The sequence below is a fragment of the Nymphaea colorata genome, chromosome 1 (genome assembly GCF_008831285.2).
Source record: "Nymphaea colorata isolate Beijing-Zhang1983 chromosome 1, ASM883128v2, whole genome shotgun sequence".
Taxonomy (NCBI): Eukaryota; Viridiplantae; Streptophyta; class Magnoliopsida; order Nymphaeales; family Nymphaeaceae; genus Nymphaea; species Nymphaea colorata.
This window is the reverse complement of record NC_045138.2, coordinates 721,890-866,068: the sequence shown is the minus strand read 5'-3', so window position 1 is coordinate 866,068 and position 144,179 is coordinate 721,890. Positions and strand designations below refer to the sequence as shown.

The 144,179-nt window shown below is 36.0% G+C and overlaps 7 protein-coding genes and 1 long non-coding RNA gene across 15 annotated transcripts; 6 read left to right on the top strand and 2 right to left on the bottom strand.

The window, feature by feature from the left end:
• Positions 1-2,881: 2,881 nt before the first annotated feature.
• On the top strand, positions 2,882-4,518 carry LOC116250889 (endochitinase 4-like). The gene is made up of 3 exons (XM_031624870.2): positions 2,882-3,199; positions 3,353-3,470; positions 3,942-4,518. The coding sequence occupies exons 1-3, from the start codon at positions 2,923-2,925 to the stop codon at positions 4,234-4,236; spliced, it is 690 nt and encodes a 229-aa protein (XP_031480730.1). The 5' UTR covers positions 2,882-2,922; the 3' UTR covers positions 4,237-4,518.
• Positions 4,519-10,696: 6,178 nt separating this feature from the next.
• On the bottom strand, positions 10,697-28,098 carry LOC116245766 (uncharacterized). 3 transcript variants are annotated; one of them, XM_031617310.2, is made up of 18 exons: positions 27,799-28,098; positions 26,981-27,159; positions 26,664-26,901; positions 26,129-26,199; positions 25,693-25,989; positions 23,473-23,537; positions 21,214-21,635; positions 19,869-19,993; positions 18,675-18,867; positions 16,652-16,740; positions 15,606-15,790; positions 15,362-15,516; positions 13,844-13,902; positions 12,945-13,040; positions 12,683-12,795; positions 11,802-11,922; positions 11,692-11,719; positions 10,697-11,594 (listed from the first exon to the last, which is right to left on the bottom strand). In XM_031617310.2, exons 1-18 carry the CDS (start codon positions 27,860-27,862, stop codon positions 10,918-10,920), a joined length of 3,177 nt encoding a protein of 1,058 aa, XP_031473170.1. In that variant the 5' UTR covers positions 27,863-28,098; the 3' UTR covers positions 10,697-10,917. The 3 variants fall into 3 exon arrangements, with proteins under 3 accessions (XP_031473170.1, XP_031473171.1, XP_031473172.1); XM_031617311.2 differs by having other exon boundaries at positions 26,664-26,898; XM_031617312.1 differs by having other exon boundaries at positions 11,473-11,594; positions 11,692-11,714.
• Positions 28,099-69,551: 41,453 nt separating this feature from the next.
• Positions 69,552-72,950, top strand: LOC116264274 (NAC domain-containing protein 53-like). Its single transcript, XM_031644411.2, has 6 exons — positions 69,552-70,129; positions 70,247-70,524; positions 70,923-71,327; positions 71,413-71,790; positions 71,902-72,016; positions 72,287-72,950. Exons 1-6 carry the CDS (start codon positions 69,973-69,975, stop codon positions 72,712-72,714), a joined length of 1,761 nt encoding a protein of 586 aa, XP_031500271.1. The 5' UTR covers positions 69,552-69,972; the 3' UTR covers positions 72,715-72,950.
• Positions 72,951-75,192: 2,242 nt separating this feature from the next.
• Positions 75,193-79,309, top strand: LOC116264281 (putative clathrin assembly protein At1g03050). The gene is made up of 3 exons (XM_031644419.2): positions 75,193-75,367; positions 75,755-76,757; positions 78,022-79,309. Exons 2-3 carry the CDS (start codon positions 76,119-76,121, stop codon positions 79,099-79,101), a joined length of 1,719 nt encoding a protein of 572 aa, XP_031500279.1. The 5' UTR covers positions 75,193-75,367; positions 75,755-76,118; the 3' UTR covers positions 79,102-79,309.
• A 3,499-nt stretch (positions 79,310-82,808) lies between these two features.
• LOC116252856 (putative disease resistance protein RGA3) lies at positions 82,809-88,401 on the top strand. 3 transcript variants are annotated; one of them, XM_031627455.1, is made up of 2 exons: positions 82,809-82,899; positions 84,948-88,401. In XM_031627455.1, the coding sequence occupies exon 2, from the start codon at positions 84,953-84,955 to the stop codon at positions 87,635-87,637; it is 2,685 nt and encodes an 894-aa protein (XP_031483315.1). In that variant the 5' UTR covers positions 82,809-82,899; positions 84,948-84,952; the 3' UTR covers positions 87,638-88,401. The 3 variants fall into 3 exon arrangements, with proteins under 3 accessions (XP_031483315.1, XP_049932932.1, XP_031483324.1); XM_050076975.1 differs by having other exon boundaries at positions 82,823-82,899; positions 84,945-88,401; XM_031627464.1 differs by having other exon boundaries at positions 82,831-82,909.
• Positions 88,402-104,768: 16,367 nt separating this feature from the next.
• On the top strand, positions 104,769-107,118 carry LOC126410364 (putative disease resistance protein RGA1). Its single transcript, XM_050079482.1, has 4 exons — positions 104,769-104,968; positions 105,183-105,702; positions 105,826-106,096; positions 106,718-107,118. The coding sequence occupies exons 1-4, from the start codon at positions 104,769-104,771 to the stop codon at positions 107,116-107,118; spliced, it is 1,392 nt and encodes a 463-aa protein (XP_049935439.1).
• A 17,608-nt stretch (positions 107,119-124,726) lies between these two features.
• On the top strand, positions 124,727-129,676 carry LOC116263416 (bidirectional sugar transporter SWEET1-like). The gene is made up of 5 exons (XM_031643176.2): positions 124,727-124,911; positions 125,028-125,064; positions 126,259-126,637; positions 127,508-127,627; positions 129,197-129,676. Exons 1-5 carry the CDS (start codon positions 124,878-124,880, stop codon positions 129,443-129,445), a joined length of 819 nt encoding a protein of 272 aa, XP_031499036.1. The 5' UTR covers positions 124,727-124,877; the 3' UTR covers positions 129,446-129,676.
• Positions 126,541-134,255, bottom strand: LOC116263424 (uncharacterized). Of its 4 annotated transcripts, XR_007574409.1 has the most exons (6): positions 133,907-134,255; positions 132,325-132,610; positions 132,100-132,189; positions 130,709-130,994; positions 130,484-130,573; positions 126,541-126,678 (listed from the first exon to the last, which is right to left on the bottom strand). It is a non-coding gene; the product is annotated as an uncharacterized LOC116263424 (long non-coding RNA). The 4 variants fall into 4 exon arrangements; XR_007574408.1 differs by lacking the exon at positions 130,709-130,994; XR_007574410.1 differs by lacking the exons at positions 130,484-130,573; positions 130,709-130,994.
• Positions 134,256-144,179: the final 9,924 nt, after the last annotated feature.

Sequence of the window (144,179 nt, the reverse complement as noted above, 5' to 3'; positions counted from 1 at the left end):
TGCATTACCCAGAATTTTGGGCAAACCCCCAAAAGTCCAGCATTTTTGGAAACACGACTTCCAACATCATCATTTCGTCTTTTCAAGCTGATAAGGTTAAGATATTTTCCATCCTCCATTGACACCATTCTTTATTCTTTATTGCCGTGTAGAAATTATTGCACCAATTGTTCACTATTCATCATGAAGGACCAGCACCTATGGTTGCGTTGAAACATTAACAATGTGCATGATGTAAGTCTATTGAAATAGTCACGATCAAATGTACCATGAAAAAGTCACATCATGGTGATGTAGGTGTACCTTTTATTGGTAATTTTTACCAGTTGTAACAAATGTCATATTTTATGTCATTAAAATATCTACTTCAAATAATAATGGGGTGGATTCATAAAACACTTTTTACTATTTCATCTATTTGCCCCATAATAGTAATAAGTATTTCATGAATCTGCAACATTATTTGAGGCAAACAAGAGAAACAGTAACAATATTGTTACTATTGCCAAACAAATAGTAATGAGATCAATAACAAATTATCTACATATTTGTTTTAAAGTTTGAAGCAGATTCATGGGATACTATATGGAAGTGTTTCATAAATCTGTTCTAATTCTAAAGTTCTCAGTTTGTTATTGTTCTCATTTGCAAACAGCCCCTTAAAAGTGTCTTAGATTATTGACTGTTCACTACCACGAAAGTTACAATGACCTGATCCACTCTCACATCGAACTCGAGCCCCCAGAATTGAGAGATTCTAATCTGCCCCCTAACCGTTTTGGTTTTTGTCTCAAGAATGCTAGAAACCATGACGTCCAACTCTTGGTTGTTATACTTCAACACTATTAAGGCACATGCTTCTACACATAGAAGACTTCATTTCGGAGTGTTGAATAGGCTTTGATATCAGTGTAATGACCCAAACCACTTCCTTACTGGGCTCGGGCCTTTGGTTCAATGGATCCCAACCAGCCCATACCAGCTTCGATTTCAACACCAAAAAAGCTATGATCCACCACTTTAACACCTCTTTTTATAAGCCCTTAAAAATCTCTTACAATCTTTAATACCATACTAAACTTTTGGGTGTTACAAAAAAAAATATGAAATTGTTTGATGAGTTATTTAATAGGTGTTTGACAAGGAGAATGCTATGCTCTTGACAACAAGGTTTGATTATCTCCCTTTTTGCTTTTTTGTTGGATTTAAGAACAACACATGTAAATACAAGCACCGAGGGATGCAGTGCAACCAGCACAAATCAGCAGCCACTCAGCACCGAGGGATGTCACTGGTTTAAGTAGCATGAGCGATCTCTTCTAGACCTTGGATACGACGGAATGGCTTTCGGGCCGGGGTGAGCAACAATGTCTCTCGACCAAAAGTAAAAATGAAAATTGAAGTAAAAATGAAAAAAAAAAGTTCAGTAAATGCAACCTACAAGTCATCTTTAAAAAAGAACGCCTACTGACTCATGAATTTGTTGTGAATTAGGCAGATCATGTTTGCTGATACGACACTCCGACGACCAAAAGAACCTCTCAAACTATGTAGGAAATGTTGGCCCCACCATTTGGAAATTAAATTGCTGAATAAATGTGAAAGTTTTCCTCAGTTCATCTTTCATCATATTCCTAAGTATGGGTTTCACGTTTAGAATTTCCTCATAGGAGCCTCCAAAGTTAGAAGGGCCTACCACTTCTGCTGATCTAGTAAATGTATCATTTAAGCTAAAGAAAATGGTAGTGATCCTTTTTTCTGGTGTGTGAAAGAGAAAAAGAGTAACATTGTAAAACATAAATTTCCGGTATTCCAACAGGAAATAACTGAATTTGATGCCTCTTTTTGGCATTTAACAGCAAAAGTGAGGCCATCACTGAGAAAAACCAGAAAATGATGGCGCCGTTTCCTTTAATCTTTAACATGGTGCCACCTTCAATCCATGAATCCTTCAAATATATATTTGAAACCATAGATTTAAGATCTTCATTATGCTTCAAATGCATTATGCTTCAAATGTACATAAACGAGGGGGAAGAAAGAGGGGTCTATGTCGTGTTGTATTGCATAATATTCGACAATATTCGATGACAGCTACATGAAACCAGGGGCAGAAGTAGGTGTGGGTTAAGTGTGGGAAATTATTCACACGTACCCAAAAAATTCCTTATTTTCATGTTGATGCTTCAAGGTAATTTTTTTATTTATATATTGGTGCCCCTAAAAAATTTAAAATTTTATACAAAGTGCCCATTGGCCAGAACTTTTCGGCTCTGCCCTGCATGAAACAGTGTCTTCCCACTACCAAAAGGCTCCTAAGATCCAAAAATTTTTAGATATAAGATTTACAAATTTTTAGAACGTTGGTTCTTGCATATCTCAAATAATTCAAGTTCTTTTTCGGAAATCAAAGATCTGAAATCCCAAAAACTCAAGATCCCAAAGGAACAATGTTTAAAAGACAGAGTTGCAATTTACTGATTACGGATTGAAACCCTGAAAAAGAAAAAATCTGTGAAAAATTTTCCAAGTTTAAAGGATTTTAAGTTGCGGAATTGGTCAGGAAATTGAAGGGGAAGGAACATTGATCTTTCCAAGCTTTACTGTGGACCAACTTTGCTCAAGATCGGGACTCCAATTGGTCTGAAGTCATCTCAGAGGTCGGTGTGATTATATTACGGATTGAAACCCAGAAAAAGAAAAAGTCTGAAAATTTTTCCAAGTGCAAAGGATTTTTAGTTGCAGAGTGAAGGGGAAGGAGCATGGATCTTTCCAAGCTTTATTGTGGACCAATTCTGCCCAAGATCAGGACTTCAATTGGTCAGAAGTCATCTCAGAGGTCGGCGTGATTATTCAGTCAGTGCCTATAAATACCACAAAGAATGCACCAAGCTAGGCATCACAGCAGAACTCATCATCAGAATGAAGAGTTACACACCGTTTGTTGCTGTGTTTCTAGTGGTAGTGGCTCTTGTTCTTGAAGTGGGCTTCGCCCAAGACACTCCAAGGTCAATTGTCACTCCTAGTTTCTTCAATAGCCTCCTCCCTCCGGATGGTTGTGAGGGAAAAGGCTTCTATAACTATGATGCATTCATATCCGCCGCCGAAAGCTACGGCGGCTTTGGCACCACCGGCAGCCCCGCCGTTAGAAAGAGGGAAATGGCTGCTTTCCTTGCTAATGTAATGCATGAAACAGGAAGTATGTCACTCGAGCTCTCTCTTCTGTCAGTTCCTACTTCCATAGAAACACTGTCTTTAGTTTTCCTCCTCTTTGCATTTTGAATTATTCATAGCCGTTAGTACTCATGAAGTACTGGGCTAACATGTTTCTTTAACAATAACAAAACTGTAGGCTTCTGCTTCATAAAAGAACAAAATCCACCCAGCGACTACTGTGATCAAAACAACCGGCAGTATCCTTGTGTTCCAGGCAAAAGATACTATGGCAGAGGACCGTTGCAGCTATCATGGTAACAATCACTTAGCACTAGCCAAGTGTTACTTCAGCATGTGATGAGGAACATGATTCTCTAGCATCATTAATTTTCCTCAGCCACGGTGTTTTTTCTTTTTTTCCAGTTTCCAATTTGAAGACCACCTTTTGTTTATGATCTTAGCTCATGCTTCAGATTTTCTTTTTTGCTGTCCTACTTCTAACATGTTCCTTTGGATTAAAACAAATGATAATCACATCTTTTGTCTTTGTATAGAAAGCGAAGATCAATCTTAACTTAATTAATACAACTACTTTGGAAAGTAATACACTAACATGTTCCAGAATAGCTTGACTTAACTTGGCAATCTTTTCCGGCAGTTGTCAACAAAAGTGAGGCATGTATCAGAAAAGACAGCTTTTTATGATATTGGGTTATGATAGGTTAATTCAGAAGCGATCTTTCTCTGTCTTTCACTTACTTTGGAACATGGTTGAACACACACAGGAACTATAACTATGGTGCGGCAGGGAAGGCCATTGGCTTCGATGGCTTGAATCACCCAGGGATCGTAGGCCACGATGCAGGCATATCTTTCAAGACTGCAGTGTGGTTCTGGATGTTGAACAGCAACTGCCACCAAGGAATCACCACCGGCGGTGGCTTCGGCTCCACCATCAAGGCCATCAACGGTGGGGAGTGCAACGGAGGAAATCCAGGAGCTGTGCGGTCCAGGGTCAATTTCTACCGGCGGTTCTGCGGGCAATTCGGCATAGCCCCAGGTCAAAACATCGACTGCTAGATTTCGCCACCGCCTTTCTTCACTGCCAACCTTGGCTATGATCCATCATACTAATGTTGGAGGCTTCTGCTACATCTGAGCATGTACTCAGATAAATAAATTTCTATTAATAAGTTTGGCGAATAATAAGCGATTCTCTCGAAGCCTCTTAACACCTGCTTTTGCCTGTGTTGAGGAGGAGCTAAGGCATCCAGTAGAGCCATAGAGGCTAGAAATAAATACAAGGGAGTTTGTACCCACCCTCTCTTTCTCTAGATATAAAAAATATATCTTGTCCAAATATTTGCAAATGTAGCCAGTCTTTGTCGTGTGCTTGGTTGAGCTTTTTAACCCATGGCTGAACCACAAATGTGATCTGACCTCTCTCTCTCTCTCCACACACAGATCTTTCAGAGCACAAATATAATAATAGGGTCTTTTAGCTATTTCAAATAAGAAATGGATACGTTGGGGATTTTTTGTTTTTATTTTTATGAAGAAACGAAGTTTTTTCAATTATATTGGGTTGGGAGCTGCGCCAAGGGAACGCTGGCAGGAGGTTTAGTACTGCTTCCAGGCTCGGGTGAGGTGCACGACAACTATGGGTGGCGCATTTACTTAGTGCTGGGCATCGGGCCGGGTCGTTGGGCCCCGACCTGGGCTAGGAAAAATCTGGCCCGGGCCGGGTTTGAGCCTGATAACCCTCACCTTCCCGGGCCAGGCCTGGGTCTGATAACCTAGCCGATAACCCTCCCGAGCCGGGCCCGGGCCCAATAGGGCGGCCCGGCAGTGGGCCGGCCCGGCCTGACTCTCGGGCGGCCAGCTGCGCTCGTTCCCCTCTCCCTCTCTGCAGCTCTGCTCCCTCTCCCTCCTGCTTTCCCTTCCCCTCTCCCTCCGTCCGCCGCTTGCTCCCCTCCCTCTCCTCTCCCCCTCTCCCTCTCCCTTTTCCCTCTCTCTCGCTCCCCTCCCCCTCTCTGGTTCCTTCCTCCTCTCCCTGTCCTGCTCTCCCTTCCCGGTCTCCCTCTCCTCCTTCTCCGCTCTCCTTCCTCCTCTCCCTCTCGGCTCCCCTTCCGCTCGTCTCCCTCTTCGTGGCGGGTTGGACCGGGCCTGACTTTTGGTGGCCCGGTTGGGTCCGGGCCCAAGCTTTAGGCCCGATAGGCCGACCCTAGCCTGCCCGGCCCAGCCCGATACCCAAACCTACATTTACCATTTGCAGTTTAAAAGAGTATTACCTACAATCTACAATAATCAAGTTGACAACTGGACTTTCACCACCCCATCAGTATCTTGTACCCCTTGGAACTGTTCTCACATGTGGAAGAGGCTGGCCGAACATGCAAGAAGTTAAACATGTGACCTGCTTCAGGAGACACCAAGTTTATTGAAATAGCACATACAAGAATGGAACTTAGGATGTACCAATTATATGTCTGCCAGCCCTAACAAGCAGTTATGCCAGCCCTTAAAGCAATATTAATGTTGCCTATTCATCGTGCTTGAAGTTTGCATATTGACAACCAAATGCATCAAACATGCATCTTTGCTTGGGATTTTACACGTCCAGTTGAACAACTAAGTCTCTCAGCTATGTTAAAAAATAATAATAATAATTAGGAAAATTGATCTCTAAGAGGACATTTGTCATATCCTGAAGTATGGGCTTCATATTTCCAATTTTTTTGTAGGAGCCTCCAAAATGACAAGGACATAGCCTTTATATTGTAAAGTGAATTGAATCTGACAGGCCGTTGGATTGAACTCAAGTGGCATGACAACACTCAGTACCTCGCTCTCCCAAAAAAAAAAACACAAATGCATGAAATTAAGTGCCAAAAAAAAAACCTCTTTCCTAGATTAATGGAGAAAATTATGTATGCCCATCAGAATGAAGTCTATCTTTCGAACGGCAGATCTATTTCATACTATTGATACTGCCCTAAATATAGAGTTAGTTCCAAGTAAGCAACAGGGGGAATAATTCATCCTACCATCGGGCTAAGAGCTGAAGCATATATCCTTCTCCTCATCCCCAAGAATTGGGGATCTGCTTTGAGTGCTTTGAAGTGGAGCACTTGTTATGTTTCAAATTACATATAGGTGTCCGATTGCAACATAGGCAGTTGAAGCCCAGAATGTTTGAAAAGAAGAATGATGGTCTAGCAGTCCATGCCCCATCCATTGCATGAAGCCTCTCAAGGATAATATAGGGCTTATTAAGTGCGATCATTTAAATTGAAAATTATAGTATTTTTTCGAGGTGTGTGAAAAAAAAAAAAAAACCTTCAAACATAATATTGAAAGACCTAAAGTAGGTGTTCCTAGCAAACATGAGGCATGAATAAGCCTGAAGGGGTGTAATACGATCAGGTGGTTACGGATCACTCCCAAAAGAATTCGAGGTTCCAATCAAGGTAGCATGTCATGCTCAAAAACGTATATTACTACTCTGGTCTGCCAGTGGTGGAAAATGTGATACTCGAGTCAAATACTATATATTCACGAGGACCCAAAACAATCCATACCTTGAAGGCTCTGGGAGTTTTATGCCAAAGGCTGTTTCCCCAAAATACATATTTTAAAAAAATATGTGGCTTGAATAGGAAAAGGAAAACAAAAAATATGAGCCCCAAACACCTACTTTAAAAACATAAGCTTTTAACTATTCTCTCTCATTACAGGGTTGAATGGGGAGACCTCTTCAATTGGTAATTATCAACAGAATTAGGGCTGGCATCAAGAAAACCTGAAAAAATGTCCAAAAATACCGTTTAAAGAAAAAAAAAGAACTTCTCAAATGAGAAAGACTTTGAAGTGTGGAAGTGACGGGAAACTGGGGGAAGATGGGTGGAACTTTTATCTGTTTAAGGGGAAGACATACGCCGGCACCACCAACAACATCTTTTGTTGATTCATCAACAATTATCTGCTGAGATATTTCAATTCTTTTCATCCATACCATACTTTGCCATTCAAAAAAGTATGGACACAATTATTAGACCATAATACAGAAAAGGTCTGAATATCAGACCATTGCTCGCTGGTCATCCACAAAGGATGGACGACTCTCTACAAATTTGATCATTTTAAAATGCTTTAAATTGGCAAAAAAGTACCTTGTGATAAATCATTTCTCCACTTTTAAAAGTTTAATGATGTGCACTCAATTTTTAAAATGCATTTTTAATGAGTCCACAAGCCTTATATAAAGTACTTAAGGTTTGGGGAAATTAAATTAAATCATCACTCTTTTTCTCTCAAATTTTCACTACTTATTTTTTTAGCCTTTTAATCAGCTTGTTTTGTAATTTCTTCTTAAATTATTGTCTTTGTAATGAATAATTGGTCTGTTTTATAATCTCTTCTCAGATTGTTGTCTTTGTAATGGCAACCAATAGAATGCTTAACTTGCTCTCTGCATGACATAGAGGGGAGGCTAGATTAATTTACATTGGTTGCTTGGCTATCATGGGCAAAAAAATAGGAGCACACCCTGTTGGCACAATGGGCGCACAAGGTGGAAGCTGGTAGGTAGGCAGTCTCTATTTTGAATCATTGGGCATCGACTTTCTGTGTCATAAAAAATTCTGTGTGTCATAAAAAAGAGGTTCACTAACATGCAATCCGAAACATGAAAGCAAACCTTGTACCTTAAGAAGATGTGGCCCTTCAGTGAAAGTTTTGGTTTTCTGCCAAATAGCAGGAAGCCTCTCTCATAGAGAACCTATATTTGCTTGCATGTACATATTGCTTGGTTCTTTTCTTTTCTTTAAAAATCAGTTAACAAATATATTTAGTTAACAAATATATTTAGTAAAATTTAATATTTCAACCTCACAGGAGCCCATGTACACCCTTTTAATTTGTGATGGATACACTGCACATCAATAATGTGAACCTGATCTTGAGAATATCGTTAAATATTGAGTTTCCCTTTCTATATAAATAAGGAAATTAGATTATGATGTGGATAATTACATTGGTCTTGATTATTTTCTGATAAGAGACAGAAACCTAAGAATTTTCACTTAGATCTATTTTCTCATTAAATATGTCTGACATCAAGTTCAAGTAATTATCTTATACAGAAGAACGGTCACTTAACCATTTTCTTTTCTTTTTTTTACTAATATATTTTTATATTTTGAAATAACCTAAGTTTTGTAGCGGAAGTATCAAATGATAGACCAAACTATACCGACAATCTTTATGACTGGCATAGGTTCATAACCTATGCATACCAACAATCGTTATCAGTATAGATTTACACAATATATGGATGTAAGGAATGAGTAGTCATTCTAGTGTTTGGTTTGTTAATTGAAAAGAAATGAAAGGAAAACTATATATATATATATATATATATATATATATATATATATATATATATATATATATATATATATATATATATATATATATATATATATATATATATATATATATATATATATATATATATATATATATATGTGTGTGTCTCTCTTTGCATGACACGTCATTCTTTGCATGACACGTCATTTTCCGCCCTTGTCAGAATCAAGACAGGATAGAGTTCTAATAGTTACAAGGAGAAAGAAGGGGCGGATCGACCCTCAAAAAGTCCAGCACTTTTGGAAACCCATAGCCCTAGGCAATGACTCTTCAAGCTGGTTAAGGTATTTTCTTCCCTCCAACTACTGTCCTGTAGAAATTATTGCACGAATTGGACCAATGTTCACTGTTCATCAAGAAAGGCCATTACGATCTAAACATTAAACAATGTGCATTATGAAAGTCTAAGGAGTCATGATCAAATGTACGGTGAAATAGGCACATCTTGGAGGTGAAACTTTTATAGGTTGTTTACCAACCGTAACAATATGTTATTGTTTTACATGTATACTCTAAGTAATGAGGCAAATTTATAAAACATTTTTTAATATTTCATGTATATGCCTCATACCAATAAAACTATTTCATGAATCTGCTTCATTATTTAGGACGGATACAGTGGGACAGTAACATATTGTTATTAATATTGAGAACACTAACAAGTTGTTTCACATATTTGCTTTAAACTGTTCTCATTTCCAAACAGCCCCTTAAAAGTGCTTTAGGTCATTGGCTATTCACCACCATTGAACTTACATGCTGACCACCAAAAACAATGCCTGAAATTATTTGATGAGTCATTTAGTAGGTGTTTAAGTAGAAGAAAAAGTGTTTTTAAACTAGAATGTTATGCTCTCATTTCAAGGAACAAGGTTTGAACATACAAATTCGAGCTAACTCGAGCTCTACTCGAACTCGCTCAATAAACTAGACTCGCAGTCGTAAATGAGTGGACGAGCTCGAGTTAAGTGGGCTTGGCTTAAGCTCGAAAATATATATATATATATATATATATATATATATATATAATACGTCTCATAAAATTATTAGAAAAAGTATATTGCTCAAATAGGTATGCACATGACTGGTATGTGGGATGTTCCCTGTTCAAATATATATGTTACTTCGTTCTTTTTAAAAGTAATTTTTTAATGAAATGCTTGGCTCCACTTGAACCAATCTTCAGCTCAAGCTTAATCGAGCCGAGTTCAAGTTTTAAGAGCTTGAACCAAATCGAGGTCAAGCTAATGAGATCGAACTCGATTGAAAATCGAGCCGAGTTCAAGCTGGCTAAACTTGGCTTGAACTCACTCATGAACAGCCTCATGTGAAAAAGAGAGAGAGAGAGAGAGAGAGAGCTAATGACTGATATCAAATCAGTCTCAAACCATTATACCCCACTCCTAAATGTCATTAAGATTTTTTGTGGGTCAGAATACAAGAGATACTAGTACTTAAAGAGTTATTTATATATATGGTTCACAATATAATTTTTTATTGTCAACAACATTTATCTTTCCTGACCTACTCTCTCTCTCTAGCTGTAGATTGAAGAGCAGACGAAGAGAAGCAATTTTCAGATGAATGTGAAAAAAAGGGAAGCAATTTTCAGATGAATGTGAAAAAAAGGAAAAGAACTAAAGATAAAGACGAGGCTGCCAACAATTTATGCTATTATAAATCATCACAAAAGATGTATTCTATTGTGGAAACCAGTGCCCAAGCAACCAGCTGTTGCAAGTGTACCTTTTGTGATTTTTTGATTGGTACAAAATAAAAAATAACTATCTGAAAATAGAGGTACTTGGCTGATTTGATATATATATATAAGAAAAGCCGATTTAGCCCAACGGCAAATGAACCCAACAGGTCCATTTATTTTTCCATACCCCGTACTCTCTCTCCTCCCTACTAGCTCCCTCTCCTCCTGGCCCTCTTTCATTCCCTCCTCCGCAGCGGTGCCCAAACTAGAAATAAAGCCACTCAATCACTAACGAGTCACCGACCCACTAATAACCTTCGGTATGATCCATCGTACTAATGATGGAGGCGTCTGCTACATCTGAGCGTGTACTCAGATAAATAAATTCCTATTAAGAAGTTTGGCGAATAATAAAGACGCTTTTCACTTCTTTAACCATTAATCACAAAAATATTACAAAATGTGGGGGCTTCCCTCCCCATCACAATCCTCAGCTGGAACTTGTTTCGACCAATGGACATGTTAGCAAGGATTAACTTTTTACAAGCAAAATAACAAAAAGGCTTTAGATAGGATGGGAATTACACAATGCATTAAGATGTACACAAAAAAAAAAATTGGTGAACAGTTCATTCACCCGTCGCCTCTACTTGGTCTGGCGCATCGCCATCAGAACTGTCGTCACTTGAAGATTCACTTTCGCCTGCATCCTCCGGTGCATATTCTTCCTGTTCCTCGTCTTCAGTGTCATTGTCTGATACCTCCTTCAGCTCTTCACTAAGTTCTGGATCCTCTTGAAAGTACTTGACTGCACTCTTGTGGCGCTTTCCTCTCCCAAAATCTTCAATTGTCGGTGCATCACTTTTGCATTCAGCAAGTAGTTCCGACCATTGATTTGCCTTTGGTGGTGAATTTGGTTCCTGCTCAGGAAGTGGAATAAAACTCTGAATACCACCAAGATAGCCATTCTCTTCGGCAACATACTTTTCACCAGGTTTAGGGTCCATGCTAAAGAGAGTCTCAATGGCATTGTCATCATAATCAAATGAAGTAGCTTCCATGCTCTTCTTGCTTAGGATTTTCCGCGCCCCATGAAGCAGTACTGAATGGAGCTCCTTAACATCCAACTTCGTTTTAGGATTCATCACCAGATTCTCAATAGCCAATTTTCTCTTAGACTTCTCCAAAATCTTTTCCTCCACTGAACATTTTGTTATCAACTGATAGACCACCACAGGACGTGATTGCCCAATTCTATGTGCCCTTGATTGTGCTTGCAAGTCGATGAATGGATTGAAATCTGGATCTGCAGATAACACGCACATACACAGTCCATTGCAAAAAGTTAAGAGAGCTTGCCATGGAATCGCCAGTTGCACTAATGGAATCTGGATCTTCCTTACCATATATGATAACTCTATCTGCACTGGGCTGTCCGTAAAGAGAGTTCAGTTAGTTGTATACATGACAAACTGATGAGCATATACTAATCAAATTTTTATGTAAACCATACCAAGTCAATTCCAAGTCCACCTGCACGTGTTGAAATTAAGAATATAAACACCTCGCACTCAGGGTTATTGAATTCTTGTATTTGTTGTTGCCTAGCAGAAGCATTGGTCTCCCCATCAATCCTATTGACAAGAAACTATAATTTCTCAAACATTGAAATCTTCTCATAGGAAATAAACGTATCAAACATAAGCATAATCAATAAACTTCTTACGTTCAGCTGCCAAATTCTGAACCTGATAATTAACTGGCATCCAGACCTCAATGGCTCATACATACCTTAAACTACATTATTAATCCAGAATTGAAAACGATTTCACAATTACACATAATTTTGGAGAACATAAACATCGGTAGACCTTTGAATGCAACAGAATTAGTTTGAAGATTCAAAAACTTCAAGGTCATCATATGGATGAAAGCTTACAGCAAATAGACTAGAGAATCCAAAACACTTTTATATCTCATACCAACAGATGAACAAGTATGATGGTGAGACAAAAGGCTAAGCAGAACATATAACATGCATCCAAAAGAAACCTTAAAAAAAAATATTGAAAAGGAGAAACCTAGACTTGGGCACAAAAACAAGTTATTCTTGCATTTGAACAATTTTTTCACCACAAGACTGAACAGTGCATGATGGATTTCCTTTCCTTCCCCTGTGACCCGTCATTTTCTACCCATGAAAAAGATAACTTCTCAAATAAATTAAAGACATAAAACACATGCTTCACTAGGATGGTGCAATTTAAGACCATTTTGTTAATGCTCAAATAGTTCTGCAACATGTAGCAGTATTTTCTTTTTAAAGAAAAGGTCAACATGTTCTTTCTAGCATAGTCAAAGAGGATGCATTAGCTATCCTCATTAAATACTGGCCTGAAGTATGTGAGTCCAAGGAATATAAGAAAATCTTCCAAAATGTCGAGCATCCTGGTCATTTGTGAGAAAAGCAAAACACGATTTCCTCTTGCCTTCAACTTAGGAAGCAACTGCAACAAGAGTATAGTATTGACAATGTGAACAATGACACAAGCCTTTGATCATTCCAACAGAAGAAGAAAAAAATTTAAAAACAAAAGAAAAATAATACAGATAATACATTTGAAACAAACTTAAATAATCAGGATTTAAGTTGAACCTTCTCTAAAAGCTGAAGCTTTCCTGATGCTGTAACCAGATCAGAAAGAGCTTCTTCCCTCGACAAATTCAAGGGTTCCTGACCTGGAATGAGATACTGCACCCACATAAATGCAATGTCAAACTTTGAAAAGAAGCACCAGATGGACTTCACTTCAAATATAAAAATGTTTAGCAGGACCATATATCAGAATACAAATAAGAGATAAAGAAGATAAACAAAACTACAAATAAAAAATAGTGATGCAGCATTGGCTGCATCATGCACCATTATGATTAGCAGGCAAGGTACAAAATCGAAAGCAAAAAGAAGTCCCAGGATACCACTCCCTCCCTTTTTTAGAAAATATGGGGTACTTAGGACCAGTTAACTTCCCGTAAATATGTACACAAACGAAAAAGAAGCACCACATTCAGTTGCTTCTGGCAAGAAGATGCTGGTTTACCAAAACGTAGGCTGGCTTGGGAAAGACAAACAAATGCTTATATATATGCATCTGTAAACAAGCATATACAAGTTCAAGGAACAAACATGCCTCCATGCATGCACAGAAGCTTACTATCCTTTTCTGCACTTAAAATGATAGACAGGGAGGGATAGAGAAAGAGAGAGATGCACTCAGAAGCACTAAAGTTCTACTTCCAAAGTGTAACTTCTACTTTCAAAATGCCTTCATGGACTTCAGAATGTTTATAAGCAGAATCAGGATGATGCATTTAAAACAGGAAAAGCATAAACAAAGGCCAGAAGCATATGATCACAATCTTGTATAGGAACATATCCCATTTTAGCTCAGAGTAAGCACAAATATGACAAGTTCCTCAAAAGAGGGAAAAATCTGTGTAGGGAAACAAGAAAGTTGGTCAAGCTTTCATGAAAGGATCATATTGAAAACTCACAGGATGATTACAACATTTCCGTAGTTCCATAAGAAGGAAGTTCAGAACAAGCTTTCTTCCTGGAAAAAATAGAAAAAAGGGTATTGTTGTATCATCATATGAATATCTTGCACAAACAGTGTCCATGTTAATGCAGTATAAAAAAGAAAGAGAATGTACATGCCAAAAGATGAGAACGCTACTGAAGGTAAAAGAATAACCATAACATGAAAAGCATAATAACTTCTTATATAGAATAATAGAACTATAACAGTAAGCCTTTTTTCAGTTGACTATATATGTGTACATACGTATATTTATCAATTAGAGTATGAGTGGACGAACGAAGTTTTTTGTCATTTATGTTGAAAGATGAAAGCTTCTGTTTTTTTCTCGTTTATGTTGAAAGAGAAAAGCTTTTCCATACATATACCACTTCTGGTCCTCAGCCTTAACTTTCCAATGAAGCTTTTACCACTGCATAAATGGATATGCTGGACTTCCTTGAGAGTATCAGCTGCATATTCTAACATTCAAAATAGGGAAGGATTCTCATTCCTAGGTATACATATCATGCTAAAAACTATCAGAACCCAACAGACATTGGATTCCAAATTGGTTTCAGAGCACCACACAATCACCTCTATTTCTTAGTACTTACAAGTCAGCATCCTATGTGAATTTAGTGAATTATTGATTAAACCTAGAGCTTCATCAAACTTTTGTAAACATTTACAATTTCAGAGCCAACTGAAACCGATGCAGCTTCTTCATGCTCAGCACTTCTACTAGAGGTTATTCTGGACATCAAGCTGGTTCGGCCCTTCTTCGCAAGTCCCACCAATATAAACACCACAATGTTACTTTGAAGGCCATCTGTGGAAGGCATCAGGATAACATTTTCCACGATTCAGAAAGAAGTTCCTCAATGAACAAAGAGATTGAACAGGAAGATAAGATGCACTGATTTGAGGGTCATCATGAACTGGAGGTGGCATTAGATGTTCCAACACAAGCAACTAACAACTTGTACACCCAAGAAATTATGTCTGGTCAGACTCCTCACTGAAATACACATATATTATAACTTCCACATTAAAGATGACGTAGGTTTTTCACTTTGATGGGAAAATCATAGGTATCCAAATTTGGTAACTCTCTCTCTCTCTCTCTCTCTCTCACACATACACACATAGTCTATCCTGAATTACTTCGTTTGAGTGTTTTATTCATTGGTTAATTCCTTAATGTTCAGACTTGTCCCTTTACTTTCCTGTCCTTCATTTACTGACAGCTGACTTGGGCATAGAAATGAAGCAGACATTTGCAGTAAATTTAAGGTTCCTACAGCTAGCATTTGCCTGTATGTCCATGACTTGCATTTTGAACCTATAGAATAAAAAATTGATACACTTTTTTCGATTGCATGATAGAACATGGTAACACAAGTAATTCCAAATTGAGACTGAAATATGTGAAATCCAGTAGAAAGAAAATGAAGCAAACCAAATGATGAAGAATAATAAGCAATAAATCTACCATTAACCAATCTCTTATTCAGTTCTTCGTAGTTCTTCTTCAATAGGTTCACATACAGATCCCTTTGAGAACTAGAAAGAGCACAAGGAACTTCTACCCACTTCTTAGCTGGCATAGAACTGAAAAGAACCTCCGACTTCATCCGTCTTAGCATTCTATTTGAACAATGATAAAGACCAAATATTACTACTCCATTGAAACAGTTAAAGAGAATAAAGCTATTGCATTATCAAATGAAATCTACCGAGGCTGCAGCAGATCATGAATTTGTGAAACTTTCATGTCAGAACCTAATGAATGACTATCTCCCATATTCATGCCAATTGTTGAAAAAGATTCAGCTCTCTCCCTTGGATCAGAAAATTCTTCAGGATCAAGAAAATGAAGTAGCGCAAAAAGCTCTAGCAATGTATTTTGGAGAGGAGTTCCCTGGATAAGTTGAACCATGTATTTCATTGCATCAAAAACAGCAACTTTAAGAAGCATACTTAACAAGTTAAAACCAATAGACAAACTATAAACACTAAATCCTGTTAGCACAATCATATGCAGAACTGGTCCAAAACCTATTAACAGAAACATCTGCATGCACCTATATGTACAATTGACGTAGCTAACTTCTCCGCTCATCATACCCAAGTACACATGCACACCTAGACATGTGCGCAAAGTATTTTTAACAGAAACTAAATTGCCATAAATGTTGTGATCAACCACTTCATTACAAGCCTCTCAGCAAGAACAAGAAAGAGAAGCCTATATTATTATGTATCCTAATCCAAATAACTTGTGGAAACCTAATCCCTTCAAAACCAACCCATGTTTCTCTCATCTTGCATTAAATGTTTTGGGAAGAAGAAACTTGAGAGGAAGAAAAAGAGCAAAATAGACTATTTGGGCCTTGAGAATTCCAACTTAGGGTATGCCTTGGGACCCACATGCCATGTATGTATGTAGGGGGATGGGATGTTTGGTTATCTTTCTGAGGGAAGATATGGAATGCCAGAACTACTAGAAAGCTAAAGCTCAGCCTCTCGCCTCTTCATCCATATACCACTTCCTGTCATCTTATTTTCAGTCCATTTTCCACAAACAGAAAAAAAAAATAACTTTAACAAACATGTCATAAAACTTTTGCTAGCAAGACAAAAAAACCATCAAAGGGGATCTCACAAACAAAATCTCACAAACAAAATCAGACAGCCAAGCATGAATGCAGGATAACTTTAAGAGCAGAGTCCACAATTTAAAATTAGTAAATTTAAGTAACATGAAGCTAATAAAACTCACTGTCAAAAGCAACCGAAATTCAGCATCCAACTGCTTAAGGCAACCTCCGAGCTTGCAATCAAGGTTCTTTATCTTGTGAGCTTCATCAACTAGGAGAATGGAACAAGCAAGTAAAGCAACAGAAAGGAAACCATACTGATCAGAGCAGCACACATAATAACCTCTCTCAACTTTTAAAAAAACCAGATAAAATAAACATGGCTACTTCCCCTGATTCTCTCATCCTTCTCCAAAGAGTATTGCTGATTATGCAAATAATTACATAGGAACGTCTGCTCATGCAAGCAGAGAAGTATCCAGTATACACACACATTTGGGTACATATATATGCATGCAAACAAAACATAGCCAAAACAACATCTGCAAAAAATGAAGGAATGTTCTAGTCTCACATACAAACTAATAAAGAAGCTGAGTCTTCAAAATCAGTTTAAAAAGAACTTCCACAAAGTGGATGAATCATATAATTTTTAATTTCTTCACCCAGCTAAAAAAAGTCAGCATCTCAGAGAAGATTTTATCATGTGACTTGAACTTGTCGATCCAGTGGCCAATAAGGAATGTTGTTGTATCTTCCATTTATGTGACACCAAATAATGAAGTTCATACCCACCTAGATGCTATAACTCCAAGCTTAAAGCAGCAATGAAACTGAAACAAAAAAATTTCAAACAATCAACTAATGATTCCACTTGGTTTCTACATCACCAACCCACAAGATCAACTAAAAAAAACCTAAAAAAGTAAAAAGAGCTCATGGTGTTGTTCGTTCATGCATTTCAGACGTAAACTAAGACCTTAGTTGTTAAATCATCTAGTAGTCTACCAGACTAGTAAACTAGTTGGCCCACTCAGCACCCTTCTAGCTAGGCTCTGTCCTGGAAGTTGCAAAGGCCTCAATGGTGACTACTTGACCAACTAGATCGGCTAGTCATTGACTATGTCATACACTTGCCTAGCAAGACATTGCAGTCATGTCAACCTAAGACACAGACACTTTATTTGAATGGAGGAACCCGTGTCCACAGGCCCAAAAAGATGGATGCAACCCTGAACACATCTGGGACATGGCATTGACAAGTGTTGGTTGCAGTCAACACAACCGAGGCCAAGTCCATCATATTTTGCACTTGTCAATATTGACCAGTTCAAAACTATCCAGTTCTTAGAATTTTTTAATGTGTATACATAGATAAAGCATGAAAGGGCTGTTCCATACTTACCTGTGTTTTGTATTTACCTATTTTTGTTCATTATTATTGTATGTAAGTATTTTTGTTATATGTATCTATGTCCATGTCCCTGCACCCACATTTTCTGAAATTGCTCTTCAGCTGTGTCCACAGCTGCACCCCTACATGCACCCATACCCATGTGACATAGATGTCAACAAAACCTAGAAAAGATGTACACACGCATCTGGCCCTCGACTCACCCTAGAAAGGATCACCACGTAACAGGTAGGGTCCACCCACCCATGTCTGGTATTGTCAACAACACTTCATAAGCTGGCTCTTAAGGCATGTAACAAAACAGTGTTGAGGAATTCGAGCTTCAAAAGGCTTCTGAAATTAACCCTGTTCAAGAACAAACAGTAAGAGCATGCCAGGCTCTTAACGACCTAATGAGATCACAAGCCCCCTTGTTTACAAGGGGGGATATCCTCTTTATACATACAAAGGGGAAAGAAGCAAAAAGAGCTACCAAAACCGTAAGAAAGCTGGCTGTTTAGAACAGCCAACCGCTAGCTCAGCTGTTTTTTAGCAGCAACAATAAAAACAATATTATATAAGTAATAAGATCAAAATTATAAAAATAAACTAAATGTATATATACAGCCGAAACACACATTTATTTATTAAACATAAAGATATATATATATATATATACACATATTATATAGCAAAAAAGCATGTATATCAATACAGTTAATGCATCTTAACAGGCTCATCATGTGCAAGAAAGCACATTCATAGATTACAAAAACTAGAGTGAACAAAAGAGGGGGGAAAAGGGAACATACTGATTATTGCAGACCACTTAAACTTCCTCAACAAAGAATCATCTAAGAGAACAAGCTCATAGTTTGTGATAATGGCATCAAATAAGACCCCATTGACAGATGAATAAAGTTCATGCTTCTGAATGCAACGTCTTGACATTTTCTCTCCCTGATATATGATGATGTTAAGCAACTTAGCCCAACGATGGAATTCCTAGCATAGAATACAAACAGCAAGGGTAAACTCAGGATACATAACCAAAGTGATAACAAGTAGTCAGCAGCTTCTCACAAACACCTGCAGCTTCTCAAGAATATATGCAAGTCTAGCATAAAGGTGTGGCAACAATGTCTCTTAGTAGTTAATTCAAAAGATAAATATTTGGAGCAAGATTTTCTGAAGTCCATTGAAGAATAGCTCGGTAGAATGAAAATTAATGACAATCCACAATATTTATTGGAACAAACTTATTTTCCCTTTCTAAAAATAAGATTAAGGTAGAGTCAAGCTGCAACATCCAGAGATCTAAGATGATACTCGTAGTGAAAAACTGCAATTGATAATCCATCCAACAACAATAACCAGACACTTTCGCTCCAATAGACCAAACAGATATGGATGTTGACAGCCAATGGCCTTCTATTGGGTAGGCATGACGAATGCATCCTTATTGATTGGAGGAAATGATAGACCAGAAAGAGCATGATCAAGATAAAAGACTTCAAAGCACAATATGGTCTCAAATAAGCACCTAAAGTTTGGATTAAGAAATTCATCTCAACATGATTGGATTCACCCACATTTTCTATCTTAATTGTGCTTTGTTGCCTTTAAAAGTGCATGACATAACCCCAAAAATATTTGGACACACATGTAAGAGAAAGCTTTTCTTCCCCCCAATTCATATTTCTTACTTCGTATTCACTTCAAATTGGGAATTATGCCATTACCAATTCGCTTTTCAATTTTTATATTAATTCAATTTCTGGATTATTTCTGTTCTTTGCCATATCCCACTCCCAATCTGACCAGAATGACCATAAAGCACGACAAGAACACAAATATCTTATGCTGAATGAAAACACAATTAATTTTTTCTACCTTCTTCTTAGGTGAGGTTGTCTTTCTACTACTAAAATAGTTCCAAGTTCCAACAAGGCAATGCGTGACAAGTATAATCTTAACAAAGAAGAACAAGCTCAAATATGACAGACCTTTTCCCAGTGTGCAAGAGTGCTTTTAGGAGCAATTATTAGAACAGGGTAGTTGCTCAGATGCTCTTCCTTCATGCAGCACACAAATGAAATAACTTGAATGGTTTTCCCCAATCCCATCTCATCTGAACATATAAAAGAGAATTTAATGACAAAAACCACAACAGGAATACATAAACAATTCCCACATAAAAGGTGACAAGAAGTATTGATTGGGAGGTTCAGAATCGCATTATATGCATAAAAGTGCATTATGATACAAAATGGCTTTGAATTCTTACTAAACCCAATACATCATATTTTGCAATTCCAAACCGATGTAAAGCTAACAAAACTTTTTTAATTCTCAAAGTTAAATCAGTGTCTTATAAATATATTTTTGCATCCAGAAACAATGTGGAAAAGTGTTAGCACATCCCCTACCTGTCAAGTAAATAATCAGATATGTAACATAATACAACACAAAAAATCATAATTTTTAATTTTTAATTTTTAATACTAAACAGTATGGAAAATCAAAAAACATAGGAACAAGAAGAAAAAGTAAGGAAAAATTATTTCCCAATGACTGGTACATCCACCGCACGTTCCATTCAGTAATAAACGGCTCAAACAACCTTATGTTCAAGTCTCTTTTAACAATTCTACTTGCCACCTCCAATCACATTTTCATCTTGGAACTTGTTCTTTCTAGACAAAGCCTTCCTCCACGATTTCTTTTTCCCAGTCACTATCATTTTGCCGATGGACCATATATCTTCATACCTGCTTCCCCCAAGATAAATTCAACAATGATTTCTGTTTCTTGATTTGTAACAGTCTATTCCCCACCAAAACTAACGTAGTATTTAGTTCTTGTAGTATCATAAAAGGATCAATAAGCCAATGGACCAATTCTTTGGAAGGCAGCAACAATAGTTGCATAAATGTATAAAACAAAATTTTGATCATAGGAGAAATTTCTAAGAATGATATTGAACAGATCAAATGCTAACAAGTATATATGACTTTCATTATTAATTACACAAAAATTATAGCCATTATCTATGCTCCAGTGTAAACAGAAGAAAATAACTGACAATGGAATAAGCAAGATCAGAAATGTTAATGATACTAGCACTGCAAATAGTCTACAAAGAGAGCCGTGTAACCATAAAAAGGTAGTCATTTTCAATGCAAAAAGTAACCCTCAGAAACTGCACTATAACATGACTTGTCTCCTTTTTAAAGTAACCAAAATTCCATATTAATGATCACAGCTAGAACATTTTTGTGTGTTCCACGTTCCAACCAATATAGCAAATGAAATCCTCAACAAATTGCAGACAACATAAAGCATAAGAACCTGCAAGAATCACATTCCTTCTGATCTGGAAATTGCTCAGGATCCAATTAACTCCAAAAATTTGATACTCAAACAATATACCACCAGTCAGGTAATATGGCTGTTCAGTTAGCTGGAACTTCTGAAGCTTTCCGCAATGTGAATCATGTATTTCATTAGCTTTCCTGTGCCTCTGTACAAGTTTGTTGAATTCAACTAATAATTCCTCTGTGCCAGAAGTTTCCCAGGTGGCATCACTGTATTCAAGGCCCTTCCATTTCACAAGATATTCATATTGACCATCTTGTTGACTCCAATGACATAGATTAACAATATCACAAACTTCTTTGGAATGTGACTTCTTGCGGCATGCAATAACTCTGTCAATTTTGAACCATTCAGGTTTTCTCAAATCCGTGGTGGTCAAGGTATCTGCATCTTTTCTGAAAGCAATGAAAGTATATTAGAAATTTAGAATAAAATAAGAATACCATCTAGCACAAAAGAACAGTGCGAAATAATGAACTGATCAAGTCTGGAAAGACCCTTAAACAAGCACAGAGCAAAAGAATAAACAAAAGTCCATATCAAAACCACTTGAAAGAAGGGAAAAGGAAAAGGAAAAACTCATTCTGGCAAATAAAAGGAAAAAGATCTCCAAAATGGTTGATGAAAAATAAATTTCAAAAAAGGCTGCTGAGATAAATAAGTCTCCAAAATCACAAGATTTTTCCAATATTTCTGTTTTATTAATTGTTTTTCTCATACATATTGATATTTCAATATTTTCGAAAATCTTGCAATATCTATGATACCCTAACAACACTGGTCAAAAGACATGCATGCATGTATGTATGTAATCCATAGCCACAAAAAACTTTCTCGTGTTTTAAACGGGTGAGGCTTTTCTGGGATATAACACAGTGAGCATAAAAAAAAAGGAAAAAATGTGGTAAAAATATGGAAAACAATTAAAAAAATTAAAATGAGGGAAAATAAAACAATTGGCAAACTAATAATACAAACATCAAAAAAATAAGTAGATTTGCAAAAAATAAAAATTAGAAAATGAAAAAACAGTTTGGCATTAAAAAAAATAAGTAGATTTGTAGGTATTCATTTTTGTTGAGATTTTCAAAATATCACAAGATTTTTCCAATATTTTTGTTTTATTAATTATTTTTCTCATATATATTGATATTGCAATATTTTTGAAAATCTTGCAATATCTGTGATACCCTAACAACACTGGTCAAAAGACATGCATGCATGTATGTATGTATCATAGCCACAAAAAACTCTCATGCTTTAAACGGTGAGCTTTTTCTCGGGTATAACACAGTGAGCATAAAAGAAAAGGAAAAAATGCGGTAAAAATACGGAAAACAATTAAAAAAATTAAAATGAGGGAAAATAAAATAAGTGGCAAACTAATAACACAAACATCAAAAAAATAAGTAGATTTGCAACAAATAAAAATAATGCGGTAAAAATACGGAAAACAATTAAAAAAATTAAAATGAGGGAAAATAAAATAAGTGGCAAACTAATAACACAAACATCAAAAAAATAAGTAGATTTGCAACAAATAAAAATTAGAAAATGAAAAACAGTTTGGCATTAAAAAAACATGAAAAAAAAAAAGAATAAAAGGAAAAAAAATGTGAAAAATGCATTTTTTGGCTCTTTTCGTTTTAACATATTTTTCATGGGAACAGCATTTTTTTTTAAGTTTTAAAAGGGTTGTTTTATTAATCACTTTTTTTTGCGCTTTTTTGAGAAAAAAACGTGTCTTTTTGTGACTATGATATGTATGTATGTATGATATAAAGAGAAACTAAACCCTAACTTTGTCTATTTTGATGTCAAATAGACAGCTAATCAGAGCCGTCCAATCTTAAGAATTAAGATCGAGCAGCTGTAATTTTTCCCCTCCTCCCTCCCAACTCTCTCCGTTCATAAGATCAGATGGCTCTGATTAGCTGTCTATTTAACACCAGAATAGACACAGTCAGGGTTCAGTTCCATGACATAAATACATATATGTAAAATACAGCAAAGATTGAGTAATACAAAGAAAAACATATATTTCAAATGGTCAAGCAAAAGAACAAAAATGACAATCTTAATGGGATAAAATTCAAACAAAAGAGACCATCGGAAGTCTGTACATGCAAGAAAATGTATAAACACAGCGATGAAGTAGGGGGAAGGTAAAGGAATAAACAAAGTTAAGTAGAAAATGATTAAAAGAAATAACATTCCAAAAACATTACTCACGGGAACATTCGTCGGAAGTTGTGAAATCGAACACGGTCTTGTTGGTAGAGCCATTCTACAGGTATCTAGAACAAATAACAAACAAACAACAGTCACACATAAATCAAAATATCAAAGAAAGGCAAATGGGCATAAATTGAACTTTAAAAAAATAGTATCATATGCCTGAAACAGTGCAAAACATCCATAATTCCATCTTCACAAAGAAAGAGAAAAAAAACATAGCTTCATAGAAATTTACAAGAACCAAATACGAATTAGTCTAACCACTGACTCCCAACTCAACGGATTTTAAATTGGATTATAAGTCATGGACAACAATCAAGTCTAATGTTTTTATTTTCTTGGTCCCATTAAAAAATCGTACATCTTATTTTTCACCATCTCATTTTACAAAATGGGCCAAAAACTGATCATCATAAATTCATAATGATAACAATATTTACATTAGCAGCAATGTCAACACAATTGTGATCTTATGGAGACCTATTACATAGATGCAGGCAGGCATTCCCAGCAAGTGATAAGTCATTAAATATGTCTTAAGCAGGATATTACTGGTAGTCATGTACAGACTAGAAACCAAACATGACAGCATAAGGTAGACAAAAAGACAGCACCCATCTCATGGTAGATAGTTTTAACCAGTTCTAAGTATTGACACCAAGGAGAAACTTGAGTCAGTAGAGATTGCTCACAGTTTAAGAGGCTAGCTAGATTAACTCATTTTTGCATCTATAGTAACCTATGATGTGTCAAACTGTTTCATGACAACACCAGTCTAGGTGAACAATTATGGCCCAACAGGCACAAAATTAACTTGTGGACATAAAAAATGGAACTTCCCAATTTGAATGGTTCAAGTTGCTACATGCAGCCCAGCAAGACTACTTCAATGTCAACACAATTGTGATCTTATACAATCACTCAACAATGTTGCCAAGTCTTGGATGCCCAACTACAATGGCTAGCCAAATGTTCAAGTAATAGCTCAATGAAATCTATTTGACAAGTGAGTTGGCTTGCAGTTGAAGAAAACCTCAACAATATCAAGGATTGTATGAATGCCTATGTTTTGACCTTGGTGGTTTGTGTTGGGCTATGTGAGGCACCATCTTGCCTTCAAGGAAGCTCGGTCCACTTACAAGATTGGTGCCTCACACAGCCCAATACAAAACCGCCAAGGCCAAAACGTAGGAAATCATACAATCCTTCACATTGTCGAGGTTTGCTTCCAAAAAGGGTTATGTGCCCCTTCAATAACTCAAACTAGGGTATTGAGGAGGCCAAGTCAGTCATTCCAAAGTGATGTTGATGGTTGTAAGTGTAACTAGAAGCATCCAAACTTTGCTATGATGACATTATATAGGATTTCATCTGGTATGCATACCTTATAGTGATGGTTTGTGATCTTTATCTTGCACCTGCACATGGTGCATGAAAAGATAAAATGATCGATCAAATGTGTTATAAAAATGTATCTATGAAAATATGATTTATGATAAGTTAGGCTCAACCTATGTGATGGTTATGCAATTTTAATGACCTTGTCCTAGTATGTCATGTTTGAGTTTAAGTCGATTTGTCTGTAAGCATACAGGTCACGTAAGATGCAATAAGAGGTAGTTGTTGGGTGACATTGTTTATGTACCACTCGAGTGTAAGTTATGACCATACTCAAATGTGATATGTAATGACTAATGACTAAGTCAATAATGATTATGATGAAGTAATCTGATGTCACATTTTGGCTAAGGTTATGTTAAAGCATGCATATGTCCAAGTTCCATGCTAAATTTCATGCTACACTTAGCTAAGGCTGACAGTTTTGTTACTCTTTTAAGCCTAAAAAAGGTAGAAAAAACGTTTGCAGATGCAATTTTTCACTTAGGGCATGCTTCAGTCTGGTAGGCCTCTTTGTATAGAGCTTGTGCAAGGGTAGGAGCTTTCAGGTCCAACAAGAAGCTTGTACCCCACTTTTGTCTATATTATGTGCATAGCAAAGTTTATGTTCTATATAAATTTGATTTGCACCTATGTTAAGAAAAAAAGAAATATGTGTCTCACGTGTGACAACACCCACAAACATTTTAGTGCATACATTTTATATTTTAATTTATAATCTCATCAAGCAGGAGAAAGGTAGCTATCATTAGCTTTGGCATTTTAATTTGAAAACTAAAAATAGGAATCCAATCAAAGAAAGATCCCATCACATACCCAAGTATCAAGATGATGAGACAGTGAATGCCACTTCATTAAACACTGCTCTTGCATCGCATTTTTGTCACCCCCTATACAAACCCATCTCCGACCAACAACTGATTGAACTGGCTTCTTTGCAAATTTATGCTGCTCTTTGAAGTCCTCAGTGAGTGAAGGATTTTCTTCGCAATTAGGGCAAAGCCAGGAACCTTCAGGGACATCTTGCATGGGAGGAACAAGACAAAATGTATGGACAGCAAGATCACAGCCATCACCATCACATAAAAGCAACAAATTTGCAGCAAGCCCTGACTATACAACACACAAGAGAACATTGTTAACTGCAAAAAAAAATCTCTAAATAACATATTGATAACTGATATGACAGCAAATGCACATGACAATGCATGTGCAAACATGTACAGACTACAGAAGCACGAAAACAGTAAACCTGACAGGTGAAACAGCATAGCTCGTCATCTTCTGGCTCATGAGGAGACTCGTTAAAGCTTGCATTAGAATCTGGTTCAAGAAAATGTTCCACGTGTAAATCGAGGCAAACATGAAGGCACAAAACCAGGAACAACACAAGTTAGAAAACATGAAGAAGAAATAATCACCAGACAGGTATTGAAACGAAAAAGAAAACAAGAATAATGAGCTCGAGGAAAAACTATGTTCAACTCATTGTCATAGGTCAGATGTCGATGGGCCAATTGAATAAAACAAGTTAACGACAAAAGAAATCCCAGGTAAAATAAAAAAATGGAAGGAAAATAGTGAACACCAAAAAACACAACCACATCATACTGGCAACAGTTTCTAATTTACATAAGGCAAAATTCAAAACAAAGTAGAATCTTCTGTTTTACCAGGTTGCTCCACATAAGAATCCCCAGTGATCCCTGGTGCACATTAAGAACCATTTGCAACTAACAGAACTCCCTAAACATCCACATTACAAGTTCCAGAACTTTTTGACGTACCCGGGACTCCTACTGCAGTTGTTCCTGTTGCACTATAGTCTGTAGCACCACGATTTTTTAATCTTTCACTCTGCCTCCTTTTGGGGAAAGCTGGACCAGTAGCAGCTGCCGCTTCAAGATCAAAGTCCTGAGAAAATTCATCCTGACCAGACTCCGAATAATTTGAATTATCTGAAGCTGAAATAGAGCTAGGAGATGCATCCTCCTCCAAATGAGATGGTTTTGAAGGCTTCGGCTGCTATTGCAACATGGAAGTCGGAAGTTAGCGGACCCACAACTTCAAATAAGAGGTAAATTCGTTGACATGATAAGTTTACCTTATGGTAATCGAACTTTTTCAAAGGCTTACCATCCACCTGTGCACGAAGCCTTGTGGATCTTCGAACCAAGGGAGCACCTTCTGGTTCCCGACAGGAAATAGGAGATGCCAATTTATGTATGATCCGGTCTGAAAGTTTTACCGGCGGCTGTTTCGATTGCTCACTACTTTGTATGGCTGAGCAATGAAAAATTCCAACAGTTGTCATTGTTATCCAAGCAATAACAACCAGAAACAAATAAGTACACAGAGAACTTGACGCAGGGTGGAAACATCAAACTGCAACTGTTGAACAGGCAATAATACAAACAAATTTCTGTGAAACAAAACCAAAGCGCTCGGATTCCTCGAAGTTTTAGTATGTATTTTAATTTAGTATTCAGATTTCTTTACACCATCATAGCACGGGAGTCCCCAACATCGCCACAACGGGTCGCAGCCCTCAGAAGCAAAGACCTCCGAATCCGACGCATCCAAGCATCATAATCGATGTTCTTCAGAACAACTGATTTCCGGGCAGCATGCGGCACCACCACGAGCAAATTTACGTCGTCTGCTACGACATTATGCCCCTTAACCCCAAGTCCAGGAATCTTAAGTCGAGGAGACTCAACTCCGTCTCTTTCAAGCTCTGTAATAGCAGATCCGGGTCGAAGCGCACGACTTCACACGAAAAACGAAGAAACAAAAAGAAATACAAAACATGCCGAGTTCTCCTAACCAAACACTCCATAAGAAATCACCGACCAACAATACAAGCAACAAGAGCGAAATGAGCTGGAACGGGAGACGACGGTAGAAAGGAAGACGGTTTACCAACGTCGTCTTCGTCCTTGCGCTTCCTCGTTCTGAGGCGTCCCTCCCAGTCCCTGCGATCCATGAACACGCTCGCCGGCTCGTTCCTTCCTCGAAAGCCGATTGCCCAACGGTCCCCGCTTCCGCCTCAAGAACCACCGAGGAGGCGCCCGCCGATCGCAAGTCAGACGAAGCCAGAACTCCGTCAAACGACGCCGGAGAGGTCAGTACGCTGGCAGAGGCGGCATCGAAGTCCGACGCCTCGCCGGAATCTCGACCGTTTCCTCCACGACGACTCGCGCAGAGAGAGAAAGGGCGGGACGTTCGAGTTTCGTTTTTTTGGCGCGCGCGGCTTCGCATTTATATGAAGATGAAGCGACACGTCTCGGTCTTGATGTCACTCTGGCGCCGTCCAGTCCGTTGGATTTTCCCGATACGAATCGGTAATCCGAGTTTACTTGCCCTCTAACACTCGAACCAGCACTTTGACTCGGTTGTACGCTTGAGACTCGAGAGACGGTCCGGGTAACAACATGGGCCACAGTGGTCATGGACCGAGAAACTGATTGCCATAAAATTATGATAAAAATATGGGAAATTCAAAATATAAAAAATACTTAAAAGGAAAATTAGCTGATCGACTCGCCTGTATGATGATATGTGCCGGATGGACAAATGGTTTATAGAAAATTCAGTTTATATATATATATATATATGTATATGAATATGAAAATTCAATTGGAACAATAATTTTTTACACTTACTCAGCTATGGAATCAAAACTGTTTAGTAACGGTTAAGTGAAAAATCAATTAGCTAATAGATATTTTCATCATTTAGTGTTGATTTGTAATTCGCTTATGTATATATATATAATGTTATCAATAAATTATTGACAATTGTGATGTATTGGGTAGTTGTCAGATGGCTAAAATATAAAGTTGATAACTAAAATTACTATAAATTAAAATATAAAGTTGATAACTAAAATTACTATAAATTGTTATGATGCACCATAAAGCGTAGCTAATACAATAGTGTAGAAAGAATCTTGAACTCATTCTAAATCCCAGTGAAAAGTGTCCCTATATAGATTTATGTTTATGCGTAATTTAATCGCAGATATAGCTTATCAGATTTTTTATAATTTTTAATTAATTTATATGTTTTTTCAGTTATACATAAAATTAAAACAAAAAAATAAAATTCGACTTTTTTTTTACTATTAATAACAAAAGGAGATGTTCGTTACAAATATTTTGGGATGTGCTTACATTTGATTTGTTATTTGGTTAAAAAAAAAAAGATAAATATTCGCCGGTTTTAGATATAATACTTTTTTGGGAATTAAAAAAGATAAATATTGCCCAATAAATATTATGCGGGTGTCAGAAAAGATTTGTGCACCACTTTTGGTATTTTTGGTAAAACCAGTTCGAGCTCGAGCTCGAGCTCGACTCATTTAAAAGGAAACCAAGTTGAGTTTAAAGGAGCCCAGTTCATGTAATCCAAAGTCGGCCCACTTATTAGTCGAGTTTTAAATTAAGTTGAGTTGGCTCGACGATTGTACATCCTAAGTTGAAAGTGGGAGTTTTTCTCAACACCGTTCCGTTAGATTATAAAAAACACTTAATTTTAGAAACATTAAGTCCTGGTCTATTTTTGTGACCACAGTTTATTTGATATCATGATATTTATATGCAATTAGATAACGTGATTTATTAAGAAGCTTTATTTTTTTTCCATACAGTCATTTGATCGAAAATATTAAACAATAGACAGCTTGGTATGAATGCAAGCACTGCATTGTTATTCCATAAATATGTGCTAAAAATTGAATAGATTCATAAGATATTGAATCATGTTCTATAAATCTAACTCAATCTTTGCGAAACCCTTTAAAGTTGCACTTAATATTTCAAATATGATCAGGGGTGGAGCCAAGGGGGGCTCGCATGGGCCTTGCCCCCACCTCTTTTTTTTTTTAATTTACATGTAAATTTTAGAAAATTTTACTTGCTCTTATATAAAAATTTTGGAAAATGTTATTTTATCGTATGTAAAAAATTTAAAACTTTAATTTGCCCCCTTCATGAAAAAATTATGACTTTGCCCCTGAATATGATGATATGACATTGGCGTGGATCGTAAAATTGTATACCACCCAGCTTTCCCACTCTCTCCCTTTGCGTTATTGCAAATCCAGGATGGTTTCAACACAAGATCACACAAAGGCTGTTTGGAAATAGCAACATTATGTCACTGTTTTGTGTATCTCTCTGTCTCAAAAATTCAAGCAGGAACAATTTTTTTTAACGTGCCTGTTGGATCTGATCAATTTTGGGGTTAATTGCACGAGACCGTAACATAATCTTTATATTTCCAAACGGCCTCACAGGAAACGTTTCGGACGGCTAGTTTCATTAACTCCCCGATCACCTGAAAAAGAACAAAAAAAAATAGTAACAAAAAGAACTCAGTTCCATTTATTCGCCAACAGTAGAACAACAGCTGACCTTTGATAGGCCACATTAAATATTTTGGTTTTAAAATATTTGACCCCTCCAGCTTCCCAAGACATTCATTGTTTTCTCTTTAATAATTGTATGCCTTTTATTCAATTTTATATGCAAAGCCCAGCTACGAGTGAGATAGATGTCGGTTGGGGCTCGTGCTTGTAATTATTTATTAGATGGGTGAGTGAATGAACTGCGTCGGTGTCAGCGATAACAACGGTACACCTGTCAACTTTGATGTCGCGCCCACATGAACATAGTGTCCACGAAAATCGAACTAGAGACCTGTTTTTATACAGACCCCTAACTCGATTAGCTACGCTATGCTCCTTGAGGCGTAATATTTATTATATACGAAGTGAAAAATAAGCAGGCAAATCCTGCAACCAACGAGTGGTTTTAGAAAGGAAGAAGATAAAGTCTTGAGATGAGAGGAGGAATTCAGCTTCAAGAAAAACAAGGTTGATACTGACAGTGGACGGTGGACGGCAGTTGGATCACACCCCAAAACCGTGTTTCAGAGATTCAATAACCATGGAGGAAGATGAGATCTTGGGCAGGAGCTCTGCAGTGGCAATCATCGAGAGGAAGATGAGATTGGCGATGGCAAACCCAGAGTGAAAGTTCCTGAGGCGACTATGGAGAGATTAGAACGCCCTTTCCGATTTACAGCTATTGCTTGTTTCATTGGAGACTCGCAGAAGAGAAGCATGGATTTCAGCTACACAGTAACTGCATTGCGATCTCTGCGGAGGGAGATAGCCACCCCAAGATTTGCATTCCTGGGGAAAGGTGTATTTCTCGTGAGGGTGGATTCAGAGGAAGAACTAGAGATAGTTCTAAGGAAGAGGGCATGGTGATTGGGCAACTTCTCGGCCGATGCAGAAAAGTGAATTTTTTCATGTATAATACCGTAACCTTGAAAAAAATAGAAAAAATATAGTAAATTTTTAAATTTTTTAAAACTAAAAAAATGAAAAAAAAAACTAGAAACTAATAGACACAAAAGATAAGTAAATTTGCAACAAATAAAAAATAAAAAATAAAAAAAATTATTTGACATTAAAAAAATGTAAAAGGTAAAAAAAATAACTCTCTTTAACCATACACAGTCTTGTCGGGCAATAACATAGTTTAATCTTACCGCTCAAGCTAAAGCAGAAGCCTGTCATCTCCATGCTTTAACTTATGCATTAGTGACTTTCATTTTTGTAGGACAAAGAGTCATAACTAAGAGTGCCTATCAATCCTTAATGTCTCATCTATTGCACCAATCCCTTTGGGGATTTGTAATGCCCATAGACTTGAACATACATCAAACATATGATGATTGCTAAAGTAATGAATAGTTAAATTATCATAAACATTGTAAAATCATTTGAACATATTGTGTTCTTTTGATAACATTTTGTCATTCGTTCATATAGTTTTGCACTTCTATCTTTTAAATATCGAGTTCCTTTACATAAATGAGATAACTTATTGCATGTGACAAGGGATGTCCAAGTCTGCTAGTTGTAGTTACATGCTTGGATTTGAACATAGATTTGGATTTGAGTCAGAGAGTCACGTCGTATCGAATTTGCAATCTTAAAGCCATAGTGAAACCTGGTCTGATCTGCAATTGATGTTTGATCCAATACATCAGAATCCGACCAGGCGTCTCTCGAAGCTAGAATCCGAGAGTAAAAAGGCCAATTGGGTATGGACAGGGGCGGAGGGAGGGGAGGGACCGCCTAGGGAGTGGCCTCACCCTGGACTATGAAAAAGAAAATTACATTGACAAAAATAAATTTTTTTAATTGCGCCGTACATTTTTTGAATTTGAATTTAATTTGGTCCTATCCGAATTGAGAGGTTGGACTGTCGGCCCGCCCCTAAAGAAAATCTTGGTATGAACATGCAAAAATTGTGGTCATATTACATTGAATGTCACCCCCAGAAACCAAAATCTATCTGATGTTTTTTAAAATTGAATCCGTCTATTTTACTGAACAGTTTTTTTTTATGTTTATGGTAGTTGGATAGGATTCAAACCGAATGCACTCTTTACCAAACCAATCCTTATTGTTTGATCATAGTTAACAACAATAATAATGACGATGATCCATCAAATATCACCAACTAAGCATTCGAAACCAGATGCGTCTTCAGTAAGGAATGTTGATAAGGAAAGCAGGGGCACCTTTAGTAAGGAATATTGGTAAGGACAATAGAAATGTGCATACTTCAGTTTATGTGTGTGTGGATGATAAAGGGAGATTCAAATATGCTGGATAATTTAAAAATAAAAAAAATTAACCATAAACCTATAGTTATTTGTCACTGAAAATTCCATAAATTCATCGCTCATGTGGCAACTATTCTGTAAGGACTTATTTTCAATTTTTGGTCATAAATCGGCGATGTACATAATTGATATGTGGAGGATGTCAATATGCTAGATGTTGGATGCAGTCAAATGACTAAAAATTAAAAACCCATTCTTGAAGACACCATAAACTGTTCAAAAGAAGATAAATTTAACAAAGATATATAAATAGATTAAAAAAGAAGGACAGAATAATTGTTTATCATTTTAATTAGTTGGCAAGCTTTAGAGCAAATTTCTCATAGCATGTAAATATTAGTTCATAAATTAATTCAGAAAATCTCATATATATATATATATATATATATATTTGTGAAAAAAAGAGCATAGGTCATCCTTATAACCAAAGTGTAGATATATGTCATAGTCACTTTAGCTTTTTGGAGTCACCCATTTATGTAACCAGGGTTGTGTGACTCATATGATGATGGCTAAGTGAAAACGAAAGAGAAAAAGGTGGTAGGCAATTTCATAATATAGTATTAGTCCACATTTTATTTTTATTGTTTTTCTCTCGTAACCTCGAATAATACAAACATGAATATATATATATATATATATATTTGTTGGATTCCTCTGACCGGTTCATGGAAATGTTTCACACGTAGCCTCATGCACTGCCTTAGCAAAAAACGACTTGTCTTTGACAATGCAGAAATCTTCATAAATGTCTTGACAAGGACAGGCTGCCAAGAAAATGTGATCAGTCAAATTAAGAGCATGAGCCAGTGTCTTTTTCTCTTTCTTTTCTTTTAGTTTGCAAGAATGACAAACGAAGCTTCCGTGTCACCTTCCACACAGCACTCCATGGATTCAACATCCCATTGTTGCGAAATACTTGTCGTTTTAGTTCCCAACTAAGTCTACATCACCAATAATCTCTCTGATAAAATTGGAACGATGCAGACAAAAGTCCATATCGATATTGACAGCACTATATGTTCCGTTTGATAGCTGACACATTTCTTAGGCGAGGACCAGTTTTTTTTTAATTACCATCAGTTGCATGTTGTTTTTTTAGTGAATTATTAAATAAAAAAAATTAAATTGTATTAAATTACTTCTAAAATGAAGATAAGAAAATAAGCCACATAAACTACGGGCACATATATATATATATATATATATATATATATATATATATATATATATATATTCATAACTTGATTCATTTTACTTCTCCAGTCAAGCAAACATATGATGAACTGAAAGTTCTGAGGAATCCGCAGGGAACCTCGTTCCCCATTCAAATACGCGACATGTATCGGTGTCACGTGAAAGGCTAACGTAACCTTGGACCCAAAAAACATGAGAGAAAAAGATAAAAAGGAAAGACTTCGGCTCTCACAGCGATTTGTAAGCTTTTCGCAAGGTGGGCAGGAAAGAAAAGGAGAGATGGTACAAGCTCTTTTTTTTTTGTTTTATGTAAAAAATATTTTGTGCGAAATAAAAAAATGAAAAATAAGAATTGACAAAAAAAAAGGACTGGTCACGGTCCATCCCTTTCTCCCTTTGTCTTTTATCTTCTACCCAGGTGAGCAAAAGAGATGAATACTGATGTAAAAGCATTTCATTCAAAAAAAAAAAGAAAATAAAAATAAAGAAAACCCTTTGTTATGTATACAAATAAATTACTTTCTTTTGAAAATTTGATGGGCATAAATTATCAACAAGAACAATTTAATTATTTTCCTTGTGTTATGAAAACAGTGTAAATATAATTTAATTTTTTATCGTGGATAGCATAAATACAATTAAAAACCTCACTTTCAATCTTTTCTAACTTGTTTGAATCTATTTATGAAACCCATCTGGGGTTGATTAGGTGGAAGAAATATTCATTGACCCCGATGTTTGGTCTTAGTTTAACAATAATAATGAAGATTGATCTAGTGTCCCTTTTCACGTTAAAAGTACCATATGTCCATTACGTAAGTTTCAAAACAGCTTCTCATCTCAACTAACCATTCGAAAAGCTGACGCTTCATTAGTATGACATATTAATATTGACAAGGATAATGTAAACATACTCCCATCGTTCATATATACATATATATATATATAATGAATATGAGGGAGAGAAAGAGAGTTCAAATAATTTGTCACAAAAAACACCATAAACTCATTGTTCATATGGCAACTATTTTTTAACAACATTTTTTTTTGCCTCAGGGCCGTAACATAGCTAATGTTACAGATCATATACAAAGCACGTCGTTGGTTCAATTCTCATGAACATTACTTATTCGAACTGCAAATTGTGGGATAACGACAATTTAGTTGACTGGTATACCAGACCCCACCCAAATCCCAATACAGCCCAATACTTTGGGGATAGGAAAATGAGGGGCATTCAGACCTCTAATAAAAGAAAAACATCATATATATTTTTTAAAATTTCCACATCATTCAGCAGTGTATATAAATAAAAACCATAATAGGATGGATGCAGTATGATGACTAACAATCAAAAACCAATCACAAAGAAACCATAATCATAAAATAAAATATAAATAGAGTTGAAAAGAAAGTCAAAATATTCGTGCATTACTTTCATTGGTTGGCAAGCTTGGGAGTTCTCTTAGCAAATTAATTTCTCACATGGTGTAAATATCGTTGCATAAATTAATTCAGAATATTTCAAATGTATTTTGCAGGGCTATCACTTACTATAGCAAAGATCACCCTTAAAACCAGAGTATCAATTTAAAACAATAGTTGGAAAAGAAAAATATATATAAATATATATATATATATATAGCAAAGATCACCCTTAAAACCAGAGTATTAATTTAAAATAATAGTTGGAAAAGAAAAATAATATATATATATATATAGTGATTCTAGTTTTTTATAACCACTCAACCGTTTAATCTATACCCATTCAACATGATGGATAGTTAAAAGAAAATTAAAAAGAAAAATGTGATGGACATTTTCACCATCTAATCATTTCTACCATTTAATATTAGTTTACAACATTGTCTTTCTCTCAATCATCTATCTGCTTTATATGAATAGCCTTAGCTAGATGGTTGAGTAACTTTAGATAATTAGAGTCATCGTGTGTATATATATATATATATATATATATATATATATATATATATATATATATATATATATATATATATATATATTATATATATATATATATATATATATATATATATATATATATATATATATATATATATATATATATATTATATATATATATATATATATATATATATATATATATATATATATATATATATATATATATATATATATATATATATATATATATATATATATATATTAGTAAAAATGAGATACTTAGGTTAAGGATAAAAATCAGACCCTTATAAAGACTACTTTGATATAAAACATGCTCTAGTTCAAGTTGTTTTAATAAAAAATACTGATTTTTTTTTTTGTTATCATGTCACAAGGGTTGTTCATTTTTTATCATTATAGAAACACCATTAAACACAATTCTTAAAATCATATCATTAAGATTAGATTGCAAAAAACAAAAAAACATTTTTAAAATTAAAATCAAAGTGTTTTTATCTATGACCTAGGTGTGGCTTTTATCTAAGTAGAGCCATCTAATCCATCACTATGAACAGTGAAAAAAAAAAGAGAGAAAAAAGGTGATGAACATTTTATGATCCAGTATTAGTTTTCACTTTTTTCTAATGTTTTTATTTCAATAATCATTTGTATCACATGAACAACATCATTTCTTTCAACGAGGCAGTGACTTTTTCTATTTCTTTCTTTTATTTTACAATAGAATGACAAACGAAGCTTCCCTGTCACCTTCCAGAGAGAACTCAATGGATTCAACATCCCACTGTTTTGTGAAATACTTGTCGTTTTAGTTCCCAACTAAGTCTACATCACTGATAATCTCTCTTTGAAGACATTTAATAAAAAGATACAGACAAAAGTCCTATCGATATTGAGAGCACTATATGTTCCGTTTGATAGCTGATACATTTCTTTGATGACGACCAGTTTTTTTTTTTTTTTAATAACCATCAGTTGCATGTCGTTTTTTTAGTGAATTATTAAAAAAATATTTAAATTGTATTAAATTACTTCTAAAATGAAATAAGAAAATAAGCCGTATAAAGTATGTGCAGATATATATATATATATATATGTTCATATCTTGATTCATTTGGTTTCTCCATTCAAACAAGCATATGATGAACTGAAAGTTCTAAGGAATCCACAGGGAACCTCGGTCAGTATCCGCCGATCAACATCATTCTCCATTCAAAGACGCGGCATGTATCGGTGCCATGTGAAAGGCTCAACGTAACCTTCGACTTAGAAAACACTAGAAAAAAACATAAGAGGGAGAGACTTCGGCACTCTCTTATAATGCTAAGAGTGGTCACTGGTTTGAAGCTTGTGGCAAAATGGACAGGTGAGAAAAGGAGAGACGGCGACAAATTCTATTTTTTTTTTGTTTTATCTAAAAAATATTTTGTGCTAAATAAAAAAAAAGGACTGGTCACGGTCTATCTCTTTCTCCCTTGTCTTTATCTTCTCCGAAGGTGAGCGCAAGAAATGAATACTCATGCAGAAGCATTTCATTAAAAAAAAAACTTTGCTATATATACAAAAAAATACTTTCTTTCGAAAATTTAATGGGCATAAATGATCAACAAGAGCAATTTAATTATTTTCCATGTGTTTTGAAAGCAGTGTAAATATAATTAATTTTTTATCGTGGATATAACATAAATACAATTAAAAACCTCATTCTCAATCTTTTACTTGTTCAAATCTATTTAGTGAGACCCACCTGGGGTTGATTATGTAGAAAAAACACGATGTTCGGTCATAGTTTAATAATAATAATGAAGATTGATCGAGTATCACTGTTCACGTACAATATATCCATTACGTACGTTTCAAAACAACCTATCATCCCAACTAACCATTTGAAAAGCTGACGCTTCATTAGTACGATATATTAATATTGGCAAGGACAATGTATATGTGTGTGTGTGTGAATATGTGTCAGAGAGAGAGAGATTCAAATAATTTGTCACAAAAACCCCATAAACTCATTGCTCATATGACAACTATTTTTTAACAGCTTTTTTTTTTTTTGCCTCAACGGCCGTAACATATCTAATCTTATAAGTAATATACAAAGTATGTCGTCGGTTCAATTCTCATGGGCATTATTTATTTGGACTACAAATTATAGAATCGTGACAATTTAGTTGATGGGTATACCACACCTTACCCAAATCCCAATGCAACCCAATAATTTGGGGATAGGAAAATGAGGGGCATTCAGGCCTCCAATAAAAGAAAAACATCATATATATTTTTTAAAATTTTCATCATAATTCAGCACTGTATATAATTGAACTTCTCTATGTACGTTGAGGATTTAAATAGGCTGGATGACTAAAAATAAAAAATCTATCACAAAGAAACCATATTCATAAAAGAAAATGTAAATAAAGTCGAAAAGAGAGTCAAAATATTCGTGTATCACTTTCATTGGTTTGCAAGCTTGGGAGTTCTCTTAGCAAATTAGTTTCTCATACGGTGTAAATATCGTTGCATAAATAAATTCAGCATGTTTCAAACGTATCTTGCAGGGCTATCATTTATTATAGCAAAGGTCATCCTTAAAACCCATAGTATCAATTTAAAACTATAGTTGGAAAAGAAAAATAATGTGTGTGTATGTATATAAAGTAATTGAATTATTCTGGATGTCTTGCACACGTAGCCCAATGCATTCTATTAGATTTACATAGCATTACATGTAAAAGACATTTGAATGGATAGATGGCAAGAGGATTATATATATATATATATATATATATAATGACAATTCTAGTTTTTTATAATCACTCAATCATCTAATTTGTACCCATCCAACATTATGGATGGACATTTTTATCATCTAATATTAGTTTATAACTTTGTTTCATTGTTTTTTTCTCAACCATCTATCTACTTTAGATGAATAACCTTGGTTAGATGGCTGAGTGACTTTAAATAACTAGAATCATCGTTTTATATACACATATATTGATTAGTAAAAACAAGATACTTAGGTCAAGGATAAAAACCAGACTCTTATAAAGACTCTTTTGATATACAACATGCTTTGGTCCAAGTTGTTTTAATGAAAAATGTTGATTTTTTTTTTTTGTTATCATGTCACAAGGGTCGTTCATTTTTTATCATTATAGAAACACCATTAAAGCTTAACAAATGGTCAACTTAGTGTATGTTTTGCATCAACCCATTCTTAAGATCATATTAATAAGGTTAAATTGAAAAAAACAAAAAACAAAATTAAATTAAAATCAAAGGGTTTTTATCCATGACCTAGGTGTGGCATTTATCTGAGTAGAGCCATACGATCCATCATTGATGAACAGTGAAAAAAACAATGAGAAAAAAAAGTGATGAACGTTTTATCATATAGTATTAGTTTTCACCTTTTTCTTATGTTTTTCTATCGAATGCATCACATGAACAACATCATTTCTTTCAACTAGACAATGACTTTTTAGAATGACAAAGGAAGCTTCCCTGTCACCTTCCACAGAGTACTCAATGTTTTCAACATTCCGCTGTTGCTTGAAATACTAGTGGTTTTAGTTGCCAACTAAGTCTATATCATTAATAATCTCTCTTTAAAGACATATGATAAAATTGAAACGATACAGACAAAAGTCCTATCAATAATGACAACACTATATGTTCCGTTTGATAGCTGATACAATTCTTTGATGACGATCGGTGTTTCTTTTATACCCATCAGTTGCATGTCGTTTTTTTGGTGAATTATTAAATAAAAAGATTTAAATTGTATTAAATTACTTTTAAAATGAAGATAAAAAAATAAACCATATAAATGATGGGCACACACACATATATATATATCTAGTTGTTGGATTCCTCTGACCGGTTCATCTAAATGTTTCACACATAGCCTCATGCACTGCATTAGGCAGAAACAAGTTGTCTTTGACTAAGAAGATGCAGAAATCTTCATGAATGTCTTGACAAGGACAGGCTGCCAAGAAAATGTGATCAATCAAATTAAGAGCATGAGCCAGTGTCTTTTTCTCTTTCTTTTCTTTTAGTTTGCAAGAATGACAAACGAAGCTTCCCTGTCAGCTTCAACACAGCACTCCATGGATTCAACATCCCATTGTTGCGTGAAATATTTGTCGTTTTAGTTCCCAACTAAGTCTACATCAGTAATAATCTCTCTGATAAAATTGGACCTATCGATATTGACGGCACTGTATGTTCCGTTTGATAGCTGATACATTTTTTAGATGACGACCAGTTTTCTTTTAATTACCATCAGTTGCATGTTCTTTTTAGTGAATTATTAAAAAAATATTTAAATTGTATTAAATTAGTTTTAAAATGAAGATAAAAAAATAGGCCATATAAAGGATGGGCAGATATATATATTCATAAATTGATTCATTGGCTTCCTCCCCATCCAAGCAAACATATGATGAACTGAAAGTCTTGAAGAATCCGTAGGGAACCTTCGGCAGTATCCCCATTCAAATACGCGGCATGTACCAATGCCATGTGAAAGGCTCAACGTAACCTTGGACCCAAAAAACTCGAGAGAAAAAGATAAAAGGGAAAGACTTCGACTCTCTTATAATCCAAACAACTGTTTGTAAGCTTCTCACAAGCTGGACTGGGGAGAAAAGGAAAGATGGCGACAAGCTCTTTCTTTTTTTGTTTTATCTAAACAAATATTTTATATGAAATAAGAAAAAGAAAAATGAGAATTGAAAAAAAGAACTGGTCACGGTCCATCCCTTTCTCCCTTTTCTCCTCATGTAAGCACAAGAAATGAATACTGATGCAGAAGCATTTCATTAAAAAAAAAAAACCTTTGCTATATATACAATAAAATTGCTTTCTTGAAAATTTATGGGCGTAAACTATCAACAAAAACAATTTAATTATTTTCCTTGTGTTATGAAAACAGTGTAAATATAATTAAAATTTTATTGTGGATAGCATAAATACAATTAAAAACCTCATTTTCAAACTTGCTCGAATGGGGGTTGATTATGTAGAAGAAATATTCATTGACCTGGATGTTTGGTCATAGTTTAACAATAATAATGAAGATTGATCGAGTGTTGCTTTTCACGTACCATATATCCATTACGTACGTTTCAAAACAACTTCTCATCCCAGCTAACCATTTGAAAAACTGACGCTTCATCAGTATGGCTTATTAATATTAACAATGGGCAGAAGGGTTTCTTTTGGCTTACTGATAGGCTCTTGGCTCATATGGTTTCTGTCTTGTTTTGCTATGCTCTGCATCTTCTGTCACTCATTGTAAATATAATTTTTTTGTAATAAAGGTGGACCTCCCACCAATCCATTATTGGATAAGGACAATGTAAATTTACATACTCCCTTCATTCACACACTCACACACACAGATATATATATATATATATATATACAAGTGATTAGTCAAAACCAAACACTTGGGTTACGGATAATGACTAGACCCATTGATTTAAAAAAAAACTGTTTTAAATAAAATATAAGCATAAAGACAATTTTGATATACAACATGCTTTGGTTCAAATTGTTTTAATGAAAAATATTGATTTCTTTTGTTATCATGTCACAGGGGCTGTTCATTTTTTTATTATAAAAACACAATTACAGTATATATATATATATATATATATATATATATATATATATATGAAAGAGAGAAATAGATATAGGTGTAGATATAAGTGTCTGGTTTTTACTAATGACGATGACAAAGACAAGCAGTTGAAGAAAAAGTGAATGAAATTATGAGCACCATTGACCTTTTTCTTTTATTTTCTTTTGTGATAGAATGGCTAAAGAAGTTTCCCGTCACTCTTCCAAAGAACACTCAATGGATTAAACGTTCCACAATAATGTGAAATATAAGCCGTTTTTACTTTACAGCTTCACCATTTGATCGCTGATACAACATATTCTTTAATAGCCATCAGTTGCAATGTAGTTTTTTTTTAATGTTTATTAAATAAAAAACGATTTAGATTATATTATATTGCTTTTGAAATGAAAATAGAAAAATAAACCATATAAAGTATGGGCATATATTCATAAATTCATTCAATTCGTTTGCCCATTCAAAGAAGCATATGATGAAGCACCAGTCTTCAAAAATCCACCAGGGGATCTGTTGTCTCTATCACCGAATCTACATCGTCAAACTCATCTTTTGTCATATCCTACATTTTTTCCATTCCCACACGCAGCATGCATCACTGTCGTAAAGGCTCCAACGCAACTATAGACCTAAAAAACCACCAGAGGGAGAAGTTGGTGATAAGGGAGAAAGGGAGAGATGGCGACAAGTCCATTTTTTTTATTTAAAAATTGTTTTTAGTGGAAAGAGAAAAGAAAAAAAAAATGTTGAGCCATTTATCCCTTTCTCCCTTGTCCCCATCTTCTTTTTGGATGAGCAAGAAAATTATGACCCACTTTTTAAATGAAGATTTAAAGCCACTCCTTTCTTTTGTCATCCTTCCTTTTGTCATGCTTATAGGTCCAGAGCTGTGGTAGAAGGTCGGTCTCTTTTTTATGTTCTTGGGTTATAGGGGATGGGGCCGGGCATAAAGGTGGCTATACACGTTTCCCACATCAAAGCTTAGATGCAGGTTTGAATACATAAGGCATGAAAGGAATAAAAGTTGGGGGAGGAGGTGGGTGATTGGGTAGGAGCTTCTTCGACTATCTATAAAGGATAATGAATTGTAATCTTTCTACTATTCAGTATTCACTTTAATAAAAAATTAGAAATTAGAAGAAAGGTAAAAACAATGACCAGTCAAGTTGTTTTAATGAAAAATATTGATTTTTTTGTTATCATGCCATGAGGGGTGCTTAATTTTCTTATTATAAAAACACCATTCAAGTATAACAAATGATAAACTTAGCATATGTTTTGCATCAATCCATTTCTCAAGACCATATCACTAAGGTTAGACTGCAAAAAAAAAAAAAAGAACTCTTTGAAATTCAAAATCAAAGGGTTTGGTTTTTACCATCTCTCTCTCTCTCTCTCTATATATATATATATATATATATATATATATATAATGTTGTTCATTCTGTAAAAAAATAAAAGAAAAAAATTATATCATATCCTCACCCCAAACGTACATTTATGAACATAATGTTCACTTAAAAGAATTACCTCACGAATAATTTGCAAAAATTAAATATCAACACACCTCGACTTTAAAAAACCTTAGCAGATGTAGGTCACAAAGTCAACATGAAACATGATAGATGCAAAAACGAACTTTTCAAACAATACTTAATTAAGAAGGCTTTGTTTTGACAGCAACGAGTTGCTAAATAAATACGAATCAAATTGAATCAAATTGAGAGAAAACCTCTTAATTTGTTTCTCGCTAGATGACAAAGGGAGAGCCTCATTGTCTCCCTAAAACAAACATTCAATGGAATAACTCCAGTTACTCCACGTCAATGGCCTATGAAATTAGTCGTAAATTTCGGAAGCATCTCAAGAGGCGTAGCATAATTGACATGTTGTAATCATGTGAAAGCATGAGATTATTGTTGATGATATTCATTTGGACTGCAAATAATGAATGAATTACAGATTGGTAGGTATCCTGCAAATAAATTCATTGCCATTATTTTTTTCTATGTTTTAATATGAAAACAATTTCAATTATTTCAATGTATAATTAAAAATAAAAAATATGAAACCATATAATATAATGTTTACTAATTATTAATAATTTTTTCTTTGTTGGGGATGGAGGAAAACAGTGTCAAATTGACTCGTGTTTTGTTTGATGGAGTAGTTGTCAAAGTTAGAGAATAATTCTTTGATCAAAACAGGAACGTCAACAACAACCACCACCATCCCATCAACATCGTCAAATTCATGCCTTATAATGCCCATTGACATAGTCAATGTCTTCAGTTCTAGGAAGCGAGAAATAATGCAATCTATCTATCTTTTTTGATGAGTGGGTGGATGATTCCTACCACTCAAAACAAGATTTAAAAGTCCTCCTGTTTCCTTGCTTCAAGGGTCTTGAGCTGCATTGTTGACAATGAGACTATCGGTGGGTCTACAAAATAAAAATAACATTTAGGTAGCGTTTGATAGCTTCAGAAGATAATCATTTTTTTTGGTAAGGTCGATGTCTCTTTTTGGTTTTTATTTTCCAATTTTGTAATGCCTTTTTCTCTGCCAATAAAATAAGGTTTTTTTGTACCGATTATCGAGTTTGATTTTCAAGCTCGATACACTAAATTGTTAATAATTGGGCTGTGCCGGGCCTAAGGCCTACTAGGTACTAGGCTTCATAATGTGGCTGGTGCCTAGTACTCGGCCTGACCCGATTATAAAATTCTAGCAAGCCAAGCATCCCAAGATATGTAGAAGACGTTAAAGAATGTGATCAAAGAAAGTGAAGGGGAAAAAAAACCATGTTCCTTTTAACATACTAAGTACTGTCGCCATGTGTTTCCATGGTACTTAGCTTGAGTGGATCGGCAGTGTTTGTTGAATCATTGGCCATTGATTTATTTCATATGGATAGTTGAGATTCAGGAAGAAAGAGAAAAAAAAACTGTGAATTAATGCTCGATGATCAAAACAACTTACCATTCCTTTTCAATGAAATATGTACAACAGATAATACCAAAAAAAAAATCAATGACCAAGATTATATTATTGATGGATTTGACACTGAACGGCTCATACTTACCTTTTCTACATATAATGATGTACCACATTGTGAGGAGAACATTACTAAATTGATATTTGCAAAGTATCTGATATTCAATAGAATGTATGATTTATAAGATTGGTTTGTAGGCAGGTTGTCTGTTCAATTCTCATGGGCATTAATTATTTGAACTGTAAATGTTGGATCACAACAATTTAGTTGACGGGTATAGCATACCCCACCCAAATCCCAACATAGCCTAATACTTTGGAGATAAGGAAAATGAAGGGCATTTAGACCTCTAATAAAAGAAAAACATTACATTTTTTTTTTTTAAGTTTTCATCATAATTCGGCAACGTATATAATTGAAGTTCTCTAAATACGTTGAGGACTGAAATAGGTTGGATGCAGTGGGATGACTACAAATTAAAAAATCTATCACAAAGACACCATAAACTGTTCATAAAAGAAAATGTATTTAAGAAAATATAAATAGAATCGAAAAGAAAGCCAAAATAGTCGTTTATCACTTTCATTATTTGGCAAGCTTGGGAGTTCTTTTAGCAAATTAATTTCTCATACCGTGTAAATATCGTTGCATAAATTAATTGAGGATATCTCAAGCGTATATTGGTTATTACTTACTATTATTAGTTGGTTGTGGAAAGGGAACAAAGGTCATCCTTAAAACCAAAGTACCAATTTAAAACAATAGTTGGAAAAGAAAAATAATGTATATATATATATATATATATATATTGAATTATTCTGCCCATTTGATGACTTACACAGTTACACATGTAATCCAATGCATTGCATTAAATTTGCATCACGTTCCATGTCAGAGACATTTGAATGGACGGATGGCAAGAGGATTGTAGTATACATATATAATCACCCTCATTAGAATGTGTATGAATCTAACATAATGGTGGAGGGTTAAGAGAAAATTAAGAAAAAAAAGTGACTAACATTTTTGTTATCTAATGTTAGTTTATAATCTTTTGTCATTGTTTTTCTTTCAACTATCTATCTGTTTAACTTGATGCCTTTGGTTAGATGACTGAGTGACTCTAATAGAGTCATCGTTCACTCATTAATATATATATATAAAGAGAAAGTGAGAGAGAGAGATAGATTTGTAAAACTAGACACCTAGGTCATGGATATGTATATAGACTAACGATTCTAGCATTTTAAAGTTACCTTACCATCTAAGTAGAGCCATTTGATTCATCATGATGGACACTGAATAAAAAACAAGGAAAAATGTGATGAATATTTTCTCATCTAGTATCAGTTTTCTCACTTTTCTCTCATGTTTTTTTTCAACCATCATTTGCATCACATGAACAACATTAGTTAAATGACTAAGTTACTCTAAATAGCAAAGGTCATCATTCATTCACTATAACTATAACTACATATAATAAATGAACATAATCACGTGAAAGTAAAAAGAACTTTTCTTTGACTAAAGAAGTTGAAATCTTCATGAATGTCTTCACAAATGACAATGACAAGGACAAGCAGTCCAAGAAAATGTGAATGAAATTAAATAGCCATATTTTTTTTTTGGGTGATAGAATGGCAAACGAAGTTTCCCTGTCACCTTCCAAAGAACATTCAATGGATTAAACCTTCCACGATCATGTGAAATATAAGCCGTTTTTACTTCGCAGCTTCGAAGTCAATGTCGGTGACTCGGTATATTACCGTATGATCCATTTGATCGCTGATACAACATATTCTTTAATAACCATCAGTTGCAGTGTAGTTTTTTTTAATGTTTATTAAATAAAAACGATTTAGATTATATTATATTGCTTTTGAAATGAATATAGAAAAAAAAACCCATATAAAGTATGGGCAGATATTCATAAATTGATTCATTTCTTTACCCATTCAAAAGCAAGCATATAATGAAGCATTAGTTTTCAAAAATCCACACGGATCCACCGTCTCTATCGTCCAATCTACATCGTCAAACTCATCCTTTGTCATCGTCCAATTAAGTGCCTCCACTTATTCCTACATTTTTTCCGTTCAAAGACGCGGCATGCATCCTGCCATGTAAAGGCCCCAACGCAACTTTAGACCCAAAAGACATAAGAAAAAGATAAGAGGGAGAGGCTTCGGCTCCTTCAGGGTGAGTGGGTTGTTATCTTCTCGCTCATCTTAATTTTTTCCCTCACCCGCATTGAAGATGGAGACAACGGAGAAAGGGAGAGATGGCGACAACTCAATTTTTTTTTTATATTTTATCTAAAAATTGTTGAGTGAAAAGAAAAAAATGAAAATTAAAAAAAAAAAAAACAAATGTTGGAGCCCATCCATCCGTTTCCCTCTTGTCCTCATCTTTTTTGGGTGAGCAAGAAAATTATGACCCACCATTTTGAAATGAACATCAAAAGCCACCCCTCCTTTTTTCATGCCTCTAGGTCCAGAGCTGTGGTATATGAGATGCGGTGCGGGCCATTCAGGTGGCGATGCACCTTCCTTGCATCAAAGCCTTGATGCATGTTTGGATCTATAAGGTATGAAAGAAAGAATTGGAGGGAGGGAGGTGAGTGGTTGGATAGGAGCTTCGACTCACTTTAAAGGATAATGGATTGTATTCTTCTTACTATTCAGTTGAATAAAAAAAAAATGAAAAAAGATAGAAAGGTAAAGACAATGACCAGTATTGATCTTTATTTTAATAAAAAAATAACTGCTTAACTATTAATGACAAGAAAGGAATATGTGCTTTCTATTGTTGCTTAACTATATACTTGTTACATTAATTATCATTTTGTTGTGCTTATTGTTGGATAATAGTTAACAACAATAATATTGACGATGATCCATCAAATATCACCAACTAACCATTTGAAAGCATAAGCTTCTTCAGTAAGGAATATTGATAATGACAATAGAAACGTACATACTTCCACCATAAATGTTTATGTGTATGTGTGTGGATGAGAAAGAGTGATTCAAATATGCTGGATAATTTAAAAATAAAAACTTACCATAAACCTATAGTTATTTGTCGCTGAAAATTCCATAAATTCATCGCTAATGTGGTAACTATTTTCTAAGGACTTATTTTCAATTTTTGGTCATAATTCGGCAATGTACATAATTGATATATATGGAGGATGTAAATATGCTGGATGTTGGATGGAGTCAAATGACTAAAAATTGAAAACCCCTTGTTGAAGACACCATAAACTGTTCATAAAAGAAGATAAATTTGACAAAGATATATAAATAGATTAAAAAAGGACAGAATATTTGTTTATCATTTTAATTAGTTGGCAAGCTTCACAGATCTCGTAGCAAATTTCTCATAGCATGTAAATATTAGTTCAGGAAATCTTTTATATATATATATATATATATAACTAAAGTGTAGATATATGTCATAGTCACTCTAGCTTTTTCGAGTTATCCATTCATGTAACTGGGGCCCTATGACTCATATGATTGACAGCTAAGAGAAAAACAACGATAGTCCACATTTTATTTTCGTTGCTTTTCTCTCAATCATTTGTCTGCTTAAAATGGAAAACCCTGATTAGTTTAGTTGGCTGAATGACATTGAATAATACAAACGTGATATATATATATATATATATATATATATATATATATATATATATATATATATATATATATATATATATATATATATATATAGTTGTTGGATTCCTCTGACCGGTTCATGAAAATGTTTCACACATAGCCTCTGCACTGCATTCGGCAAAAACAAGTTGTTTTAATAACTAGAGTCATCGTTTATATATATATATATTGATTAGTAAAAACAAGATACTTAGGTCAAGGATAAAAACCAGATCCTTATAAGACTATTTTGATATAAATCATGATTTGGTTCAAGTTGTTTTAATAAAAAAAGTTTTTTTTTTTTGTTACCATGTCACAAGGGTTGGTCCATTTTTTATCATTACAGAAACACCATTAAAGTCTAACAAATGGTCAACTTAGTGTATGTTTTGTATCAACCCATTCTTTAGATCATGTCAATTAGATTAGATTGCAAAAAAACAAAAAAAAACATTTTTAAATTTAAATCTAAGGGTTTTTATCCATGACCTAGGTGTGGCTTTTCTTTGAGTAGAGCCACCCGATCCATCATGATGAAAGTGAAACAAATGAACATTTTTTATCTATTTAGTATTAGTGAATTTTTTTTATCATTCTTTCAACTAGACAGTGAATTTTTCTCTCTTTTTTTTTATTTTATTTTATTAAAAATAGAATAACAAACGAAGCTTCCCTGTCACCTTCCACAGAGCACTCAATGGATTCAACATCCCACTGTTGCGTGAAATAGTTGTCATTTTAGTTCCCAACTAAGTCTACATCACTAATAATCTCTCTTCACGAACATCCTAATAAAATTGAAACGATACAACAAAAGTCCTATCGATATTGACAGCACTATATGTTTTGTTTGATAGCTGATACATTTCTTTGATGACGATCAGCTTTTTTTTTTTTTAAATAACCATCAGTTGCATGTCGTTTTTTTAGTGAAGTATTAAATAAAAATATTTAAATTGTAGTAAATTACTTTTAAAATGAAGATAAGAAAATAACCCATATAAAGTATGGGCATATATATATATATATATATATATATATTCATTTAGCTTCCTCATTCAAGCAAACATATGATGAACTGAAAGTTTTGAGGAATCTGCATGGAACCTCCTCCATCAGTATCAACCGATCTACATCGTTCCCCACTCAAATAAGCGGCATGTACTGGTGCCATGTGAAAGGCTCAACGTGACCTTGGACCCAAGAAACACGAGAAAAAATGATAAAGGAAAGGAAAGACTTCGGCGCTCCCTTATAATCTCAACAGTGGTCACTAGTTTTAAGCTTCGGGCAAAATGGACAGGTGAGAAAAGGAGAGATGGCCACAATTTCTATTTTTTTTTGTTTTATCCAAAAAGAAAGGACTAGTCACGGTCCATCCCCTTCTCCCTTGTCTTTATCTTTTCCCCAACTGAACACAAAACTGAATACTGATGCAGAAGCATTTCATTTTTTTTTAAAAAAAAACCTTTGCTATATATATACAAAAAAATTTACTTTCTTTTGAAAATTTAATGGGCATAAATTATCAACAAGAACAATTCAATTATTTTCCTTGTGTTTTGAAAACCGTGTAAATATAATTGATTTTTTATCGTGGATATAACAATTAAAAACCTCATTTTCAATCTTTTCTAACTTGTTCGAATCTATTTAGTGAGTGGGGCTGATTACGTAGAAGAACCCCGATGTTTGGTCATAGTTTAATAATAATTAAGATTGATTGAGTATCACTGTTCACGTATCTATATATATATATATATAATATACGAATATGAGAGAGAGAATTCAAATAATCTGTCTCAAAAAACACGATAACCTCATTGCTCATATGACAACCATTTTTTAACAGTATTTTTCTTGCTCCAAAGGCCGTAACATAGCGAATCGTACAAGTAATATACAAATCCATTGTCGGTTCAATTCTCATGGGCATTACTTTTTTGGACTGCAAATGGTGGAATCGCGATAATTTAGTTGACGGGTAAACCATATCTCTCCCAAATGCCAATGCAGCCTAATACCTTGGGGATAAGGAAAATGAGCGGCATTCATGCCTCTAATAAAAGAAAAACATCATATACTTTTCTAAAATTTTCATCATAATTCAGCAACGTATATAATTGAACTTCTCTATATACCTTGGCGATTTAAATAGGCTGATGGGGATGACTAAAAATAAAAAATCAATCACACAAAGAAATCATAAACTGTTCCTAAAAGAAAATATAAATAGAGTCGAAAAGAAAGACAAAATAGTCGTGTATCACTTTCATTGGTTGGCAAGTTTGGTAGTTCTCTTAGAAAATTAGCTGTTCATACCGGGTAAATCTGGTTGCATAAATTAATTCAGGATATCTCCAACGTGTCTTGCAAGGCTATCACTTAGTATTATTAGTTGTTTGTGGAAAGGGAGCAAAGGTCATCCTTAAAACCAAAGTATCAATTTAAAACAATAGTTGAAAAAAAAAGTAATGTGTGTATATATATACATATAAAGTAATTGAATTATTCTGCCCATCTCATGTCTTAAACATGTAGTCCCATGCATTGCATTAGATTTGCATCGAGTTACATGTGAGAGAGATTTGAATGGACATATGGCAAGAGGATTGCAGTATATATATATATGTATATATATATATATATAAAATAAAGAAAAATTGACTAGTAACTCTAGTTTATTATAATCAGTCAACCATCTAATTTGTATCGATCTAACATGATGGATGATTAAAAAAAAGTAAAAAAAAAAAAGGTAAGAGACATTTTTGTAGTTTACAACTTCTTCTCATTGTCTTTCTTTCAACTATCTATTTGCTTCAAATAGATGGTTTTGGTTAGATGGCTGAGTGATTCTATATAACTAAAGTCATCGTTCACTTATATATATATATATATATATATAAAGTGATCAGTAAAAACCAAACACTTAGGTCATTAGTCCACTGTATGATCCATTTAATCGCTGATACAACATATTCTTTAATAACCATCAGTTGCAATTTAATTTTTTTTTTAATGTGTATTAAAATTAACCATATAAAGCATGGGCAGATATTCATAAATTTATTCATTTGGTTTGGCCATTCAAAGCAAGCATACAATGAAACACTAGTTTTCAAAAATTCACAGGGATCCAGCGTTTCTATCGTCCAATCTGCATCATCAAACTCATTCTTTGTCCTCATCTAATTAAGTTCCTCTGCTTATTCTTACATTTTGTCCATTCAAAGACGGGGCATGCATCACTGCCATGTAAAGGCTCCAACGCAACTTTGGACCTAAAAAACGAGAAACGACAAAAATGAGAGGCTTCGAATCTTTTGGAATCTAGATAGGGGTCAGGGTCGCAATCTTCTCTCTCATTTTAATTTTTTCCCTCACCTTGACTGAAGGTGGCGACAAGGGAGAAAGTGAGAGACAGAGACAAGTCTTTTTTTTTTATCCAAAAATTGTATTTGTGAAAAGTGAAAAAGAAAAATGAGAATTATAAAAAAAATGTCGGAGCCATCCATCACTTTCTCTCTTGTCCCCATCTTCTTATCGGGTGAGCAAGAAAGAAAATTATGACCAACCATTTTGAAACGAAGATCTAAAGCCGCCCCTCCTTTTGTCATGCCTCTAGGTCCTGAGCTTGATTTTTGTGGGTGAAATAAGAAAAAGAAAAATGAAAATTGAAAAAAAAAAAAGGACTGGTCAAGGTCCATCCCTCTCTCCCTTGTCTTTATCTTCCCCAGGTGAGAACAAGAAATGAATTATTTTATTTAAAAAAAAAACCTTTGCTATATATACAAAAATATTTACTTTCTTTTGAAAATTTAATGGCCATAAATTATCAACAAGAACAATTTAATTATTTTCCTTGTGTTTTGAAAACCGTGTAAATATGATTAAAGTTTGATCGTGGATATAAGATAAACACAATTGAATCCATGTAAATTTTTAACGTCGATCTGATGTCTTTTAAAATTGAATCCGTCCATTTACCTGTTCTGATTAGTAATTTTTTTTGATGTTTTGAATACCCAGTCCGAATCCAATATGTAGGGACGTTAATGGGTAGGATTCAAACCGAATGCACTCTTTACGGTATCCGTTTTGTTGGATATTCACATATTGTGATTTGAATACGAATGAAGAAAAGCTTATACCATATGTGAGTCCGAACTTATAATCCAAATCTGATTTTCAAAGTCATATAACCGAAAGTAAAGACAGCTTTTAAACCAAATTTGAACTGCATTAAGAACTGACTTTCAAAATATATGGAGATTTGATGCACGATATTTATTTAAAACTAAATCTGATATGGATCTCTGTGTTTGTTTCATTAAGTAAAAATTCACCAACCTTAATCACGTTCATTTGCTTATAAAACACTAATTATGAAAATTATATCACTTGCCGGGATTATTTGTTAGGGCGATCCATCTATGGACGGCCTCACACATATTTTGTGATTGTGGCATTGCAACTATATAGCTCAATTGTTGTTTTCTTATGCAATATGTATAGAAGACGATCAACACAGGTTAATGACAAGAAAGGAATATGTGCTTTCTATTTGTTGCTTAACTATATACTTGTTACATTAATTATCATTTTGTTGTGCTTATTGTTGGATAATAGTTAACAACAATAATATTGACGATGATCCATCAAATATCACCAACTAACCATTTGAAAGCAGACGCTTCTTCAGTAAGGAATATTGATAATGACAATAGAAACGTACATACTTCCACTGTGTATGTGTGTGGATGAGAAAGAGTGATTCAAATATGCTGGATAATTTAAAAATAAAAACTTACCATAAACCTATAGTTATTTGTCGCTGAAAATTCCATAAATTCATCGCTCATGTGGTAACTATTTTCTAAGGACTTATTTTGAATTTTTGGTCATAATTCCGCAATGTACATAATTGATATATATGGAGGATGTAAATATGCTAGATGTTGGATGCAGTCAAATGACTAAAAATTGAAAACCCCTTGTTGAAGACACCATAAACTGTTCATAAAAGGAGATAAATTTGACAAAGATATATAAATAGATTAAAAAATGACAGAATAGTTGTTTATCATTTTAATTAGTTGGCAAGCTTCACAGTTCTCCTAGCAAATTTCTCATAGCATGTAAATATTAGTTCAGGAAATCTTATATATATATATATATATATATATATATATATATATAACTAAAGTGTAGATATATGTCATAATCACTCTAGCTTTTTCGAGTTATCCATCCATGTAACCGGGGTCCTGTGACTCATATGATGGACAACTAAGAGAAAAACAACGATAGTCCACAATTTATTTTCATTGCTTTTCTCTCAACCATTTGTTGCTTAAAATGGAAAACCCTGATTAGTTGGCTGAATGACATTGAATAATACAAACGTGAATTATATATATATATATATATAGTTGTTGGATTCCTCTGACGGGTTCATGGAAATGTTTCACACATAGCCTCTGCACTGCATTAGGCAAAAACAAGTTGTTTTTGACTAAGAAGATGCAAAAATCTTCATAAATGCCTTGACAATGACAGGCTGCGAAGAAAATGCGATCAAATTAAGAGCATGAGCCAGTGACCTTTTCTCTTTCTTTTCTTTTATTTTGCAAGAATTTATTTAGCAAGAATGACAAACGAAGCTTCCGTGTCACCTTCGCACTCCATGGATTCAACATCCCATTGTTGCGTGCAATACTTGTCGTTTTAGTTCTCAACTAAGTCTACATCACTAATAATCTCTCAGATGAAATTGGAACGTATAAACACAAAAGTCCTATCGATTTTGACAGCACTATATGTTCCGTTTGATAGCTGATACATTTCTTAGATGACGACCAGTTTTTTTTTTTTTTTTAATTACCATCAGTTGCATGTTGTTTTCTTTAGTGAATTATTAAATAAAAAATATTTAAATTGTATTAAATTACATCTAAAATGAAGATAAGAAAATAAGTCATATAAAATATGGGCATATATATATATATATATATATATATATATATATATATATATATATATATATATATATATATAAATTGATTCATTTGGCTTCCCCATTCAAGCAAGCATAATGAAATGAAGGTTTTGAGGAATCCGCAGGGAACCTCCATCAGTATTGGTCGATCTACACCGATCTCCATTCAAATACGGGGCATGTACCGGTGCCATGTGAAAGGCTCAACGAAATCTTGGACCCAAAAAACACAAAAAAAAAAAAAGATAAGAGGGGAAAACTTGAGCGCTCTCTTATAATCTGAACAGTAGTCACTGACTTTAAGCTTATAACAAAATAGACACGTGAGAAAAGGAGAGATGGCGACAATTTCTGTTTTTTTTTTATCTACAAAATAATTTGTGAGAAATAGAAAAGAGGACTGGTCACGGTCCATCCCTTTCTCCCTTGTCATTATCTTCTCCCCAGGTGAGCACAAGAAATGAATTATTTTATTTAAAAAAAACCCTTTACTATATATACAAAAAAAATTTACTTGCTTTAGAACATTTAGTGGGCATAAATTATCAACAACAATTTAATTATTTTCCTTGTGTTTTGAAAACAGTGTAAATATAATTAATTTTTTTATCGTGAATATAACATCAATACAATTACAAACCTCATTTTCAATCTTTTCTAACTTGTTCGAATCTATTTATGAGACCCACCTTACGTAGAAGAACCACGAAGTTTGGTCATAGTTTAACAATAATAATGAAGATTGATCGAGTGTCACGTACCATATATCCATTACGTACTTTTCAAAACAACTTCTCATCCCAACTAACCATTTGAAAAGCTGACGCTTCATTAGTATGACATATTAATATTGACAAGGATAATGTAAACATACTCCCCTCATTCATATATATGTGTATAATATATATATGAATATGAGAAAGAGAGAATTCAAATAATTTGTCACAAAAAACACCGTGAACTCATTGCTCATATGGCAACTATTTTTTAACAGTTTTTTTTTGCCTCAAGGGCCGTAACATAGCTAATCTTATATGTACTATACAAAGCACATTGTCGGTTCAATTCTCATGGGCATTACTTATTTGGGCTGCAAATGGTGGGATCACGACAATTTAGTTGACGGGTATATCATACCGCACCCAAATCTCAACGCAGCATAATATTTTGGGGATAGGAAAATGAGAGGCACTCATGCCTCTAATAAAAGAAAAACATCATATATATTTTTTAAAATTTTCATCATAATTCAGCAATGTATATAATTGAACTTCTCAATATACGCTGAGGACTTAAATAGGCTGGATGGAGTAGGATGATTAAAAATTTAAAATCTATTACAAAGAAACCATAATCATAAAAGGAAATATAAATAGAATCGAAAAGAAAGTCCAAATATTCGCGTATCACTTTCATTGGTTGGCAAGCTTGGGAGTTCTCTTAGCAAATTAATTTCTCATATGGTGTAAATATCGTTGCATAAATTAATTCAGGACATTTCGAATGCATCTTGCAGGGCTATCACTTACTATAGGAAAGGTCATCCTTAAAACCAGAATATCAATTTAAAACAATAGTTGGAAAAGAAAAATAATGTGCATGTGTGTATATATATATATATATATATATAAAGTTGAATTATTATGTCCATCTGATGTCTTGATGTCTTACACTTGTAGCCCAATGCATTGCATTAGATTTGCATAGCATTACATGTGAAAGACATTTGAATGGATAGATGGCAAGAAGATTGTAGTGTGTGTGTCTTGATGTCTCTCTCTCTCTCTCTCTCTCTCTATATATATATATATATATATATATATATATATATATATAATATCGTGATTAGTAAAAACGAGACTTAGGTCAAGGATAAAAACCAGACCCTTATAAAGACTATTTTGATATAAAACATGCTTTGGTTCAAGTTGTTTTAAAAAAAATGTTGATTTTTTTTTTTGTTATCACGTCACAAGGGTTGTTCATTTTTTATCATTACAAAAACACCATTAAAGTCTAACAAATAGTCAACTGTTTTGCATCAACCCATTCTTAAGATCATATCAATAAGATTAGATTCAATTTTTTTTTTAAATTAAAATCTAAGGGTTTTTATCTATGACCTAAGTGTGACATTTATCTAAGTAGAGCCATCTGATCCATCATGATGAACAGTGAAACAAAGAACAAACAAAAAATGTTGATGAAAATTTTATCATCTAGTATTAGTTTTCACCTTTTTCTCATGTATTTCTTTCAACTATCATTTGTTTCACATGAGCAACATCATTTCTTTCAACTAGACAGTGACTTTTTCTATTTCTTTTCGCTTATTTTACAATAGAATGACAAACGAAGCTTCCCTGTCATCTTCCACAGAGCACTCAATGGATTCAACATCCCACTGTTTTGTGAATTAGTTCCCAACTAAGTCTACATCACTAATAATCTCTCTTTAAAGACATCTGATAAAAAGATGGAGACAAAAGTCCTCTCGATATTGACAGCACTATATGTTCCGTTTGATACCTGATACATTTCTTAGATGACGACCAGTTTTTTTTTTTTTTAATTACCATCAGTTGCATGTTGTTTTTTTAGTGAATTATTAAATAAACCATAATCATAAAAGAAAATGTAAATAGAGTAAAAAAGAAAGTCAAAATATTCGTGTATCACTTTCATGGGTTGGCAAGCTTGGGATTTCTCTTAGCAAATTAATTTCTCATACGGTGTAAATCTCGTTGCATAGATTAATTCAGGATATCTCCAACGTGTCTTGCAAGGCTATCACTTTCTATTATTAGTTTGTTGTGGAAAGGGAGCAAAGGTCATCCTTAAAACCAAAGTATCAATTTGATATAATAGTTGAAAAAAAAAGGGTGTATATATATATATATAAGTAATTGAATTATTCTAGACATTTGAATGGACAGATGGCAAGAGGATTGCAATATATATATATATAGTTTTTTATAATCAGTCAACCATCTAATCTATATCTATCCAATGTGATGAATGGTTAAGGGAAAATTAAAGACAAAAAGGTAAGAGACATTTTTATCACCTATTGTGTTTGTCTTTCTCTCAACCATTTATCTGCTTTAAATGAACGGTCTTTATCTGCTTTAAATGAACGGTCTTGGTTAGATGATTGAGTGACTCTGGATAACTAAAGTCATCGAGAACTCACTAATATATATAATTAGTAAAAAACCAAACACTTACGTCAAGGATAAAAACCAAAACCATTGATTTTTTGTCAAAAAACAATTTTAAATAAAATATAAATATCTTAATATGTTTACAAAAATTATTTTGATATAAAACATGCTTTTGGTTCAAGTTATTTTAATGAAAAATTTTGATTTTTTTTGTTATGATGCCACATGGGCTATTCATCTTTTCTTGTTGTACAAACACTCTTAAAGTCTAACAAATGTCAACTTAGTATATGTTTTGCATCAACCCATTCTTTCATATAAATAAGGTTAGTTTGCCAAAAAAAAACTTTTTTATAATTAAAATGAAAGGGTTTTTATCCATGACCTAGGTGTCTGGTTTTTATCTAAGTAGAGCCATCCAATCCACTGTACGATCCATTTGATCGCTGACACACCATATTCTTTAATAACCATCAGTTGCAATGTAGTTTTTTTTTTTTTTTTGTAAATGTGTATTAAAAATAAACCATATATAGTATGGGCAGATATTTATAAACTTATTCATTTGGTTTGCCCATTCAAAGCAAGCATATAATGAAGCACTCGTTTTCAAAATCCATAGGGATCTGCGTTTCTATCGCCCAACCTACATCATCCTTTGTCCTCGTCTAATTAAGTTCCTCTGCTTATTCCTACATTTTTTCCGTTCAAAGACGCGGCATGTATCAATGCCATGTAATGGCTCCAAAGAAACTTTTGACCCAAAAGACATGATAAAAAGATAAGAGAAAGAGCTTCAGCTCTTTTATAATATAAACAGGGGTAAGTGGGTCGTAATCTTCCCACTCATCTTAATTTTTTCCGGTGAGGACTGAAGATGGAGACAAGGGAGAAAGGGAGAGATGGCGACAAGTCCATTTTTTTTTATTTATTTTATCCAAAAAATTGTTTTGGGTGAAACAAAAAAAAAAAGAATTACAAAAAAAAAATGTTGGAGCCATCCATCCCTTTCTCTCTTGTCCCCATCTTCATTTCCGGTGAGCAAGAAAATTATGACCCACCATTTTGAAATGAAGATCTAAAGCCATCAGTTCATTTTGTCATGCCTTTAGGTCCAGAGGTGTGGTATATGCAATGGGGCGGGGCCATTCAGGTGGCGATGCACCTTCCCCACATCAAAGCCTTGATGCAGGTTTGAATCCGTAAGGCATGAAAGGAAAAAAAGTTGGCGGGAGGGGGTGGGTGGTTGGGTAGGAGCTTCGACTATCGTTAAAAAGATAATAGATTGTAATCTTCTTACTATTCACTTCAATAAAAAAATTGGAAAAAGGGAGAAAGGTAAAGACAATGACCAGTCCTATTTTTTTTACTTTAACAAAACATAGTTTGGGCTTAAAACATGCTTTGATTGAAGTTGTTTTAATGAAAAATATTGGTTTTTTTATTATCATGCCATGAGGGCTATTTAATTTTCTTATTATAAAAACACCATTAAAGTCTAACAAATGATCAACTTAGTTTATGTTTTGCATCAACCCATTCCCAAGACCATATCACTGAGGTTAGATTGCAAGAAAAAAAACTCTTTAAAATTCAAAATCAAAGGGTTTGATTTTTACCAGCTTCTCTTCTCTCTCTCTCTCTCTCTCTCTCTATATATATATATATATATATATATATATATATATATATAATGCTGTTCATTCTGTAAAAAAGTAAAAGAAAGAAAATATATCATATCTTCACCCAAAGCGTGCACTTATGAAGATAATGTTCACTTAAAAAGCCTTCACAGAGAAAACACAATGTAGCTCACAAAGTCAACATGAAACATGATAGATGCAAAAACGAACTTTTCAAACAATACTTAATTAAGAAGGCTTTGTTTTGACAGCAACGAGTTGCTAAATAAATAGGAATCAAATTGAGAGAACACCTTTTAATTTGTTTATGACAAAGGGAGAGCCTCATTGTCTCCCTAAAACAAACATCCAATGGAATAACTCCACCTCAATGGCCTATGAAATTTCTCGTAAATTTCCCAAGCATCTCGTAAATCACACGTTGTAATCATGTGAATGCATGATCATCAATAAGATTCTATTCATTTGGGCTGTAAATAGTGAATAAACTACATTATGATGGGTATCTACAAATAGATTCATTGCCGTTTTTTTTTAATCTATAAACAATTTCAATTATTTCAATGTATAATTAAAAATAAAAATATAAATCCATATATTATAATTTTTACTAATTATTAACATTTTTTTTTTGCCATGGATGGAGGAAAACGGTGTCACAATTGACTGGTGTTTTGTATGGTAGAGTAGTTGTCAAAATTCGAGAATAATTCCTTGATCAAAACAAGCATGTCAACAACAACAACAACAACCAGCATCCCCATCAACGTCATCAAATTCATGCCTTATCCGCACCAAATCCCGTGCCTATGCTAATGCCCATTGATATAGTCAATTTCTTCAGTTCTAGGAAGCGAGAAATAATGACAATCTGTCTATCTTTCCCTGATGAGTGAGCGGTTGATTCCTACCACTCAAAACAAGACTTGAAAGTCCTCTTGTTCCTTTGTCTCATGGGTCTTGAGCTGCGTCGTTATCGGTGATAGTAATGGTGCAGCTTTTAACTAGGATGTCATGCTGTACTACCTTAGCCTGTCTTAATCTTTTATTGTTTACTTTTTAGAAGTTGATTTTTGAGGTAAAAATAAATAGTGAAAGTTAATGTGGGGTAAAAAAAAAACACTACAAAGTCAATGTGATGGGAGAATAATAAGTTAGCTAGAATGGTCATCAAGATTCCGGGTGTATGGCAGGGAACCTTATGCCTAGGTGAGACACCAAACCCCCATCCCCCCACCCCCCCTCTTTCCCTTTCATCGGGGTTTAAAGGTGCATCGAGACTTGGGCAAACTAAGGTTACTCCATTCAACTAAAGCGTTTATCACCATTTGCAGTTCAAAGAAGCAGTGCTTATGGAAATCGAATTGATGGCTAGGCTCTTACTAGCCTGCTAGCTCGACTAGCTAGGGTTACACCCCTCAGAGTTAGCTAACGAACCATAAAGGTTCACAAGCAAACCTTAATCGAAGAAGATCTTCATGGTTTGACAATGACAAATTGAGAAGCAGATGATTTTTTCCTCCTACATGGCAAATGAACTGGGGAACCACCGTAATTTAGATACGAACTTCATCACTAGGGCCTGTTCATCAAAATAAAATAAGATTTAGTAAATTTAAGAGTACTGTCACGTGGCACCTTATATTCAAAATTTTCCTTATTTTAATCCATTTAGATATGTAACTTCATTTATATATCTTTTGAATAAATATTTCTTACTACTAAATCAGTGAATTGATGGGTTCATCTAATTAATCATCAGCTTCACCGATTTGATAAAGAGATGGATTCTTACAATGCCTTATTCTGAAATATTTAATGTAGATTTCAATCGAAATCTATCTCTACATGCATCTAAAACTCAGATTTGAACTAGTTTTTTTATACCAAATTTGGTTATAGATCGTATCATCACGTAAACCAAACCATTTAAGATTTGTTAGCATCGTAGATCTAAACATTTATATGTTTCCGTGAATCAGCTTATTTGAACTTGCATATAAAGTCAATCGTTCACATTAGTAAGTTCTAAACCACCTTAAAAAGTAAGTTTCAAAGTCAATACACTTGATTTGGAGATGTTGTGAACTTTTTACTGTACCATTTTGGTGTCTTGGGTTTCAACCCTATAACATCCAGATCTCATGATGCCCAAAAGCTGCCATTAATATATTAGATGTACTTATATTTCAACTCTCAAATTATGTGCTTATGAGTAGTTGGCATAAAGTTGATTAATACCTGGAGATTGTGATGTTCATAAAACTACACAATCATTCCAATCTAGTGTTGTCAATGAGATTATCGGTCGGTATACAAAACAACATTTAGGTTGCGTTTGATAGCCTCAGAAGATAATCATTCCTTTTTTTTTTGGTAGGGTTGATATCTCTTTTTGGTTTTTATTTTTCAACTTTATAATGCTTTTTTCTCTGCCAATAAAATAAGGTTTTTTGTACCAATTATCGAGTTTGATTTTCAAGCTCTATAGTCGATCCCGAGACCAGATTGATAATAATTGGGCTGTGCCCGGCCTAAGGCCTACTAGGTACTGGGCTTCATAATATAGCTGGTACCTAGTACTTGGCCTGACCCGATTATAAAATTCTAGCAAGCCAAGCATCCCAAGATATGTAGAAGACGTTAAAGTATGTGACCAAAGAAAGTGAAGAAAAAAAAAAAACCATGTTCTTCGATTAAAAAGCAACATACTAAGTATTGTCGCCATGTGTTTCCACAGTACTTAGCTTGAGTGGATCGGCAGTGTTTGTTGAATCATTGGCCATTGATTTATTTCCTATGGATGGTTGAGATTCAGAAAAAAAAGAAAAAAAAAGTTGTGAGTTAATGCTAGATGGTCAAAACAACTTATCATTATTTTTCAATCAAATATGTACAACATAGAATACCAAAAAAAAAAAATCAATGACCAACATTATATCATTGATGGATTTGACATTGAACGGCTCACACTTAACTTTTTTACATCTAATGATGTACCACATACCACATTGTGAGGAGAACATTACTAAATTGGTATTTGCAAAGTATGTGACATTCCATAGAAGGTACAATTTATAAGATTGGTTTGTAGGCAGGTTGCCTGTTCAATTCTCATGGGCATTACTTATTTGAACTTCAAATGGTGGGATCACTACAATTTAGTTGACAGGGATAGTATACCCCACCCAAATCTCAACACAGCCTAATACTTTGGGATAAGGAAAACGAGGGGCATTCAGACCTTTAATAAAAGAAAAACATTACACACATATTTTTTAAAGTTTTCATCATGATTCAGCAACGTATATAATTGAAGTACTCTAAATACATTGAGAACTGAAATAGGTTGCAGTGGGATGACTAAAAATTAAAAATCTATCACAAAAACACCATAAACTATTCATAAAAGAAAATGTATTTAAGAAAATATAAATATATAAATAGAATCGATTTAAAACAATAGTTGGAAAAGAAAAATAATGTATATATATATATATATATAACAATAGTTGGAAATGAAAAATAATGTGTGTATATATATATATATATATATGTATATATATATAAAAAAATTATTAAATTATTCTGCCCATTTGATGTGTAGTCCAATGCATTGCATTAAATTTGCATCACGTGCCATGGGAGAGACATTTGAATGGATAGATGGCAAGAGGATTGTAGTATACATTTATAATAACCCAGCCATCTAATGTGTATGGATCTAACATTGATGGAGGGTTAAGAGAAAATTAAGAAAAAAAAGTGATGAACATTTTCGTTATCTAATATTAATTTATAACCTTTTGTCATTGTTTTTCTTTCAACTATCTATCTGTTTAACTTGACGGCTTTGGTTAGATGACTAAGTACTCTAATAGAGTCATTGTTCACTCATTAATATATATATATATATATATATATAGATAGAGAGAGAGAGATTGGAAAAACCAGACACCTAAGTCATGGGTATGTATATAGACTAACCATTTTAGCTTTTTAAAGTTACCTTACCATCTAAGTAGAGTTGATTGGTCATGATGGACACTCAAGAAAAAACAAGGAGAAAAAATGTGATGAATATTTTCTCATCTAGTATCAGTTTTCTCACTTTTCTCTCTCTCATGTTTTCTTTCAACCATCATTTGCATCACATGAACAACATTAGTTAAATGACTAAGTTACTCTAAATAGCAAAAATCATCATTTATTCACTATAACTATAACTATAACTACATATAACAAATGAACATAATCACGTGAAAGTTAAAAGATGAAATCTTCATGAATGTCTTCACAAATGGCAATGACAAGGACAAACAGTCGAAGAAAATGTGAATGAAATTAAAAGCACTAGCCATTTTTTTTTTCTTTTGTGATAGAATGGCAAACGAAGTTTCCCTCTCACCTTCCAAAGAATATTCAATGGATTAAACCTTCCAGATCATGTGAAATATAAGCCGTTTTTACTTCGCAGCTTCGAAGTCAATGTCGGTATATTACCGTATGATCCGTTTGATCGCTGATACAACATATTCTTTAATAACCATCAGTAGCAATGTAGTTTTTTTTTTAATGTTTATTAAATCAAAACGATTTAGATTACATTATATTGCTTTTGAAATGAATATAGAAAAAAAAACCATATAAAGTATGGGCAGATATTCATAAATTGATTCATTTCTTTACCCATTCAAAGCAAGCATATAATGAAGCATTAGTTTTCAAAAATCCACACGGATCCGCCTTCTCTATCGTCCAATCTACAACGTCAAACTCATCTTTTGTCATTGTCCAATTAAGTGCCTCCACTTATTCCTACATTTTTTCCGTTCAAAGACGCGGCATGCATCACTGCCATACAAAGGCCCCAACGCAACTTTAGACCCAAAAGACATATAGAAAAAGATAAAGAGGGAGAGGCTTTGGCTCCTTCATAATCTAAACAGGGTGAGTGGGTTATCTTCTCGCTCATCTTAATTTTTTCCCTCGCCCGTATTGAAGATGGAGACAACTGAGAAAGGGAGAGATGGCGACAACTCAATTTTTTTTATATTTTATCTAAAAATTGTTGAGTGGAAAGAAAAAAAATGAAAATTAAAAAAAAACAAATGTTGGAGCCATCCATCCGTTTCCCTCTTGTCCTCATCTTCTTTGGGTGAGCAAGAAAATTATGACCCACCATTTTAAAATGAAGATAAAAAGCCGCCCCCTCTTTTTTTTTCATACTTCTACGTCCAGAGCGGTGGTATATGAGATGCGGTGCGGGCCATTCAGGTGGCGATGCACCTTCCTTAAATCAAAGCCTCGATGCAGGTTTGGATCCATAAGGTATGAAAGAAAGAATGGGAGGGAGGGAGGTGAGTGGTTGGATAGGAGCTTCGACTCTCTTTAAAGGATAATGAATTGTATTCTTTTTACTATTCAGTTGAATAAAAAAAAATTGAAAAAATAGAGAAAGGTAAAGACAATGACCAGTATTGATCTTTTTTTTAATAAAAAAATAATTTGGGCACTTGAGAGAGAGAGAGAGGAAAAAGAGCCGTTCATTGAGTAAAAAAAATGAAAGAAAGAAAATATATCAGATCTTCTCGCAAAACGTACATTTACGAAGATAATGTTCACTTAAAAGAGTTACCTCACAAATAATTCGCGAAAATTAAATATCAAGACACCTCGTCTTTAAAAAACCTTCACAGATAAAACATATCTGTGAAGATAAAGAAGATAATGTTCAATTAAAAGAGTTACCTCATATATATATAATGCTGTTCATTCTGTAAAAAAGTAAAAGAAAGAAAATATATCATATCTTCACCCAAAGCGTGCATTTATGAAGATAATGTTCACTTAAAAAGCCTTCACAGAGAAAACACAATGTAGCTCACAAAGTCAACATGAAACATGATAGATGCAAAAACGAACTTTTCAAACAATACTTAATTAAGAAGGCTTTGTTTTGACAGCGACGAGTTGCTAAATAAATACGAATCAAATTGAGAGAACACCTTTTAATTTGTTTCTCACTAGATGGAGAGCCTCATTGTCTCCCTAAAACAAACATCCAATGAAATAACTCCACGTCAATAGCCCAGGAAATTGCTCACAAATTTCCGAAGTATCTCGAGAGGCGTAGCATAATTGACATGTTGTAATTATGCGAAAGCATGATCATCAATAAGATTCTTGTTGATGTTATTCATTTGAACTGCAAATAATGAATGAATTACACCAAATAGATTCATTGCCATTATCTTTTTCTTTTTTAATAAAAAAGAATTTCAATTATTTCAATGTATAATTAAAAATAAAAATACATACCCATATATTATAATTTTTACTAATTATTAACATTTTTTTTTGTCGGGGATGGAGGAAAACCATGTCACAATTGACTCCTGTTTGGTTTGGTCTGATGGAGTGGTTGTCAAAATTGGAGAATAATTCTTTGATCAAAACAAGCATGTCAACAACAACAACCACCATCCCCATCAACATCATCAAATTCATGCCTTATTGGCACCAAATCCTGTGCCTATGCTAATGCCCATTGACATGCTTGTAGGGAACCCTATCGCCCATGTGAGAGACCGAAGCTACCCCCCTCCTTTCCCTTGCTTTAGGGTTTAGAGGTGCAACGGGACATGGACGAACTAAGGTTACTCCATTCAACTAAAGCGTAACACCTATCACTTTTGTAGTTCAAAGGAGTAGTGCTTATGGGAATCGAACTGACGACTAAGCTCTTACTAGCCTGCTAGCTCGACTAGCTACGGCACACCCCTCAGAGTTAGCTGACCATCATGAAGATTCATAAACCTTAATTAAGAAGATTTTCATGGTTTGACAATGATAAATTGGGAAGAAGAGGGCATGCAGATGATTTTTTCCTCCTACATGGCAAATGAACTGGGGAACCACCCTAATTTAGATACGAACTTCAACAGCCGGGTCTGTTCATCAAAATAAAATAAGATTTAGTAAATTGAAGAGTGCTGTCACGTGGCACCTTATATTCATTTTTTTCCTTATTTTAATCCATTTAGATATGTAATTTCATTTATATATCTTTTGAATGAATATCTTCTTACCACTAAATCAGTGAATTGGTGGGTTCATCTAATTAATCATCAGCTTCACCGATTTGATAAAGAGATGGATTCATATAATGCTTTATTCTGAAACATTTAATGTAGATTTCAACCAAAATCTATATCTACATGCATCTAAAACACAGAGTCGATATAAGTTTTTATACCAAATTTGGTAATAGATTGTATCATCATGCAAACCAAACCATTTAAGATTTGTTAGCATCTTAGATCTAAACATTTATATGTTTCCATGAATTACCTTATTTGAACTCGCATATACAGTCAATCGTTCATATTTAGTAAGCTCTGAACCACCTTAAAAAGTAAGTTTCAAACTCAATACACTTGGTTTGAAGATGTTGTTCACCCCTATTTGTAGGAACAAACTCAGGCTCATAAAGATTGAGCCCAAGCTGAGATGTAGCTTGATTAGATCTGCACCGTTCATTGACATCCCATACCTATATACAATGAAGCACGTAAATAATCTTGGCCATTGATTTGTTTCATTTATTTTACATGGATAGCTGATATTTCACAGAGATTTGACAAACAGAAATGTAAAGAGGAAAAAAGTTGTAAATAAATTGAAGATGATTAAAATGGCCTATCACTTTTTCCCAATTAAATATTTACAATCATAAAAAGATCAATGTCTAAGATAATTATTGACGGATTTAATACTGAACCGATAGTTTGGCAATAGGAATACTTTGTGAGTATATTATGAATTTACCTAAAAATTAAATTAGATTTATAACATAATAGTTTAGTGTCCAATGGACTTACCACAATGTTTGAATAAATTTATAAGACACAGAAAAAGTGTTTATACTGCCAAAGGACTCCTTAAATGTCTTCCACCTGCCATTAGAATATATACACACACTCCATTTGTGAAAAGAATCAATGCAAGATTAAAATAATATTTTCGATTGGTTTAGACTCACAAATGCAGGTCAACCTTAAAAAAGCTCGAGCTGATCGAACCTGAGCGAGTAGGTCAACTCCGAGCCAAGCACAACCTAGTCAAACCCTAAGGGGTGGCTTGACTGGTTGGATGCCAATCTTCCAACATCCGGGGCAGATTTGGCTGGAGACTATTTTTTCTAATAAAGATCCGAAATGCCAGTCATGTCAGACGGTACACGAATCCAAATCCAAGTAATCAACCCGAACTAGGTTTGACCCGAGTGTCAGGTGTGAACACGGCTGGTCAGGGGTTTGACGTTTTTGCTTCCACGTAATATTTGGTTCGAATTTCTCAAAATTTTAGAGAGAATCTAAGCAAGAAAGAGAGAGGAGGGAAGGGGGAAGATTGCGGAGGAAGTTACTCAGGACTCTCGAGACGACGTAGCAGCAAGCTCTCTCTCTCTCTCTTGTATAAAAGGGAGGGAAGAGGGGAGGCCTTTGCGTGGGTTTACTTGTTCACAAAGAGTAGAGGAAAAGGCGACAGCGTTTCCCGGCGGCTTCCCTCTTCACCAGTAGCGGTAGCGGCAGCGGCAGCGTCCCTGTTCATCGGCAGCATCCCTTTTCGCCGGCAGGGAAGAAGACTTCACCAGGTTCTTTCCGCCTCTCTTTCTCTTTCATTCTTTCTCTCTTTTTCTTCGTCCATGGTTCCATGGAGCATGTTGCTCTCTGTTTGGAGTTCGGTAGGAATCAGGCACTGAATAAATCGAATGGGGGCTTGGTTTTCTTTTGGGTTTCTTCTTTGGGTGCTGCAGACTCATGAATATCTGGCGTAGCTCAGGCAGATGCTGTTTCATTTTTTTTTTAATGGTTTCTGCTTCCAGTGGCCACTCGATTTCCTGAGTTTCTCTTTCCATTTCGCACACTTCGCCTTCCCTCTTCTCTTTTGTTCCGTCTGTCTGATTGTTTGCCTTAGGAAAAAAATTTCTTCATCATTCCAAAGTGTTGATTTGATGTCGATACTTGTATGCTTTGTAACAGGTGCTTGCTATTAGTTGTATCATTGTTTGTTTATTATTGATGGATATTTTTTAGTATTGGTAAAATTGATGGGGAAACCATGGCTATGCAGCTCCATGGTCTAGATGGGCGATGTGTGTTCGTTGGGTCTACATGGGTCTCATTAACTTGAAGAAATCATGTGTATGAGCATCAAAATTCGCCTCTTCAGTATATGAGAGATGGCCATGTATATACAGGCCACATTAAGCAAAAAGTTATTGAGATCCCTGTGTTTGTTCTTTTTTGCATAATGTTATTAAATATCTTGTTTTATTTTAACTGTATAAACAAAAACCAATAAAACTGTTATTTAAGCATTGGAGTTTTGTTGCAAAGTCTTTTGCTGCTTTCATGCGTAGCAAACTTGGAAACTTAGGCAACATTCTTGTGAATATGTTTCATTAAATTCTTCATTACAGGCATTATGTCTACCTAGATGGGTATTCAGTTGAGAGTTTCCATTTATGGGGAGTCTCCGGCTTGATTTAACTTATGGAGGTCTGTTTCATGCTGTTAGCAAACAATCAAACCCTTTTTCCCACAACTCCCCAGCTGGTGCCATCAAACACCAGAAATAAATCCATGGGATCAATTTTCCACACAATCACCTCACGCCAGATTTGGGAAGGGGATTCAAATCCCTCATCCACCTAATTCCAGGATTACATGCTGGGTTAAAGGATTATAATCTGGTGTAATCATTCACTACCTCAGTCTTTCTCTTCTTCAACATCTTCTTCACAGTTCTCTTCAGGTACTGGGAAGCCCTTCATTCTTTGTCCCTGCATTTCTTGTTTCTTTTTCTTCCTTTTTTTGTTCTGATTTGAAATTCAGGTTTGGACTGTGTTTTGGTGGGCTGTTGTTGATTTTGGGATTTTTGGAGTGAGTTCTTAGAACTTGTTTATCGTGTTTTGTGTTGGGTCATAGGCTTCGTGTTTTGGATTGATTTGTCAATTATAAGTGTTGTTGCTTTGAGTAATTTTGCTGATATGTGATGAATTTTTGGAGGTGTTTTTGATTTTGTGATTTTGTGGGGTGGAGTTCAGGCTTTTCATAAAATTGGATTTTTGTTTGTTTCATTTCATTTTTAGTCATGCATTGTGGTTCGATTGGACTTGGAAGACATGTGATTCCTGTTTCTTTTTCTCTCTTTGCTTTTGCTGGACTGTTGTTTCTTTATTTTTATGTAAAATAAGATATTGATTTGTCGATCAATAAATCTTTTAGCTTATGCTTTCTGATTTAGGCATGTTAAAGTTACTTGGGTTTTGATTAAATATGAGTCCATGATGTTGGTGTTTAAGCGATACATTTAGTGAGTGCTCTTTTGATTCTTTTTCTTACAGGGTTTGTCCTTCAGTTGTTCTCTTTTTCTGATGACAGATTTTAGCAAAATGTTCATGTTCCTGTAAACTCATATTAGGGGGTTCTGTTTTTATAGGTTTTATTGTTTAAACAAATAGTGTTGATTTTTAAGCAGTTTTATTCTTCTTTTGAGGGTAGGCTGCCATAGGTCTTGCCGGAAACCATTTTTCTACTTGATGAGGGTGATATTCATGCTTTATTTGGCTGCATCCACATTTGCTAATATAGAAGGTTACCAACGTCTGAGGCTTTATCCTTTTTCCTTGTGAACAGGGTCTTCTTTTGCTTGTCAATGTCTATAAGTCCCAAGGATGAGTATCAATGGCTTTCCTTGAGATGTAGCTGTTGGTTGATCGATCTGCTGCAGTTTACACTGGCGGTGCAGGGATTGCTAATATCGGCATTGGATTTGGCATTGGTTCAACTCCGGGAGATCTTATTAGGGCTTACTGGGTCTGTTGGTTGACAAAATTCACTACGTCCAAAAGCTTAAAAGTTGGAAACCAGCCATGGCACCCTTAATTTCAAGAATGGGCCTTCCGGAATTTCGGATAAGATGAAGGATTATATAGCTTAGGTGTAAGGGTTTATAGCCACTAAACTTATTTCTGTGTGTAAGGTGGGAAGGTTTTGGTTCAGGACCCCGGTGCATCCACTATCATTTCTTTCGGTGATCATAGGGCTGATTTAATTCTTTATGGCAAAATTATCATTCTTTCCAGGGTTCCGGTTTCATCCAACAGATGCAGAATTGGTTTGTTTCTACTTGAGAAGAAAGATCTGTCAGAAGCTGATTAACCCTGATGTTATTTCAGAGCTTGACATCTACAAGTTTGCCCCTTGGGATCTTCCAGGTATCAGCCTTCATCCTTCACAATTGAATGCCATCATGTGTTAATCTCAGTTGTTTTTTTTTTTTTCCTTTTTTTGATGCACTTCATGCTCATTGATGTACGTTGCAATTTTTGCAGGGCAATCTTGTCTACAGAGTAAAGATCTTGAGTGGTACTTTTATTGCCCTCGAGATAGGAAATATGCAAATGGTTCTAGAACAAACAGAGCCACTGAAATTGGCTATTGGAAGACCACAGGAAAAGACAGACCTGTCTACAATCATTCTCAGCTTGTGGGGATGAAAAAGACTTTAGTTTTCCACGTTGGAAGGGCTCCAAATGGTGATAGAACTAACTGGGTAATGCATGAATATAGACTGGAAGATAAAAATCTGGTTGAATCTGGGATTGCGCAGGTAATTTCTCTTGTAAATCTTGTTCTTCTCTGTGTTTGAAAGTCTTGATTATTATTTCACATTTTTTTTTCTTTCTGGAAGGAGTATTCATTATTTTTATTGCTTCAGGATTTTGTGGCTAGATAAAATTAGAGAATTTAGAGTAATTAGATATGCTACTCTAGCGCGTCTATGGTATATATAGGTATAGGTGAGGCGAAAAAGGTTCAACCATTGTATCTCTTTTTTTTTCCCCCAAATCTAAAAGCTCATTCAACAACAGATTATTTCTTGCTTATAGTGCAAGATGCATCATTGTCTGAGTGGATGTTCGTAATTGGGATCAATACTACTCATTTTCAGAGTTCCGAGTGAATTTTATTAGGAAACTGCTGACTTTAAATCTGTTTATACTGCAGGATTCATTTGTGCTTTCTAAGATCTTTGAAAAAAGTGGGCCAGGACCAAAAAATGGTGAGCAATACGGTGCCCCTTTTAGAGAAGAAGAATGGAATGACGATCTTGTGGAAAATCTCACAGTTCCTCAGTCATTGGATGATTGTAATCTGCCCCAAAACAAGGTCGCTGAAAATCCAAATTCCTGTTCAGTGAACGCTTCCGATTTCCCATTGGAGGGTTTAATCTCTGATGCATCTGTCACTCCGGCTACATCCCATGCGAATCTACCCTTAGAGTATGATGATATTGATAGAATTCTTCTACAACTTGCTGCTGAAGGTGAGAATTTGGCTGCATCTGATCACTTTGATGAGCAGCCTTCTTCTAAAGGAAATGGGAGTGGATGTAGTGAGGTCCATCACATGGTAATTTCTTTTCGTGAGATCTTATATTGTTTATTTGCTTTTAATTTAGATAAGTAGGTCCCTTACAGTTTGGTTATGCTTGCAGAATCTGATGGATGGGGTCCAAAGTTCTCATGGCACAGGTGATGTTTCAGATATCTATTCCGGTTTGGAAGACATAACCAATGAGGTGAAGCCAGGGGATTTTTGTTCAGTTGACAAGTTCGTTTTCCCAAGCGGCAGTCCGTGGCTTGATAAACTTTTCTTGGAGGGAACATATCTAGAATTAAATGATATCCTAGGTCCAGGGCATGTGAATTCATCTCTACTACAAAGACCTGAAAATTCATGCATGTCTGATGTTGATCAAGACCCTCTCGGTTCGTTTGCTGATCAGAATAACGTGCCCATGCCTCTACCGACAAACAATGATAAGTCTACTGGTTCCAGTATCAACAGTTTGTGCATGAATCCGTTGGGAGAGGTAAAATCATTGTCATATTATGCCATGGTTCCTTTTTGGTCGGCTCTGGCTCCTTTCCTTCTCTTTCTCTGAGGTTGAAACTGATGCTTTAGGTCAAAATAATCCTTTCAGGTTGGCAGCGTTGGAATACCCTCAGAAGAGGGACATTATCTAGGAAATAGGGGTCCATTTGCATCAACACAACAGGTCTCGGAAAAGGAAAGCACATCTTCGTTTGTTACAGCGGGTATGGTAAAATAATCTTCACTTTGTTGTTCACGAGTCTGAGGATATGTACTTTTTCTTTTTTCTAGAGATTGATGTCCCTTTCTGGTTTCTGTTCTTCAGCCTTGTGTAAGCCTGTGGCTACAAAATAAGCTTCCTTTGTATAGAGTCAGTCAGGTGTTCTGCGACCTCTGGTTTATTCTGAAGGCAGAGGAGCAGGTTCTGCTGTTTCTGTTATGTCACCTCATGTTCTCTTCGTTTTAGATTGTCATCGTTGCCATGTTTCATCCAGGTGAGGGGCATTCAAAAGGGGATAATTTTAATTATCCATGTAGCAATGGGGGGTCTTTTCTGAAACTCCAGAGCTTACTGGATTGTTTTCCTGCTCGTCCTGCTTCCGCTGCCGAATATCCGCTTCTTCTCAATGAAGGGAAAACCATGGGTAGTTCCTCAGCGCACTGCAGTTCTGTAAATGCCTTGTCTGCAGTAATAGTGAACTCCATTGGCATGGAGGAGCTGTTCTCACACTGCTACGATATGGAAAAAGGCAAGAAGCTGGACGACAACACAGGGAAGAAAAATGTAGTAAGGGCAGGCTACTCATGGAGGGGGTTCTCTTTTCTGGCTTTTCTTGGTGCAGTCTCTTTGTTGATATGGGTTTCGCTTTTCATCCTTGGATTCAAGATCTTCGGGTGTGCCTGGAAACTGATCCTTTCTTAGAAGGAGCAATCTTCATATACAGACCGATTTGGCAGTTTTGTGAGCTCTTCCCTTGGCCAAATGGGTGTTCTTTTTTTGGTTGGTCTCCGTTTAGTATATGGTCGTGATGTCTGCTTTTGCCTTTTTGTAAATCCTGTTATACTTTGTTACCTGTCGTCTGCCGCTGTATGTAGCTGTATATGTTTATTGAAGTGTATTATGGAAAGTAGTACCTAGTACCGTAGTCACTATTTTCATTTGTATGTGCATGTTCATCATCTCTTCGATCTTGAGAGAGACAGGGAGAGAGGTTTGAATGTCTCTTTTGATGCACGCCATTTGGTGGCATCTCACGGGTAATATGATGACATCAAATGGTAGTGCTGAATGGTTGGTGTCAAATAAACCCATCAAGTATCCATGGACTTCATTTTGTAATTTTCGAGATGGCGTGGTGTTTTCTCTTTATCCATTCTTTTCACGTTCATGGATGTCTTAAGACTTGAGCCTTACCAACACCATGAAATTATGAGGTAGACAGGTTTTGAAAGCAGCTGAGCTTAAGTTTTCCAGCCTGTGTGGTTTTGCAGCAGAAAGTGGTTTGGTGCATGAAGGTTTGAATTGGCTGACCCGATTATGATCTAATGTGAAAAAGGATCATGTGGGGCCTTTAGCTGCTTGTGGAACATAATTGAGCATGAGTTGATTTGTATGATTGTCTTTTGGGGTTCTTCAGTGGTGCGTTCTTGGTTTTTCTCTAATCAAATGATTTTATTCACATGGTCAACTTCTCCAGCGCAAGTGATAAGGTTTTTCTCTAATCAAATGAATAGGACGTTTCTTGTTACTAATTGGGTTTCTAATTGTTTTATTAAGACATGCCATAGTAATAGAGATCCAGTTCAGGTGAGGTCGTCACCGAGGTCCAGTTATATAATCAAATTTCACATAGGCAGTTGTGGAATGAACACGATATACATCTGACCTGATTACACCCGATTGCTTATATAAAGGTTGAATTCATTCTTATCTAAGCAATTTACTGTAGGCGAATGGGATTGCAAACAATGGATGCATGTATTGCTCTTTACCTTGGTCTCTCTTTACCTTGGTCTCGAAATAGCCCTGAACTCCGAGGTGAACCGCGAGGACAGGGGAAAGAATAGAAACTTTGGCCTTTTCTGAATATTTCCCCCAACCATAAGCCCCTGGAAATCCTAAAAAGTGGCATATTGGGCATGCTGAAAGGGTGAAATTCCGGCAACTTTCTGTGTGTGACTGCCTCTTATAAGAGTGGTATAACCTTCACTCAAGCGCACCGCGAAGGATCTCCTTGAACATAAGGAAGATCCAGCTTCACTTGCCATAAAAGACTCGCCCACGAGTCCGTGGCTTTCCCTATCGAACATTAACGGACAACAAAGAGAGCGGTCAAAAGACTAGCAACTTCACCTGGCAGAAAGGCGAGAAGCACCACCTTTTGCTGACTACCAGCAAGTTTGAAGTAAGATTCATGTCCAACCTTTAGGGTGGTGAGCGGAGGAGCATCCCACTGTTTTAGTGAAGGCTGAAGCCTTCTCTTTTCTCTTTTTTCCTTGGGATGTGGTTAGTGCATCTTCATCTTGATGCCGTGTCCATATAGCCCAGCAGAATAACGCTTATGAGAATCAAAATCAAACTACTGTTTAAATTCACTACTATTTAATTATTGTTAAGGGGCACTGATAAAAGTAAACCTGGCTGAGGCATTTTGTTCAAGTTGTTTAGGGTTCTACCGCTGCCCCATCGAAGATTTTCTTGAAATGTCAAGACTCATTATGGAAAAGTCAGGATTCAAAAAGGGAAATAAAAAAATATGCACGCACACACACATGTATATATGAAAAGTGAATATTGCTGGTGCCCGGTATTGTCTGATGACAAATTTAAAAATTCATTGCTAGAAGGATCATACAACATCGCTAAAGTCACCATAAGTCATTGCGTATACTATAAACCATTGCTACTGCCAATGTAATGACATTTTTAACAACAAACTCTTAAAATTTTAGCCATCCGGCAATGTCCGACATCTGGTAAATTGAATCATAAATGAAATGTAACGTGTTTGATTGTTCATTATTTCAAGTTCTTTACTTAAGGCCAACCAACTTATAATACCCAGGGGAATCGAACCTGAGACTCACTGTCTAACCAATGCACGTCCGATCAGCAGGCTGGTTTGAGACGGTACGGTGTAAGAAGAAACTGCATAAAAATATAACGCAGCCATGATTGGACCTCCCCTCTCTGTCTCTTTGATAAATTGAGGCAGCGGCCGATACGGACGGAGCTCTCTCTGAACTCGTCAATGGACGAAATTGCCAACCGCTGATAAACGTGTCTTCTCGACGTCTCAACGGCCACACCTTCGATCCTGCACTAAACATAGAACCGGCTGCGTACCTCATCCAAGGAGAACCCCAACCAAGAAAGACATGGAAAGAGATAGAGAGAGAAGACAACAAAAAAGAACCCCAACCAGGAATGAGAAGGGAAGAGATAGAGAGAGAAGACAACCAAAACAAGAGAAAGAGGGAGGGGGACAGAGGTCTAGAGAGAAAAAGAGACATACCCACAAATTCTGATTGAAGAGGAGTGATGTGAGAGATTGCAGAAGGACCCTCTCCCTGAGGTAAAAAACACAAGAAACTCTTCAATTGTTAAGAGCCCACTCTGGTTTATTTGAACACAGTTGTCTTCTTCTTCTTCTTCTTTTAATGGCAGAAATTGAACTCGTTGGCACTGCAAAAACTTCACAAACGCACTTCATTTTTGCTGTTTCTTCTTTGTTTGAAGCCTGGCAGAAGCATTGGCCAATGAAATTAGAAACACACACATACACGCACACATGCAAGCGCTCACACATCCACACCATGCAAGCACATGTGCATGTATCATGGATGACTGTTCATGTACAAAAACCCAAAAAATTGCCATAAAAATCACAATTTCTTTTGACTGCATACATCATATTTTATGTTAGAGAAAGCATATATAACTCTCTCTTGCTTGATTTCAGGTCATCCCGTTTGGCCTCGAAGGTGGAGATAAGGAAGGAATATATGACCTCTACCATCATCATCATCATCATCAATTCGCAACACCAATATCATATAACATCATCGTCAGGACCTCTATAATCATCATCATCATTTTACAACTCTAACATCATATACCATCATCACCATAAATCTCATACCAGCATCTTGCCTCTCTACCACCACCACCACCACCATTCAAGGAAGCAATCATAAATGATGAACCCATAATCACCATACGTCAAAAACCACATGAACATCATCTCAAAATACACATCATAGACCCACCAACAACCGCCATTACCATCATCCTCATCATCGTTCATCATTCATCAAGAAGTAGGCATGTCGCAGAGCAAAATCAAGAAGGCGCTGGGCCTGGTGAAGGACCGGACGTCCATCGGCCTGGCCAAGGTGGGGATGGCCACCATCACCACGGACCTGGAGGTGGCCATCGTCAAGGCCACCCGCCACAGCTCCTCCCCGCCGGACGAGCGGCACATCCGGGAGATCATCACCCTGACCTCCTACTCCCGGTTCCACGTCGGCTCGGCCGTCTCGGCCATAGCCAAGCGGATCGGAAAGACCCGCAACTGGACCGTCGCCCTCAAGTGTCTCATCCTCGTCCACCGTCTCCTCGCCGAGGGCGACCCCTCCTATGAGCAGGAGTTCACCTACGCGACCCGGCGCGGGACCCGGCTCCTCAACCTCTCCGATTTCCGAGACGTCTCGCACTCCGACTCGTGGGACTTCTCGGCCTTCGTCCGCACCTACGCGCTCTACCTCGACCAGCGGCTCGAGTCGAGGATGAAGGCCCGAGACGATTCGCTGCCGCCCAAGCCGTTCCGGGAGCTGGGCACGGACAAGGTGTTCGCCCGGATCCAGAGCCTGCAGCACATCCTGGAGCGGTTCCTCGCGACTCGGCCCACCGGTTACGCCAAGCAGAGCCGGCTCATTATCATCTCGCTCTACCCGGTGGTTCAGGTACGAACGGTGTCAAGTTCTATGACCCGAACCCGTAGTTTGTGTTGAATCCAAGATCTGATTTTCAAACCGGATCCGGTGTATAACTAAATAACATGGGCCAACAACCGGCTGGATCCAACACAAAAAGAAATCTGGACCTGATGGGAAACGGGTCTTGGACACGAACAGTTATTATACTGATGTTTTCCTAATGGCAGACCCATGGTCAGAAGCGGAGCTAATGTGTGATTGGCTTGGTTCACAGCCCTTGAAATCTTTCATTGTGTTTCAGCTTAGGGGCAGAGGTAGAATTTTTTCATTAGACGGACCAAATTAAATTTTCTAAATCTTCATTAGGGTCGAAATATCATTTTTCAAAATTTTATATAAAACAAGTGATTTTTTTTTTAAAAATTTTGAGGTGGAGCCAGAGATCATGCGGGTCCTACCTTGGCTCCACCCTGTCTCAGCTGGACCCGAGCGTAGCCACATATGATGCCCACATCAGATCTAGGTTGGTACCCCGCAAGCACAATGTACTAGGCCAGAGACCGGTTAGTGTTCCGCAGCCAAAATTTTTTAGGTCCGCGACTGCTTCGTGGTGTTACCTGAATTTGATAAGTTGTTTTCAATATGGGTTTGAAATACAAACCAAGATTCAGACAGTTTGGTATTTGTTTTGGATCAGATTGTTGATCTGGGACATCCAGATCGAGTACGGTTAATGCTTTTTTTTTTTTTTTACGTACAATGCAGTGCTTTACAGAAACTAGATCTGGGGCATCCAGATCGAGTACGGTTGGATCCAATATCTGACTTTTTAAACCAGAGCTGGTTTATGGCTAAATAACAAAGGCCGAAAACTGTTTGAATCCAACAAAATGGACCAGATGAAAATGGGCCTTGGACCCCAACATTTACCACAGCTTCTTAACTAAATCCTCGGTAAAGATAGAAGGATATTCGGATCTGGATCTGGTTTTCAATGGGTAAGGGTGGTGCTCACGGCTGCAACCAAGGGTCCAAACAGTAAGAATCGATCCATGGTCCTACCTGTATATATCTTCAAGCAAGCGGTATGCGGTACGGAAAAATGTGTATCGCATTGTTTGTATCCAAATCTCATTGATTCAGACAATCCTGAATTCAAAGTGATATATATCCTAGATCCAAGGGTTCCGACTTCGAGCAGCTGGAACTGGATCTGACCCTTGGGCAGATCCAAAATAGTACGGATAGTGCCAAATCTGGATTTAATTCGATCCAATTACTCAAATTGCAGGAAAGTTTTGCAGTCTACAACGAGATAACCGAGATGATGAGCATCCTGATCGACCGGTTCACGAATCTGGAGGTGCCCCAATGCGTCAACGTGTATGAAACCTTTTCCCGGGTCGGGAAGCGGCTGGATGAACTGGATTCGTATTACGATTGGAGCAAGAGCGTGGGCATCGCCCGGTCCTTCGAGTATCCGGTCATAGAGCGGGTCACCCCCAGGAAGCTCCAGATCATGGACGATTTCATCTGCGATAAATCGGCTTCCTTCGCGAGGAGAGCCCAAAAAATCGCTGAGCAGGAGACGCAAAGCGTCTTGGAGATCAAGGCACTCCCCGCCCCAGGTGACGACCAAGAGAAAAAATTCGCCGAGGAAGAAGAAAAGATCGCGGACGAGCAAGCCGAGGTGAGGGAGGAAACGGTCCTCCCAGAAGCGCCCAAGATGGAAAAGGTCCCCGATTTATTGGATCTCACCGGCGATTTCACTGCCGAGGAAAACGGTGACAGGTTGGCATTGGCGCTTTTCTCCGGGGAGGCATCCTCGGCACCAGCGGCGCCGCTGGCAGAGGCAATCAACTCGGCGGCGGACTGGGAGCTGGCACTGGTTGAGTCGACGAGCAATTTGGCGGCGAAGAAGGCTGAGTTGGGCGGCGGTTTCGACGTTCTCATGCTGGATGGGCTGTATGACGGCCACCTCGCGAATGCAGCGTCAGGCCAAGCGGCGAGTGCCGGCAGTGCTAGCAGCATGGTGATGATCCCACCCCAACCCGGGCTGCTGGCGCTGCCGGCGCCACCGAGCGGTGATGGCAGCAGCAGTGGTACTGGAATTGGCAGCATTAGCAGTGATCCGTTTGCCGCCTCGACGATGGTGGCGCCGCCGCCGTATGTACAAATGTCGGACATGGAGAAGAAACAGGTGTTCATGGTTCAAGAACAGCAAATGTGGAACCAGTACGCTAAGGACGGTATGCAGGGTCAATTGGCGCTGACTCAATTGCAATATAACCCATACAGCACACCTGGGCTCGTGCCAGGCTCGTACATGGGGGTGCAACCGAGCCTATATGGTGGGTACATGCAGAGTTAATTAATTATCGTATACACATATGTATCTCGTCGTTTTTTTTTGGAGTTTAAGAAGTTGGTATTATAAACATACATATTCATGCAAAATATTGCGATATTATCGCGAAAAATGTTCGGTTGTGACATTTATATATGCCTTGTCTAGCATTGAATTAACCCAAGCGGTTTTGGGGATTGTAAAATGCTTTTGTGAAATAGAAGGATTGAGAGGAGAGATGAATTTATAATGCTTTAAGTTTATTGCATGGATTGAGAGTGACAATGTCGAAGTAGTTTAACTTTAAAGGGTGGTGACAATGTCCGAGACCACTATACTCTCTTGATGCCATTCCTTATCACAATTTAGAGGAAAACATACTGAAACGTGCCAATGACCACTTAAAAATGTAAATACAAGTCCCTTTAAAAAGTAGACTACCTTGCTCCCCAATGAGCTATAGGTCCTTGAGAGCTTTAAATTATTGAAAAGAACAAAAACATAGTTTGGAGTTTTACTAAAAGTTGGTTTTGATTGAATTGAGAGAACCACTCTAACCTGTTTAGAGATTCTCTCCCTCTCTCTCATACAGGGATGTCCTTACAAAATTTGAACTGATTAATGGATTGAAAAGTAGAAAATAAATAAGCAAAAAAGTGCAGAAAGAGTTGGCAATAATGGATATGATACCCATCCCTTATGCAGTATCTCAGATTATTTGAGAAATCTTTAAAGGTTTGATAATTTCATAAGATAAGATGAACAATGTTTGAAGAAATTTGAATTTTCTAAGCAAGTTGAAACCTTGCGTTATGAAGGTACGGCCTTGAGGGTTTAAGGTAAAAAAAAAAAAATCACAAATGAAATGGAATCAATTTCAATCCTATATTTTTAAATTAAGAAAGATCAGAATTCTCGCTATTTTGTAGATTCATGAAACAAATTCGATTCAGTGGTGTCTTTCACTCACATTTTTTTCTTCCACCAAGAACGTTTTGTGAAACTCCGTGGCCCCAAACTTGGAGTGTCCTTATTGCTACTGTGCTGTTATAGTTCCTACTCCTTTTTTGCTTTTCATCTACATAATAAAACATAATAAAATGGAAGATGAACGACATGAAAGAAACTCCCTTTCCCTTTCCCACTCTCTCTCTTTACGATATATATAATCAATCCCATTTAAATTTCAATTCTTTTTGCTTAAGATTCAATAATACTAGGATAGCGAAGATGATTGTAAAAATAAAATATAGAAAAGGAATGAAGGTGAGAAAAATAATAAGTGAGAGAAAAAAAGGGTTGAAAAAAATTAGTCGCCAAATTAAAACAGACTGATCAACTCATTACAAATATATGATTTACTAAACTTAATTCCTATTGATACTAGATTTTTAAGTTAATTTTATTTACCTTACAATGGTTCTGCGAAAAAAATAAAAAGGAGACGAGAGAAAGAAAGAATATTGGGTGAGAAAATAATGATAAAAAGCTTGAAAGACTAAATACAGATAATTTTTTTGTGTTATATAGTACTATTTCTTCAATCGGGCAATTTTCAGATAAAAGAAGAATCTTACAAAAGGAGAAATAAAATAAGTGAAAACATGAGAGAAAAAGATAAGAGATGAAAAAAATAGACTGGTCGGTTAGATTGGTCACGTTTTAATAGGTTGTTTCTAATAAATTTATAACTATATTAATGATTATTTATTATGCTACGGAAACCCTAAAATTCGATATGTAAGTTGGATTTAATAAGAATTTCAAGTTTAACGGTCCTGGATTCTTGGGACAATGAAATTCAATATGTGGATCTCCAAAGCGGATTTGCATTATAAGGACCTGGATTTAGAAGCCAAGCACTTCTTGACATCCCAGATCTTGAAATCTCAGAGGTTCAAGATCAAGTCTGTGGATGTCCACATGGATACAATGATAAAGTGGTTGAGGTACTCTTATACCATGTTACTGGACCTTTTCTGTCTTATAGCCTGAAGCCTTGAGTATTTACATGCGTTCGGCACTCGAAAATGTTCGATGGAGTATCTTCCTTTCGCGGCCATACGCCACGCAAGGTTGGGGAGAGAATTTCGATGGAGTATCTTTGTTTTGCCGGCCATACGCCACGCAAGGTTGGGAAGAGAATTTCGATGGAGTATCTTCCTTTCGCCGGCCATATGCCACGCAAAGGTTGGGGAGAGAATTTTGATGGAGTATCTTCCTTTCGCCGGCCATACGCCACGCAAAGGTTGGGGAGAGAATTTCAATGGAGTATCTTCCTTTCGCTGGCCATACACCATGCAAGGTTGGAGAGAGAATTTCGATGGAGTATCTTCCTTTCGCCGGCCATATGCCATGCAAGGTTGGGGAGAGAATTTCGATGGAATATCTTCCTTTCGCCAGCCATATGCCACACAAGGTTGAGGAGAGAATTTCAATGAAGTATCTTCCTTTCGCCGGCCATACGCCAGGTAAGGTTGTGGAGAGAATCAAACTGCCTTTTAGAAAGATACAAAAGGCACCACATCTTTCCTTCAGTTTGTCACATATATATATATATATATATATATATATATATATAACTGTCATACTGGCTGAATTTATGGGTAAAAAAAGATGATTCTTTTCTAACACAGGAATGAAAGACTATATTCCATATGACCTTTTTTTTTTCCCCCACAAGGAAGCTCGTGTGAACAAACAAAGTTCTTTGGGGACCACAATTAGTGGTGGGGGCGAAAAGCGTATACTTACAAATGAATAATGAGTAAAATGAATTAAAAATGTTTAAAAGTCATTAACAGTACATATGCAGTGAAAATATGTAATTATTTATTGTTAACAATGTATACAACACGTTTAATTTTACAATAATATAATAATACACTTTTTATGACAGTATCTGAATTTAATCATTAGTAAAAATGCAATAGAATCAAATAAAAAATTATCATCTTTAATTCAAGGGGCGTCCAATTTTGACTTGGCTATACTGTACTAATGACACAAGCAACGTATCTTGTTTTTCTTCTCATTACCTCAAAGCACCCTATTCTTTAAGGACAACTAATCTCTTCGGAGTAAAGAAGAACATCAAAGTATCTAGCAAATCTCTAGTAAAGAAGAACTTTATTTTTTTTTTGAGTATGAAGAATCTTTATTTAGGGGTAGATCTAAGGATGTCGATGGATCCAATATCGGACTTAATTAGGCATGAAAGGAAAAAAAAATGACATCCGATTAAGAAATTGGACTTATTTGGATTTAAAATATGCCACTAGATCAGATTTGGATTTGAATTTATATGAAAATGCAAAAAATTTTAGAAACTTTAAAAATTTATATGTAAATGTAAAAAATTAAGTTTAATATATATATATATATATATATATATATTTGAAAATGTTTATTTTGGCCCTGTTAAAATTTTGAAACTATAGTTTGGTTTCTGCAACAAAAAAAATTTCTAGATTTGTCCTTGCTTTCACATATAAAAATATAATATGGATTTCATTATATAATTGAAAGTTGGATTCAGGCTTCGATCATGTTAAATGAAAATGAGATATCGAAAATAAGGTAATGCCATACATTCAGTTCGAATATGATTTGATGAGGTATCTTTCTTTCGCTGGCCATACGCCACGCAAGGTCGGGAAGAGAATGGGACCGCCTTTAGAAAGATACAAAAGGCACCACATCTTCCCTTCAGTTTGTCGCATTGACGATTTGTCCTTGTGAAGAGAGATTTTGTGTGAAGAGAGATTTTGTGTGAGATCAAGGAAGAGCAGTAGTTGTGAGGAGCTTCAGTCTGCCCATCCGGTAAGAGAAAGTATTTCTTCTTCTTGCTTCTTTTACCTTTTTTCATTCATCGATTGCCATTCTCCGGGTCCCTTTATTAGTCTAATTCCAAATTCGTATTTTTAAAGGCCAATTGATGGAAAAAATTAAATGAAAAACAAATTGATCCAAACCTTGTGTCTGTAAACGTCATTTCTTTGGTGCTTGCTGCGTCAAAATTAATAAATTAAAAACCATATAATTAAAGCAAATCGAGTAATCATATCTCGTTACTTTATCTTACAAGAACATTTATTTACATAATGTATTGAAAGAAAACAGAGGGCGTCCAAAGCCAGCTATTTATAGTATATCAGTATCCATGGAGCTAAAAATAATTTTATGTTTCAAAAAATTGAATTGTATTAAAGCAATGATATTGAGATCATGCAGTGGCCAGGTTCCGATATTTCTTGCTAAGGGGCACTAACACTTCACTTGAAACTTCTAAGAGGCAACCAATTAGTTCACTTGGAACTTCTAAGAGGCAACTAATTAGGGATGTAAATGGATCTAATATTTGACCACATTGCTTTAAATAAATTGGATAGTGAAAAAATTGGTATCCAACTAGGAAATAAGATCAGGTTGGGTTTTAGAAACTGGCAGCCAATCGAATTTGGATTCAGACTTGGTATAAAATAAAAATCTGGCTGGATAATAGTTATCTAACTGGATCTTGATATCAAATTTATCCGACCCTAATTCAAGGTTTTTGCACTTAAAAATGTGTCCAAATAAGCTCAGTCTAGGTCCGGACCAGGTTTTTTGCACTTGAAACAATGAGTCATTTTATGGCCCTCGTCTTATATTGCATGACATTTTGCATGACCTTGCCTCATATATAGGTGGAGAGGAACATAGCCATGCCTCAACTTCTCAACACACACGATATATGTCATTAGTGCTCTAGACAATGTAGAAGAGACCATGCATAATGTAGTAGCTGTAGCTACATATAGCTACATATGAGATGGTGTGGGCAACAAAATTTTTATTTATTTTTACATAGATTTCTTACAATTATTCTTCACAAATGAAAATTTCTATAGCAGTGCCCTATAGCAAAAAGTTTTTGGCTCCACCACTTGACCAATTTCAAGTGATTGTGGGTGTTGTCTTTTGGTTGTAATCGAAATACAGCCCTCTTGTTTCTGACTTCCTTGATATTGACTAGAGTTTCATAGGGTAACTGTGGGGGCCGTTTGATTCACTTGGAATCAATGGAACACTAGAATCATTATTCTCATTCTTTTCGATGAACGGGTGCTGAGAATTCTGGTAACAAGTAAAGAACTTTGATTATGAAATTATATGCTAGAATTATGATCCCACTTTAAGGGTGGAGTGAAATTATGATTCTAGCATTTTCTGGAATTGGGCCACAATCCACGAAGGCCTTAATTCATGAATTCTATAATTTTGTTTCTTCTTTCATCAGACAAGTGACTTTCAACTCTACAATCAAAATTTCATACTATCAAACTCAAAGGAGAGTTGGAACTGGAATTTGACATTCCAATTCTTTGTTGAGAAGGAAATTTGATTCAGAAAAATCTAAGACATCAAACGTTCCTTAAATATGTTTACGATCATCGCCCAATTTTTTTGCTGAAAGCGAGCTGGGAATTCCCCTTCCATTTATTCAAGAAAGAAAAAGAATAAAGAATGTAATTACAAATCATCTTCTCCTGCTAGCTGTTAAAAAAAAAAACTAAGACAGAACAACAACAGATAGGACTCCATTATCAAGTGGCCACAAAAATTCAGCATGTTATATCTAATCATGTAACCCACGATGAAAAAAATGAGGTTGCTTTTTCATTTTCATTTTCTTTTCCTTTTATTAAAATGAAAAAAAAAAGGTTTTTTGACTTAAAAGAGAAGGCTTCCCATGTACTGGGAAGACATACTTCCACATTTGACTATAGTTGTTGGCAGCCTGGTCTTTATCTTTAGTTCTTTGCTGTTTTTCCTCTCCTCTTGAAAATTTCTCATCCTCTTCGCTCTTGCATCTACTGAAAAAGCAGGGAAGATGGCAATAGTAATCGAAGCACTTGCAGAAAAAGCTATTTCTATTCTATTGGAGGCTGTAACCAGTTTGTTGAGAGAAGAGGTGGACCTCATCTTGAATGCCAAAGACGAACTCAAGAAGCTCGATAGGAAGCTGAAACGCTTGGAGGTGGCCCTTAAGGATGCAGATCGCAAGCCCTTTTTCAGCAGCGAGTGCGACAAATATCTAGAGGGAGAGCTGAAGGATGTTTTTTACGATGCTCAAGACATCATCGAAAAGTACCAAACCAAAATTAAGCTCAGCAAAAGGGAGAAGGATTCTTTAACTTTATGGAACAAGGTAAGAAAGCCCTGGATCACTCTATGCTCTTGTTTCAAGGATGTGCATGCTTCCTACAAATTTTCTAATGAAACTAAGAAAATCAATGAAAGGCTTGATGAAATAAAAAAAAATTGGGAAATGGTACATCCACTCAAAACAACACCAAAAGGGGGTGGTGAGGACTCTGTTGATGGTAAACATGACAACCCCCGAGAGACAAGCCATCACATGGGTGTACAACCACCCATAGGTAGGGGGGATGATAAAAAGGAGATAGTGAAAAGGCTCTTGCCAAATGACTCTACAAAGAGTAGTAAAACACAAAGGGGTGGTGTTTCTATTATTTCTATTGTAGGAAAAGGCGGAATCGGCAAAACAACTCTTGCAAAAATGGTCTTTAAAGAAACTGAAGAACATTTTGGGAAACGTAGATGGTGGGTTTGTGTTTCAGAAAGGCCAAACGGTAAGGATTTGTTACTGAAAATACTGAAGGAAGTGCAGAAGAAATCTAAAGAAGACGATAGTTCCTTGAATGAGTTGTGCACACAATTACGGAACGAGCTGTCAAAGGAGAAATTTTTGTTGGTCTTAGATGATGTGTGGGAAACAAAATGGTGGGAGGAAGAGGTAGAGGGAACATTGATGACGGGTGTAATGGGGAGCAATATTTTGATTACCAGTAGAAACAAAAATGTATCAGATGAGTTGCATGCTTCTTATATGCTTGAATTACGAGAATTTAATTTTCAGCAAAGTTGGGCCCTGTTTCTGAACGTGGCATTAAGAGAAGGCCAAATAGAACAAGATTTGGTGATGCATAATATCAAAGAAGTTGGAGTGAGCATAGTCAAGAAGTGTGGTGGGTTGCCACTTGTGATTAAGACAGTAGGGTCCATGATGCTTACGAAGCAAATGAGTAGGGAGGACTGGAAGTCCGTCGATGATAGTAAGATATGGGAATGGAAGAGGCCTGCAGCCTCATCATCGACGTCTGAAATAGGCGGCGATATACTTCCTGGTCTCATACTAAGCTACGATGACTTGCCATATTATTTGAAGAGTTGTTTTGTGTATTGCTGCATTTATCCAAAGGATTATGAGATTGAAAGGGAGAGATTGATCATGCAATGGGTGGCACACGGATTGATTGAGGAAAAGAAACACATAGATGTGGAAGCGACAGCAAACCAGTACATTCAAGATTTGATAAGGCGGTGTTTGATTGAAGAAAATAATCATTATTTTCATGGCTCTCAACTTAAATTGCATGACATTTTGCATGACCTTGCCTCATACATAGGTGGAGAGGAATATAGCCATGCCTCTATTTCTCAACGCACACGCCATATGTCATTACTTGCTATAGACGATGTAGAAGAGGCCATGCGTAATGCCACAGCCACAACACATAAGCTGCGTACGTTGTTGATTAAGTCATTGCCTTCCGAGCACTTGACCAATTTCAAGTGGCTGAGGGTGTTGTCATTGAGGGGATGTCAAAATATTCATGAGTTGCCAAAGTCCATTGAAGATCTTTCACTTGTAAAATATCTTGATCTTAGCGGTTCTCATGTGAAACGGTTGCCCGATTCAATCGGCAGACTCTATAACTTGCAAACATTGGATTTAAGTGATAGTAACATTGAAGAGTTGCCCAAGGAAATGGGCAAACTGTGCAACTTGAGGTATCTCGGGCTGAAAGATACAAGGGAATTGCAATTTGTAGCTGAAGGTCTGGGGAAGCTTACTAATTTATGGACCTTGCATAGGTTTATGGTATGCGATGACAAAGGGAAGACAAGAGGTTGCAATATTAATGAACTAAAAGACTTGAAGAAACTAAAGGGAGAATTGTGGATTGAAGGTTTGTGGGGTGGAAGAGTGAAAGTGATGGATGCAAAGAAGGCACATCTTAAGGACAAGCATGAGCTAAAAGGTGTGAAATTGGTGTTCAAGGTGGGAGAGGATGACAAAGTGGGTAGTGCTTCTGAGCAGAAGGGTTTGCTGGAGGCTTTGGAACCTCCACATGGCATAGAGAGGTTGGTAATTGGTAGTTATAAAGGAGACACTAGGCCTGCGTGGTATTTGGACACCAATTATGAGGAGCTGCGGATGCTGCGCCTAGAACGTTGCCCATCGTGGGCAGCAGTGATAGGAATTAAATCATTGAAAGAATTGGAGGTGAGGGACTGCCCAACATTGCTTAAATTGCCGAGCATGCCTTTGTTGAAGTCCTTGGAGATTGAGAGGTGTGATGGGCTCAAGACGATTGGTGACTTGCCAAACCTCAAGTCGTTGGCTGTGAACTATTGTGGTAGGCTGAAGAGTCATTGGAGATTGAGAAGTGTGATGGGCTCAACACGATTGGTGACATGCCAGCTGTAAAGACGTTGATTATGATTGATTTGCCCAACTGGGAACCAACATGTACTTCTATGCCATGCTTAAGAGAGGTGTGCTTTCACAATTGTCCAAAGATGAAGATAGAAGGCTTGAGTGATGAGTTGGCAGGGCTCCAAGTGCTGTCAGTGTTGAATTGCCCAAGTGCAAGATTGGGATGGAAATTGCTTGAGCAGCTGCCTAACCTCATTCAGTTGTGGTTGGATTCAAAATCAACAGTACTAGTGCCATCGCCATTGCCATCACAGGTATCCACAGTTCTACCCTCCCTTACAGAAGACCCTCCCTTAAACTTCTGTATTTGAGAGACAACACTAATGTTGAGGAGGTCAAATGGGGAAGGGTGCCTCAGTGGGTGTGGGGTCTCTCCCAACTGAAGGAATTGTGCCTAGATGGTTTCTCTGAGGACATCAGCGTGGGAGGCCACTGGCATTGCCTCCCAAAACTGAGATACCTAGATCTTTATGACTTCCCCAATCTGAAGTCTGTGGTGGAGGTGAATAATACTATGACTGCCCAACAACAACAAAATGGAACCATCAATTGTTCCTCCGATGCACAGCAACAACAACAACAGATCGCCTGCCTCTCCAACCTTCAAAGGTTGTGGATTCGCTCATGTCCAGCACTCCATCTGCCGCAGGAGTTAAGGGACCGTCTTGGGAAAAGATTACACATATATTAATTATTTTGGTTAAATAAGTGTGTTTCCATTTCGTTACGTCTCTTCTTTCTCTCTCCCTCTTGTTTGATTTGGGTTCAGTAAAGTAAATTGAACTAAACTGGTGAGTTTTGTAATTGAAAACATATGTGAATACCAGCAGCTAACATAACATGTATAAATGATAAATGTGGTGCTGTTTGGCTCAAATAGAACCGTCGGCTTTGAATCGGTACAACAGATACTATTAAATTACCTTTTTCCTTTAAGAAGCTTTTAAAAAACCATTTTTAAATATTATTTTGTTTTACATCCATTAATTGATGCACAAAGGCCCCGATTAATTAGCCGACGATAAAATACCAGATCTTGAAATCTTGACATCCCAGATCTTGAAATCTTGGAGGTTCAAGATCAAGCTTTTGGTTCTCCACATTGGCCTTAGGATTGTCTACATATATATATATATATATATGCACCGATTACATCACAAACTTTGTAATTGATACATCTCCAATATGTTGATGTCAAGTCAGAACTGAGACTGAGGCCCTCAAGCCTTGCTATTTTTATTAGAGATCCACTCATTTGGAGGGTGCTTGGTAACAGGAATGCTATTGAAACCCACTGTTCCATTTATCCATTTTTTTTGTTTGTTTTTACAACACATTAATTTGCGGAACACTATGTTCCAAAGAAGGAAGCAATCCTATTACCAAACACAAAATGTTTATCAACATAAAAAGATTTGTTCAACATTCACTTTTGCTCAACATAAAAAGATTTCCTATAACCACATGAAAACTTTGTAAGATAATATCGGGTCCAACTAATTAACTCTGATCCGATCTGTTTGTGCATGGGCCCCATGTGACTTTTTTTGCATTGCGCCACCTGCTTAGACGTGGGTCCCACCTCACGGGAAGTTAACGAGGCCGTTCTTTTACATCCAACCGTTTTTCTCTCCCCTCTTTCGCCGTCACTCACGGATTCCACGTAATGCAAGTTTTGCCCGTAAAACTATTGATATATTGCATTTTTGCCATTTTCTGGGGGATTAATTTTTTTTTAGTCGGACTAAAATTTTTTTAATGTACTTTGTGGTTGAAGGACCAAAATGCTTCTGTAAATTAATCGTGGATAGACGGAAATAGTTAAGAAATTAATGTCATTTCAAAAAAAACTCAGGGAAGATCATTTCAATATAATGCGTAAATTATATATTTAAATAATATATAACCTTTAACTTGTCCAACAACATTTTCTTGGAAAAACACATATCACGTATAGTTGACTTGTAAATGCTACCAAATCAACCTTAACTTTGTTCAATTAATTTATTTGTTTAAAAGAGAGAAAATAGCTTCGTTATATATTATATTTTACAATATGTTCTTTGTCCAAATGAGTATGCGTTCCAGAAGTTTCACATATATTCCTGTGAGCTGTTGAAATTAAGTATATAGGAAAAAAGAAATTACATGTACTTAGAAACAAACTTTCAATTTAGGGTAAAAAAAAAGAAGATGGAAATTTAGCGAAGCGAAACGCATTTAACGTGACCGTATATAAAATCTACAAGTGGTTAATTCCTTCACCTCATCACCACCTGTCAAAGAAAATGGACGGCTGAGATGAAACTGAAAATCGGTTCGGCCCACCTTCGCCCTTTTCTGTTGCACACACAAATATATATATATATATATATATACATAGTACCACTGGGGTTGCAAAAAGGTGCACGTCAATGGGTCTGGTTTGGATCTAATTTACCTAATTTTGTTTGGATTGAAACTTGACTTTATTGAAGTTCACTCCCAGCTTAAGATCTAAATTTTACTTTTGATCAAGTTTTATAACACCCCACAAATTTAAATAGTCACATGTCAAAGATAATAATAGGCTTTGAAGAGCTTAAAATGAATAATGGTTGAGTGATTGATTGTCTGGGTTGCTAATCTTTTTGACGCATGAATCAAAGCTACTAAGAGGCAGATTGGATCCACCATTTAGGAGCATCAGCCTGAGGTAGGAGTGGAGTGGAATGTTATAATAACATTAGAGCAAGTTTAACATTCAGATCTGGAGTCCCAAACACATGGACATATATATCTTAAGCGGGTGGATTGTAACACTGAGAAAGTGTAGTGTTGTGTTGAAGATTACAAAAAACATTTTGAAGACTTACTAAGGGAGTTAGTAATTTATTAACCTGGTTTTTATCCCTTTTGAAACTGAAATAAAAGTTGCTACAGATGTCAACGGATCTGATTCTTGAGTTGATATCCGAATCCAAATTACTGATGGATATCTGATTCTGAACCGTGAGTTGATATCCGAATTCGAAACGCAAGTGTTCACATCCGATTCCGAACTTGAGAGAGCTTGAATTGGTTTCCCCAAGTTTTGAAGTTCTGACCTATGAATGGTTAGACAAAAGTTCTAACCAAGCGCACCAACTTAAAATTATGATAGGTAAAAATATAAACTGTATATGAATGTATAATCTGATTAAGAGCCGATGGTTTTTATGAAATTGCATATAATAATAGTCATATAATTACTATGTATAACATTGAACTTAAAATATTTAAAACTATATCATATAAAACCAATTAATAGATAATTAATATTATATTTAATTAAACGTTTTTGTGTAAACAAGAAAACTATTATAGTCAAGGCATCAACTAAACAAAATATCTTAAATAATGTATTTATTTAATTAAAAATAATAATAAAAAACTTCTATAAAGAAATTTCAATAAAATTAGTATTTTTAAAAATATAAAAATTAATCGCACGTAGATATATTTAATATGAAAAAACTCTTGAACTCATAAAAAAATTTTAATTTATGAAATTAAAAATTATTTATTTAATCAATCAAGAAAATCATTTTGTATAATCATATAGTATGTCCAAAAATCTTAGGTATTTGATATATAACACAAAATTCACAAATTTGTAAACAAAAGCCTTTAACTATTAGGAAAACAACAAATTGTTCGATTTAATAAACTATTTTATGTAAAAAATAATTATTGTAATAAAGGTAAGATGACTAATAAATTATTTGATATATTATTAAAAACTCTTTTTACGGGTGTAACACAAATTATTTCAAATAACTCAATAAAATGAGAAAAAATCATTAAATAATGTCTTTTAATTCACAATAAGCGATCAATATGAAATAATAGTTTACTCAATTAAAATATGTTATGTTATTAGTTAAAAATAAACCAATTAATGTTCAATATTCACAATTTTTATGACGAAAGTATGAAAGCTTCTTCACCATGTATTTTAGCAGGAAACCTTAAATAATATATTTATTTAATTAAAAATAATAAAAAAAACTTCATATTTTTTCCACAAGTTTTTCATATGATTTGTATATTTTTTTCATAACATGTTTTTCATATTAATCGTGTATATAGAATCTTGATTTGATTATTTTTAAATAATAACATATTTTGATGGAGTAAACTATTATTTAATGATAATTACTTATTGAAAATTATTAAATCAAGTGACCTATATTGTTTCTCATTAAAAAAAGACATTATTTAATGGTTTTTTCTAATTTCATTGAGTTAATTAAAAGACTCTTGCTTTATATATGTAAAAGAGTGTTTTAATGATGTCAACCTTTCATTCTTCCACATCCTCACTAACTTTTTGGGTTAGTCCTCTTAGTTTTATTGTAATAAGTGTTTTTTTTATAAATTTGTATTATTTAATCAAATCATATAGTTTATTAAATCAAACAATTTATTGTTTTCCTACTAGTTAAATGTTTTTGTAAATTTGTGAATTATGTGTTATATATTAAATACCTAAGACTTTTGGAATATTATATGATTATACAAAATAATTTATTTGATTAATTAAATAAATAATAGATAATTTGATAAATAAAACTTTTTTATGAGTTCATCATCTCTTTCATATTAAACATATTTATTTGCAATTAATTTTCATATTTTTAAAGATACTTATTTTATTGAAAATTTCTTTATATAAATTTTTTTAATTAAATAAATACATTATTTAAGATATCCTCTTTAGTTGATGCCTTAACTATAATAATTTGCTTGTTTGCACAAAAATGTTTAAATACATGAATTATTAATTAAGTAGTTTTATGTGACTTTAAGATAAATAAGGTATATGATAACTATTTGATTATTATTATATGTAACTTTATGCTAGCCATTGCCTCTTAATTTATATTATACCTTCATATACAATTTATATTCTTCTTCTCTAATAACTTTAAGTTGGGGCATTTGGTTAAACCTTTTGCCCAACCATTCATATTGCAAGTTCAAAAAGTTGAAGCCACCAATCTTGGGTTCGGATTTGGATAGGGAGACGAAGTCCTCAGTGAACCGGTTTCTTACAGGTTTTGATCCTGGGTTTAGAGTCAAAACTCAAAATTTAATTAAATCTTATTTTTCTTACCAAGCACATCTAAACAGAGGCGGGTCAGGTATTTTTTTAACCCAAAGAACTGACATCCTGGTTAACTGCAAATGGTATAGCACTGTTAGCTGCATTAGATCCGATTCCTCGTAGGAATCTCAATATATTGAATGTTAATATGACTCCTTTGAAAACTTAGATATAGAAAAAACATATGTAGCATCAAATTAAGAAATCATATTGGATTCATATTCATGATATGCAGTTTTAAATAAGTTCCTCGATTAACTTGGCTTTGGATTCTATTTAAATAATATTTTATGACCATGCACACATTAAAATGTCGATTAACACACACACATATATATATATATATATATATATATATATATATATATATATATATATATATATAAAGAAGAAAATTTAACAGTTTCTTTAATCATGTTCAAATATCAATTCAAATCCAAATATGTGAAGAACACATGAATTAATTAGGAACATTTCTCCCCTCCCTCAAGGTTAGGTTAGGGTCCCAGCCCGGCCCATTGGCGACCTGGCCGAGCGCCCCATGATGCAGCCGTCCCTGTCGATGTCGCCGTCCCCGCAGTCGGGCGTGCCGGCCTCCATCTCCCTCCCGCTCCCCTTCCTGCTCCCCCTCTTGGGCATCGCAATCGTGGGACGAATGGTCGGCCGACTCCACGGACTTTGAGAACATATTGGAGGCGATCGAACGGATATGCCGAAGATCGAACAGTCGGCATGATCGCAAGGCGAAGGAGGAGGCAGAAGAGGATAAGGTGAAGAAGGCGGCGGCGGTTCGTGGGTTGAGCACCGGACCGGCTGAGGTGCTACTGCCGATGATGCGACACGGGAGAAAAAGGGAAAAAGAGGGAGTGGGAGACGGGAGGGGAGCAGGAGACGGAGGAGGAGCGGGACTTGGAGGAGGAGGAGGGGAAGGGGGAGCGGGAGAACGGGCCGCATCAGGTCCGGCCGGGCCGACCCGGGCTGCTTCATCTGGCCCCGGCCCGGCCCGGGACCCGGTTTTCCCGGCCAGACCCGGGCCCGACCGGGCCGGGTACCCGATGGAGGCTCGGCCCGACGCCCAGGCCTACTGAAGCTTCAAATTAAAAAGGGTGCCAGAGTGGTTGTTCGTATGGAATTTTTGCACTAAGTCACCTACTTCCAATGGGGGACGTTCTTTTACATCCAACGGCTTTTCTCTCCCCTTCTTTCACCGTTACTCACGGATTCCATATAAAGCAAGTGGCCCTTAACACTGTTTTACTTATTGCATTTTGCCATTTTCATGGGAGATTAATTTTTTAGTCCGCCCAAAAATCTTCCTAATCTAATTTATGGTCGACTGACCGAAATGCTTATATAAATTAATCCAAATTAATTTTATGTCATTTCAAAAAACCTTGGGAAGATAATTTTAATAATGCAGAAATTATATATTTTAACCACTAGTTGACTTATAAATGATATCACTCCTCAACAACAACAAAATGGAACAACATGTCCCTCCGATGCACAGCAACAACAGATCGCCTGCCTCTCCAACCTTCAATGGTTGTGGATTGAGTCATGTCCTGCACTCCATCTGCCGGAGGAGTTAAGATACCGTCTTGGAACAAGGTTATTTGAAACGTTTTAGTGTTTCAAATCGGTGACAGATTGAAACTTTTTTTTTTTTTGGTTAAATATGAATGTTTTTGCATTTTGTCGTCTCTTTTCTTTCTCTCTTGTGTTTGATTTAAGTCTTGTAAACATATTTGAATTTTGCAGACATTATAACAATGTACCAAATCTTTAATGAAGTGTTTGTTTCATAAAATTAGATCAATGAAGGCTAAATAATTAAACAAAACAAAAATCTGAAAAAATTACCAATTATGTGAATATTGGAACCTAACCACACCACATAAATAGAAGGCAATGTCCTTTCGTCTGAATCGGTACGCATACTAAAATTACCTTTTGCCTTTAAGAACATTTTAAAAAACAATTTTAAATGTTATTTTGTCCGTACCTGCTGGGTCATTCTTGAATTATAGACTCATTGTTGAAGGGATTAAAAGCTTTTCTTCTCTCTTTAGGGCACATGCCGTGATGATTTTAATACACCAATCTCAGAATTTTAATTCTTGTTTTATCAAACACATAATTTTTAATTCTAAAATCAAAATTCCATACTATCAAAGGGAAACTAGAATTGGAAGCTGAAATGTTGTTTCTATAATTTTAATTTTAATATCAAAATTCAAGGTGGTCAAACGCCCCCTTAAGGTTAGTCCTCTAAGTCCTTCCAAGAAGTGTTCATGGGCCTCATGTCATCTACTTGGAGGTGGGTCCCACAGGCACCGACCTCAGTATGAATCCTGGGTAGGCAGGCAATGAGGGCGTTCTTTTACATCCAACGGCTTTTCTCTTTCCCCTCTTTCGCCGTTTCTCACAGATTCCATTCCACATAAAGCAAATTGCCCTTAAAACGATGGTGGTATTGCATTTTTGCCATTTCCATGGGAGATTAATTTTTTAGTCCGCCCAAAATTTTTCTCAATCTAATTTAGGGTGGACTGACCAAAATGCTTCTATAAATTAATGGAAGTCACACGAAAATAGTTAAGAAATTAACGTCACTTCAAAAAACTTGTGGAAGATAATTTTAATAATGCATAAATTATATATTTTAACCACTAGTTAACTTGTCCAAAAAAAATCTCTGGAAAAAAAAAAAACAAACAAAAAGCACGTATCACATATAGTCGACTCATAAATCCTACCGAATCAACCTAAACTTTGTTTAGTTTATTTTTCCTAACAGAGCATTGACATCCCCAGCTGCAATTTGTAAAGCAATTAATTTTAGATGCATTCGATCAGATTTCCAGTAGGGTCGACAATGTGATTTGCAGTATTAAGGGCATGACAATTGGATGTATCCGGACTTATAAAATGTCAATATCGCAATTCTGGATTTGAATTCAATTTAAGTATATGTTCAGTCAATTTGGATAACGGTTTATGTTCAATTTCAAATAAATATCCTTGTATATTTAATGTACAAACACTTTGAAAGATGGCCAGTCCTTCACATATCAAAATATGGTCCGGATTTGATTGTATAATTAAAAGTTGGATTCAGACTTGGATCATGTTAAGATAAATATTAGATATCGGATCGGATCTGGACTGTAAATTTAAAAATTGGATTCACATAAACTTTTCTTTCATTAATATTCAAATCTTACTTCAAATCTAAATATGTGAACTTCTGATAAATTGAGTAGGGTAATACCATACATTCAGTTCGAATCTGATCCGATGGGGACGGTGACCATACGCCACACAAGGTTGGGGACAGAATGGGACTGCTTTTAGAAAGATACATGGGCACCACATGTTCTCCTCAATTTGTCGCATTGACAATTTGTCTTTGTGAAGAGAGAGAGGGGGGACGAAACCCCTTGTTTTCATGGTTGTACCATAGAATTGTTGTTATTGATGTGCAACTTTGTGATTAAGTGGAAAATTTTAAGTTGTTTGCTCATTTAACTTAGTACTACAGGGCAATCATAACCCAATTTGTATCACAAGAAAACCAATTTTCCTTTCGACTTGAGGTAACAAGTTTTGCTTTGGTGTCATAAGCGAGTTAAACGAGTTGACATGAACAAGTTTTGAAAAATAAGTTAGGCCATAGGCAAGTTAAGAGAGTCGAGCTCGAGCTTGATGTTGTGTAATCGAATAGAGATCGAGCTGGGCAATCTGGGGCTCGACTTGTCTGCTGCCCTACTTGGGGACGCAACATCGGTGCTGCGAGTTTAGGCCTCCCAAACATTGTTTATTAACAATAGAACAAATAACAAAATACAAGAGACCGGAGCTGGAATAAAACCAAAAAGAAGAGAGACATAAAACCTCAAATACAAATGATAGAAGCTACAGCTAACCAAAAAGAGGAGAGACATAAAACCAACCTCAATGTACAAAAAGATTACTGCCCCATTGCAGTCGATTGTCAACAAGAAATGCATCAGCTACAAAAAGCCATTTTCTGCACACCATTTCAAGGACACCTCTTGATGTTTCCACTTTATACCAGTTATTAAATCATTGCAGACCCTCCATTCAAGACCACTCAGATTCAATTTGGCATGATACATAATAGAATTTCTTTGTTTTCGTATGTTGCAAAAGAGTATAGGTAAGCAAATTGTAACCCATTTATTTGAAGCACCATGAGATGAGACAACTTTTTGAATAGGGTTATGCACTTCTAATTTGGTGTTAAAAAGTTTTGCCACAAATCTGCATACCTACTTACCCTTAGCCCATGTAATCGAAAGATAATTTATACCTTCTTCCTCAGATAGGCACAAATAACACCTGCTTAAAAGGATGATTCCAAATCTTCGGAGTCTTTCACGAGTAAAAAGCTTACATTTTAAAGCAAAAAACAAACAGCAGTTCACTATTCCAAAGACTTTCACGAGTAAAAAGCTTACATTTTAAAGCAAAAAACAAACACCAGTTCACTATTGGAACAGATCGTTTCTGCCAAATAATCTTATAGTAAGGATCTAGGCTGGGGCAGAAAGAGGGAGACTGGCAGGAGCCGTGGCCCCGCACCCCTCATATTTTGGAAAAATAAAATGATACTTATATTTTAAAATTTTTTAACTTAGCCTATCTAAAGATTTTTGAAAAATATTGTAGGGCCCTTGTATAATTTATATCTTCTTCCTCAGATAAGCACAAGAATTGCCTCCACTGTAGCCTGAATGTGACTATGTAATTTCATAAAATCATCTTGGTTGAGTAGCTGTTCTAGAATCCCCAATCTTGATCTTCATACCAAATTTTCACCTTCTTACTGTTACCCAAACACCGCTAGATTTTCCATATTCATGAGAAATGAGCCTTACTTTACCGTGTTCAAAACTCCTATACAAGTATTGGTGTCTGACCCATAAGGAGTTGGACATTCTACGTGAAAAATTTAAAAGGCTTTAATGTAGTTGGTGATGGCAAGAAGGCCATGACCACCTTCTTGTATAGGAGCAATCAGACTTCCAACTAAGTGAAGTTTCCTAATATGATCAGAAACCACCCAAATAAAATGACAAAATTTCTTCTCTACAAAGTTCATAACATGCTTCACACATAAGTTAGGGATGCCAACGGATCTGATTTGGATCAAATATATTATTAATCATATCCACTTTTTCGGATATTTACATATTTGGATTCGAATTCAGATTCAAATTCAAATAATAAAAAGTCATATCCTAATTCGAATCTGAAATCCGATTTTATAATCCGAATCCGACTTGTACATTTATATCTGAATCCAAATCCAAATTTTGAACAGGATTTTGCCAATTTTCAAAAATTTAATATTATTAGATACACTAATTTGTCTAAAAATGACTCCGATCCGAATCCATATCTGAATCCAATTGGATATTGATGTATATCTGAATCTGAATCCAATCGGATGCAATTTATTAAGTCCAAATCAGATCCAATTCCTTAATCAGATATTAATTTTTTTTCCATATCCATTTTTTTGGATTAGTTCGGTCAGATATCCAATTCAAATCGGATATATTTGACATCTCTTCACATAAGTAAGTGGACGGTCCATGCTTCTACATACGCCAAGGTAAGAGTACCAACAAATAATGGAATACCCAAATACCATAAGGGAAGTTTAGACAACTGTCAATGAAATCGGTTTTCAATGACCATTGTGTTGCCAATTGAACATCAAAATCAACAAAAAAATAAATTCAATGAATTTATAATCAAACCTGCTTTGGAAATGAAATAATGTAAAACCTGGTTTAAGCAAGAGGAGGATTTACGCAATAGCCCAAAAAAAATAAAATGATGTCATTTGCAGAGAAGAAGAGGATTTACGGGTTAGGGGATTCCTAACCCGTAAAATTTGCCATTGGAGTTTTCTAGATAAAACTTCCACAACACCAATATTAAACAAAAGTAGAGAGAGAGGGTCCACTTGCCATCGGTTTCCATGGCTACAAAAAGTGTTTCCCTCCCATCTTAAAGGTGACAACTAAAGAAGCAGTAGAACCCCAAGGGGTGGTAGCGCATTGGGCGGTAAGGTGGTCATGCTCCTCTAACGGCTTGGTTCGAGTCCTTGGAGCGACCACTATCACGTCCCAGCGCGCGCTACTCCTGGTTCGTAAAAGGGCCCGACGCAGCTCTGTGAAAACCCCGGGGGGGCGGGCACAGAGGGGGGGCCGAAGGCCTCTCTTAGGGGCGGTGGCAATGAACCGCTCACCCCTAAATAATAATAAAAAAAAGGGAAGCAGTAGAAGCATAAGTCATAATTTTTCTCACTTCGTCAAAAGCTTTTGAGAAGAAAAAAACTGTTCTATATGCCCTTTCCAAGCTGTTGACCGCTTCAAGAGCAAGGTCCCACGGATGGTGAATAAATATATTGGGGACATAAGATGCCCTTGTTGGACCAATAATTGTGCTAAAACAATTTTCATTTTCTCAGCCGTCAACTTAGCAACTAGTTTATAGATCACATTGTATAATGATATAGGTCAAGACTTTTATATCCATAATGACATGGAATAAGAATCAGTACCAGATGAGTTCCATTTACCGACCTTACAAGCTTGTTTAAGATGAAGAAATTTCTCAGCCCTCAAGCCACATTGTTTGCATTCCAAAATTTCTTTCGGTTCACCAACGAGAATTCGTTTTGCAAAGTGGAAAAGGCATCCACCGGGCCCTCGGTATGAGACTTAGTTTTCTCGTGAATTGTTCATTCATGGTGCATTTCCACTTTCCACTTTGATTTAAGCATTATCCTCAACTTAAATGCAGTGTGGTGTATGGTAAAGATTTTAGTGTTTTAGAAATTAAAAATTTTATAAGGCAGAAAAAGATGTAGGAGTCGACCCTTAAAATAAGAAAATTGTTCATAAGGCATTGGAAAAGAGAGATCTATAATTTTTTTTCTTGATAAAATGATAGGAGATATGTTTTAGAAGAAATAATCTTATTTAATGAATCATTTTATTTGGAAAAATTTTATAAAAAATGTTTTAATGAAACGATCATTTGTAAAGTAAAGAAAGTTAATAGCTATGTGTTGAAACACAAGTTAATCTTAAAGTTTAAGCCTAAATCAGTTACCACATTATTAGGGCTCGATCTTGTTTTGCTTAGGTTTCTTAAAGGAGTGGTTGCCTATAAACACATAGTGAATATGCATGTTAAATGAAAAGAAAAAAGAATTCTTTATGCTTGAAAAGAAAATTAGACAAGTATTTCATACCACAACATACATATAAAAAAATGTTTAAAATGGGTTGTATGCTATCAGATGTAGTCCCAATGATAAGCATCAAGAGTATTGCACCAAATATTGGCCTTGGTCAAGTCGCAAGTTTTTTGTGCTAAACAAAATGGGAGTTTTTGTTTATATATATATATATGTATATATATATATATATATATATGTATGTATGTATGTATATAGAAGAGAGAGTGAAGTCTACAAGGAGGGGAGAGAGAGGAGAGAGTAGAAAAGGGTGGACAAGAACCGGTCCATTGACCTCAAAATGGCATCCCTGATATCTTAAAAAAGAGAAAACTAAAAGGAGAGAAAGAAAGAGAGAGATTAAAATAGAAGTAAAAGAAAGATATTTTAAAAAAAGGTGAGAGAGAACTGAAGATAGAGAAAAATGAAGAAAAGAGAATTTTTAGTAAGAGATAGAGAAAGAGAGAGAGAGAGAGAGAAATCTGAGAGAGAAATAGGGAGACTAAAAGAGAGCTTTTGAGTTCAAAATTCTCTTTCCTGGACGGAAACTAGGATTAACAAGTTTGGAAAACAATTTAAATATTATGACAACTTCATCACATTTGTTGTAGGCCAAAGAGAAACTTAAGTACATGAAAAAAGAGTCTAGGTTAAGTCTTCAAAGCCTTCAATTTGAAGAGCTAGAAATGCTTTTTAAACTATAAAAAACCTTTATATGTATGTTTAAATATTAAAGAAAACATCATATTTAATCTCAGCAATTATGAGAAGATGCCCCTCCTTTTAGTATAAGATGAAGCTTGGATAACGAAGGAGAATCGTCTAATCTATAAGAGGTAAAAGCTCCTCCTCTGCTCCTCTTGTACTCCATTCCCATTGAAGGAGCATTACTCAAGGAAAAACACTCTTTTGGGATTGCTAATATAATGACAAATAAATGATTGTCAAGAGAAGAATGATTCAAAGGTGGCTAAAGAACTGGCTTAAAACTAATAGTAAGGTAGGGATATCCGATGCTGGACAAGTCCCAACCTAAAAGATATAGGCAAAACAAGCAATCAGGAGAGGGAGCGAGAGAGTTAGAGAAAGAAACATATATTGTGCCTATTGGAATTGATAAAAAAGTAGTGCATAAAGCGTTTAACGACCTTCCCTGCATCATTTTCTTAACATGATAAAAAAAAGTGGGTGGGGGAGGCAGTCCCCGATCCTATCGCCATTGGCACTGTGGCGGCCCCAAAGGAAGCTGCCATTCCCTTCTCAAAAAAGGTAGGCGGGGGAGGCGGTCACCTACCCTATCACCGTCGGCACTGTCTGCAGATGGCGACCGGGAGGAAACTGCCTAATGCCTATGCCTTCTCCAAGAGGTGGGGTGGCGAGCTCCCTTGCCCGATGCTCAACCACTGTGGAGTCAGGGGCTTCTTTTTTATTTTTTTAAAAATAAAATGTGGCCATGAATATATATATGTATATATATATATATATAATTTCTATTCAATGACAAAATAGTTGTGTTAACCACACCTAACTTAATTGACAACTAAGGAAGTAGGAGGACAAATGCACATTCTGGATGCATTTGCGTGGAAAAGGAGATGCCTTTGCCAGCGTATATATAATGTATCAAGAATTGCAGATTTCTACTCCAATTTCTACCATCATGATCTCCTATATGGGAAAGAATAAGCACCATAAAATTTTACTCACAACCTTAATGTGCTGTTGTTTATCTTAGACAATATGCATGAAATTGCAATGGCAGAACTACTTCACAGAGTGCTGCTATTGTTCGTCATTGTCCAATTGGAAAAGCCAAATTCTGCCGGATTTTTGAAATTTGTCTTTCACATATGAACTTCAAAGGTGAAAATTTATAGGTACAAAAAAAAAAAAAAGGAAAACAAGAGATAGTGTACATGCGAATTTAAAGTAAGCAATTTAGTGTACAAAAATGTTTATCAACATAAAAAGATTTCCTCAACATTCACTTTTGCGCAACATAAAACGATTTCCTTTAACGGCATAAATAAACTTTTGTAAAATAATATCGGGTCCAACTAATTAACTCGGATCCGATCTGTTTGTTCATGGGCCTCATGTGGCTGTTTGCAAATGCGTCACCTGCTTGGAGGTGGGTCCCACCTCACCTCCAACCGCTTTGCTCTCCCCTTCTTTCGCCGTTACTCACGGATTCCACGTAAGGCAATTTGCCCTTAAAACTATTGACATATTGCATTTTTTGCCATTTTTTGGGAAATTAATTTTTTAGGCTGCCCAAAATTTTTTTTAATCTACCTTATGGTTTACTGAGCAAAATGCTTCTGTAAATTAATTAAGGATATACGGAAATAGTTAAGAAATTCATGTCATTTGAAAAAACTCAAGGAAGATAATTTTAATAATGCGTAAATTATGTATTTAAATAATACACAGCCATTAACTTGTTCAACAACATTTTCTTTAAAAGAACACATATCACGTATAGTTGACTTGTAAATGCTACCTAATCAACCTAAACTTTGTTTAATTAATTTATTTGTTTAAAAGAGAAAATAGTTTCGTTATATATTATTATGTTCTTTGTCCAAATGAGTATGCGTTCGAGAAGTTTCCGATATATTCTGTGCGTTGTTGAAGTTCCTTATATAGGAAAAAGGAAAATATATGTACTTACAAACAAATTTTAAAATTAAAGTAAAAGAAAAGAAGTTGGAAATTTTAGAAAGGCCAAAAGTATTTAAATACCTTCAACCAACTATCAAAGAAAATGGACGGCTGAGATGAAACCAAAAATCGGTTCGGCCTACTTTTACGGGTGCACAACGAGTCGAGTTACTCGAGCTCGATTAAACTCGATTCGTTTAAGCTTGACTAGTAAGCAAGTTCGAGTCGAGCTCGAGCTCGTGTTAGGGAACTCGACTCGAATTCGAGTTCGAGTTTAATTACATTTGTTTTTTCATGTTTCCCCCATTAATATGCAGACTCATGCCCTCAAGCCTTGCTTTTTATTGGAGATCCACTTATTTGGATGTTCAGCTTTCACTTTCGCTCAACTTAAAAAGATTTCTTGTTAGTAACCACTGTGGATGTCCACTTACATACAATGGTAAAGTGGTTCAACTGCTGACTAAACCTTTTGTGTTTTATAGCTTGAAGCCTTGAGTATTTACATGCGTTCGGCATTCAAAAATATTTTATTATTATTATATTCTATATATATATATATATATGTTCCGACTTGTATTAAAAGTTGGATTCAGACTTGGATTAAATTTTAAAATTGTATTCACATAATTTTTTATTTCATTGATATTCAAATCTAAATATGTGAACCTCTGAAAAATCGAATAGGGTAATGCCATACATTCAGTTCAAATGTGATTCGATGGGGTATCTTTCTTTCACCGGTCATACGCCACGCAAGGTTGGGGAGAGAATTTCGATGGGGTATCTTCTTTTTGCCGGCCATACGCCACGCAAGGTTGGGGAGAGAATTTCGATGGGGTATCTTCCTTCCGCCGGCCATACGCCACGCAAGGTTGGAGAGAGAATGGGACCGCCTTTTAGAAAGATACAAAAGGCACCACATCTTCCCTTCAGTTTGTCGCATTGACGATTTGTAAGAGAGATTTTGTCTGAGATCAAGGAAGAGTAAGAGAAGCTTCAGTCTGCCCATCCGGTAAGAGAAAGTATTTCTTCTTCTTGCTTCTTATACCTTGTTTCATTCATCGATTGCCATTCTCCGGGTCCCTTTATTACTCTAATTCCAAAGTCATAGTTTTTGGAGGCCAATTGATGGAAAAAATTAAATGAAAAACAAATCGATCCAAACCTTGTGTCTGTAAACGTCATTTGTTTCGTCCTTGCTGCATCAAAATTAATAAATTTAACAACCATATGATTAAACATATCTTATTACTTTATCTTACAAGAACATTTATTTACATAATGTATAGAAAGAAAACAGAGGGCGTCAAAAGTCAGCTATCTATAGCATATCAGTATCCATTGAGCTGAAAATAATTTTATGTTTCAAAAACATTAAAGCAATGATATTGAGATCATGCAGTGGCCAGGTCCGATATTGGCACTAATATTTCACTTGAAACTTTTAAGAGGCAACCAATTAGAGATGCCAATGGATCTAACACTTCACTTGGAACTGGAATTTGACATTCCAATTCTATGTTGAGAAGGAAATTTAATTCAGAAAATTCTAAGACATCAAACGTTCCTTAAATACGTTAGGACCATCGCCCAATTTTTTTGCTGAAAGCGAGCTCGGCAATTCCCCTTTCATTTATTCAAGAAAGAAAAATAATAAAGAATGTCTGCACATCAAAAGAAATTACAAATTATCTTTTCCTGCTAGCTATTAACAAAAATTCCGCATGTTATATCTGCCTGACCATCGAAGGACCCTCCTTCTTTGGCTACCATATGTCTAATCATGTAACCCACGATGAAAGAAATGAGGTTGCTTTTTCTTTTTCTTTTTCCTTTTTTTTTCTCTTTTTTTAAAGCAAAAAAAAAAGATTGTTTTTACTTAAGGAAGAGGCTTCCCATGTTATATTAATAACCTGGGAAGACATACTTCCACATTTTACTGTAGTTGTTGGCAGCCTCGTCTTTATCTTAGTTCTTCGTTGTTTTTCCACTCTTTGAAAATTTCTGTTCCTCTTGCTCTTGCATCTACTGAAAAATCAGGGAAGATGGCAATAGTAATCGAAGCACTTGCAGAAAAGGCTATTTCTAGTCTCTTGGAGGCTGTAACAAGTTTGTTGAGAGAAAAGGTGGACCTCATCTTGAATGCCGAAGATGAACTCAAGAAGCTCCAGAGGAAGCTGGAACGCTTGGAGGTGTCCCTTAAGGATGTAGATCGCAAGCCCTTTTTCAGCAGTGAGCGCGACAGGTATCTAGAGGGAGAGCTGAAGGACGTTTTTTACGATGCTCAAGACATCATCTAAAAGTACCAAAACCAAAATGAAGCTCAGCAAAAGGGAGAAAGATTCTTTAACTTCATGGAACAAGGTAAGAAAGCCTTGGATCACTCTACGCTCTTGCTTTAACGAACATGTGCATGCTTCCTACAAATTCTCTAATGAAACTAAGAAAATCAATGAAAGGCTTGATGCAATAAAAAAAGATTGGGAAATGGTGGATCTACTCAAAACAACACCAAATAGAAGGTTTGAGGACCCTGTTCATGGTGAACATGACAACTCCCGAGGGACAACCCATCACATGGGTGCACAACCACCCATAGGCAGGGAGGATGATAAAAGGGAGATAGTGAAAAGGCTCTTGTCTCATGAGTCTGCACATAGTAGTATGACTAAGAAGGGAAGTGTTTCCATTATCTCTATTGTAGGAAAGGGTGGGATTGGCAAAACAACTCTTGCAAAAATGGTTCTTAGTGAAATCGCGCAACAGTTCGGGGAGCGCAGGTGGTGGGTTTGTGTTTCAGAAAGGCCAAAACGTAAGGATTTGGTGCGGCAGATACTAAGGAAAGTGTGCAATGGATATGGAGAAAACACTGATTGTACCTTGGATGGCTTGTGCACGAAATTATGGAACGAGCTCTCAAAGGAAAAGTTTTTGTTGGTTCTAGATGATGTGTGGGAACTAAACTGGTGGGAGGAAGAGGTAGGAGGAACATTGATGGCGGGTGCAATGGGGAGCAAAATATTGATTACCAGTAGAAAGAAAGATGTATCGGAGGGGATGGGTGCTTCTTATATGCATGAATTACCAGAATTTAATTTTCAGCAAAGTTGGGACTTGTTCATAAAGGAGGCATTAAGAGAAGGTGAAGCGGAACGGGATTTGGAGAACCATAATGTAAGAGATGTTGGAGAGAGCATAGTCAAGAAGTGTGGTGGTTTGCCGCTTGTGATTAAGACGGTAGGGTCCATGATGCGTACCAAGCAAATGAGTAGGGAAGACTGGAAGTCGGTCAAGGATAGTAAGATATGGGAATGGAAGAGGCAAGCAGCCTCAACATCATCGTCCACTGAAATATGTGGTGATATTCTTCCTGGTCTAATGCTGAGCTACGATGACTTGCCATATTATTTGAAGAGTTGTTTTGTGTATTGCTGCATTTATCCAAAGGATTATGAGATTGAAAGGGAGAGATTGATCATGCAATGGGTGGCACACGAATTGATTGAGAAAAAGGAAAGCATAGATGTGGAAGTAACAGCAAACCAATACATTAAAGATCTAATGAACCGATGCTTGGTTGAAGAAATTGATTTGAAGAGAATCAAATTGCATGACATTTTGCATGACCTTACCTTATATATAGGTGGAAGGGAATATAGCCATGCGTCTACTTCTAAACACACACGCCATATGTCATTCCTTGTTGTAGACAATGTAGAAGAGACCATGCATAATGCCAGTGCCATAACACATAAGCTGCGTACATTGTTGAGTGAAAGTGAATCCTTGCCTTCGGTGCACTTTCCCAATTTCAAGTGGTTGAGGGTGTTGTCATTGGGGGGATATTGGATGGATGAGTTGCCAAAGTCCATTCAATGCCTTGCACTTCTAAAATATCTCGATCTAAGCTTTTCTAATGTGAAAAGATTGCCCAGTTCAATCGAAAGACTCTATAACTTGCAAACATTAGATTTAAGTTATAGTCAAATTACAGAGTTGCCCAAGGAAATGGGTGAACTGTGTAACTTGAGGCATCTTGGGCTGAAAGGAACAAAGCGTTTGAAATTTATAGTAGAAGGTTTGGGGAAGCTTACCAATTTACGGACCTTGCATAGGTTTATGATATGTAATGACAAAAGGAAGAGAAGAGGTTCCAATATTAGGGAACTAAAAGTCTTGAAGAAACTAAAGGGGGAATTGTCAATAGAAGGTTTGGGGAGAAGTAGAAAAGCAATTGATCATGTAGGAAATGCACAACTGCTTAAGGAGAAGCATGGCATAATTAGTGTGGAATTCCACTTTGGAATTATCGGAGGTGATGACGAACAAGTGGTGACGACAAACAGAGTGGTGTGCTGGAGGCATTGGAACCTCCACTTGGGCTCGAGTGCTTGAAGATAAGTGATTATAAAGGACAGATGCCGGCATGGCATTTGAAGACTGAGTATTATACCATGCTACATTCACTAAAGCTGGACAGTTGCTCTTTGTGGGAAAAACTAATAAGCATTACTTCGTTGGAATCACTAAATGTCATCAAATGCCCAGCATTATGTGAAATAGCTAGCATGCCTTCCTTGGAGTCGTTGATGTTGATAGATTGTGGCAAACTGGGGCAATTACCTCATCACATGCCTGCTCTCAAGCGGTTGGAGGTGGAGGGATGTGGCAGCCTAGAGCAATTGCCTCATCGCATGCCTGCTCTGAATGAGTTGAAGGTGATCGGATCTAATAGCCTGAAGGCTCTTGTCAACATGCCTGCCTTGGAATGGTTGAAGTTGAAGGGATGTGGCAGCCTACAGCAATTACCTCATCACATGCCTGCCTTGGAGTCGTTGGAGGTGGAAGGATGTAATATGTTGAAGACTGTTGCTAACATGCCAGCTTTAAAGCGGTTGCGCTTGTCGCGTCTGAACACCTTGAAGTGGCTCCCATCTCGCCTTCCTTCACTTGAGAAACTAGAAGTGAAGAATTTGGCCTGCTGGGAGGGGTGGCCAGCAGGTGGATCAGGGGAAACAACATTTACTTCTGTGCCGTGCTTAAGAGAGGCGGATTTTAAGAGCTGTCCAAAGATGCAGACAGAAGGCATGCTTGATGCTCTATTGGGGCTGGCAGGGCCTGACTGTCAAGCGACTCGGGTCCAAAAGCTGTCAGTGTTGAATTGCCCAAGTGCAAGATTGGGATGGAAATTGCTTGAGCATCTGCCTAACCTCATTCACTTGCGGTTGGATTCAAAATCAGCAAGACTGCTGCCGTCGCCATTGCCGTCACAGGTATCGACATTTCTACCTTCCCTCAAGACTCTGGAATTGAGAGACAACACGAATGTTGATGAGGAGGTCAAATGGGGAAGGGTGCCTGAGTGGGTGTGGGATCTCGCTCAACTGGAGAAATTGGACCTACGCTCTTTCTCTGAGGACATCAGCTTGGGAAGCCACTGGCAATGCCTCCCCAAACTGAGAGAGCTCACGCTTTCTGAGTTCCCCAATCTCAAGTCTCTGGTGGACGTGAATGATATTACTCCCCAACAAAATGGAACAACACGTCCCACGGATGCACAGCAACAGATCGCCTGCCTCTCCAACCTTCAATGGTTGACCATTGGCGGATGCCTTGCACTCCATTTGCCACAGCAGCTAAGAGACCATCTTGGACAAAGGTTGACAGGTTGACACTAATTTTTTTGGTTAAATATGAATCTTTTTTCATTTTGTCGGATCTTTTCTTTCTTTCCCTTGTTTGATTTAGGTCTTGTAAATTTTTTATGCCATGTTTTCCATTTTCACTTTCACCCACCACACATTTGGACTATTAGTTCGTAGATCCAACCAGCATTTAATTTTCATGCATCCACATAATATGTTTCTTCTTTTATTTTTCATGACCATCCATCATCATAGAACGGACAGCCTTAGTTTATATATATATATATATATATATATATATATCCAAATCTTTGGATCCATATTTAAGCCTGAAAGGTTATTAACACAGCTCTCAACCTAAGGATAATATTGGCAAATATTGTCTCTAAGAGGCCACGGAATGATATTATATCATGCTTGATTTGCCAGCCTCTCTCCCATGAATAATTTTTTATTTACATTCACGCCCTTTCTATACTGTGATATGTAAGCGGATCTCCTGTACGTACCGGTACTTACTCTTCTTTTGATTAAACCCAATATACATCCAAGATATATTTGAATTTTGGGAAAACAATAATATTGTACCAAATCTTATAATGTTAATGAAGTGTTTGTTTCACAAAATTAGATAAATGAAGGGTAAAGAAGTAAACCCAAAAAATCTGAAAAATTACCAATTATCTGAATAATTGGTACATAATGACACCATATGTAGAAGGCAATGTCCTTTGGCCTGAATCTGTACAGATACTAAAAACTACCTTCTTCCTTTAAGAACATTTTAAAAAATGATTTTAAATGTTATTTTGTTTTATATACATCAATGGACGCATGCAGGCCCCGATTAATTGGCTGATACGATCAAATTCCAAGTTGCCGTTGTTCACAATGGTATGTGGTTTGAGCTACCTTCAAAGTTAATTTGTTTTTTCAGAATTATGGTTTTATCATATGGATGTAATTATGATTCCAGAAATTTTTTTAGAAGTTTTTCTTCTCTCTTTAGGGCACATGCTATGATGATTTTAATACACCAATTCAAGAATTGTATCTTGTTTTATCAAACACATAATTTTCAATTCTAAAATCAAAATTCCAGACTATCAAACACAAATGGAAAACTAGAATTGGAATTTTCATTCCAATTCTAGTTGAAGGTGGAATTTTGTATTTATAAAATTTAGTTTTAATATTAAAATTCAAGGTCATCAAACGCCCCTTAAAGTTAATCCTCTAAGTTTTTCCAATAAGTATTTATGGCATCATTGAAGGTGGTTCCACCAAATAGGGGAGGTGGCCATTCAGTTCCGTCCAAGAAAGGCCAAATATTTAAAAAAAATGGCTTCTTTCATGGACACTTCACAAGGTTGCATTTTAACAGAAAGCATGCATTCCCTTTAAATGATTTTCAAATCAAACGCTGCCATGACATATCTCCCAACCGATCAAATTTTGGTCGGACATACCCTTAATCATATCTGTTTTTTTAGATATTCACATATTCAGATTCAAATACGAATACAAAAAAATCATAACCAAGTCTGATTCTGAAATCCGATTTACAATCTGAATCCGGATTTCATATTTATATTCAAAACCGAATCCGACTTTTGAACCAAATTTTGTCAATTTCCACCATTAGACATAGGATATTTGTCTAAAAATGAATCTGGTCCAAAGCCGAATCCGAATCTGGTCGAATATTTATTTTATAGTTCATATGGATAACTTGATAGCCTCGGGTAATTTCACCTGACATGAATTAGAGATCAATTTTTTAACTGAAATCTGTTGAACTATATATATTTCCCTAAATTTTTTTTTATCAATAAAGGTAGGAAACCTAACCCCCAAACTTCTATTTTTGGGAATTTTCAGTTGAAATATGAGAGTATCAAACAAAACCTAAAAACAAAAATGTTTATCAACATAAACAGATTTGCTCAACATTCACTCTTGTTAATGAGGGCGTTCTTTTACATCCAACCGCTTTTCTCTCCCCCTCTTTCGCTGTTACTCATGGATTCCACATAAAGCAAATTGCCCTTAAAACTGTTGACATATTTCATTTTCGCCATTATCTGGGAGATTAATTTTTTTTGTCTGACCTAAATGCTTCTCAAAATAATCTAAGTACATATATTTTCGCCATTATCTGGGAGATTAATTTTTTCACGGATTTTTTTTGTTGAAATTCCTTATATTGGAAAAAAAGAAAATATATGTACTTAGAAACAAATTTTAAAATTAAGGTAAAAGAAAAGAAGATGGAAATTTTAGAAAGGCCAAACGTTGATTTAACATGGCAGTATTTAAAATCTACAAGTGGTTAATTTCCTCACCTCATGACCAACTATCAAAGAAAATGGACGGCTGAGATGAAACCTAAAATCGGTTCATGTCAATGGGTTTGCCCTTTTTAATTGCACATAGAAAAAAAAAAAAAAACTTACATTTACCACTGGGGCTGCAAATAGGTGCATGTCAATGGGTCTGGTTTTGGGCTGGATACGTGTCTCCCCCGTTCTTAACTTAATTGGATCTAATTTACCTAATTTTGTTTGGGTTCAAACTTGATTTTGTTGAAGTTTACTCCCAGCTTAAAATCTAAATTTTACTTTTGATCAAGTTTTATAACAGAGCCCTTGAGGTCTTATTTAGCAATAATAACTATTTGTTACTATTTTATTAATCTATACTAAAAATTAAGACAGATTTATAAAACATTGTAACACTGTGTTTTATGAATTTGCCCAAATTTTTTGGCTCAAAACTGACTGCTTTATTGCTTATGATGTTAATTATCAGGCTGCATTTCCACTTACACATAGCTCTTTCTTTTCATTAGCCTTGTAAGGGAGAGGTCCCATTGATGGAGTGTGGAACCTCATCTGTAGTTAAGAGGCTTCCCTAATCTCCATATTTAAGAGGGGGCCAGTTTCTTGTACTCTTTGATTATTCTGTGATAGTGAAGAGCTCTGTACCACCACGCAAAATGCTTGTGTCTTCGTATTTTGTGGCTTTGTCGTGAGAGAGAAAAAGTGGGCGTGGTTGCTAAAGATGTTGCTTAAATCAAATCAGTGACTGATGATTTATCGGCAAAGGTGACTGGTAAAGATAAGAAGCCAACCTCCCAGCACTTTGGTTGCTACCAATTCATGAGATGGCTGGAAGGGTGAATGGTCTGTCAAAATTTAAAACCCAACAGAAAGCAATCTTTTCCAAAACAACACAGAGTTGTTTGTGGAAATTAGCTTTTCATGTTTAAAAAAAAAAAAAAAAAACAGTGTCGGAGCCACATATAGGCTGGTGTGGGCAGTGAGGAGAGTTGAAGTTATAATGCTTTTTGTTTAATGCATGGATTGATGGTGATATTGTCCAAGTATGAGATATTTATTATTTTCTTGTTTAAATTTAAGGGTGAGTGTTCATTCCACTGCTTTTAAGAGAGACTACTATCTTCTCTTACACCCTTCATCAACACCTATTGTAATTCAAAGAACTCCAGGATGTGAACACAAGTCCGTTGAAGTGGACTAACTTGCCACCCAATGGGCTACAGGCCTTTGAAAGCTTTAAATTAATTGAAAAAAAAACAATGACATGGTTTGGAGGCTTATTGAAAGGAGCACCACTTTAACCTGTTTAAAGATTCTCTCTCTCTCTCTCTCTTACAAATTGAACTGATTGATTGAAGAGTAGAAAATAAAAAAGCAAAAAAGTGCACACAGAGTTGGCAATAATGAACCTGATATCTATCCTTTTGCAGTTTATCAGATTATTCGAGAAATCTTTAAAGGTTTGATAATTTCATAAGATAAGATGAACATGATGTTTAAAGAGGCATAGCGCATGACCAAGCAGCAAGGCTACTCAAATTCAAGTGTTTGAATCCCGAGATCATTGTGCTCTCCTGAACTGCAAATAGTTGCGAGCACAACACTGAGTTGAAGGATGTAACATAAGTTTGCTGAATTTTGGAAGCAAGCTAAAACCTTTGCATTATAAAGGTACAGCCTTGAGGGTTTTCGGTAAAAAAAAAAAATCACAAAGTAAATATTAAAATGGAAGATGAACAACATAAAGAAAAACTATCTCTCTCTCTTTTCACGATATATATAATCAATCCCATGCAAATTTCAATTCTTTTTGCTTAAGATTCAGCAATACTAGGATACCGAAGATGATTGTAAAAATAAAAGATAGAAAAGGAATGAAGGTGAGAAAAATAATAAGTGAGAGAGCAAAAAGGGTTTAAAAAATTTAGACGCCAAATTAAAACTGACTGATCAACTCATTACGTATATATGATTTACTAAAATTAATTCCTATTGATACTAGATTTTTAAGTTGCTTTTTTCCCTTACAATGGTTGTGCCACAAAATAAAAGGAAGAGCGAAAGAAAGAATATTGGGTGATAAAATAATGATAAAAAGCTTGAAAGACTATAAATACATATAGTTTTATTTGTGTTATATAGTACTATTTGTTCAATCGGCCAAATTTCAGATAAAGAAGAATCTTACAAAAGGAGCAATAAAATAAGTGAGAAAATGGGAGAAAAAGATAAGAGAGGAAAAAGAAACTGGTCAGTTTGATTGTCGGTTATATTGGTAATGTTTTAATCAGCTGTTTTTAAGAAATTTATAACTATATTAATGATTATTTATTATGTTACTTGTGGGCAGGTAATATAAAGAAAAAAAATTTGTATTCAAAATGGTGTATTCAACTATCGTGGGAGTCCTTAAAGGCTTATTCGGCAACAATAACTAGTTGTTACTATTTTATTAATTTATATTAAAAATTGAAACACATTTATAAAACATTATAACATTGTGTTTTATGAATGTGCTTAAATTTTTTGGAGCCGGTACATGCAACTTGCTACGGTTGAAAAACTAGCCCTAAAATTTGGGACAGAGATTTATGAAACATTATAAGAGTGTGTTTTATGAATCCACCCAAATTTTGGGGGCCGATACATGAAAACAGTAACAGCTTGCTACTGTTGCGATTTATGAAACATTATAAGAGTGTTTTATGAATCCACTCAAATTTTGGGGGCCGATACATGAAAACAGTAACAGCTTGCTACTGTTGCAAAACGGGTTCTAAAAGTATGACAATTCTTTTTAATTTAGTGCCCTTCAACTAAGGCTGGGCGTCGGGCCGAATTGGGCCCGGGCTTGGGCAGGGAAAAACTAAGCCCGGGTCAGCCCGACCTAACCCGTTTAGCCCGTTTAAATTAAAAAATATTTTTTAATTTTTTTAATAATACATATTTATTATTAATAAATATATTTTATATTTAAAAATTTTATTTTATAATTTAAATTTTATTTTATAATTTTAAATGGGTCGGGCCCGGGCCGGATTGAGCCGGCTCGACACCCTTACCTTCAACCTCAAGTATTTTGGCTCAAAAATGACTGTTTTATTGCTTAGGTTAATTCTCACATCACATTTCAACTTGCACATGGCTCTTCCTTTTTCATTAGCCTTGTAAGGGGAGAGGTCCCATTGATGGAGTGTGATGGTTAATAGGCTTCCCTTAAACTCATGTTTAAGAGAGGACGCAGTTTCTTCTTGTATTCTTTGGTTATTCCCTGATAGCGAAAAACTCTTTACCACGTACAATGCTTGTGTTTTCTTATTTTGTTGCTTTGTAGTGAAAGAGAAAAGAGGGCCTCATTCCCAAAAATGTCTCTCAAATCAAATCAGTGATTGACTGACTACCTATCAGCTTATGACCCAAGCTAGTTCCTATCCCCTTTGGCGCATGAATGGTTGATTTATCAACAAAGATGACTGGAAGGGTGAAAAAATTCAGAACCAACTGCCATGATCTTTTCCAAAACAATACAGAGCTGTTTGTGGAAATTAGCTTTTGATGTAAAAAATTTACAAATCACCACTTTTGATCTTAATTTTTTTATTATATATTAAGATCATTTAATATTTACTTTGTTATGCATGTAAGTGCGCGTTCAAGTATGAAAACCCTACTGCCTGGAAAACGGATAATGCAGAATCGACTAACAATTTTAAGTCTTGGAGGTCTTAAGCCAACAACTCATGAGCTTGCAATTAGTACTTAATTGAAGAAAGCTTCCAAAATATATATTAAAAGACCGAAGGTCGAGAAGAGACTGTGCCATAGGGCAAGGTTTAGTCACGAGAGGGTGCGTATCGTAGAAGCAAGATGGTCAGCAAGTGGGCGTGGTGTCAGGACAGATCATAGCTCGTTGCCTCTTGGACATGGCGTCTTCTTTCTACTCTGCACATTACGTACATGTCATTTTCATATAGGTGCCATGTTGCCTCTGCCGTCGGACATGTGTTGTCGGATCATCTTTCCCATTTTAATATATATATAAACGCTTTATATATAAATTTTAGTCATCCGAAAGCATTAATGTTATTTAACTGGACTAATTTGTAAGTTATCTGATCGAGTTAAGTGGTGGTTGATATCTCACATGCAGACATACAAGACTATGCTTCAAAATCAGTTCAAACAAGTTGATAAACGAGCTTAAACGAGTTGAATTCCAGCTTAACTAAGAACTGAAGTCTACAAACTAGTCGAGTTCATGTTAAAACCAAGAAAATACATCAAATCAAAATAGGGAGTTTGCAGACGAACTTAAGCGTGTCGAACTCGAATTCGGGACTCGACCTATTGAGTCGAGCTTAAGGAGACATTGAACAGTTTGGCTAAAGCTCGAGCCTAACAATATATGAGTCGAAGTGGCAGGGCTAAAAGTTTCTGCTGAGGGACACCCTAAGTTTAAATGTCAAATTTTAAGGGGCACTCATATATAAAGCATCAAATGCCAGAAAAATTCAGGTGGTCGGACTTTTTTCCGCAGACTTTTTTGAGAGTTGTTAGGGTTCTCTCGTTCCTCTCCTCTTTCTCCTCCGTCGAAGTGCTGATTCCCCTCTCCTCTCTCGTTCTCGAATTCCTCTTCTTTCTCACTGCCTCTCGTCTGGTCTGGTCTGCTACTCAGAGATCAGACATTCCGTCTCTGTTCTAAGATAAAGGCCTTTTTTCAATACTGTGCAAGAACAGCAAAGTGAAGAAGCATGATTCATGTCCAAGAAATACACTTAATCAATAAGAAGCATTATTGTTTAAGCGAATGCATTTGGCCAGATGATAAAGGATTTGCAGAGGAGATTGAGACCTTAGTGTCTATATTTCTTTAACAATGTGGCAAAATTATCCCTTATCTAAATATTCCTGTGCAAGGTCTATTGAAGGCTGTCAACAGTCAATATTATTTAACACATTGTCTTCAGAATTTACTTGGAAAGATGTTATTCCCGTGTTTATAGTTTATACTGTAATGCTATATGTTGGATAAACAATTGCAGATGGGGTTGGATCATGTTTCCGATAGATAAACAGTTACTTTCGTTACACTATGTTCCTGCAATTGTTAAATAGTGCTACGTATACATGATAATGTTGAAAGAAGCATGCCGCTGTCCTTTGCAACTGAGTACAGTACTTTAGAAATGAAGCAAGAGGGCCTAAGGATGGCCTAGATGGCTTCATTCCTGGAAAATTCTTGCGTAGATGAATTAGTTTGCTTTCTGATTTCAATCGGTCGCACCAACTATAACATGGCTCCACAACTGACCGGACTTGAGCTTGACTCGAACTGACCAAGCTTGAGCTTGACTTGGGTTCGCCACCCCACCCTTCTCATTTTTTTTAATTTACATATAAATTTTAAACAATTTCATTTATTACATATAAAATTTTGGAAAATTATATTTTTACTTCTGTCAAAATTTTGAAATTATAATTCGGCTATCCTCATAAAAAAAATTTCGTTTCACTCATAGACCTTACCTAGTGTTATATATATATATATATATATATATATATATAGGCCTTACCTGGTCTGGTATATGTATATTGAAATCATAGAGTAATCAATTTTTTCTTATCAAAAGTTGTGTGCATGACTCGCCTCTCTGCTGCTAGAACACTGATTAAACAAGGTAAGAAACAGAGGGTGGAAGGGCGCACACCATGCCCATGAGAAACGTCCCTACTCGGGCTGCCAACCAAATGAACGAGGCGCCCTTTTTGACTCCTCTGCCCCATCACTTTGGTAGTTACCGGCACCGAAAGCTTAAGGAACAAAAGACAAGTGAAACTTTGAGTGATTACGTGAGCTCCCTTTCCTCCTTTCTTGACCAATCTAGACGGTTCTCTGATTTGGTGCAGCCCGCGCCGGATGGTTCAATCGACCCAGTGGAACCCACTTTCCTCGAGATTTGGCGGTTTCATGTGGGTTCCCCATAAGCCGACTAGCCAGGTTATGCTGCTCGTGCAACCCATGTTTCAGACCTATGGACCTAAGGTGGCGCTACGCTACCCCTAAAGTAGGGTTGGGCATCAGACCAAGCTGAAAAAAACATGCCCGCAGTTCAGGCCCAGCACAATTTTATTAAAATATACGTAAAAATATAAAAATAATAATATAACTTCTAAATATAATATTATATTAAAAAAATATTTTATGTTGCCAGGGCACCCGACTTGTTGAACACTAGCTAAAACCAGACCTATAAAAAGAGTTTTATTCAAATTGGTCTATGAGTACAATTGGCAAGGCTGGAAATTCATCGATTCTATTTTAAAAAACATATGAAAAATATATAAAAATAAATATGTTACAAACATATTTAAAAAATAGTACTTGAAAGACAACTCTCTTGAGTCCGCTTGCCGCCAATTTGATTCAAATCGGCCTATTCAAGCAAATTTCATGATGCATTTACAGAAAGGAGCCTATCGGTGTCGGAGTTAGAAATTCTTAGCCAATGGCACTAGCGCAGATAGAAATTTTGGTTGGTTGGAGAGGGCACTAATTCAATATCTTTAATTCTTTTGAAACACTATAATTCTTTTAATTCAATCAATGACGAAAGGGGAACCAGTACATGAACAAGAGAAGTACTAAGAAGCACTACTATGTAATGTAGACAAGCAATTTGTGTGGGCAACTGCCCATGCCAGCCCGCATATATTGGAGCCTAAACCAAATGTTTGCAGAGCAGAGAAGGACATCAGCTCTCGTAGAGCTGACTCATATAACTGGACCCAACTCGACCCAAATCAATCACTGAAAATAAGATTTTATAATGGGCTCCGTGAGACATATGTCCCGCGAAGACCCCACGTATCTCGGCTCCTAGCTATACAAAGCTTATTTGGTTTGTGCAAACCAAGTGTGTGTAGAGACCAGTGACATCTCAAAAGAAAAGGAAAAATGATAGACAGGTACAAAGATTTCATTTGGGTATTGAGAAGGAGTCACTCAACAGCAGAAACCACAAATCTATTCCACCTGAGTTTGTCTGTGTATGAGACCACATTGACCACTAGAGCAAGGACTTTTATAACCAGACAAGGTGAAATGGGAAAAAATTCCTTCCACATCAATGACCTTTTTAATTTTTTTTTTTTCTTATTTTCCTGTTTTGTGAAAACACTAAGATAAGATGATTTTGTTTTCTTTCTTGAAGAATCTTACTTCAATGGTAAAGCCAGATTACTAATATAGCCTCACTCTGAAATTTGTGGGTGGTGCATATGGATATACACAACTCGAGTCGAGCTCCATCTAAGCCGACTTGAACTTGAATTGACTCATATCTTGCTCAGCTGGAGCTCGACTCAATAGACTGAGTCGCGATTCGAGGTTGCTTTGTTTGCTCATGAATCAACTCCCCATTTGACTTTATTGCTTTCCTTGGTTTCAAGTTTGGAAATTTAAAAAGAAAGCCCTAGATTAAATGAGCTTACTCGAGTTTAAGAAAATCAAACTTGACTCATTTGTAAGCAGGAGTTCTCAATTAAGCTCGAGTTCCACTCCTTTAACAAATGATATCCAAGTGGATCTCAAGCTGAGCTTAACCAAACAAGTTTGGGTCGAACTTAAGTTGGCTTGACTCGTTGTACTGCCCTAGAAGTGCATACAAGGACTTAGTGGAGCACATAACAAGAATATTGTATTCCATGTTCTTAAAGGACATGTCAAAAGAATAATATGTTCTTGTCCCGACAAATATAGTGTGATTATATATATTTATTGTTTTAAGAACAACATCTATAATGACACTAAGTTTTAAAACAAGAACATTGTTCTCTTGGGATGTATTCTATAAATATCTGTTTCAAAACACGATGTTCTTCTTATCAAACACCCTCTAGAGAGACCTACAAAAGAACTTGACACTAAACTTTGTTATTTTTTAGGAATGAATTTTGAAGTCTTCAGCCGCATATAACGCAAAACTGTCCGGAAAATGCTTTTCAACAATTAGGGCGGGGACAGAGCCTTAACTTTTTTATGAGGGGTTGAAATTTTTCAGAGAAACTTCAGAAATAATTCTCATGGGCCAAATTCAACTTTCAGGAATTCTTTGTGGGAGCTAAGTTAGAAATTTTGGAAATATTGACTAGTAATTCTTCGATTCCAATCACGGAATCATGTCGGCACTTGCTCAAGCTAACCCACGCAAATTGCTTAATTATGTATTAGTAATTTATTTACATAATTTCCCGTTAAAGAGGCATTAGACAAAAAAAACACTAAAATTGGGGTTAGGACATATTCATGAAACATTACCTTAGCGTTTCATGTGCAGGTTTCTCTCTCATATCTAACATTTTTTTACACAAATGATGAATAGTACTGTGACATGACAATGGTCACCCCAAGATTTGAACCCAAGTGCCTTCATGAGATGGACCGCTTTGTCGCCCAGTGCACCACAATCTTCGGCGTATTTCAATGAAGTTGAATTATCAAACATACTGATGGTCTTTTGAAATGATGGGGGCAAAGATTGACTATAATGATACCAAGTTTTGCACATAAACCAGTATAAAATGGAAAAAAATACTTCTGATTTTTTCCATTTTATCCTCATTCGAAGGGCTTTTTTGTCACTTACAAAAAATGAGTAGGGCCTGTCCTGAAAAAATAAAACACTAAACACATGTGATGTGTCAGGGGGGCCTGAACATATAAGCAGCTTGGATAGAAAACCGGGTTGATATCAGAAACCTATTCAAAGTGTCCATATATTTTGGCCGTAAGGTTTGCAATGGTTTTCATGGCCATGTGAACATATAACCAGTAGTCCGATGGGCATGTTCGATCTTTTCTTTGTTCGATTTTCATTTTTCTCAAAAATCTTTCTATCTCTACTGGGGTTGTCCAAAGGTATAAAGCTATTGATTTTTTAAAAATCACAGCAAAATTTATTTATATATATATATTGTAGGTACCAGACCTTTTAAGCCCATGTTATTAATTTTTTGGAGATGAATGTTTGAGAGAACATTAATGAGCCCAACTTGAACAGTTAATGGCCAATATAATTCCTTATGAATCTCATACCAATGGGTCTCGTGCCTGCCAATGCCAATTTTCTCTCTCTCTCTCTTTTTCTCACTCTCTCTATATATATGTATATATATAATGCTTCAATGAGAGGTCATATATTTTAAGGAGATCCAATGATGGACATTAAGTTGGAAATTTATAAAGTAACTATTTTTTCAAGAGTTTCAAACACCTTTTAAAGGACAAGACTGATAGGAAGAAGAAAGAAAAACAAATGAATTTCAATAAATGGTACTCCTTACTTTGAGGGATACTTCAGACTTATGAAAAGAACACAATCTAGATTATTCGCATCAGTATGACATATAAGGATATAGTAGCTATATATATATATATATATATATATATATATATATATATATATATATATATATATATATATATATATATATAATAAGAAAATCCGATGGATGCATAATAGCGGGTAAGCCATAGGAGACATGGATTGAAAGGACAACACCACAGAAGTGGCAGCAAGATCTACACTCCCTATGTGGACTACCCACTGATGCCTACCACCTGCCCTCAAAAGAACATACATGTAGAACTGACAGGTAGACACGCAACTTGTTGAAAATAATGCATGATTTGATCTGGTTGGAGCCTTACGGTGCTTTTACTGGCAGAGCGAGAAAATGTTCTTTTGAGGGCACTTATTCATATATTTCTATATTAAAAAATGCACATTATACTTCGATATTGAAAAAGGCACATTATATATAATACAACAAATGTTTCAAAATGTTAAAAATAAAGAGACAGTGAAGGGCTACTCTTCTTCGTTTTAAGAGTCTTGTAATAGGGGTGATAATAGGGGTGGAGTCAGAAAATTTTTTCATGAAAAGAATTGAATTAAAGTTTTTAAATTTTGATTATGACGAAAATATCATTTTTTAAAATTTTTATATAGAACAAGTGAAACTTTTTAAAATTTACATGTAAATTTAAAAAAAAAAAAATAAGGTGGGGGCACGGCCAAATCGGACCCTAGGTTGGCTCCACCCATGTTTTAAGGTATGTCCATTTGAGCAATTTCACATTCATGGACACCAGGATGTAAACGAATCAGATATATCCAGCTATTGATCTGATTCCAAGTCAATTTAACTGGATCCGATAAACAAATCTGATTTAGAATATGGCCGAGGGCTCTTAAAATGAAAAGGAAGTAAAGAAAATGATGCCTGGGAAACTTCAATCGGCATAGACTTGGTAGGGTTTTGCTTGTGACATAAACATACCATTGCAAAGAAGAAAAGATCTGTCATCAATTTCCTTGCATGATTAATTCTCTTGATGTAGAGCTAAAATCGAGATCACATCAATGTGACTCCACAACCACAAGTTCTTTCATTTACCTTCTCTATTTTGGAGTCATTCCACCATCATGTTGTCAAGATATCTTGGCACTTTGATTTGCGTCATGCTAATGCTTATACGCAATTCTTAGCTAAAAACCTCACAACAAGTTTGATACTTAAGCATCTAATGTAAAATATTTTGAATTGGTAGCATTCGTTTGGGTGTAGCATAGCTGGTTGGGTGGTAGCGTGTTAATGGTGCATTTCTAGTTCCGATTTGTAGAGCCGTTACTTTTCCTTCCTTGCATAGATAAAACCTTGCACTTTGATGAAAGGGTGTTTCGGACTCTTGAAAAAATAACTTGCATTTTACATTTGTAAGTTTATTTCCACCATATCCTAAATGATTCCCATTGATATTATGATATATGAGGGTTTGATAGTTACATGTTTATATATAAAATTGAATGGTCACCCAACTCAATTCGAAGGGCCCATTGATCCATCCTGATAGATGGTTTGATAGATGGTTAAGAGAAAAACAAAAAGAAAAAAAATAATAAATATTTTTATTATCTAATGTTAGTTTCCATAGTTTTCTCTTTATTTTTTTCTCAATTGTAATAAATAGGAAGGCCCTTATCAGTGAGTTGGTTATTTCTAATAGTCAAAGTCTCTCTCTCTCTACTAACTGAACCAAGTTTGACTGGAATTGAATCTAGGGTGCAGTCAATGGCTGATGCGATTCAACTGACTGAGCTGACCTCATGTTGGATAAGTCAAACAGGCCAAGCTAGGGGAAGTTGTTGTGGCTAGTGCTGCCCATACCCTAAAAAAGGAAAAAATATATATATATATATAATACCCACACATATTGTGGGACCCACCACAAAGGCCCCCATTTAAGATGGGCGGTCCATATTGGTAGAATCAATAAATTGTGTTCATGTATCCCTTGATTGGAGGGGCAACCGGTGTAATTTATTGCACAAGGAAAATTTCCCATTTTTCCCAGTATGGTGCTTCATCTTTTCATAAAAATAGGCCGGCCATTAAGCTTGTTTATGATATTAAATAAAAAAGTGAGGCCCCAAAAGGGAAGGAAAGGCAAAGACATAAAAAAACAAGAAAGGAAAAGGTGAATAGTTGTGTTTGCTGGATCTATAGTTTTGTACTGACAAGAATTCCAGAAAAATTTTGAACTTTTCTACGTCTCAATGTCTATCCTTTACGCGGAATTGAGACGTTGGAATTCGAAACTTTTATAAAAAAGAGAAAGAGAAAACTGTAAAACAGTATTCTCTCTCTTTCTCTTTCTCTCTCTAAAATAACTGATTGTATAGCAGCCACAGATTCAGACAAGCTCATCTCTATCCACCGTTAGCATCCTGAATTAAAATCAGATCCTAAAATATGAGCATTTCTCAAGAACATACACTTATTTGTTGAAATGAAGAACAAATAAGATTAAATATCTTATATTTAGCAGCTTTAATTCACACACATGTTGCTGGCATACACACATATATAAAAAAAAAAATTGTCCGCTAAATGGAAAAACTGTAAAATTAGGACATGTTGTTTAAATTAATTTGTTATGAGTTATTTAGTTATACTTACAAAATGTGCAAGAGAATGAAGTTGAAGAAAGTCATGGCGAACTTAGAAAAAGTTTTTGAAGGGGGCACTCTTTACATATTTTCATGTTCTAAAGGGCACTGATATACATAACATACCAAATATTTAAAAATATTAATTTAAAAATAAAAAATAAAAACCTTGAATAGCTGGTGTGGCTCCGCCTCCGCCACAAGTTATTTGCAGAATACTACCGTTTGTTCTCACATCAACATAAATTAGAGATTTAGTGTGGAACAAAGACATGTCACATGGTATTAAAACTCAGTTCTTGTATGTGTTTTAGATGCATGTTCAAATGAATATAAGATGTTTCTCTAACCGATCGAGTAAATGACGTAAGAATCGCGACTTAAGAGACTACGATAAAATCCTCAAGTTAGTCTCTATCGTCACTGATTGGAAAGGCTATCTAAGGATTCGGGGGCCGAGGCAGGCAGGGGACTATCCGAGCCATGGCTTCCTGTCGAATTAAAGAAAAAAGATCAAAAATTTACTTATAAGTTGTAAAAAATTTAGTTTAGCTTACATTAAAATTTGGAAAAATTATGTTTCAGCTTTTGTTAAAAATTTAAAACTAAAATTTGGTTCCCTCGCAAAAAAAAAAAAAAATTCTTCAACTCCACCCTTGTAAAAGACCGTGATAGCTGCAGATTATAAGGCTGTTGAGGGCACTCTAAGTTTAAATTTCAAACGCTAAGGGGCATTCATATATAAAAAAAATTTAAACTGATGAAGTTTTCATATATATATATATATATATATATATATATAGATATATATAGATATATATAGGGCTGGTGTGGGCAATTGCCCACACCAGCTACAATGTTGCTCCATCACCTAAGCTTCCGCAATAAACAAAAGTAGCCTTAGCAAGTGCCCCTATTAGCTAGAGGTGAGACATTTACATATCGTCAGTCCTAGCAAGAGCACTGACATCGATCAAATGAAGGGACATCTCTTCAACTTATAAGGCGCAACTATATTTGGTTGTCAGAGTACTCGTATTTTTTATCAAGGAAAATTTGTAGATATTGGTATCAAGGAAAATTTGTATATTATTTTATGAATATATAGTCGATATAAGGAGCTGGGGTTGGAGGAGTCATTTCAACCTCTTCTCATTTCTTTCTGTTAATGTTAATGCTGATATTATGTATAATGGGGACATGTCGATATGGATCCATAGGTCTCATGCTAATATTGGCAGCAATGGGCACATCTCCCTGGTGTCAGCACGAGTAAGAATGAGAACAGTTCTGGACTGAAGTCAAATTCTTTAGTTGCTGAATTCGAATCTGATGACCTACTGGAACTATATGTAATTGGATTCAGGCTCACGAAGATACATAGGGTCATTGTATGGTGTATGAACCCAATCTAAACCTTAAGTAATTTTCATTGGACTGGGTTCAGTCATATGGGGTAGTCATATAAAACCTGAATAATTACCTTAAAGTCAATTCAGATTTTGTTAACTATGTATTTAGTATTTAATGAAAAAAAAAACTCTGACTGTCCGGACCTACTGAAAATCGTGCATCATGAAGAATTAAACAATTCAAGTGTGTGTATGTATATTAGTTTATATATATATATATATAGAACACTCGATCGTCTTGTCCGTGTTGTCCCTCTCCTTAAGAGAGAGAAGGAGAGGGACAACACGGACAAGACGATCGAGTGCCATGGTTGCACGGCATGTGAAAATAATGCATCGTTAAGCAAATGTAGCACGTTTATTAAGAAGATGGAAAAGAACAATTCATGAGGTAAAAGGTAAGGGTAGAAAAATTTACGTATAGAAAACTGGTAAATAGCTGAAAGATTTACGGAGAGAGAGAGAGAGGACGTCGATCTTTTGTCTGTAGGCGACCTTTTACTCGAACACTGCAAGTAACAGATAAGGACGAAGCAAATTTCCCCGTCAGGATTCCCTCCACTCTGTTGTCTATATATAACCTTACGCACATCACTTCCTTTCACCTCTAGCTCTCATTTTCTCCCTCCCTCTCTCTCTCTCTCTCTCTCTAAAACACCCAATACCCTTTTCTTCTTCTTCTTCAATACCTTCTTCTTCTTCTTCTTCTTCTTCTACTGAACATATTGAGATAGAGGCCAAGGCATGGAGATCTTGCATTTCGTGTTTGGGATTTTCGGTGAGCCGTTTCTTTATTCTTTGCTCTTTTTAGATTCATTAACATGCTTCCGTTGCCTCTGCAGTTCTTTTAGTTGGTCACTGATTGTTTCGTCGCTTTGTTGCTCTTGGTTACAGGGAATGCCGCTGCTCTCTTTCTTTTCTTGGCACCAGCGTGAGCATCTTCCTTCCCTTCTCTGATTCATCGGCTTTCTCTGTCTAAACTCTTTACCATGGCTTCCATGGATCGTCTGGTCATTCATTCATTTTCTTCGTTTAGGAGGTTTAATATCTTCTTAAGAAATAGTTTAGATGATGAAAAACTGTCATTTGTTTCAAAGACTCTGCTCAAGAAGAAGATGGTAGCTTTCTTGTTGTTCTTTTATGGATCTTTCTTGTACTTTTAGCTAAAACGAACGAAGTTTCATGTCAGATTATAAGGATTTATTAAGGTTTCTTTATATTAATTAATAACCGAATGTTTCGATCGAACTGCGTAGAATCCTTACTTTGATTCTCTGTCAGCCCATTGGTTTATGTCCTGCCAATAATGCCACGTACATTACCGGCAAAACCAGTTCTACCCTCGTTTGGAATCCCAATAATATTTGTCTTCTTTGCATATCATTCATAGTAGCTTGTCCCCTATTCACCTCACATGCATTTTAACCTCTCCCTCCCTCTCTCTCTCTCTCTCTCTCTCTCTCTCTCTCTCTCTCTCTCTCTCATATATATATATATAATATATCCTTTTTAGTTTCTACTCTGATACTCCTTCCCACATGTACCGCGAAACTGTTGTGCTGTTTTGAGAAGCTAAAACCGTATATAATATAAATTTACCCCCAAATGGTAAATGAAATTAAACCTGGATAATAAATTCAAGGCAGGATCTGCATATTGGGGAAGAGACTTGGTGGGCAGAGAGTTTGATCACAGATTACTTTCCCCATGATTGTGTTTAGGAAGCGTTTGATATCATGGAACAGTTTCTGAAAATTCAGTGAAAGCTCATAATTTCGAATAATTTTTCCAAAAAAAAGTAATACTTATTAACCAGAAATATTTTTTAGAAACCAATTTCTTTTGGGGTGTTTCATGGCATTAAAGAAGAAAAAAAACGCTTTAAAAAGATTAACTCGTTCATCAGAAGTAGATTTTCTTGGTCTGATTCATTATTTGAGAGAAAGAAGGGAGATCGGAAAACAGAAGAAAATTGGAAAAAAAAAAAAAAAAAGCAACACCAAGATTGAGATTTTCGAGTTATCTTGCCTTCTTTGAAACGCTGATACTGAGATTCATAGACTGCATTAGTATGTTTTGAGTAATGAAAATTAAAGGGAGTGTCTCGGCGGGGGAATGGGTGCAGGCTAACGTTCAAGAGGATAGTGAAGAGCAGGTCGACGGAGGACTTTTCCGGCGTGCCTTACGTGGCGACGCTATTGAACTGCCTGCTGTCGGCGTGGTACGGGCTGCCGTTCGTGTCGCCGCACAACCTGTTGGTGAGCACGATCAACGGCGCGGGGACGGCGATCGAAGCGGTGTACGTGGTGCTGTTCCTGGTCTTCGCGATCAACGGCAGGACGAGGGCGAAGGTCGCGGGCCTGCTGGCGCTGATACTCACCGTCTTCGCCGGGGTGGTGCTCGTCTCCCTGCTGGCGCTGCACGGCCAGCACCGGAAAATCTTCTGCGGCTTCGCCGCCACCATCTTCTCCATCTGCATGTACGCCTCCCCGCTCTCCATCATGGTAATTGACGAACACCATTCCCTTCTCTCTTTTACATTGACCTGTGAATTTTTTTATCTACCAAAATTTTAGACAATCCGTATATATGATTTTGTGAAATAGTAAATATTTCAAAAAAAAAAGTAAAAATAACAATTGACATCTTTGAGGCGTGTGTCAATAGCTTTTAATCTGATGTTGAAAAATTGGAGATATTTATTTGTTAATTTTCATTAAATATAATGAGAAGAACCAAAATAACCAGGAAAAGAAAGAACTCCTGGAATGAAAATTGAAAAAGGATGACATATTTATGAAAGACCTGACCAAAGAAACAAAACGGAGGGAAATTTTTTGGATAAAAAGTTATAAAAAGGGTGACATTATTAGCTACTGTGATATCATTTTAGATGGATGTCCCTTGTTTTCAGGGAACTGTTGGTTGGTAAAATGGGTCCTACCTCACACTTGGTGGGTTGTATGGTGCAAACTATTTTGTATTATTACCTCTTTTTGGGGCAACCCAAAAGACCAAAATACCCTTCCCTCTGCCATTGGCAAACCAAATGACCAAACTGCCCTTTTCCCTCTGCTATAGGGCAACCCAAATGACCACAATGCCCTTTCCCCTCTGCATGGGCGACCCAAATGACCAAAATGCCCTTTTCCTTTGAATCATTGCTAACCTTGTAGGTGAAGTAAATCTCTAATATGATAAATGAGTATGGTCACCACTCGTTGTAATTTTTGAGTTAGTTGATAATAGGGAGAACAAGAGAAAGGGGGCTGTGCTTCTGTTCTTCACTTTAATTAGCCATTGTGTTGATTTGTGTTGGACTTGATTATTAATTGAGTGAGCTGATTTTGCTTGGTTTTTTGTTGGATGTTTAGAGGTTGGTGATCAAGACCAAGAGTGTGGAGTACATGCCTTTCTTCCTCTCTCTCTTTGTTTTCCTCTGCGGCACCTCCTGGTTCATCTATGGCCTCCTTGGTCGCGATCCCTTCATTGCTGTGAGTACTTTCTCTCTCTATCTCTCTATTTATCTTAAACGCGGACACTGATGCTTCATTTTTAGGCATTTTTATTGGACATAATGTGTGCATGCACGCACACGCACACACATGCACCCACAAACAAATAATAGAAGTCAAAAGGAAATGGGTAGTTCTTTGTCTGTTTTGGGTCTGCAATGACATGCCTTCAACTCTATCCAGCTCTTTTTCTTAGTAAGAAAGCTTTTTTGACATTTGGAAACTTTTAATATAAAAAGTTATCTGTTTCATAACATTGGATTCTTGTATTTTATATCTCATGCATGAATCAGCATTGTTTTTCCAGCTTCCTTTTCACCTGAAGGCCCACAAACAATAAATTGCTTGGAATAATGATAAAAATGAACAGAAAATGCGGCAACAATAATTGATTCCAACGTACACCAAAGGTTTTTTTCTTAAAAAGCATTTAATAATGTTTGAGAATGTTTGGCTTGTTTTTAGCCCACTGTGCTTGAGTGGCACACCTGATCTTTAGCTTCACAATCAAGTTCAAAACCTTGGTAGGTGGTGGCAGAGCCAAGATTTTTCTTAAAAAAGGCTGAACACGAAAATGACATGAATAAATAAATTGTATGAAATTTACGGTCAGGGGCAAATACGTTTTTCAAAAATTTTAGAGGTACCAAAGAAAAAAATTCAAAAAATTTAAGAGGTGAAGTTTAAAAGTTCAAAATCTTAGATTCAAAACCCTTGCCTCTGCCCCTGACTATGCAGACTGAGCTTAGGGTTTCTGGTGGTAGAGGTCCATCTGGGTCCCTTGATCTAGGCCATTGTTGGTTTCGTTTAGAACTAGTTGTCGTCGCGGGTGGAAATCATTGTATCAATCCTGGCCGCACATCTCACTTGGGGATTGTTCATCTGGTTCGCGATCTGTATCCACGTGTCTTTATCCAGCGGCCAACAAATGGTGCGAACAAATCCGTGACTTTTAGTGTGACATGTATGATTGGCTGTCTAGGTGGTGTAAGATGACTCTAAATTACCCTGAAATCCATGCAAATTGAAGAAAGTTGGTGCAATGTAGGTGGGATAAGGTTGGATGATGATAATGATGATGATGATGATGATGATGACGACGATGAGGATCGGTGATGACAATGATATTTTAAAAAAAACCGACATTTGTCCGAAGAATAGAATCATCTAGAACAATCTTTAAAATGGGTGCCCACAAAATTCCTTTTCTTAAGACAATCAATCTGTTATTATCCAACCTCTATGGCCCAGTATCGGTTTGTGTCAGAATAAATCGGCCTCCTTGGTCAAACTGAGACAGACTCCACACAAAACAGTTTGATATATCTTGCATTTTGTAGCTTAATTTTGAAGTAGTTCTATATTAGATTTCACTCTAATTTGTTCTAAATGCAATTAAGATATGAGATGTCTAAGATGATTGGAAAAGGCTGATGCGGCCTGATACTAGACCTGTATCATTGTGTAAAATGATTCAGATCCGATACGGGTGTTTGCAGAATTGAATAGGTCTAATGTGTTGGTCGGATTTCTGATTTCTGGTTGCAGGTCCCTAATGGGTTTGGGTGTGGGCTGGGAACTCTGCAACTCATCTTGTATGCCATCTATAGAGATTGGGGTGGTAAAGACAAGAAAGACCAGAAGGTAGTGAGCAGCAGCAAGGCCAAAGGCATGGACTCTTCTGCTGCTGATGCAGATGCCATGGAGATGGGAAGCATCAAGCATGAGGAAAACAGCACCAACAAGAAGGAGCCTTCTTCTCTCCTCAGCAATGGTGGCAAGGCAACACGCACGTGACTTCCCCTTCTTGCAGCAGGCGCCGCAGCCGGAAGGTCACGTGACCTTGCTGGATTCATGGACTGCTAAGTAGGCTTCCATGGGTGGCCTGTCTTTAGGAATTTCTAATTTTTTGGACGCTTTCTTGAAATTTGATTTTCTTTGGACGATGAATTTGTTGTGTCTATGAGCCTTTAAGCTAATTGGCTCTGGTTGAAATTTGTCTTGGAATCAAGGTCTTATTTTGCTTTAGATCTTGCATTTTTGCTTTGTTTAAGGAGGCCAAATGGAGCTATATATATGACAAATATTATCATAATATATATCTTACTCTGTTGTGTGTGCCATGTATATATATATATATGGTCAGCTAGGTGCCACTGTCTTACCAATTGCACCACTGGACACAATCAAATACTGATTATTGGATACTTTTTAACAGCAAACCATAATCCATCAGCACCTTATTTGTAGAGTCAGAAATAAAGTTGATGATTATTTGTCAAAGAAGTTGAAGATTCTAGTCAAATAAATCGAGGATTTGACGAGTTATATATCCAGCAAAGTAGCCTTCACAAGAAACTCAAGGCTGATGAGCCATCAAAACAGAGAGGGAAAGGAAGATCTTCTCACAACACTAATGTTGTTAAACTGAATGGAATCGTTCAGCAGACAAGTGGATGACCAATCAGATTCGGAATTGATCAAGGCTGATATGCCATCAAGACGGAGAGAGAAAGGAAAATTTTCTCACAACACTAATGTTGTTAAATTGAATGGAATCGTTCAGCAGAGAAGTGGATGAATCCAATCAGATTCGGAATTGATCAAGGCTGACATGCCATCAAGACAGAGAGGGAAAGGAAAATATTCTCACAACACTAATGTTGTTAAAGTCCATGGAATCGTTCCACAGAGAAGTGGATGAATCCAATCAGATTCGGAATTGATTCACATCAAACAAAAATTTCATACCTTTAGGCTTTAAATAATAAGCAAAGAGCAAAAGAACAAAAAAATGAAAACAGAACATGCTAAAAGAGATTATGCCACACGTACCTCTCGAATCGGACTCTATATGAAACAAAAAAGTCTGGTTCGAGTCAGCCCAATTCTGACAACAGTGCAGTTCAAACTAAAGTACCTCAACTGTAAGTTTCATTAGAAAAATAAAAACATTTCAGTTTGACTTGGCGTCTTGAATATTCCAGCTTAAGTATTCAAACCAACTAAACATAAGAGAAATCAATGTCATGGAGTGCAGTACAATAAAAAAACCAGAACCTCAAACGCCATGTCTCTATCTCTTCCCTTGCTCAATTATTTACAGCTAGGATCTAAGCGGGGGAGCGGCCTCAGTATATGCACAATCATAGAACGGATCACATGCTGGTGTTCACATACAGAGTCCAGATCAAAATAACCTCACAAAAGATAGCAGAATGAAGTGGATAGGCTCTGCCTCCACAGCGGACATGGGCAGCAAAATGGTGGCCTGATCCCAACTTCTCTCCCGATATTATCTCAAAATCTTTAGACAAGGGAAGACAAGTGCGGACTTGGAGAATAACTGGAGCACAAGGTAGCAAGATCACGCCAATGGAGATCAATTTCCAATTAATACTTCAAATGAAAAGCATATATAAAAGCAATCTTTCGGCAAAACAAAAGATACAACAGCAAGCATGGCTTGGCCGTGATTTTGGGGCTCTCATCACTCTTTAATGAACACACCTTCAAAGAGAAACAAGTGAGACTTCAAGTCCCAACTCTCCACATTCAAGCATGAATTTGTTGTGTCTATGAGCCTTTAAGCTAATTGGCTCTGGTTGAAATTTGTCTTGGAATCAAGGTCTTATTTTGCTTCAGATCTTGCATTTTTGCTTTGTTTAAGGAGGTCAAATGGAGCTATATATATGACAAATATTATCATAATATATATCTTACTCTGTTGTGTGTGCCATGTATATATATATATATGGTCAGCTAGGTGCCACTGTCTTACCAATTGCACCACTGGACACAATCAAACACTGATTATTGGATACTTTTTAACAGCAAACCATAATCCATCAGCACCTTATTTGTAGAGTCAGAAATAAAGTTGATGATTATTTGTCAAAGAAGTTGAAGATTCTAGTCAAATAAATCGAGGATTTGACGAGTTATATATCCAGCAAAGTAGCCTTCACAAGAAACTCAAGGCTGATGAGCCATCAAAACAGAGAGGGAAAGGAAGATCTTCTCACAACACTAATGTTGTTAAACTGAATGGAATCGTTCAGCAGACAAGTGGATGACCAATCAGATTCGGAATTGATCAAGGCTGATATGCCATCAAGACGGAGAGAGAAAGGAAAATTTTCTCACAACACTAATGTTGTTAAATTGAATGGAATCGTTCAGCAGAGAAGTGGATGAATCCAATCAGATTCGGAATTGATCAAGGCTGACATGCCATCAAGACAGAGAGGGAAAGGAAAATATTCTCACAACACTAATGTTGTTAAAGTCCATGGAATCGTTCCACAGAGAAGTGGATGAATCCAATCAGATTCGGAATTGATTCACATCAAACAAAAATTTCATACCTTTAGGCTTTAAATAATAAGCAAAGAGCAAAAGAACAAAAAAATGAAAACAGAACATGCTAAAAGAGATTATGCCACACGTACCTCTCGAATCGGACTCTATATGAAACAAAAAAGTCTGGTTCGAGTCAGCCCAATTCTGACAACAGTGCAGTTCAAACTAAAGTACCTCAACTGTAAGTTTCATTAGAAAAATAAAAACATTTCAGTTTGACTTGGCGTCTTGAATATTCCAGCTTAAGTATTCAAACCAACTAAACATAAGAGAAATCAATGTCATGGAGTGCAGTACAATAAAAAAACCAGAACCTCAAATGCCATGTCTCTATCTCTTCCCTTGCTCAATTATTTACAGCTAGGATCTAAGCGGGGGAGCGGCCTCAGTATATGCACAATCATAGAACGGATCACATGCTGGTGTTCACATACAGAGTCCAGATCAAAATAACCTCACAAAAGATAGCAGAATGAAGTGGATAGGCTCTGCCTCCACAGCGGACATGGGCAGCAAAATGGTGGCCTGATCCCAACTTCTCTCCCGATATTATCTCAAAATCTTTAGACAAGGGAAGACAAGTGCGGACTTGGAGAATAACTGGAGCACAAGGTAGCAAGATCACGCCAATGGAGATCAATTTCCAATTAATACTTCAAATGAAAAGCATATATAAAAGCAATCTTTCGGCAAAACAAAAGATACAACAGCAAGCATGGCTTGGCCGTGATTTTGGGGCTCTCATCACTCTTTAATGAACACACCTTCAAAGAGAAACAAGTGAGACTTCAAGTCTCAACTCTCCACATTCAAGCATGAAAAATCATTGCAGAATTCCAGTGCAATGATAAGGGTGACTAGTCAGAGATGAATCATAAACTTGTCCTCAAGCAACCATCAAAACCTTTTACTTCTCTATTGCTTTCCGTGGCTGTAGATGGATACATGATATGTCTAATGGAAACTAATAACCATCCTTCATCTTGGAAATAATACAGACTAATGGTGATATTCATGAAATGAAAACCGTTCATGCCTAAGAAGAAAAGGAGCTTCACCAACATAATTTGTCCAAAGTGATAAATTTGACACTCAGTAGAAGTAGAAAGCAAATATGACCTCTGAATCAAATCACAGAGACGCAGACTGAATTAAGTGAAAGCTACCAAAAAAACAGCCACCAGAAACAACCGCAGATTTTCTTGTCGGAACAGCATAGCTTATAAGTGCACCACCAGTTACGAGATTTTCTCAAACTACGTGGCAAATAAGATGGATCACGTGTCTATGAACAAAAGCAAGTTCAAACTAAATAAGGCAGAATAGAAACATATTTCTATAGGCGATTTTGAACGGTGTAGGGACTATTGTGAAGCACCCACTAGAAATTCAGGATAATATGTGGCATAACATGCATCACAAAGTAATAGCGATTCTAAATGACAAGACCTCAAATATATTTTAAAGACTGTTCTCCTGTCCCCTAGGCACAGACTTTCTTCAGTCGACCAAACACAGGCCAACTGTTATATATCAGAACAGCTAAAATCCTTTCCATTATTGAAGTTTAGCATCATTTAACACCAGAAGCTTGTATGCCATTGTTTGTTAAGGTGGAAGCAGGGAGGCACGGTCAAAATACGAGAATACCGTCAACCTTTGGAACACAGGCCTTGACAAAAAGTGGGTGACAAGATGAGCATTTGAACATAAAGAGTAGAAGAGGAGAACTAACCGGAAAGAATTATATACAGGTAGGAGAACTAAATAAGCACAATATGGAAGGAAACAAGGAACCTACTAATTGTTCGACAAAATGCGTGAACGAAATAAGAGGAGAGGAGGAAAGAAAGGCAAGCTTGCACTAGGCGCAGAAGTGTAACAATAAGAGCGCACCTTAGTGCCGGGGCAGTTTGGTGGAGCTCGGCGTTCGGGATGAGGACCGGCCATGGCTCGCCAGCCGCACGGAAAGTTTGTTCCGTCTCGATAATCTGACCCCTTTCGAGGATTCCTTAGCGAATGGCCTAGGCGGTGGTGGAAGTGGCGTCGATTATCTCCTCAACGCCGTCGACGTAGGTTTCGGTGGTCTGAGGCTGGTGGTCGTCGGTCCGGCGTTTGACGATCGGTTGGCAGGCGGGATTGGACTCCTTGGCCTTGCAAACATTTTACCATGCCAGTAACTCCATGCACGCTGCTGTTCACGGATCGAAACAATTTGGCATTATCTTAGCTTTTCCTAAAACAATTTGGCAATGAAGTGGCCACAGATTTGTAGTAGCCAGGAATGTCAATATAACCGATTTAGATAGGAAATCTGTATGACAAAAAAATAATATTCAATTAAAAAATCTGATCGGATTCATATTTATCCGATCGGTCTCAAATTCATATTCAAAAATATGTAAATATCTGATCGAGTTCGAATTTGTTCAGTCTCAGTTTTAAATAAATGACTATATCTAATGCTCTTATATTTTGAAAATTGGTTAGATTGGGTTGAAATTTGGATTTCAATATAAATGTAAAAATTGGTTAGATGCCGTTCAAAATTCAAATTCTGATATAATGTAAAATTTGGATTCAGATGGTGAAATCGAATTTGGATTCGAATTCAGACATTATCTTTCTTCATATTTAAATCCAAATATGTGTAATATTTGAAAAACAGATACGGTTCAGGGTATATCTGATTCGAATCCGACATTCCTAATTAGTAGTACTTGCGTAAACCATTAGACCGTACTGCTGCACCATTAAGCTCATGTACATGAGAGCATTTATTCAATTTGATATTTAGACAAGGACTGCTATTGATTAAATGAGTTTACTCGAGTTTAATCGAGTTGAGTTCATGTAACTCGAGCCTGAGAACAAGTCAAGCTGAACCGAGCGAGTTTGAATTGAGCTCGAGTTAGCTAAACTTGTTGTACAACCCTAGAGTAAATACTGGTAGGAACACCCCTTCTCCAAATCCAAGCAAGTTTTTGGAAAAAAAAAAAACTATAAGTACCTTTAGGTCAAGACTGCTGAGGCTAAGCAAGTTCTGATTTGCGAGTATTTCTTGCGTCCCTTTCATATGTGTGTATGTGTATGTGTGCATTTATCAAATCATTAAGAGGGTGTTTGATGCGAGGAATAGAACACTGTGTTCACAAGAAACAGTCTTCTGTTCACCGTTCCACATTAGAGGAATAATGCCAGTGTCCAAGCCTGGTGTGGGCGTCACTCCTCAGCAAATCCTGCACTGATCATTGATCATTGGAAGAATGAAGCTAAATGTTTTAAAATGTTTAAGGATGCTAATGGATCAGATTCGAATTAAATGTGTTCACATATTTGGATTCAAACACACATGAAAAATATCATATCGGAATCTAAATCTGAAATTCAGTTCACAATCTCAGTCCAGTATTTGAATTCACATCCAGACCAAATTTGACTTCAAAATGTCAGGGCACTGGATACAAGATATTTATTTAAAATTAAATCCAATGTGAATATGAATCCGAATCTGATTGGATATTTATGTATATCTAAATTCAATTGGATGTTATCTTCTAAATCGGAGTTCAATCAGATTTCTTAATTGAATAATTATTTTCATGTATAATTTTGAACAATTCGGTCACATATCTGATCTAAATTGGATATACTGACATTCTTACTATTTTCCATCGTTTTGCTACAAGAACCCAAATTCATAGTTGCTGCTGAGATGGTTGTGAAAAAACCAGTCAGCTTGCCTCAATGAGCATATTGTAGCTGGTAAGGCAAAGGGAGCGTGATGAGACGCATCCTTAATTGGTAAAAAGTTTTCCACCAAAATGAAAGACAAATCAAAGAAAAAAACATTAAATTAAAAAAATAATGAACTATGATAAGCGGCACCCTTGAACTGAGGGTGCATGCGACTGATATCGTGCCAAAATTAGAGCGAAGCCAGGATTTTTTTTTTTTTTTTTTTGAACGGTATACACCTTCGGAATACCCCAAAAGGGGATACATTTCGCTCTACTCCCCCCAATCTTCACTTTAGGCCACGTCGACTCTCCGTCGTGGAATTTCAAAAGAATCTTGACCTTTTTAGATCCTGACTGTTCCATAATGAATCCTGACCTTTCCAGAAGTTTGGTATGGTTAATGACATTTTGTTGTACAGGTGATTGAAAGGTCAAGACTCATTATGGAACAATCAGGATCCAAAAATGTCAGGACTCTTTTTGAAATATATATATATATATATATATATATTAGTGACGATTTTGAGTAGAGGCTTTCAAATTGTTCTTTGGTTTCAAGGTAACCATGTTCACATATTAATGATCAAAACCTAACACATGCATCGATACAAACACAAAACTTTGATGGATATAATTCACATTACACTTGAAGACAAGAGCCGGGCCAAGCAAAAAAAAAAAAATTGTTATATTTTATGGGAAAATGAGTGGACCAGCAACACCCTCCCTATTTGCTCCTTCCTATTATTAGGAAACATATTGGGCCCAATTACATGTTGGATCCACTCAGAAATTTCTGAACCCTGATAGTGACAAAGGGCGTGTAAGAAGAACCGAGTCCCATCCGTGTCTCGGTGGATCTGAGTCCAAATCCAAAATACTAACATTAGATATGATCGTCATTTGGATGTTTCAATAAATGTAGTTGATTATGGGCATCTTTTGTTAGATAATATTATGCATGCACATAAAAGGTTCAACAACTGTGGATTTAATTTTAACTTTTAGGAACACCCATATGCAAATAAGAAAAAATATAAATAAGTACCAATTTATAAATATTGCAAGTTTTGTGAGCTTGTGTAGGCAATTGCATACACCAACTCAGCCCGGACCTGGGCCCTCTCACCCACCCCTTGTTCTACCCACTGTTTTAGGGGTATTTCATCATTTTTGAAAAAAAAAATTTGTTTTTTGTCAGTCTATTTTTATATTGGGCTTTTTTTTTATTTCAAGCCTCAAAACCCAATTCCATATATAAAATATGAGTGATTGGTAGATACCAGAACTCTTGGGTATAAAAAAATGTTTTAAGCTAAAGTGAACCTCCTAATGCGTTTACAAACATTGATTTAACATAAATCATGCTTTAATTCAAGTCATTTCTGTAAAAATAATTGATTTTTGTGTTATCAAAATTGTGATGGTATAAGAGCCGTTCATTTTTTTAACTATTGAAAAAACATTGTTTAAGTAAGAAAACAATTAATTTAATATATGTTTTCCATCGAATCACTCTCACCAGGAACAGAAATTTTTCATGAGGAAGGCCAAATTAAAGTTTTTGAATTTTGACATGAGTTGAAATACCATTTTTCAAAATTTTTATATAAGACAAGTAAATTTTTCTAAAATTCACATGTAACTTTTTTTTTTTAAATGAGGTGGAGCTTCGATTTTTGTTTCTTATCCAAGTAGTCTAGTTCTTACCAACTTTATATATATATATATATATATATGTGTGTGTGGATACGATTATTAGACCCATTGGTTTTGCTTAGAAGACAATTAATTTATGATAAGATGATCGATGTCACTTTTTATGATTTTTAAACAATCTTGCAGCAAAAGGTGTTTTCGTAGAAAATTATAAAAGGTTGTCTAACTTTCCAGCAAGCAACGAATCACTGATCAACTTTCCAGAGTGAACAAATAGGTGTTCAACTTTTGAAAGAAAACTTCAAGAGGCTACCTCAATGTGAAAGAGAATGGAAAATGTTAAAAGTAGGGATGCAAAACCCAGTCGTACCTTCAAAACCAGGTCTTTCAAGTGTTATCCAAAGAGAGTTCTAACCTCTCTTCCCCTCCTTGTTTGTCTGTCCTCTATGAGAGAGTTCGTGGCAAGTTCTACCCTCCTCCATGTCGCGGGAAGTTTCTCCTCCCTCTACAATCTTTCTTACAGATCTCGCACTTGAATCAATTCGTTGCCACCAACATCTTCCGGGAAAGGGAGATTGCCTTTGACCCTAGATCAGCATCAGCATCACATCAAACTGTTGAGCTGCAATTCATAATTTTTTATTATAAAAATATAAAATTTATCATATATATATATTATAAGTGATTGGTAGAAATCGGAGGGGCAAAAACCAGAGTTTGTAAATATGATATTTAAAGTTTTTTTTTTTTTGAAATATAACCTTACTAATATGGTCTTAAGATTTACTAATATGATCTTAAGATATGTGATGCATAATATGTATTACGTTAATCATTTTTTTTTTGAGTTTTCATAGTGTTTTTATAATAAGGAAAAATGAAGGCCCTCACAGCACCAAGATTTTGATAATAGAAAAATCAATATTTTTCATAAAACACTACTTTTGATGATCACGATAGTTTTTATAAATACATTAGGATGTTTATATTTTATCTAAATTAATTTATTTTTAGGAAAAAAGATTAAAGGGTTAGGTTTTATTCTTGATCTGGTTTTTACTTTTATATATATATATATATATATATAAAGGTTCTCCAATTCATTTTCCACTTTCTAGAAAAAGTTGTTGCAACGTAAGATCATGTGAAGATCGTTTTGATTTTCAAGGTGGAGAATGGCTATCTATCCTTATCAGTGTATCCGACATGTTTGTCTAAAAATTCATGTTTTGAATGCGCATATTTGCCAAGATTGATCATGGTGGATGCATTCCTCACATTCAAAACCCTGCAATCAACCTAATGAGCATGTTTTTTGGGCTTTATATTGTAAGATGTTATGAGAGTTTTTAATGGGGGGGGGGGGGGGGGGGGGCTCCCTTCCTTTGAAGAGGAAATTGAGAGAGAGAGAGAGAGAGAGGAGAGGGATCATGGAGAGAAAAGGGAGGGGCAGGAGGGAGAATGGGCTTGAAAATTTAGGCCGACTTTAAATGGATGGAGTAGATTTGATGCCCCTAAACGTATAAGTAAAAGTAAAAGTAGAGTCAAGACTTCCCAGAAATCATCTAGGCTTTTGCTTTTGAGAAGATAGTATGGTGGATAAAAAAAAATGAAAAGCTAATTGTATTTTCAAAAAACTATGGTAATTTAGATTATGAAAACTATGGTTGGGCATCGGGTCAGACCGCCGACGGGTACCTGGTATCTGGCCCGACTCGGGCCTGGCCTGATTCCTTATCGGGTCAGCTTAGTCGGGCTTGATAATGCTTTTTTGTTTATATTTATTTTATTAATTATATATATAATATTTTATTACAATTAATTACATTTATATATTGGTTTATATTAAAAATATTTTTTTAATTTAATTGGACTGGGCTGGAGTTCGAACTCGTGTTTGAATGGTCGGGCCGGGCCGTGCCCAGGCTTAATGAAAACTCATTTGTTTCATCCTTTTTATGGGTATTCAAATCTTTTATAAAATATAACTGGATTTCAATTTTTTTCAGCTTAATTTTTCATTGTCTAATCTCCTTAAAATTAATGGCATATACAAATCCCATAAGATGCGGAGCGGAAGTGCATCCAATTAGATGACCGATTGTCATCATCTAATCCTCTAGGATTCTACACCTGAAATTCAGGTTTTGTCTTTTGATGTTAGGGACTCAGTTTTATATTCTCATAGAAATATCAAGAAATGAAACTGCTAAGAAATCATGAACATTAATTAATGTAATGTACTTTGTAATGAATAAGCTGGGGTGCTTCAGTCTAGGAAAGGAAGATAAATGCAATTGAATATTTGCAGAAACTCCCAGTGGCTCCTTGAATATGGAGAGTTCCAGTGTACCCAAAATTTACCTTCATTCTTCTTATATTTTTTCATGTTTTCTAACCAAAATAATCATTTAAATTATTTGTTTTTCATTATCTTTATCCGATATAATAATTTAAACTATGTCCTCTTCATTGAGTTGGCAAAAATTTAATTTCCAATTATGTTTGTCAAACTATGCTTAAAACAACTTAATGTTGGAATTTCCTTTTCTTCTTTTAATTGGTGACAAACAGGATTATCCCACCACTTGAAGGAAAGCCAAAGTCTCATCCTCTCCTTTTGTTCTCGGGATCGGATCGATAGTTGCTTTGGTATCAAGCAGTGAGATCTTTTAAGTTTGGTATGGATTTTTTAATTCATGCTCGGGTCCATATTTCAGATGCGATACCATCATACACGTCTACCCGAAATGAATTTGCAATGTCGAGTTTCAAATACCAGGTGATCTGGATTTATGTTAAGCATTTAGTGGATAGCGAGACCGGAAAGCACATCCTTTTTCTACAATACACCTTTTAACTTGAATGTCACATATGTCGCTGTACGACACTCAAGCCGACCAGCTATGTTGGTTGTACTCCTTGAGATTGTTTATTGTTTGATTTTACCTAAGGGTGGGCATCGGGCCGGGCCGGGCCAGCCCGATAAAGAACCGTCGGGAACGACCCGACGGGCCGCTGGGTCGGGCCCGGATATATGAAACCTGGGCCCGGGCCCGGCCCGGTTATAATAAAATAATATTATTTTTAATTTATAAAATATTTTTTAAAAAAATAGTATTTATTAGTGATAAATATATAATATTAAAATTAAAAAATTAAAAAAATTATATTTTAATTTTTAACGGGCCCAGGCCTGACCCAGCTAACTTTTTCCAAGCCCGGGCCCGAAGCGGGCCGGGTACCCGGCGGTGGCCCGGCCCGGTGCCCACCCTTAATTTTACCCATCCGAAATTGGGTTTCGTAACCCATCTGTGGTTCTAAACCGGTTCACATTGTTTCAAACCAATCTATGATCAATTTCACCCGCTTTTGTATCGGTTCGTTTGGGTCCTACAACTAATACTTTTCTAATTTTGAATCGGTTCATGCAATTAGGGACCGATTCATGATTTTTTTTTTTCAAATTGGTTCATCAAAATTAGCTTGTTCAAAGCATTTAACACAGAGTTATGTTGAGACACTAATGTTCTGTTATTGTCGCCAAACAGCCTATTAGGGACCGGGTCAACAGGCTTGGAACCGGTTTATTAGCTTGAATAACCTCATGCCCCAAGTTTTTCACAAAGAAATTAGATTTATTTTGTCATGGTTTTTGAAAAAAAATGAAAAAAGAAAATGAATAACCTCATCCCACCAAGTTATTCACAAAGAAATTAGGTTTAATTTTGTCCATCACACACACAAACCAATTTAAAAAAAAAAAAGATTAAAAAAACATTTTTCACAAAACTAATCTTTAAAATTAGTTTTTATTAAGGTGTCATCCAAACACGCCCAATATATTTTCTAACTAGTGATGTGGATTTGAGTAGTAGATTTGGATCTTTAGTGGTTTAGAACTTACTACTATTGTCCTTAGATCAATTTTACGTTGTTCTGCCATGTCTTTGATTAAACTATTGTAATTATGCATTCTTCACGTAATAATTATGCAATCCTACATATGTAGTGGTTATGTTTATTTTTCATTAATGCACATTGTATACTTTTGATTATGTTAGTTGTAAAACTAATGCATAAATGAGCATTTGAAATACCAAAGTGGTCAATTTTGTTAACCATGACTTCTTTCAACCGATTGCTAGTTGGATTGATTAATATTGAAGCTATGTACATGTTTTACATGCACTATTGCATGTGATTTTAAAGTATGAGTTCGTTACCACAAGGGATATTTTTATATTTCAATTGTTTATTATATTTGGTGCCATGTATACTCAATGACAATGTTGTCATTAAAAATAACAAATGACATAAACTAATGTGCATTTTCAAGCACTAAAATGGTGAAATATAATAATTAACCACAATTTACAAGTGTTTCAATACGGAATTATTCGTATATTTATTCAAGTATTGCATTATTTAAGAGACCGTTTGGCAATAACAACACATTATTATTATTTCATGAATCTGCCCTATTTTTTGGTTGAATGTTTACGTAGGGTAAAATAAGCATGTGACAAATAAAGGCATCTTGCTTCATAAAGAAATATGATTTGTACCATAATCTTTCATCTGCAAAAATAATTAAAAGTAGCGTACATTTGAATGGAATAGTTTTGGTCAACAAAATAACACTATAATTCATCTGTGGCTGGTGGGAGCCCAGATCTTCCAAAATCCCATTGTAGTGAAGTTGGACTCAGATCCAGTTACATGTGGCTCCCACATGAGATCGGAGTCAGTGAATCAAAATGCTCTTATGTTAGTGATTCATTCATTCATGCTGAACCCGAGATGGGCCTCAAACTGTGTGCCCATATCTTAATTTATAGGGGCGGAGTCAGGATTTTTTTGTCGCATGAGTCAAACTATAGTTTCAAAATTTTAATACGAGCCAAAATAAAAATTTTCAAATTTTTTATATATATGAAACTAAATTTTTTATATTTACGTACAAAAAAATTAAAGTTTTTAAAATCAATCTAAGCATGCAGCAGATCCAAATTCGATGGTTCAGATTTGGATACGGTAGTCATGTTGTATCCCGAATCCAAGTTCTTAACAATCTGAATCCAATTACATGTAAATATCAAGTTGTCAGTCAATTGAATCCCTCCGATCCCAACCAGCTAAGGATCCAAACCTTTCTATTGCATCCACCTCAATCCCGATCCGTTTTACGCGAAGTTACCCAGTTCTATCAAAGTGCTACAATGTGGTGGTGCCATGTAAAATGGATCGGGTCCCTTCAGTCCTTCTATCAAAATTTGGTTTTCTTTTTTTTTTAATATGGATCTACAAAGCGAGATACATGTATATTCCACATCGGGTCAGAAATGTAGTCAATGTTTTCCATGGAATGGGTGGTTTTGATATTAATATTCATAGGCTGGATTTAGTTTACAGATCCATATCCAAACTTTGCATTTTTTTGCATGTAAAAAAGGAAAAAAAGAAAAACCTGCTCCTGCCCTCCCTCTATTGAACTCCCACAAAAAAAAAAAAAGATAATTTCATCATTTAACTTTTGATCCAGATTCAGCATCACACACAGACGCGGACATGGGTTTGGATCTATAGAAAGTGACTCCGATTTGGATAAGAAGTGGTTGTGGATCTCTTGGTGCACCCACCTGCCCTGGACCCATAAAGCCACCCAGGGCTGTTCGGTTTGACTAGGACCCACTCACTGAACCTGAACTCAGGACCACTAGACCAGAATTTATGGCCAGGGAAGAACGAGTCATGGCCTAGGTCAAGCCATGCGAATCGTGGGTCCACGACAACTGAGTCAAACTGATGGAAGTCACGGTTGGCGGAAGTTGACGGTACGCACGAGTCTTTGACTGGACCCACAACTGAGTACTTTATATAAACTCAAACTCCAGCCAAATTACCGACCAAGCTAATTGACCTAACCTGCTTCTTCCAACCCCATGTTTCGCAGCCCACCCAAATGGGCCGTGATCGGGTCCAATTTGCATGCTGCTTGTTCTAAGGTCTCTGGCTCAGTCGAGTTTAATAATGTTAATATATCTTATTTGAATGTGATATTTGACTAAATTGTTTCAAAGAAATCGGATACGAAAAAAAAAAAAAATGACCGATAAAGAAATCAGATTCACGATGGGTTTAAGAAATGACATTCCATCAAATTTGGATTTGGATTCAGACCAAATTTAGTTTTGAAAAAAATATTCCATGTCCAAATGCCTTTATGTTTTGAAAGTCACCAATGCAATCCAAAATTTGGATTTGGATTCAAATATGAATGTAAAAATCGGATTCATATTGTGAAATTGGATTTTGGATTCAGATGAGATTTTTTTTACATTTGAATTCGAATCCGAGTATATGAGTATCCGGAAAAGCGAGTCTACTTAAAAGTTATTTGATTTGGATCGGATCCATTGACATCTCTATTCAGGTTGTGATTGTTGGCTTAACTCAAATGTGAGCTTAGACTTAGCCATTCAGGGGACATTTGAATCCGCTCAAAAAATTGGGAAGATACATGAGATACTAAATAATATAAGTGTTTCATAAATCTACCTCAATTTTATTCATCAAAAATGACAAAGTGTTTCACTTATGAAGCTCGTCAGGGAATGACCCACGTAGTCCTTGACTAACCCACTAGAGCACAAACCCTTTTGAAGCGTGCATATCTAGAAGGTTTGACCAAGCAACTACCAACAAAACCTTCACTCTAAAGAAGATGAGGATTTAGACCACACATCCAAACCCGATTTAATTGCTCC

Excerpts from the sequence above, each read along its gene's own strand:
- LOC116250889 (XM_031624870.2), top strand. The coding sequence starts at position 2,923 with ATGAAGAGTTACACACCGTTTGTTGCTGTGTTTCTAGTGGTAGTGGCT. Across the intron at positions 3,200-3,352 it reads TGTAATGCATGAAACAGGAA|GCTTCTGCTTCATAAAAGAA; the intron begins GTATGTCACTCG and ends ACAAAACTGTAG. Across the intron at positions 3,471-3,941 it reads GGACCGTTGCAGCTATCATG|GAACTATAACTATGGTGCGG; the intron begins GTAACAATCACT and ends GAACACACACAG.
- LOC116245766 (XM_031617310.2), bottom strand. The coding sequence starts at position 27,862 with ATGGATCGCAGGGACTGGGAGGGACGCCTCAGAACGAGGAAGCGCAAG. Across the intron at positions 18,868-19,868 it reads CTCTTGCACACTGGGAAAAG|GAATTCCATCGTTGGGCTAA; the intron begins GTCTGTCATATT and ends ATTCTATGCTAG. Across the intron at positions 11,923-12,682 it reads CTTGGACTCACATACTTCAG|GATTGATGGGGAGACCAATG; the intron begins GCCAGTATTTAA and ends TCTTGTCAATAG.
- LOC116264274 (XM_031644411.2), top strand. The coding sequence starts at position 69,973 with ATGGCAAAATTATCATTCTTTCCAGGGTTCCGGTTTCATCCAACAGAT. Across the intron at positions 70,525-70,922 it reads TTGAATCTGGGATTGCGCAG|GATTCATTTGTGCTTTCTAA; the intron begins GTAATTTCTCTT and ends TTTATACTGCAG. Across the intron at positions 71,791-71,901 it reads GCATGAATCCGTTGGGAGAG|GTTGGCAGCGTTGGAATACC; the intron begins GTAAAATCATTG and ends TAATCCTTTCAG.
- LOC116264281 (XM_031644419.2), top strand. The coding sequence starts at position 76,119 with ATGTCGCAGAGCAAAATCAAGAAGGCGCTGGGCCTGGTGAAGGACCGG. Across the intron at positions 76,758-78,021 it reads CGCTCTACCCGGTGGTTCAG|GAAAGTTTTGCAGTCTACAA; the intron begins GTACGAACGGTG and ends CTCAAATTGCAG.
- LOC116252856 (XM_031627455.1), top strand. The coding sequence starts at position 84,953 with ATGGCAATAGTAATCGAAGCACTTGCAGAAAAAGCTATTTCTATTCTA.
- LOC126410364 (XM_050079482.1), top strand. The coding sequence starts at position 104,769 with ATGGCAATAGTAATCGAAGCACTTGCAGAAAAGGCTATTTCTAGTCTC. Across the intron at positions 104,969-105,182 it reads TTCAGCAGTGAGCGCGACAG|GCTTGATGCAATAAAAAAAG; the intron begins GTATCTAGAGGG and ends AATCAATGAAAG. Across the intron at positions 106,097-106,717 it reads ATGTGGTGATATTCTTCCTG|AGTTGCCCAAGGAAATGGGT; the intron begins GTCTAATGCTGA and ends GTCAAATTACAG.
- LOC116263416 (XM_031643176.2), top strand. The coding sequence starts at position 124,878 with ATGGAGATCTTGCATTTCGTGTTTGGGATTTTCG. Across the intron at positions 124,912-125,027 it reads TTTCGTGTTTGGGATTTTCG|GGAATGCCGCTGCTCTCTTT; the intron begins GTGAGCCGTTTC and ends TCTTGGTTACAG. Across the intron at positions 127,628-129,196 it reads GTCGCGATCCCTTCATTGCT|GTCCCTAATGGGTTTGGGTG; the intron begins GTGAGTACTTTC and ends TTCTGGTTGCAG.